The sequence below is a fragment of the Taudactylus pleione genome, unplaced genomic scaffold, assembly GCF_031769625.1.
Source record: "Taudactylus pleione unplaced genomic scaffold, aTauple2 ptg000559l, whole genome shotgun sequence".
Lineage (NCBI taxonomy): Eukaryota > Metazoa > Chordata > Amphibia > Anura > Myobatrachidae > Taudactylus > Taudactylus pleione.
In genome coordinates, this window is record NW_028284961.1 from 309,030 (window position 1) to 453,208 (window position 144,179).

The 144,179-nt window shown below is 44.5% G+C and overlaps 1 protein-coding gene and 1 pseudogene across 1 annotated transcript; both read right to left on the reverse strand.

Annotated features, from left to right (window-relative positions):
• Window positions 1-13,657: 13,657 nt before the first annotated feature.
• LOC148481834 (uncharacterized) lies at window positions 13,658-89,048 on the reverse strand. The gene is made up of 4 exons (XM_088452920.1): window positions 89,013-89,048; window positions 59,450-59,708; window positions 41,077-41,321; window positions 13,658-18,721 (listed from the first exon to the last, which is right to left on the reverse strand). Exons 1-4 carry the CDS (start codon window positions 89,046-89,048, stop codon window positions 13,658-13,660), a joined length of 5,604 nt encoding a protein of 1,867 aa, XP_088309046.1.
• Window positions 89,049-132,717: 43,669 nt separating this feature from the next.
• Window positions 132,718-144,179, reverse strand: part of LOC148481835 (uncharacterized) — a 16,373-nt pseudogene continuing 4,911 nt past the window's right edge.

Here is a 144,179-nt window from a genome sequence, read left to right on the forward strand (position 1 = left end):
ATCACCATCAGAATCCTCCTCGCCAACTTCCTCCTCAGCGCCAGCTACACCAGTATCCTCATCCTGTTGTACTTCAACAGTGACATCTTCAATTTGCATATCAGCAAGTGGACTGTGGGTGCTCCTTTCAGCACTTGCAGGGGGCGTGCAAATGGTGGAAAGAGCCACCTCTTCCCGTCCAGTGCTGGGAAGGTCAGGCATCGCAACCACCACCACACTTGGACTGTCCTTGGGGATTTGTGATATCTTCTTAGAAAGCACAGTTCTTCGCTGTGCTTTTGCCAGCTTAACTCTTTTGATTTTTTTAGTGGGAGGAGGGCTTCCATCGTCATGTGAAGCTGAACCACTAGTCATGAACATACTAGGGATCGACCTTAGCCGTTCCTTGCCACTCCGTGTCGTAAATGGCATATTGGCAAGTTTACGTTTCTCTTCAGATGATTTAAATGTTTTTTTCAAGGTCATTTTCCTGAACTTTGTCATTTGGGATTGTATGTGCCCTCTACTATGACATTGGGCATCGGCCTTGGCAGACGACATTGATGGCATGTTATCGTCTATGTCATGACTAGTGGCAGCAGCTTCTGCACTAGGAGGAAGTGGTTCTTGATCTTTCTCTATTTTATTTTTATCGGAGAAAGTTTGGTCCTCCATTTATGTTATATCGATTTGATATATACGTGCGGCTAAACACAGAAAATATTTTTTTATTTTTGCTGGAGAGTAGTGCACTTTGTGGGTTACACCAGCCTTTAAGAAATGAGCCAGCTGGCTCTTTACTTATGGGACACAGGCGCACGCTTGGCGCTGCTCCTTTGTTGATGCACGTGCGGCTACTGCGCACACAATTCACAAACACAGAAAAAAAATGTTTTCTTGGTTTGGACTGGAGTGTACTTTGGGGGTTACAGCACCCTTTAACGGTCAAGCCAGCCGGCCCTTTACTTATGACACAGGCGCACGCTTGGCACTACTTTGTTGATGCACGTGCGGCTACTGCGCACACAATTCACAAACACAGAAATTTTTATTTTTTTTGGTTTGGAGTGTACTTTGGGGGTTACAGCACCCTTTAACGGTCAAGCCAGCCGGCCCTTTACTTATGACACAGGCGCACGCTTGGCACTACTTTGTTGATGCACGTGCGGCTACTGCGCACTCAATTCACAAACACAGAAATTTTTATTTTTTTTGGTTTGGAGTGTACTTTGGGGGTTACAGCACCCTTTAACGGTCAAGCCAGCCGGCCCTTTACTTATGACACAGGCGCACGCTTGGCACTACTTTGTTGATGCACGTGCGGCTACTGCGCACACAATTCACAAACACAGAAAATCATTTTTTTTTTGTTTGGACTGGAGTGTACTTTCGGGGGTTACAGCACCCTTTAACGGTCAAGCCAGCCGGCCCTTTACTTATGACACAGGCGCACGCTTGGCACTACTTTGTTGATGCACGTGCGGCTACTGCGCTCACAATTCACAAACACAGAAAATTATTTTTTTTTTGGTTTGGACTGGAGTGTACTTTCGGGGGTTACAGCACCCTTTAACGGTCAAGCCAGCTGGCCCTTTAATTATGACACAGGCGCACGCTTGGCACTACTTTGTTGATGCACGTGCGGCTACTGCGCACACAATTCACAAACACAGAAAATATTTTTTTTTTTGGTTTGGACTGGAGTGTACTTTCGGGGGTTACAGCACCCTTTAACGGTCAAGCCAGCCGGCCCTTTAGGACTTATGACACAGGCGCACGCTTGGCAGTACTTTGTTGATGCACGTGCGGCTACTGCGCACACAATTCACAAAACACAGAAAATAATTTTTTTTTTGGTTTGGACTGGAGTGTACTTTGGGGGTTACAGCACCCTTTAACGGTCAAGCCAGCCGGCCCTTTACTTATGACACAGGCGCACGCTTGGCACTACTTTGTTGATGCACGTGCGGCTACTGCGCACATAATTCACAAACACAGAAAATAATTTTTTTTGGTTTGGACTGGAGTGTACTTTCAGGGGTTACAGCACCCTTTAACGGTCAAACCAGCCGGCCCTTTACTTATGACACAGGCGCACGCTTGGCACTTTGTTGATGCACGTGCGGCTACTGCGCACACAATTTAAAAACACAGAAAATAATTTTTTTATTGGTTTGGACTGGAGTGTACTTTCGGGGGTTACAGCACCCTTTAACAGTCAAGGCAGCCGGCCCTTTACTTATGACACAGGCGCACGCTTGGCACTACTTTGTTGATGCACGTGCGGCAACTGCGCACACAATTCACAAACACAGAAAAAAAATTTTTTTTGGTTTGAACTGGAGTGTACTTTGGGGGTTACAGCACCCTTTAACGGTCAAGCCAGCCGGCCCTTTACTTATGACACAGGCGCACGCTTGGCACTACTTTGTTGATGCACGTGCGGCTACTGCGCACACAATTCACAAACACAGAAAATTATTTTTTTTTGGTTTGGACTGGAGTGTACTTTCGGGGGTTACAGCACCCTTTAACGGTCAAGCCAGCCGGCCCTTTACTTATGACACAGGCGCACGCTTGGCACTACTTTGTTGATGCACGTGCGGCTACTGCGCACACAATTCACAAACACAGAAAATCATTTTTTTTTTGGTTTGGACTGGAGTCTACTTTCAGGGGTTACAGCACCCTTTAATGGTCAAGCCAGCCGGCCCTTTACTTATGACACAGGCGCACGCTTGGCACTACTTTGTTGATGCACGTGCGGCTACTGCACACACAATTCACAAACACAGAAAATAATTTTTTTTTTGGTTTGGACTGGAGTGTACTTTGGGGTTTACAGCACCCTTTAACGGTCAAGCCAGCCGGCCCTTTACTTATGACACAGGCGCACGCTTGGCACTTCTTTGTTGATGCACGTGCGGCAACTGCGCACACAATTTACAAACACAGAAAATAATTTTTTCATTGGTTTGGACTGGAGTGTACTTTCGGGGGTTACAGCACCCTTTAACGGTCAAGCCAGCCGGCCCTTTACTTATGATACAGGCGCACGCTTGGCACTACTTTGTTGATGCACGTGCGGCTACTGCGCACACAATTCACCAACAAAGAAAATAATTTTTTTTTTGGTTTGGACTGGAGTGTACTTTGGGGGTTACAGCACCCTTTAACGGTCAAGCCAGCCGGCCCTTTACTTATGACACAGGCACACGCTTGGCACTACTTTGTTGATGCACGTGCGGCTACTGCGCACACAATTCACAAAAACAGAAAATAATTTTTTTTTGGTTTGGACTGGAGTGTACTTTCGGGGGTTACAGCACCCTTTAACGGTCAAGCCAGCCGGCCCTTTACATATGACACAGGTGCACGCTTGGCACTAATTTGTTGATGCACGTGCGGCTACTGCGCACACAATTCACAAACACAGAAAATATTTTTTTTTTTGGTTTGGACTGGAGTGTACTTTCGGGGGTTACAGCACCCTTTAACGGTCAAGCCAGCCGGCCCTTTACTTATGACACAGGCGCACGCTTGGCACTACTTTGTTGATGTACGTGCGGCTACAGCGCACGCAATTCACAAACACAGAAAATAATTTTTTTTTTGGTTTGGACTGGAGTGTACTTTCGGGGGTTACAGCACCCTTTAACGGTCAAGCCAGCCGGCCCTTTACTTATGACACAGGCACACGCTTGGCACTACTTTGTTGATGCACGTGCGGCTACTGCGCACACAATTTACAAACACAGAAAATAATTTTTTTATTGGTTTGGACTGGAGTGTTCTTTCGGGGGTTACAGCACCCTTTAACGGTCAAGCCAGCCGACCCTTTACTTATGACACAGGCACACGCTTGGCACTACTTTGTTGATGCACGTGCAGCTACAGCGCACACAATTCACAAACACAGAAAATAATTTTTTGGGGGGTTTGGACTGGAGTGTACTTTGGGGGTTACAGCACCCTTTAACGGTCAAGCCAGCTGGCCCTTTACTTATGACACAGGCACACGCTTGGCACTACTTTGTTGATGCACGTGCAGCTACAGCGCACACAATTCACAAACACAGAAAATAATTTTTTTTTTGGTTTGGACTGGAGTGTACTTTCGGGGGTTACAGCACCCTTTAACGGTCAAGCCAGCCGGCCCTTTACTTATGACACAGGCGCACGCTTGGCACTACTTTGTTGATGCACGTGCGGCTACTGCGCACACAATTCACAAACACAGAAAATTATTTTTTTTTTGGTTTGGACTGGAGTGTACTTTCGGGGGTTACAGCACCCTTTAACGGTCAAGCCAGCCGGCCCTTTACTTATGACACAGGCGCACGCCTGGCACTACTTTGTTGATGCACGTGCGGCTACTGCGCACACAATTCACAAACACAGAAAATATATAATTTTTTTAGCACTTGGGGGGAGCACCCCTGATGGACAGAGCACCCCCTGGACAACACTACAGCACCCCTTTAGGACTGGGACACTGCACAGGACTTTGGAGTGGACACAGTCCCTATGGAGAACTGACTGCACAACACTGTCCAGCCAGCCCCTATGGACTTTGAAGTAGTGGACACAGCCCCTATTAACAACAGCAGCACAGCACAACACAGCCAGCCCCTATGGACTTTGAAGTAGTGGACAACAGCAGCACAGCGTAGCACAGCACAGCACAACACTACTCTGCACTACACTACACTACACTACACAGCCCAGCCAGCCCTAACTCCCACCCTCCCTCTTCACTGTCCACAGCCGAGTGAGAAAATGGCGCCGACGCGGGTACCTTATATAGGATCCAAAACCCGCGAGACTCGGAAGGCGGGATGATGACGTTTTGCCTCGATTTCAGATCCGAGTCAGGCGGGAAAAGTCGAGCCTGACTCGGATCGGACTCGGATCGGGGGGGCTCGGGGGGGTTCGGATTTCAGAAATCCGAACCCGCTCACCCCTAGTTAATATACATACTTACACTTTCTGGCTATATATGATCACCAATTTATTAATTAATTGTTCAGTAATGGTTTATTTATTTATTTATTGATTAGGATTTATCTCTTTAAGGGACACGTTTTGATTGCACCTAGCACTTTGATGTCTTTTGCTGCTAATTTGGTATATAAATATACTCTTATATTTTTGTAACCAGTTCAATCATTAATTAAGTCATTGCTCATATTTGTGTTGCCCATTGTCAGAGGGATTTAAACAAGGCTAGAAAGAAGTTTCACGCTGCTGTGGCTAAATTTGTGCTGGCACATGGTGTTTTCTTGTGGTGAATCTTCATTTGATCCATATCCATGATAGGTATCTCCAGTGGCATAACTAGGGGGGGTCGGGCGGGGTGTGTGGCCTGGGCGCCATTGGACCTGCGGGGCAGGGGGGCGCTGCCAGCCACGGTACCGGCCCGCCCTAGTTAGCCAGTGTAGCGCCGACCGCAATGAGTGCGGTCAGCGCTACACATTTACACAGGACCGGCGCTAGGCTTCCAGCACCGGTCCTGTGCTGCACGCCTGAGCCCTGAGCGCTTGCCAAATAGCGCCAGGAGGCGGGCTCAGGCTGTGCATAACACATGCATCGCCGCCAGCGCTGGCGGCGATGCGTGTATAAAACAGCAGCCAATGAGAGTCAGATAGACTCTCATTGACTGCTGCAGCACCCACTGCAAGAGCTGGGCTTCCGTCCGGCTCCTGCAGTGGGTAATGGGACTGACGTCTTGACGTCATGACGTCTGTCCCATAATGCTGAGCGCGCCCGCCTGGGCAGGAGCAGCGTCGCGAGCAGGACCAGGAGCAGGAGCAGAGATTCAGGTAAGTATATTTTTATAGATATATATATAGATTTTTTTTTTAACCTATCTGCACAACAGGGGAGGGGGGTGGCTACTACTGAGGGGACCTCTACTGGGGGAGGGGTGGCTACTACTGGGGGGACCTCTACTGGGGGAGGGGTGGCTACTCCTGGGGGGACCTCTACTGGGGGAGGGGTGGCTACTACTGGGGGTGCCATTGGGAGGACATACTCTACTGGGGACTACTACTTGGGGGAAAACTACCACTGGGGACATTATAAAAGGGGCCTACTAGAGGCACTGCACTCGGGGGACCACTACTGGGGGCAATAATAGGAAGGGCCACTACAGGGGGCACTGGATAGGGGGGATCACTACAGGGTGTCTGCATAAGGGGACCACTACTGGGAAAACTGCATGGGGGGGACTACTGCTGGGGGCACTATATAAAGGGCACTGCATAAGGGGATACTGCTACTGGGCACACTGCATTGTGGGGACTGCTACTGGGGGCACTGCATAAGGGGGAACACTACGTGGGGCACTGCATTTTGGGGGGCACTACTGGGGGTACTGAGTAAGGGGAACTAAATGGGGGCTGTATAAGGGGGACCACTACTGGGGATACTGTATAAGGGGCACTACTATGGGCCTGCATAAGAGGGACCACAACTGCATACTGGGGGTACTGTATAAGGGGTACTACTGGGGTTAAGGTGCATATGGTTAGGAATGCTCAGCGTGAAAATAAAAGGGGTGTGTCATGTTGACACGCCCCATTTTTAAGTGACCACGTCCATTTTTTTCTGCGCGCGCTGAAGGCGCGCGGACATATCGGTGTGTTGGGGGGGGGGCTCCATTTTCAAATTTGCCCTGGGCTCCAAATACCCTAGTTACGCCACTGGGGATCTCTATAGGCCTGATGGGGTGCATTTGAGGGTGGATGTTTTGGTCTTGTTTGTGGACACAGTAGTTTGTTCGCTAGCATAGGTCAGGTGGTTTAGTTTTGTGTGGTGGTGGGCTGCATTTCTGTTAGGCAGACACTGGCATTGCCGTGAAAGTACGGCTTATCATCAGCCCGAGTGTAGTTGGTGTATTGGTTGCATTCACCTATTAAATTTGGAAAAATACTGTAAAACAGTATAGATGGTTATACCTAGTTGCAACCTAACCCTGGCAGCATGGAATATATCACATAAAAACAAGTCACCCCAACTCGTATAATGAAAGCAGAAAAGAAACAAATATGACAAAAGTCCTTGCGCCAAAAATTTCCAAATCAGTCACAATGAAAAATCTTACATGTAGAAATGGGCGGACAGGGTATATTTATTTACAGAGGCCAATGTAGCGCCATACAGAACCGTAAAAACATAAAATACAAAACTATGTATTAGAGTGCAGCATAACCTAATGAAATGGAAACATGCACAGAAAGCCAAAGAGGGAGCCCAAGAAAAGACCCTCTTATAATAGTCCTTGTGTATATAGCGGAAATCACTTCACCCCCAAACACGTGCCACATATTAGTAACAGATGCTCACATGAATGGTACCTGCGGGTAACTGGTGAAAATCATATAAATGTTTCTTTTAACATGGAAATGTAAGATGCTCACATTGAGGTTTACTTGAGATATACAGTATATGATGAAACATGTAAGGGTATCTTTTGTTTCCTCCACTCAGAAATGCATGAAACCTCCAAAACGACTCCAGATAGATGGTGACACACAGATCATAGCATGCACAGATCAGCAGATATAGAAACCCGGGTATTCTACCGCTGTACGTGTTGCCAGGATCAGGATCAGTACCAAAGAATGAGGAAATCCTCCACCATCACTCCTCCAAGATGTTTCCACACCGTTGGGTGTCCTTTTTGGGTAGCAGTGCTTAAACTGGTCCTAGAGACGTGGTGGAATGACTCCCCCTCCCTGGCAATTTATCAATAAAAGGACAGAGTGCGCCTAAGATGTGTGGCACAAAAAAGGGGTGTGATCTCAAAAGAAAGGGGCATGATCATACAATACTATCCGCAATTCAAATTATGCCACACAGTAGCACAATCTTATTCACATTACACCATAGTGCCCCTGATTCACATTACACCATAGTGCCCCTGATTCACATTACACCATAAAGTAGTGTCACTTACGACACACAGTAGTGCCCCTTTTACACAATGTCCACATTAGTGACCCTTATACACAATGCCCACAGTAGTAGTGTCCATTATACAATTCCCACAGCAATAGTGTCCCTTACACAATGCCCCCAGCAGTGGTGTCCCTTACACAATGACCCTAGTAGTGGTGCCCCCTGTGCAGTGCCCCCAGTAGTAGTGTCACCTATGCAATGCCCCCAGTAGTAGTTCCCATTAGTAATGCACCATGTATTAGTGCCCCAAATAATAATGCCCCCAGTAGTAATTCCCCTTTAGTAGTGATCCCAATAGCAATGCCCCCAGTAGTAGTGCCCCATTAGTAGTGCCCCCAGTAGTAATGCCCCATTAGCAGTGCCCCCAGTGGTAATGCCTCCTATAGTAGAACCCCCAGTAGTAATACCCCATTAGTAGTGCCCCCAGTGGTAATGCCTCCTATAGTAGTGCCCCAGTAGTAATGCCCCCTATAGTAGTGCCCCAAGTAGTAATGTCCTATTAGTAGTGCCCCCAGTGGTAATGCCCCCTATAGTAGTGCCCACAGTAGTAATGTCCTATTAGTGGTGCCCCCAGTGGTAATGGTCCCTATAGTATTGTCCCCATTAGTAATACCCCCATTAATAGTGCCCCCAGTAGTAGACCCCATAAGTAGTGCCCCCAGTAGTAGTGCCCCCAGTAGTTTGCCCCCATTGTAGGTGCACACCAAAAAATACAATTAAAAATACAAACACAATACTTACCTTAAGCCTTGCTCATGCTTCCGCTGGGGTGTGGTCTGACCACTCCTCGGAAGTATGGGAGTGATGTAATTACATCATGACGTCTCTCCCATATGACTCTCTGCGGGAGCCAGAGGCCGGAGCTCAGGAGTTAGCTAGAGCCTCTGGCTGCCACTGCAGGGAAGGAGCAGGGCGCCCGCTGGTAACAAAATCTCAGCGGGCGCCCGGCAAATGGAGCCTCCCTGCGGAGTCTGGGTAAGGTGTGCTGAAGGCAGAACTAGTACCACCTCCAAATGGACTGTGAGACACTGTGTAATATGCTATGTAATGTGCTGTGTAATGTACTGTGTGATGCTGTGTAATGTGCTGTGTGAAGCCATATATTGTGCTGTGTAACATAATGTAATGTGCTGTGTGATGCTGTGTAATGTGCTATGTGACGCTGTGTAGAGTGTATTGTGATGTACTGTATAATGTGCTATGTAATGTGCTGTGTGACACTGTGCAATGTACTGTGTAATATGCTGTGTGATGCTGTGCAATATGCTGTGTGACCCTGTATATTGTGCTGTATGACACTATGTAATGTTCTGTGTGACTCTGTGTTTTGTCCTGTGTGACACTATGTAAAGTGCTGTGGGATGCTGTGTTATGTGCTGTGTGACCCTGTGTAATATGCTATGCAATGTGCTGTGTGATGCTATGTAATGTGCTGTGTGATGCTATGTAATGTGATGTGTGACATTGTGTATTGTGCTGTGTGACGCTGTGTAATGTGCTATGTAATATGCTGTGTAATGTTCTATGACACTGTGTAATGTGCTGTGTAACGTGCTGTGTGATACTGTGTAATGTGCTGTGTGACGCTGTGTAATGTGCTGTGTGAGGCTGTGTTATGTGCTGTGTGATGCTATGGAAAACACTGTGTGTCACTGCACAACGTTATCAAGACATCATGTCCTAGTGGGTTCCTTGAAATCACCTAGACAGAATGTTGCAACCGAAACACAACTTTATTTCAGAATAGATGGTACAGGGTTATACAGATATAGAGTTCTCCAGATTGTTATGGGAAAGGGAGAGTGGCCCTTGCAAGTATTATATTGGCATGGGGGTCTTACTTGCTTAGAAAGGGATAGTTGGCCCTGGTAAGTTGTGGACATCTTTTGTCTTTTGTCTAAGTCAAGCTGGCGCCGGTGGTTTGCCGTTCTTTCCTCTGCCACCATACTCATTATTGTAATAAATAAAGCTGGCCTATTATTTTTGAACGACAGTAACTTGGTCTGTGTCTTTATTTTTTGAGAAAATGTGGTTTGAAAGACCCTATGGTTACATCCATCATCTGACAATAGAGAGTTTATTACATTTCTTCTTACAGTGGATAATCACATGATAATTGACTTATAATCAAATGACAATTAAACAAAACAGAATATTTCATTTTTGATTTATTATACCTAACAGCCACTAGGTCTATGTACTAAGGGCCTGATTCAGCAAGGAACGTATCCAAGAATTTGCACGCACCCGGCTGCTGCGAAACTATGCTAACGAAAGCATACGCACTGCTGCCGCAGCAGAAGGTGCAGACGCAAAGCTCTACATAATGCCGCTCGCTTCCCTTTACTCACAGTCCCAGTAGTTAGAAAGATAGCGGAAACATTGGCAACATCGAGAACCATCGATCCCATTAGTATAATAGTGGTTGACCTGATCTCACTCCTGTTTGAAACTAGACCTCTGGCTGCATATGCCACTGCACGGCCTTAATTATGCATGCCCTTGTAACGGCGTTCAACCGCGCAGGCGTGACTACGTTTCTCTGACCACCCCAGGTCACCACCCCCAAATGGAATTTCCTGTCACTCAAGATCTGAAGGGGCTGCGTACACACTGCGAATCCTTACTCAATCGCAGTGACTGGTTTGCGCACGCGGAGAATGAAAACACCGACCGGGCACTTCCGAATTTGCGGCTGTGTTCTTTGCTGAATCAAGCCCTCAGCCTTGGAGAGAAATAAAGTGGATGGAATTAATGTACCAACCAATCAGCTCCTAACTGTCACTGTACAGGCTGTGTTTTAAAATGACAGTTAGAATCTGTGTGGTTGGTACTTTACCTCCATCCACTTTATCTCACTCTAAGGATTAGTACATAGGCCCTGATTCAGAGCCGGTCTTATTTTTTTTTTAGAACGGTCTCCTGGCCGCTCGCATAGCTGTGTGTGACCACCCACAGCTATAGAGAGCGGCCATGATGATGGTTGCGATGGTCAAGACCATCGCGACCATCGGGCTTGCGACGAGACCCTTGTGGTAGGGTCTCGTTGCCGCAAACCCCAGAGAGATTTCGGCTCTAACAGAGCCAGAATCTCTCCACTGACATCACTTGTGATGTCAGTGGGGCCAGCCCCTAACGGTAGGCGTTCTCATGGGAATGCCTCCATTTGGGCAGCACCCCCCCTGGCCCGCCCACCAAAGGGGGCGTGCTGTTACTCACCATCGACAGCATGCCCCCTTTGGTGCGAGACCCGGAGGGATGGATTACCAGTCACAGATTACACCTGGGATGGAAGTGCAGTTCTCAGTCACATAGACGAGAACATCATTTCCATCTCCAATCTCACAGTTATATTCCCCTCAACATTCCCTGTGTTGGAGCTGAAGGAGGGGGATCGGGGTTCATGGTAGATGAACAGCAGATAAGACCAATTCTGTATTATTGTCCTCCCCAAGTGTTGGGGACTGTCGATTCCCTGTGTAGAGTGTGTCACTAAGGCCCACGTTTACCGATGGACCATCGCACGTGCGCATTACACTGGCGCACTGTCGCTGGCAGCGTTACTCTGCCAGCAGCCCAGCGGAGGACCTCACCGGAGTGATAAGTATTGGTAAATACCAATGAATTTTCTGTTAGTATGACAGTGATACTAAACGAAAAATTCTTCTGGTATTTACCTTCATTGGTTAATGGGGTCCTAGTCAGATCCCTGTCACTGGTGGCTGAACAGGATAAGCATGATGTCATTATACAGGTATACATTTACCATTTAACCCTTGCATCTATCCCTCTCCTAACTGTACTGTAATAACAAACCTGACCTGGCTACATGTAAGGAGAAACGGTATAAATCATATAATAATGTCACTGTCAACATAATAACAGAATATTTCAACTGAACTCACAAAGACAGTATATGGTAATAAGAATGGTAAGGCAGCATGAAGGTAATGTTCATAATATACAGTTATGGAGATGGATAGAGAATGTTGCTGTGAATTGTAGCAAAAGTTCCACAGTCACATGTGCTGCGTGACGCTGTATAATGTGCTGTGTGATGCTGTGTAATGTTCTGTGTAATGTGCTGTGTGACACTGTGTAATGTGCTATGTGACCCTGTGTAATGTTCTGTGTAATGTGCTGTGTGACACTGTGTAATGTGCTATGTGACCCTGTGTAATGTGCTGTGTGACGCTGTATAATGTGCTGTGTGACACTGTGTAATGTGCTGCATGATGGTGTGTAATGTGCTGTGTAATGTGCTGTGTGACGCTGTGTAATGTGCTGTGTGACGCTGTGTAATGTGCTGCATGATGGTGTGTAATGTGCTGTGTAATGTGCTGTGTGACGCTGTGTAATGTGCTGTGTGATGCTGTGTAATGTGTTGTGTGACGCTGTGTAATGTGCTGTGTGACACTGTGTAATGTGCTGCATGATGGTGTGTAATGTGCTGTGTGACGCTGTGTAATGTGCTGCATGAAGGTGTGTAATGTGCTGTGTAATGTGCTGTGTGACGCTGTGTAATGTGCTGTGTGACGCTGTGTAATGTGCTGCATGATGGTGTGTAATGTGCTGTGTAATGTGCTGTGTGACACTGTGTAATGTGCTATATGACACTGTGTAATGTGCTGCATGATGGTGTGTAATGTGCTGTGTGACACTGTGTAATGTGCTGTGTAATGTGCTGTGTAATGTGATATATGACACTGTAATGTGCTGTGTTATTCTATGTAATGTGATATATGACACTGTAATGTGCTGTGTGACGCTGTGTAATGTGCTGTATTACACTGTATAATGTGCTGTGTGACGCTGTGTAATGTGATATATGACACTGTTATGTGCTGTGTGACGCTGTGTAATGTGCTGTATGACACTAATGAGCTATATGACACTCTGTAATGTGCTATATGACACTCTGTAATGTGCTATATGACACTCTGTAATGTGCTGTGTGACGCTGTGTAATGAGCTGTGTGACGCTGTGTAATGTGCTATATGACACTGTGTAATGTTCTCTGTGATGCTGTGTAATGTGCTGTGTGACGCTGTGTAATGTGCTGTGTGACACTGTATAATGTTCTGTGATGCTGTAATCATCTGTGTGACACTGTGTAATGTGCTGTGTGATGCTGTGTAATGTGTTGTGTGACGCTGTCTAATGTGCTATGTGATGCTGTGTAATGTGCTGTGTGACGCTGTCTAATGTGCTATGTGATGCTGTGTAATGTGCTATGTGACGCTGTGTAATGTGCTGTGTGACGCTGTGTAGTGTGCTGTGTGATGCTGTGTAATGTGCTGTGTGATGCTGTGTAATGTGCTGTGTGATGCTGTGTAATGTGTTGTGTGACGCTGTCTAATGTGCTGTGTGACGCTGTCTAATGTGCTGTGTGATGCTGTGTAATGTGCTATGTGACGCTGTGTAATGTGCTGTGTGACGCTGTGTAGTGTGCTGTGTGATGCTGTGTAATGTGCTGTGTGATGCTGTGTAATGTGCTGTGTGATGCTGTGTAATGTGCTGGGTGACGCTGTGTAGTGTGCTGCGTGACGCTGTGTAATGTGCTGTGTGATGCTGTAATCATCTGTGTAATGCTGTGTAATGTGCTGTGTGATGCTGTGTAATGTGCTGTGTAATGTGCTGCGTGACGCTGTGTAATGTACTGTGTGATGCTGTAATCATCTGTGTGATGCTGTGTAGTATGTTGTGTGACAGATCTCATACAGGTTCTGGCTTTTGGGTACAGCTAATGAAATCTAATTTAGTTGATTTTGTGTTTAGAATAGGGAACGTCTTCTCCATTTTCTCGGTAACCTCTGTGACACATTTATCTTTGATGACCATGCTCACTCCATTTATTATCTGATCCAACAGGAAAACAGAAAACTCATTGGATAGATGTTGAGATATTGTGTTCTGAAGCTCCTTTCTCACCCTTATCACATCGGGGAACTGGCTCCGGTTATCCTCTGTGAAGCGGTAGCAGTCTGCAATGTTACGGATGATAGTGGGTATAACTTTGTCATTGATCAGAGATTTAGTGGGTAAAGATTTAATAATGTCTGTGAGTTGCGTTATGCATTTTATAAGAATGACACCTACTTGAACTGCCCTCCTCGTTTTTTTAAGTTCTATCCGTATAAATTCTGTGATAAGTCCAAGGCTTGATATGACTGATTGCACGAGCTCCTGATTACTGAACACTTCTCTGACTGCAATAGTGCATGCTGCACGTGTTGTTTCCTTTAGGAGCTCCTCATTACTGGACAATATATTATATTTCCCTGGATTCTTAGCTTGTAGTGTGATCTCAGGAACAGCCCTTGTTACAATGAAGTTAATCAGAACTCTCTCCAGATCCTTGTTCTCCTTCACAAAGCTCATTATTTGCGGTTTCATTTCTATCTCTAGCATTGCCTTTAGTGCTGTCTTTGATGCTTTGTCAATGCCATATAAGATTGCATGTTTCCCTAGTTCCTTTCCAACAGTCACTGCACATTTTGTCATGGTTTCTTTGGTAGCGTTTGATGCAAGAACCTTGATAGATTGAGCCACAGTTTCTTTACAGGGAATCAGTGATTTTACACCAGTGGCGGCTGAAGACAGTAACTTTCCACCTGACTGTAGTATGTTCTGCGCTACAGAGGTAAAACTTTGAGTCCCATTCAGAAGATCTCGGGTAATATTGAATATTGCTTTTCCTGATTTCTTTAGAACACTGAATCCAGCTGTCGCTAGTGATATTCCAATGCTGATGGCCTTTGCAATTGCCCATTGTGCCCAGTCAAAAGTCCCTGTTATCATACCGTGTATTCCCGATATCATATCACTAACACCCTCAGCAATGAGGCCCATACCAAACTGACTGGCTCCCCCAAGGGTTAAAGCACAGATCAGTCCCCCAGCCAGAAACTGCAATCCACCAAGTATAAAACACACCAGGGCATCAATACAGAACTTTGGCTCTTGTTCTACTTCAAATACAAATGACATTCCGTAATCGTAAAGCATGGACATTTCGTCAGAGACCACCTTACCATAGTTTGTAGATAGACTGAACACTGCTTTCTCTTTTGCTACTGCATCTTCTTGCCTCTTCTGGAGATCCTTTAGTTTATCCATGGAACGATCAATAAAACTAACCCAAGATTGCAGCAAGCTCATCCGTGTTTCCATCTGTGATGTAAAATTGGTCTCCTTGTTGTGTGGCTCATATTTTGCTATTTTTGTTATGTTCCCAAATATATGAGTATTAGAAACTTCTGCAACATAAATACTCATAGTTTTCTTTGCCTCTTCTAGATGTTCAATTGCTTCCTGCATGTAACCTGGTGTCTTTAAATTGATTTTTATAAAGGCACAATTGTAAAGCGAGATGGCCCTGTATAAAGGATCAGTGCTTTCTACTTTCTTCCAGTAATCCAAGGCACCATAATCATTCTCCTTATTCTGAATATGTAAGAATGTGCGATCCATGGCCACCTTTACATAGTCATAAAAGTTATCAGATTCTCCCTTTAGAAGGCTTTGGGATCTCATTTCCAGGACTTTACACAGGTCCTTCGTCAGTTGTTCTATGTTTTCCTGATTATTGATTTCTTCTTCATGAAGTGTCAGCCATAAGGCCCAGGTCTCTTTTAAGGCTTTAAGGGCTGGTTGGTAGTCTAGCATTTTACTTTTAGACAACGCTGACCACAAAGCCTTAATATTTCCAGTATTGTAAATATCTACTTTCAGAGAAGGATAATAGTTTCCCACAAATGTTTCCAGATATTCACAGAAGACAGCAAAGAGCTTGTGGCGGTTGTTCACCTCTCTGAGTTCAATATTCTCCATCTCAGCAATATGTTCCTTCTCATAGTTTGCCCTCAGGTGCCTCATGATCTCTAATGGTTGGCCTTGGTATGCAGAAGGCAGATCCTGATGATTTAATATCATTTGCCCCATGCCTGGGTTACCGCTACGTGACGTGCGTCCAAATACTTGTTTTTCAACTCTCCTGTTGGCAGGAAAATGAGTGAGAATCACAGCCAACCCTCCACTCTGGTTTACCTGCTCAGTGACCCTAAAATCTGTTCCTCTCCCTCCCAGGTTTGTAGCCAAGATAACGTCTCCTGAGTCAAATGTTCTCATTTCAACATTATGTTTATCACTCCTGGTGTACAAGGTAATCTTATCTGCGCTGGGAAAAGTCTCCAATTCTTTCAACTTCTGCTGAAGTTCTTCAGCTGTTTTCACATCTTCACAAATCACAAGGACAGCTTGACCTTTGACCCACTCTTTTGAGCAAGATTTGGCAGCCACACACTTACAAATCTCTGTGATCCATGACACCCTTCCTCCTTTCACCTGCAGTACTGGCAGCTCCACTCTTTTGGTGTAACGGTGAGTGGGCATGACATAGCAGGATGTTTTATAATGCTTCTTAAGGAAACTAAAGTCAGTTTCATCACCCAGGGTCCCTGATACCCCATAGATCCCAGATTGAGAAACATATTGTTGGAAGTAATGGTAGTTGGACATGAAGTTGGTAACATTGGACAAAGGAGTTATGGCCAATTGATGCTTGAGCTCTATGAACTGCTGCAGTCCATTTCCCCAGCGCTTGTTCTTCTCCAGAACACCTGTGGATTTGAAGTCGATGGGAATAATGCAGTCACTCTCATGTGAACATGCCAAATCTCCAAAATCAATTGTGTATTCCCTGTTGATCTCCATCAGTATGGCCCTGAGAGCATTCTCTACAAAGACACAAAGTCTGTTCTCTGTGTATTCCCTCAGGTATTGTGGGAGCAGAATAACACTTTCATCTTGGTCACCTACTACTTCAGAGGGTCTATAGTTGTCAGAATATTTTATTTTTGATTTTATTTCTTCAACTGTTGAATCAATTAGATCTTTTTCAGTCATCAATAAACTAGCCTGACCTTGTTCCAGAAGGAGCATACATATGGTGTCACTTTCTTCTAAAGCTGAACTTGAGTCTAGAAACACTGCTTTACCATCAATCATTTCATAAAATTTAAAATTCACCAAATTATTTAAGATCTTTCCAAACAAGGTCAATAGATATTTCTGCTGAGAGGGTCCACATTTACTGATGAGATTTTGCAACTTCTGATTCCCCTCATCTCTGTAGTTGGATCCAGAAGAATCAATTTTCTTCTCCTTTGTCATCTGTGGGTCCTCTTCACTGAGAAGACCCATGGTCACCCCACATTTTATAATATCAATAGCACTGAAATTTTTTGTAGGTCCCAGCCCCACAGCATCTGTAGCTAGTTTATGGAAATACTGGATTCCTGTTGCCCAGAGAATTTCTCCTGTCTCTGAATCTTCAATTCTCTGGCACATACAAACTTTTGCCCAGATTGCAGTCAGCAGCTGGTCTAAGTGCCTCATGCCAGTGGCTTCATGAGAGAGGAAGGTGATCTGAACCCCACTGTCTAAAGTCATATAGTCCACCTCATCCACTATTGCTAAATCAAACTTGCGATCCCCACGAGTGTTTTTTTTCTCAAATGTTTGTCTCAGGGTGTCTGCAGCAAAGTTATCCACTGTTCCATATACAATGTTTGATTTATATGTCTCCTGTATAAATTTTTCTCTCTTCTGTAAATCAGTAGTTAGATCTAATTTTGGATAAGGAGCTACGCTACATGTCATGTCAAACATTTCATACAGTTTCTTCCACTCCTCCTGATCACGGCGAGCTAACACTGGAGAGCTGGTTATGATATCCACAGTCTTTCCCCTGATGGCTTGTATTAGAGCAAACATTGCCACAATACAAGATTTTCCTTCACCTGTAGCGATCTCCAGCAGGCAGCCCTCACAGTCTGGGGTCAGGAGCAAAACCAGAAGAGAAGCAAGCTGGGTGGCCCGTGGGAAATACCCTATACTTTGCTTTTCTGTATAACTAAGAGGAACAGTTGTTGTAAGTTTGACAGCAGCTGACAAATCAATTAAAATTTTCTCTAAATGTTTCAGATTAGGATTGCCCAAATTAAGGTTCCTGATCTTTCTTATGCATTCTGCCTTTATGTTTTCATCCAAAACTTCATGTAGAGCAAGTTCATCAAATACTCTGGGTAGGACATCTTCAAGAACATTCAGGATCCGGTCTGAATATCCAAAGTTCCTCATCTCCTGTAGGATTAACTCCACATCTTTGTCCTTCTGAATTTGACACTTTAGATAGCTCATTGGGTCACCTACCTTTAGGGCACACATTGCAAACTTCAGTCCTATATGGTATGTTTGTACTTGCTGAAGGATTGTTTCCACTTTATCCTGAGAAATGGCATTTATACATGACTCACAGTAAAATTCATAGGCATTAGATGGGGCCCAGATCTCACTGAATAATATCTGACTCAGGTATTCCTGACTTGGCTTTGAAAACTTGGGGACAATACTGTTCATAAGATTCACAGCTAAGGTCTTATTGTCCTGGTAGAGTTTATTTATGATGCATGAGATGTAATAATTCTCCTGGTTTTCCTTTTTTGTATTTTGTTTTGGGTCAGAACCAATTAGGGTGAGGTTTATCATTGCGTCTAGTAGATTGAGGTTTTCTGTAAGTGACTGGTTTTCATAACCAAAATCCTTTTCCATATTCTGCATAAATGTATCTAATTTATTTTTTGCAGCATATTCAGTCACCAGGCGATGCTGGAGAATCCTGATTCGATCTGAAATGTTTATGGATTTCTTGGCTTCATCTTCTTTAATTTTGCATTTCTCCAATAATTTAGAAAACTTTACTTCCACGTCTTTCATCTGGAAGAAATATAAACCTTCTGTTAATGTATTTGCTGTAACATTTATAATAATATTAATCAATCAATCATCATCATCATCGTAGTCATCACAGATTCTGACACACATAATTGAGGGAGTGCAGCCAATATGTTTAAAGAGTTGTCAGAATAATCACAATGAACTGTTCTAGTGACAGAATGTCTCAAAAATCTAATTTGTTCTAGTAGATTATGAAAGACCTCTTGAACTGGCAGCCCATGGGCCAAATATAGAAGCCTCTGAAGCAGAACAAAAACTGGCTTCTTCTAATTTAATTGTACACTGCAGTTTCCTTTACTAAAGAGTAGCCCTGAAATCAGAGTCAAGTGTCAAACCCATCTCATCTACTTCTGTATGGGTTCTTGTCAAGGAATCGGTATGAAATACTGCCGGACGCGTGGCCGACAAAAGCAGAGTTCCTGGCAGTGGAATCCCGACAGCGCTGGAAATCCCGATCGTCACTAAGGTAAGTATAAACTAACCTAAACTAACCTAACCTAACCCCCTAACCCTAACACTCCTTAGGGGTGCCTAACCCTAACTACCCTCCCAAGTGCCTAACCCCCCCTCTAACTGCCTAACCCTAACCCCCCCTTCCCCGCTGCCTAAACCTAAGTCCCCCGGGGGGGTGCCTAACTCTAAATCCCCCTCGGGGGTGCCTAACCCTGCTTACCCCCATGGCTGTCCGTTCACTGTGCCCGGCATCCACTCGATCGGGAAATAGATATAGACGCCGGTCATTTATCCCACACCGGGATAAAGCAGTCGGGAAGCCGGCTGTCGGGATACCTGCAGCCGGCTTCCCGATTGTATACCCTTGTCAAATATGGAACTGAATTTACATTTTTATATAGATGAATTGTGAAAAAAGCATAATGACTATAGTAAAGTGTGGATACCAGTGGACATGGGGGGGACTTCTGGAATGGAAAAAGAGATGTACTGTATTTAGAGAAATTGGTAAAAGTGCTTGTTTCAAAATTAACACCTAGACTGAAGGTCAGAGAGTCAGACATATGGGTAAATTTACTAACAATCGTGTTCAGTTGAGATGCCATTCACTGGTGTGTTTTGCCATTTTTTTCAAACAAGGGTGTAAAATCATGATTCTCTCAGCAAATCACAAGTGAAAACACAAATTATTATTATTATCATTTATTTATATGGTGCCATAAGTGTTCCGCAGCACCTTACAAAGTACATAAACAAATAAGTAACCAGCGACTTACAATACAATACAAAGCAGGACACGGACATATAATAAACATTGCTATATTAGCAACCTTTACACCCACATAAGCAGCCAAGTGTTAGTTGCCCTAGTGGGGAGTAAGAGATAAATGAATTTACATGAGGGGGGAGCACAAGAGGGTAGAGGGCCCTGCTCGAAAGAGGTTACATTCTTTAAGGGAGGGGCAGACAAACAGGAGTGACACAGATGGGGTAGGCGGGGAGGAAGGAAGATGTAGCAGCAAGTTAGGATGAGAGCTGGAAGGCTTTAATGCAGTAGTGGGAGAGGTGGAGAGTCTGATGGGGAGAGGGAGGGAGTTCCAAAGGTGGGGAGCAGCGCGGGCAGAATCTTGAAGGAGGGAGTGGGACGAAGTAATCAATTGGCATGAAAGGCAGCGTGAATTAAGTGAATGAAGAGGGTGAACAGAAGAGTGAAGGGAGATGAGATGAGATCATAGATGTAAATGGAAGAGGAATGGGTGAGGGCTTTGTAAGTGAGTGTGAGAACCTTGAATTGGGTCCTGAAAGGGAAGGGGAGCCAGTGGATGGCTTGTAAGAGAGGGATGGCAGATGTAGAGCATTTGGAGAGGAAGATGAGCCAAGCAGCAGCCTTGAGCACAGACTGGAGAGGAAAGAGATGGGATTTGGGGAGGCCAGATAGGAGGAGGATACAGTAGTCCAATCTGGAGATGATCAGTAAATGTATGAGGGTTTTGGTGGCATCCTGGGTGAGAAAGGGTCTGATCTTGGACAAATATGATTAATTACACCATCGGCCAAACTCGCAAGTTCTTAACATAGACAAGAATACAGCATGGAAATATAAAAAGAATCATGATTGAAAACACAGGTGTAAAATAGGCAAACTTAGTCCAAAATACTGTAGAATTTTCAAATAGACTACCACCTAAGCAGTGTGTTCTGCACCAACATACACAGATCAGTGTGATCCGTGTTTGTTTGTGACTGGTTTAAAGGAAAGAAATTATGAAAATGTAAAGAAAAACAACTTTGGATACCTCCGCCCGAGCATAAGGCTTTTTGATCCGGTCCTGGTTCAGAAAAATAAGGGGGAAAAATGGCATTGGGGGGGTCCCCCGTATTTTAGTGAACAGCACTGAGCTCCTGAGCCTGTCATAGTTGTGGAAATATGGGGAAAAATTTGTGGGGTACCACCATATTTCCAAAAACCAGCACCAGGCTCTTACTAGTGGGGGGGGGGGGGGTAATGCCACAGCCAGCAACATTTTCACTAGGTCCAAAGCATTAACAAACCCTTACTAATCAGCCCAGGCTGGTGATCCCCCCCTCCCAAGTGTACCACAGACTCCAACTGATAGCCTGGGGCTCTTTCCTGCACCCCTGGTCAGTGGGAGAAGGGGTAATAGTAATAGTAATAGAGTCATTTTGTTTTTTACAGTGGGACTAATGTTCCATCATGCCTATCCTTAGGGCACTTGTAGACTTACAAGTGCCAGCAGAAGGCCAGCACTAGTACCCACATTGTAAAAAATATATGAAAATAAAGACAAGACACACACTGAATGGTTTAGTTTTTCTATATATATATTATCTTTTTATTAGGATTTTAACATAAGACACTTACAAAGATATGAGAAATCACATCTGTGAGCATACTGGGTGACCAGGGTATCCCACAGTTTAGGGATCACACAGTATATCAGGTTATAAGGGCAATAGGGATCACACAGTATATCAGGTTATAAGGACAATAGGGATCACACAGTATATCAGGTTATAAGGGCAAGCTGAGCTTTATTCAAGGAGACACAGAAATCCACCAATCAGCAAGAAGGGTTATATCAATAAAGTCCACACAGCGTTCAGCAAAGTCTTTTCCTGCTACTATTTATCTCCTCCCTACTTGGGGTTAAATTTACTAAAGTTTGATTTGGTATTCAGTTTTATGGATATTTAAAATTGACTGCAATCGAATTGAAATCGAACTGCAAAATCCCTTAACAAATCCCTCATTCACTAATATTCAACTTTACATTAGATTTTAAAACTGAATTCAATTTTGGTCGATTTTAAGAAGGGATTTTGTGTTCAGTTTGTGAAATCCTTTCCAAAACCAAACCTCAAATCACCATTAAAATTGAATGCAAAATCAACCTCAACTTCCTCATTACTTCCTAGTCTTCACTCTAGGTCCGGCAGCAGGCAGGGCACCGGACCTAGAGCAATTTTGTGCGCACACATGAGAAGGGGGTGTGTCCAAAGAAAAGGGGGAGTGTCTTTATAAGGCATCCCCTTTTTGTCACTACTGGGGGCGTGTCGAGCACTTATGTACATTCCGGGCAGCCCCCAAGCGCTGCGGTCACTGTGAATGGATGTTGGGGCACATGCGCCCGGTATCCATTCACCAGTGGTGACACGCAGGTGGAGACAGAACCCGTCAGGCTTTCTCAATGGGGTGCCGTGCTGGAGGGCAGGGTGCTTTTTGCCCTTCAGAAATAAGGCAGGGTGTGGCGCCCTGCTGAAACAGCCTAGCAGGAACGCTAATTTCCTATTGGGCCAAATATATCACATGCACACTAATTAACAGTGGAAAAAATTGGAAACACTTGTGCACAATATAGAAAAGTGAAAGAGATTTCTAATTTATTCATAAATATAATATGCTCATTTTATATATATATACATATATATATATATAATTAGGGGTGTGCACCAGCCACTTTTCGTGTTTTGTGTTTTGGTTTTGGATCTGGATCTTTCTCCGTGTTTTGGGTTCTGCGTTTTGTGTTTTGGATCTGTATTTTTTTGAAAAAAAGCATAAAAACAGCTAAAATCACAGAATTTGTGGGTTTTTCTGCTCCTATTCAATTATTAACCTCAATAACCTTCATTTCCACTCATTTCCAGTCTATTCTGAACACCTAACACCTCACAATATTGTTTTTAGGCCAAAAGGTTACACCGAGGTAGCTGGATGACTATGCTAAGCGACACGAGTGGGCGGCACAAACACGTTGCCCATCTAGGAGTGACACTGCAGTGGCAGACAGGATGGCAGTTTGAAAGACTATGCCCCAAGAAAGAAAAAAAAGAGGTGCAAGATGGAATTGTCCTTGGGCCCTCCCACCCACCCTTATGGTTGTATAAATAGGACATGCACACTTTAACAAACCAATCATTTCAGCGCCAGGGTCTGCCACATCACTGTGGCTGAAATGATTGGTTCGTTTGGGCCCCCACAAAACAAGCTGGCAATTAATGTGTCCCTGCAAAAACTGGCTCTACGGAGGCAAGATGTCGTCCTCATCCTCCTCATCCACCGATTCCTTGGATAAAACAGGAAAAAGGGATTTAGGTGTCCCTGGACTGCTTACGGTCTTAGCCAAAGTTTCTGAACTTGACAGTAACTTTTTATGAACGCGCTGCAGGTGCCGTATAAGGGAGGATGTTCCTAGGTGGTTAACGTCCCTACCCCTAATTATTTCACCTTTACATATGGTACATATGGCAAGACAGTTGTTGTCCGGATTTGGATAGAAATATTGCCAGACCAAAGAGGTGGAATGTTTGGTCTTCTGCCCAAGCATGACCGTGATGGGCTTTTTCATCCCACGGACAACAACTGTCTCCCCCGGAGCCTGATTTAAACAAACCACATCACCATCAGAATCCTCCTCGCCAACTTCCTCCTCAGCGCCAGCTACACCAGTATCCTCATCCTGTTGTACTTCAACAGTGACATCTTCAATTTGCATATCAGCAAGTGGACTGTGGGTGCTCCTTTCAGCACTTGCAGGGGGCGTGCAAATGGTGGAAAGAGCCACCTCTTCCCGTCCAGTGCTGGGAAGGTCAGGCATCGCAACCACCACCACACTTGGACTCTCCTTGGGGATTTGTGATATCTTCTTAGAAAGCACAGTTCTTCGCTGTGCTTTTGCCAGCTTAACTCTTTTGATTTTTTTAGTGGGAGGAGTGCTTCCATCGTCATGTGAAGCTGAACCACTAGTCATGAACATACTAGGGATCGACCTTAGCCGTTCCTTGCCACTCCGTGTCGTAAATGGCATATTGGCAAGTTTACGTTTGTCTTCAGATGATTTAAATGGTTTTTTTAAGGTCATTTTCCTGAACTTTGTTATTTGGGATTGTATGTGCCCTCTACTATGACATTGGGCATCGGCCTTGGCAGACGACGTTGATGGCATGTTATCGTCTATGTCATGACTAGTGGCAACAGCGTCAGCACTAGGAGGAAGTGGTTCTTGATCTTTCCCTATTTTATTTTTATCGGAGAATGTTTGGTCCTCCATTTATGTTATATTGATATATACGTGCGGCTAAGGCGCACACAAACATAGAAAATATTTTTTTATTTTTGCTGGAGAGTAGTGCACTTTGTGGGTTACAACACCCTTTAAGAAATGAGCCAGCCGGCTCTTTACTTATGGGACACAGGCGCACGCTTGGCGCTGCTCCTTTGTTGATGCACGTGCAGCCACTGTGCACACAATTCACAAACACAGAAAATATTTTTTTATTTTGTTTGGAGTGTACTTTGGGGGTTACAGCACCCTTTAACGGACAAGTCAGCCGGCCCTTTACTTATGGGACACAGGTGCACACTTAGCGCTGCTCCTTTGTTGATGCACGTGCAGCCATAGTGCACACAATTCACAAACACAGAAAAAAAAAATTTCTTTTGTTTGAAGTGCCCTTTGGGGGTTACAGCATCCTTTAGCGGTCAATCCAGCCGGCCCTTTATTTATGGGACACAGGCGCACGCTTGGCACTACTTTGTTGATGCACGTGCGGCTACTGCGCACACAATTCACAAACACAAAAAAATATATTTTTTTATTTTGTTTGGAGTGCCCTTTGGGGGTTACAGCACCCTTTAGCGGTCAATCCAGCCGGCCCTTTATTTATGGGTCACAGGCGCACGCTTGGCACTACTTTGTTGATGCATGTGCGGCTACTGCGCACACAATTCACAAACACAAAAAAATATATTTTTTTATTTTGTTTGGAGTGCCCTTTGGCAGTTACAGCACCCTTTGACAGACAAGCTAGCCGGCCTTTTACTTATGGGACACAGGCGAACGCTTGGCGCTGCTCCTTTGTTGATGCACATGCAGCCACAGTGCACACAATTCACAAACACAGAAAAAATATTATTTTTTTCAGCACTTGGGGGAGCACCCCTGACGGACAGAGCACCCCTTGGACAACACTACAGCACCCCTTTAGGACTGGGACACTGCACAGGACTTTGGAGTGGACACAGCCCCTATGGACAACTGACTGCACAAAACAGTCCAGCCAGCCCCTATGGACTTTGAAGTAGTGGACACAGCCCCTATGGACAACATCAGCACAGCACAGCGCAGCACAGCACAACACTACACTACAACACTACACTACACAGCCCAGCCAGCCCTAACTCCCACCCTCCCTCTTCACTGTCCACAGCCGAGTGAGAAAATGGCGCCGACGCGGGTACCTTATATAGGATCCAAAACCGGCGAGACCCGGATGGCGGGATAATGACGTTTTGCCTTGATTTCAGATCCGAGTCAGGCGGGAAAAGTCGAGCCTGACTCGGATCGTCCACGGATCGGGAGGGCTCGAGGGGGTTTTGGTTTCTGAAATCCGAACCCGCTCACCCCTAATATATATATATATGTGTATATATATATATATATATATGTATATATATATATATATATATATATATATTATACAGTAGAGATGTTCTCAGACAACCATGTTTTGGTTTTGGATCTGTACCTACCTCGTGTTTTGGATCTGGATTTGGTTTTGGCAAAGACCACCATTACATGTTTTGGTTTTGGATCTGGAATTTATCAAAAAAATAGCTAAAATCACATAATTTGGGCTTTTTTTTGTTCCTAAAGTAATAGTAACCTAAATAACATATATTTCCTATCAATTATAGTCAATTTTGACCACCTCACAGCTCACAATATTGATTTCATCCAGTTTAGGCCAAAAGGTTGCATCCAGGTAGCTGGCTGACTAAGCTAAGTGACAGCAGTTGATGGCACTAACATGTGGCAGTTCAGCTTTCAACATGTCACAGAGTGGCACTGCAGTGGCAGACAGGATGGCAGTTTTAGAAACTACAAAATTAAAAATATCAGGCAGCAATGCCCCAAACAGTACATAATGCAAAGAAAAAGAGGTGCAAGATGGAATTGCACTTTGACCCCCACCAAACCTTAAGTATACAGGACATGCACAATTTAACAAACAAACAATCAGTACAGCGACAGGAACTGACACTTGTGGCTGAAATTATTGGTTTGTTTGGGCCCCCACAATATAAGCTGCCAACGCGCAGTGGACATTGGCAGAAATGATCCAAGCTGCCAATGCACAGTGGGCTCCATACACAACCTGGCTTTACAATGTATGTAAGATAGATCAGATGTCATCATCATCATCCCCATCAGTGTTTACTGTGAATCCTCTTCTTCACACAATATTAATTCATCCCCGCTGGAATCCACCATTGCAGGCGCCTCTGTATATTGTTGAGTGAATTGCTGGTAAAGGTCTTCCTTGTGGAACTTTTCCATCTCATCTTTTCCACATTTTGGGAAAGGAACCTCATATGCCAATTGATGACATTGTTCCCGGCATGATCTGAAAACTCTTTCAGAGTACACACTAGAGTGTGGGTAACTTAAATAAAGCAAAGCCAGTTTGTGAAATAGCCTCAAAATTGCTTTTTTCCTGCCAGTAGTAAAACGGATATTCTGACATGTCTATTTGGATGTTATCCCTAAAATAGTTGTCAACCATCTGAATGGTGACTGTATCAGAGGAAATCACAGTAGACATGTCAGGAATTGTTGGCAGTACTTTCAGACCCAACCAGATGTCATCATCCTGTTTTGCTGAATGATCTGCATCACCAACAGCAGTGGGTCTCTTACTAAAAAGTAATTTTCTCCTCGCAGCCTCAGCAACTGAAGGAGGAGATGATGCCGTGTCACGTGCCACTTCAGCTGCCAGTTTTTTCACCAACAACTTTTTCCATCTTTTCAGACTTATGTCCATCGGAAAAAAAAAAGAAACAATGTATGACTTAAACCTTCCATCACATATTGTCGCCAAATATAGTGATCTGATTTCAGAAGATTGACGACCCTTGGACCCTGATGAAGTGAATTAAGGGCTTGATCCACAAGTCCAACATAATTAGCAGAATCTCTCTGTTTCAGCTCCTCCTTCAGTTTATCCAGCTGTTTTTGCAAAAGTCTGATGAGAGGAATGACCTGACTCAAGCTGGCAGTGTCTGTACTAACTTTACATGTAACAAGTTCAAATGGTTTGAGAGCCTTGCATAACACAGAAATTATTCTCCACTGCACTTGAGTAAGGTGCATTCATGCTCCACGGCCTATGTCATAGGCCATTATGTAGCCCTGGATGGCCTCTTGCTACTCCTCCATCCGCTGAAGCATGTACAGGGTAGAATTCCACCTAGTTACTACCTCTTGCTTCAGCTGATGGCAGGGAAATTTCAACAGTACTTGCTGGTGCTGCAATCTTCAACATGCAGTCACTGAGTGTCAAAAATGTCCTGAAATTTTTTCGGCCCGACAAGAGCATATCCTGTATTCCCATATTATTTTGATAGAAATGTTGCACCACAAAATTGTGTTAGCAAAACATGGGATGTGCTTGAATAGTCTTCTTCCTGGTCCCCTTCTGGGATCAAGATCCACTAACAGCAACAGCAGGAGCAGCAGCAACAGGCATAGCACTCAAGGATCCTTCTAAGGCAGGGGTTCCCAACCACAGTCCTCAAGGCACACTAACAGTCCAGGTTTTAAGGCTGGCCATAGCTGGGCACATGTGACTTAATTAGTATCTCAATTAGTTTGATTTAACCATCTGTGCTTAAGCATGGGTATCACTAAAACCAGGACTGTTAGTGTGCCTTGAGGACTGTGATTGGGAATCACTGTTCTAAGGAATCACGGATAGGAGTCAGTCAGTCTTCTTTGGAAATTGGATACTTCCGATGAAGACTGAGGATGTTGATGATGCAGGTGTTGGTTGTGGAGATCGCAGGCGCTTGGATGTAACAGAGAGGAGGGAGCAGTTAGGGGATACTGGACTGCTCATTGTTACATTTTTGTTAGCCAAACTGTCTACATTTTGCAAATACTTTTGATGAATGTGATGCAAGTGACGCAAGAGGGAGAAGGTTCCAATGCAGTTAAGGTCCTTACCTCTACTCACTCTTACTTTGCAAAGGGTGCAGATGTCTTGACAGTTGTCTGGATTTGGGTGTTAATAATTTCACACATGAGAGGTGGATTTTTTTGTCTTTTGCCCCATTATGACAATGGGATTTTCATATCATGGGAAGCAACTATTGCCTGATTTGCACAAACATCTTTATCGGCATCAACATCCTCATCAGCAACTTCCTCATCATCCTTATTAGCGGCAGTGCTGATTACTACAGGAATATCATCCTCATCCTTCTGGTGCAATTCCACAGAAGCATCCTCAATTTCTATGTCAGTAATATGTTCACTGCCCTTCCCCACATTTACAGAGGGCACACAAATGTTGGAAGGAGGATCCTCTTAAGTACACTATTTGAAAGATCAGGCTCACACATGGCAATTGTGGCAAAACTTGCACTCACCTCGAGGATTTGTGATTTTTCAGGAGCACACTGTTGGTTCCGGTGTCTTAACAATTTAAAAATTTTTATACGTCTGCTACAAGCAGTAAGGCTTAAATCATCACAACTAGGAACACTAGTCATAAATAAAGGCAAAGGCCTTATCCTTTCCTTGCCACTTTGTGTAGTAAATTGCATATTGCCAATTTTTTGTTTCTCTAAAGCTAACTTAGCTTTAGATTTTTTTTCTTTAACAGGGTAAAAGTTGACTTTACATGGCCTGACTTAAGCCCTTCATCGACATCGACCTTCATAGATGACATCGTCGGCCTTGCATCATCATCATGACTGCTGCTGGCAGCTACAAGACTGGTACTGTAAGTGGTTCCTGCTCTCCTGTCATGTGACTGTCCTCCATACTCACTGCGGTCTTGCAGCAGTGTCACTAAGCAATTATAGCACAGCTAAGTTGTGGCTAATGCACACAACCACACAAGAAAAACCTATTTTTAGAACTGGGGAAGAGCACCCCTGAAAGAGGCAGCAGCCCCTTGATAAATGACACAGGCAGCACCCCTGCGCAGTGTGTGTGTGACTAATGCGCACACACACACAGAAAAAAAAACACTTTTATTACTTTTTTTTCTACACTGTGGGGAGAGCACCCCTGAATAAGGCAGCAGCCCCTTTATTAACAACACAGGAAGCGTGCTTGGCACAGCTATGTTGTTGATAAGTGTGGCTAATGCACACACAGAAAAAAAACACTTATCAATATTTTTTTTTTGCACTTAGTGGGGGGAGAGCAACCCTGAACAAGGCAGCAGCCCCTTGATTAATGACACAGGCAGCATGCTTAGCGAAGCTTCATTGTTGATAAGTGCGGCTAACGCGCACACACAGGAAATAAACACTTTTTTATTTTTTTCACACTGGGGGTGAAGAGCACCCCTGATGGACAGAGCACCCAGGGGTGCCGAGAGGGGGGGGGGAGTGGGTACAGATTACCCGGGCCCAAACTTTTTAAGGGGCCTGGTGGGGGCCCAGGTGTGGCGCCGCCCCCCCCCTCACAGCAGCCCAGCACACAGCATGTGCTGAGCTGCAGTTGGAGACTGCTCGTGGCTGCTGAGGAGCAGCCACAGCAGTCTCCTATGCCTGTACGGGGGAGCGATCCCCCTGGCTTTGCGTCCGGCTGAGGGGGCTCAGAGCACTGCCCCTCCCCAGCACGCAGCACTGCTTCACGGCGCTGCAAATCATTTTTTTCTATCGGCAAGGGGGCGAGGCCATGCCTACCGCTATTAGGCCATGCCCCCTATTACCAGGGCCCGCCACGGCTCTTGGTGGGCCTGAGAGGACCCCCTGGACAACACAGCAGCACCCCTTTATGTACTGCAGTGACACATGAGCCACTGAAGCCCCCCTCTTCTGTCTGCAGCACAGCTCCTATAGACAACAACACAGCCCTTATGGACAACAGCACAGCACAGCCAGCCCCTATGGACAACAGCAGCCAGCCCCTATGACAACAGCAGCACAGCCAGCCCCTATGACAACAGCAGCACAGCCAGCCCCTATGACAACAGCAGCACAGCCAGCCCCTATGACAACAGCAGCACAGCTGCTATGGACAATAACACAGCCCCTCCCTAGCCTCCTCTTCACTCTCCACAGCCGGAATGAAAATGGCTTCAAGCGCAGGGACCTTTATAGGATCCAAAACCCCCACGAGAATCCGACAGTGGGAGGATGATGTTTTACCTTGTTTTGAGATCAGAGTCTGGCTGGAAAACCTGAACCGGACTCGGTTCTCACCCAGGATCCCGAAGTTTGGGTGGGTCTGGTTCTCGGGGAACCGGACGCACTCATCTCTAATATACAGCCAAGGCCAAAAGTTTTGAGAGTAACATAAGTATTGGTTTTCACAAAGTTTGCTGCTTCAGTGTTTTTAGGCCATTTTGTCAGCTGTTACTATGGTATACTGAGGTAACATTACAGCATTTCATAAGTGTCAAAGGCTTTTATTGACAATTACATTAAGTTTATGCAAAGAGTCATCAATGATTTGCCTATATTAGATTTTGAGTGAAATTCTGTTTTCTGTTCGATTTGACATTCACTTTTGGCTTTAGTAAATCTCCAATATCAACATCGAATGGAAAATGATCCCAGATTATACTTGCCTTCATTTGAATAAGCATTTCAGGGAGATTGTGAAAAGAAACACCTATGAGCATTGCAGTAAAGTGAACGTGTACTGCTACATCTGAGAGGTGTGTGATAAGATTGACAGTACATCCAAATGTAAATGAGCCCCAAAGCAGTTAGTAAGATCTACTTGTTGATGAAAGCACACTGATACTTCTCAGGGTTTGCTCACGTATTGTATTTTGCAAGTGGTTCCTTATAAGTTACCACTACAAACCTTATATGAAAATGCATATGAATGTATATATCTCTGATTTCTCTTTCGACTCAATAATATAACAGCTACATATTATAGGTGCAGGGGTAAATTTACTAAGAATCAAGATGGTCCTGATTTGCAAATAGATTCATCTTGCTGTACATGTCCTGAACTCGGGTGATTTATTCACTTTTTATTTCTCAAATTTACCAACAGGCAATATAAGGCTATTTGAGTTTGGCCGATGGTGATGTAGGTCAAGTTTCTTGGGAGATTTGGAAGCAAGCTCGAGTGAGTTATCTCCCCTGAGTAGCATGTTTTGAAGGAGATTACTCTTCCGAGATTGCAGTGATTTCTCTCTGCACAACTCTCCCGAGCAAGCAGCCTGCACATATCGTAAAATATGTGTAAGCGGTTTGTGTATAGTACCTGTAAAAAATGGGTTAAATTCTTTAAAAAAAATGATGTAGGGTCCCCCCCAAAAAAGCTTAACCAGCCCCGGACTTGCCAGCCAGACCTGGTTTCTAAAATTATAGGGAACAAAATGAGTAGGGTTCCACCGTACTTTGGGAACCAGCACCAGTCTGCGGGGCCAGTCCTGGTATTAAATATACTATAGGGGAAAAAAAATTGTGTAGGGTTCCCCCTATATTCAATACCAGCACCGGACCCAAACCAACTGGGTTGTAATGCCACAGCCAGGAGACCCTTTCACTGGGGCTCCATGGCCAAAGCATTAACATCCCAAGTCGGTCAGGCCATACTGGGGACCTCAGGGGAGTCAGAGACCACCCAAGAAGGGTTCCCCCCTCTCTGAAAACCCCAGGCTTGGTCTGAATCCTAGGGCTCTTCCCCGCACCCCTGTAGCGGTGGGTACAGGGATAATAAAGTGAAAAATAGTAATAAACTATTGTATTTTACAGTGCAACTACAGGTGCTAGCATGTCTGCCATTCGGTACTTGTAGAACTACAAGTGCCAACAGGCAGCTGGCACCCGTACCCACACTGTAAAATTAATAGTTATAAAAAACCCAATACACACAGACTGTGACTAATAAAACTTTATTTCATACAACTAACCCACTCACACATACTTACCTATACCAGCTGGTCTGTACACTTGTTCTATGTGGAAATCCATGTGCATGGACCTGCAAAAAAGAAACTATACTCACCGATATTCTGGTGCTGCTCGCTGTAGCATCCAGGGTCTTTTAAAAAAAAAAAAAAACTTACCCGATCCATGCCGTACATGTGTAAGTATATGCTGTTACATACAATTACACCTTGCAAAATGACAGATGACCAAAGTCATCTGTAAGATCTCAAGGGCAACTAGCCAATCAGCGGCTGCTTAACATGCAGCAGCCACTTATTGGCTATGAGCCGCTTGCACCAGTGGGGGACAGAAGGTGTTGGGCGCCCACTTGTAACACAATCTCAGCGGGCACCCAGCAAATGGAGGGTGCAGGGGGTGTAACTGCACCCTCTGCCGATCAGCGGCACTCCTCCATGCAGCTCCTCCTCAGCAGTGCCCAGTAAGCCCCCTGTATTGCCCGCTGTAGTGCCCCAAGTAGTAAGCACCCTGTAATGCCCCCTGTAGTAAGCTCTCTGTAATGCCCCCTGTAGTGCCCCCAGTAGTAAGCCATCTGTAATACCCCCTGTAGTGCCCCCAGTAGTAAGCCCCCTGTAATGCCCCCAGTAGTAAGCCCCCTGTAATGCCCCCAGTAGTAATGCTCCCTGCAGTGCCCCATTAGTAATGCCCCTTGATGTGCCACCAGTAGTAAGGGCCCCTTGAAGTGCCCCCAGTTGTAGTGCTCCCAATAGTGTCCCCAGTAGTAAGGCCCCTGTAATACCCCCAATAGTAAGGCCCCTGTAGTGCCCCATATGATGCCCACAGTAGTAATGCCCCAGTAGTAAGGCCCCTGTGATGCCCCCTGTGTTAAGCCCCCTGTAGTGCCCCCAGTAGTAAGCTCCCTGTAATGCCCCCTGTAGTGCCCCCAGTAGTAATCCTCCTGTAGTGCCCCCAGTAGTAAGCACCCTGTAGTGCCCCCAGTAGTAAGCCCCCTGTAGTGCCCCCAGTAGTAAGCCCCCTGCAGTGCCCCCAGTAGTAAGCACCCTGTAGTGCCCCCAGTAGTAAGCCCCCTGTAGTAAGCCCTGTGTAGTGCCCCCAGTAGTAAGCCCCCCGCGCACACACATACAAAAAAAACCAATACTTACCTTAAACCCCGCTCCAGTGCCTGCTGCCGTCCGTCCCAGGCACCCGCTCCTCGGAACTATGGGAGTGACGTCATGATGTCACTCCCATAGTGTACTGTGGGACCAGGAAGATGGACGGAGCTCAGAAGTGAGCTCCGTCCTCCAGCTGCCACTTGCACCAGGGGGGACAGAAGGTGTTGGGCACCCACTGGTAACACAATCTCAGCGGGCGCCCGGCAAATGGAGGGTGCAGGGGGTGTAACTGCACCCTCCATAGTTATGCCACTGGAGGTGGAGCACCAATCAGCAGCACTTCTTCTCCAAGCAGCTCCTCCTCAGCAGTGCCCGGAACTGCCGGGTGACAATGGAGCCAGGTGCCCCCTTCAGGGCTGGCATCCGGCGGCAAATGACTCCACTGTCTTTGGGAGTTCCGCCACTGATTGTGTAATTGACTGGTCCAGTGCACCTTTCCACAGTATATGGCCATCCCACGTGGCCTACAGTTTGTTTATACACTCTGGGATAAGCACCATGTCCTTTTGCCCGGATGCAACTCTCGGTCTTGAGCGTGGGTGTCCTACCATTCCCTTCAAGAAAGTACAAGGAGTACACAATTTGAGCCCCTATTAATAGGGAGAGTGACTGAGTAATTATTAGTCCATAAATAATAATAATCGTAGGTATATGTATATAAATGCTGCCGTATACCCTGGGTAGTCGACTCAGGAAGATACGATCACAAAAAATGACTGTAGAAATAGACAAAATGGCGCACAAATAATAAATTTATTATATTAATAGTGTTCTGTATGCCATCTTGTATTATTAACAGCCATCTTGTACCCTTTTGTGCTAATGTTATTCATGAACCTATTTCATTGTTAGCTACATGACTTGCAAAGAGACAAAAAACTGTTTAAAAATATTTAGAAACTCTCACTTGCTGGCTATTTCTGAGAAACAACTCCAGGACTGCACATGCCAATACCAGGCTGAGCAAATCCAAGAACAAACTGAATGTAGTATGGGCCTGATTCAGGGGCGCTTGCAATTTGCAAGCACACGCTCTGAATCAGGGCAGGGAGGAATTTTTTTTCCTGTCCGCTCACTAAGCAGTGGGTGCCCAATTACAGCTAGTGCGAGCGGGCAGGAGATGGTTGTGATTATAGCGACCATCGGCATTATGAGGAGACCCTTGTGGTAGGGTCTCAGCACTCACAATGCCAAGTTGACTTCCAACTCTAATAGAACCGGAAGTCCACTACTGACATCACGAGTGATGTTAGTAGGACCGCCCACAAACGGCAGGCGTTCCTTTGGGAACGCCTTCGTTTGTTCAGCCACCCCCCTACCCGCCTACAAAACGGGGCGAGCTGTCAATCAACATCGTCAGCCACTCCGTTTTGTTGCGAGCCCCGGAGCGAGTGAAGTTCTCGCTCCGGGGCTCGTGCACACAGCGCTTGTGCAATGGCCCTCCATTGACCCATTTGCGAGCGGGTCTGAATCAGGCCCTATGTACTTTAGTTTTCTGTAGTTTTTGCTTATCTTATTGCTGGGCAGAATATCCAGTAGGTGGGGGTTGAGAGACTGTTAAGTGCTGTAAATGTATGATAAATTTAATACTCTTCAGAGAATATCATAAACCAAACATTGTGTGTGTGTGTTGATTATTGCTCTCCGAGCCGCCCAGTCGTAAAAACAACTGATTCCTGACACATATACAGAGCTCTCTTTGGGCCCGGTGGAACCCAGAGAACCAGGTTCATCATACTTATAAAATAAAATAAAAGAACCGAGTGAGTGTGGAATTTAATTTCAGAAATAATTGGCAGAAATTATATGGGCCCGATTCAGACCCGATCGCTAGGCTGTATTCACATGCTGCTGGCCAATTTTCACAATCTGCACGTGGAAAAAAGACGCAGTGCGCGTGGGCGAACCAGTCACTGCGATTGGGAAGTGATCCAACACTACACACAGGCACACCGCAAGACTGAGTGACAGGACGGGCTGTTTGTGGGTGGTGACATGGGGTGGTTGATGGAATCGGGGTGCGAAAGCAGGCATGCCTGAGCATCAAAACTCTGTTCATAGGACATGCATAATTAAGACGCAGCATCACAGTACACGTCACATGGTTGTTTAACACACTGCTGCCCTCGCAGTGCTTGCGGTAGGGTATGGTACTCAATGTTACTAACTGTTGCATAATACTTCCTGGAGATGATTACAAAGGGAAAGTGGGCATCTTAAGACAGGCTAGTGGGTGTTTACATACACTCTGCAATCGCACCCCAAAACATAGTGGGCATGCTAATGTCTTGCCGTGCGATCACCGGATTTGCATACTTGACCAGCTGATGGCTGTATGAGAACGCAGCTAGTAACCGGGTCTGAATTAGGCCCTATGTGTAATGAAGCAGCTGCATTTGATGTCCTTTAATTGACCTGTGTGTGTCCAAAGGGGCTGATGGATATGCTGCAGTTTACGACTGTAACAATAAACTATAATAAACTATTCCATCCCATAGAGAAACCAAGAATGTTTTCCTTAATCAAGAACTAGATCAGAGGACCAAATGAGATGGAGTATGTTTATGGAGTAGTTGAAGACAGGGAAAAAAAGGAAAGATTGATTAGTTTGTAAGTTTATTTTAATTTTAACACATTACTTGTATGGATACACTGGGGTATGGCCTACAGCATCACAGAGTGCTTATTAGGATACATTGGGGTACAGCACAAAAAAATCTACTTTTTAACTCTTTTTTACAATTATTTTTTTACATTTTTAAAAAACTTTTCTTTACTTTTTTTTTACAGCCCCTGGATGGACAGCACACTGGATGGACAGCACACTGGATGGACAGCACAGCACACCCCTGATCAGACAGCACACCCCAGGATGGACAGAACAACACATCCCTGGATGGACAGCACACTGGATGGACAGCACACTGGATGGACAGCACACTGGATGGACAGCACACTGGATGGACAGCACAGCACACCCTTGATCAGACAGCACACCCCTGGATGGACAGAACAACACATCCCTGGATGGACAGCACAGCACAAACCTGGATGCACAGCACAGCACAAACCTGGATGCACAGCACAGCACACCCCTGGATGTGGACAGTACCAGTGATGTGAGGTTAGGTGAGACAGAGCCTTTCCTGTCTTACTAAGGTATAGTCCAGTTTGAACTATAAAAAATTATAAAAAAAATTAAAGAAAATATTATATCCTCTTTGTATTATGTTAATAATTTTTATAGTCAAAACTTTGGAGTAAAAAGTGCATGGCAATTCTAAAGCCAGGCAAGGATGCAACACTTTGTTAAAATTATAGACCAATAGCTCTATTAAATTCTGACGTTAAAATATATGTGAAAATAATCGCCAATAGATTAAATCCTATTTTACCTGGTTTGATATCGCTTGATCAGGTCGGTTTCACCATGGGGAGACAAGCCCCTGATAATACCAGAAGAGTCTTTTACTCTTCTAGATGCTCATGCGGATTGCTCTGTATCTATGGTTTTGCTTTCTCTTGATGCAGAGAAAGCTTTTGACCGGCTACATTGGCTTTTCATGTCTCGGGACCTTGCTAGGTTTGGCTTATCTGGTCTGTTTTTGAAAGCTATTCTAACTCTATATTCTGCCCCCTCAGCTCATGTATATAGCAATGGATTCCTCTCTAATAGTTTTGATATCACCAATGGAACTAGACAGGGATGCCCCCTCTCACCCCTTATATTTGCTCTAGCTATAGAGCCACTCGCTGAAAAAATTAGAACTTCCCCTACCCTTACAGGTTTTTCTGTCGGTACCACCCAGCATAAGATATGTCTTTTCGCTGACGATGTACTTTTATTTGTTACAAACCCGAAAAATTCTCTACCAGCCCTTCACGCTATTCTCCAAGAATATTCCGTGGTCTTGTACTACAAATTAAATACCACCAAAACAGAAGCATTAGCATACAAAGTTGACCATATGCTCTATGTTTACTTCAGAATAGATATCCTTACGCTTGGCAGTCATCAAGCCTTACGTATTTAGGCATTAAAATCCCTCTAAAATTAAAAGATCCTATAACATGTAATTATCACCCTCTTTTGGAACAATTTTCAGCACTCACTAAATTATGGGTAAATTATGAAATCTCCTGGTCTTGCCTCTGTAAAAATGATGTTATTACCTAAAATCTTCTATATATTTAGTCCCAACTAGCCTTCTGAATAAATTTTATTCATTTTTTTCTGTTTGTTTAGAAGGGCAAACGCCTCCGTATAGCAAGAACAAGACTGTGTAGATCCAAAGCCAAAGCCTAACCCCCAGAGCCGCATGGAGACACCAGGCGCCCGCTGAGTTTGCAATCAGCAGGCGCCCGGCTCCCTCCCCGCAGCGGCAGCCAGAGCCGGAGACTTCCGGCTTACGGCTCAGGCACTGAACTATGGGAGAGACGTCATGCGTCTCTCCCATAGTGCAGAGGAGCAGCGCCAGCCGAGCGGAGCAGAAGGCAGTGGGAGCGGGGCTTGAGGCAAGTATGATTTTGTTTTCTCTTTAGCGCAAGCGGCTTTACCACTGCTGGGGGGGACATTACTCGGGGGTGGACATTACTACTGGGTGCATTACTCAGGGGGGGCATTACTACAGGGGGCATTACTTGGGGGGGACATTACTACTCGGGGCATTACTTGGGGGGGCATTACTACTGGGGGCATTACTTGAGGGGGACATTACTACAGGGGGCATTACTACTGGTGCCACTACCACAGGGGGCATTACTACTGGTGCCACTACCACAGGGGGCACAACTACAGGGGTATTACTACTGAGGGCATTTATACAGGGGGCATTACTACTAGGGCATTACTATTGGGCACACACAGGGGGCATGACTACTAGGGGCACAACTACAGGGGTATTACTACTGGGGGTATTTATACAGGGGGCATTACTATTGGGAACACTACTACTGGGGGTATAACTACAGGGGGCATTGACTGCATAAGGGGCAACACTCCTGGGGGCACTACTACTGGGTGCACTGCGTAAAGGGCACGTAATAGGGGCCCAGGGGCCCCCACAAACCTTAATCTGGCCCTGGACCTGCACATCACTGAAACATTTCTGTAATGTAGTGGAGATACAAGGCGGGGTGTGGGCCGCACCGGGTGACACCATCCAAGGGGGTGACACCAAAATAGCAGAGCTGCTCTGCAGTGGAGCTGGGGTGATGTCATCCACACTGTACACACACAGAGGCAGGGGGCTTCCCAGCAGGATACGCAGCACTGATCAAGGGGGTGTGATAAACAGTAATGCCCCTAGGGGGTGTGGCCTCACAATCTCCCAACACTACGGCATGCGATTACAGAGGATCCACTTGTAAAGTGAGTGACAGGCAGTCAGCATTTGGGGGTGGTTAGGATAACACAGGTGTGTCTGGCGGCTTGAACGCCATTTCATGGGTGTGCATAGATTACCCTTGTGATCTCCTATCCAGCGCTGCATGCCAGAGGAGCTGCCAAAGCTGTGGCAGGTCAGACCTTCCGCAAGGGCAAGATGTCCGCTTGATGTGGGTCGATTTTACCAATATTTACGCAGGTAAGAGACGTCGTACGCATGTAAGAAATCCGCAGTGGGCATCTCTATACTTGGGTAATCTTTGCCAACATTAGCATATTTTCCCAGCTGCCATCACATTAACGCCCATCTCTGAATCAGGCCCTATGGCAAGAATGAGTTAGAGTTGTAATAGGAAGAGACACGATGACAGGGAAGCGTTCACTTGCTGCACAGTACTATTATAACGGAATATTATCACCCAATATTGATTTTATTGTGCCCTGTTACAATCAATTCAAGATGCAGGTAAATGATTTACCGCTATACAGCTGCCAAGTGAGTTCCTTCAACCGACATTTGGATTAAGTGGAGCGGGTACAGCATCGCAGCCAGCAGAGACGGGCATCATGCCAAGCAGGAACCTCCGTGACCATGGGAGGTTTGAGTTGCACTTAGAAGTCACCCGCATGCTGCGATTTTTGTAAGGAGAATGCGATAGACCGTGCGACCAGAAGGTGGTAATGGAGACCCAATAACATCTTTGAGATCATCCCCTGCTAACTGTGGACCCTGCAATCAGTTGTAGACTATCTACATTGTAACCATTGCAATAACTTTCATGGGTGAACTCAATAATACAGTAATGTGCTTTTATATCTAACGACTGTTGCAGCATAAATTGAATACATTTGTGATACTACATAGTACATACCCATAGGACTGGTGGAAAAATAGATGTTTATTACAGTATAGGTTTTTAATGTGTTATTGGTATCAATAAATATTTTGTACAGTAAGGAGAACCCTCGTGCAATTTTTTTTATCAAAGAGCAGATTATAATTTCATTCTTTATATTCAATACCTATTTAAGCGCAGTCAGTTTCCTTTGTCTTCACAGGGTAAGGCTAACCCTTGGAATCTCCAGATTTCTACAGAGAAGCCTATTCCATGCGGGACGAGGCCATTTATGTGTTTTCACACTGCACTTTCATTTATGCCCCATATGTTCATTTCTAGTTTGCATCAAAAAACAGCAAAAAGGGTTCTCAGGACTTCTGCCACCACTGGCGTAACTATCATAGGTGCAGGAGGTGCAGCTGCTATGGGGACAAGGCAAGGATAATGCTACCATTAGTCAGCTTTAGGCGGCTGCCAAAGGGCGCTGGCCACTGGAGGGTGCTACTAAGTCTACAAATAAAAGAGGATGTCTCTTTCAGTCCCAGACAGGTTGGTTTATTGAGTGATGACAGAGTTAGTGTATGTGGGGGTAATGAGTACTGACATATATTGGAGCACAGATGTGTGGCATAAATATATTGGGGCATGGATGTGTGGCATATTGTATTGTGGCACATAAACAATTTGAGGCACATGTGTGGCATATGTACTAGGTGCATTATTTGGCTTAATTAATGGCTATGTGGCATTTAATAACTTTGGTGCACAGCTGTGTGACACATGTTTTGGGGCACAAATGTGTGGCATATTATGTATTGGGGCACAAATGTGTGGCATATGTATTGGAGGCATTTATGTGTAGCATAATAATGAAATAGGGATACAGAAATGTGGCATATTATGAATTTGAGGCACAGCTGTATGGCATATTATGAATTGGGGCAGTGTTATGAGGCACAATATGATTTTGGGACTATGCTGTGTGGCATATTAGTTGGTGCATTGGGACACTTCAGTGTGACATATTATAAATTAGCATCACTAATATGTGGCATAGTATGAATTGGAGGGAACATGGGCTGTAGGTAAAATGTTGCCTAAGGTGCCCAGACACCTTGCACCAACCCTGGGCCCAGGCCGCCTTGTGGACCCAGCCTGCCCCCTGCACCTATACTGCTTGGTCAGTTTGCATCCTCCTTCAGCAATGTGCTTTGCCGCGCAGGGACATCTGTCCTCCCGGTCACCTCCCTCTCTCCTCTGACTGATACTGGGAGGAGGCAGGGCTGTAATTTGGGGATGTCCCAGCAGGCTCAGCATGGCCATGCCTCCTATCATCAGTCACAGCTTACCAGGAGAGGAGATGTGCCAGCCCTGTGCAGCACATGCTGAAGGAAGGAAGACGACCATGGAGGAGAGGTAAGTGGTGGAGGGGGAGGGCGGGTGGCAGGTCCATGAAAATTTTTGCTATGGGGCCCCCTAGGTATAGTCATGCTCCTGGTTGCCACCCTGAATTTATAAGGGAGTCAGAAGACAGTAGGGATGAAAACCCCAGCCCCCTTACTCACATAACACCTATCAGATGGTTTTGTTACCTCAGTGTTTTGAAGAGAAGGAGCGTCGTTTTTCACCAGGTCGTGCAAGATGTGGGATTGCTGCTGGGCTTTAAATCCTTGTTCACTCGTCACTTGAAGCTTCTCTAAAGTATGGCCAAGATTAACTTGAAGAGCCTTACTATCTCGTTCTATCTCCTCCTGAATCCGTCTCTCACGCTTAATCTGATCATTTCTCCTCTGCTCTTCCTCCCTCTCCCTTTTCTGTCGGTCTTCATCCTCTTTACCTGTAATGAGAAACATTGCGAGGTTTTCCTTATGGAGATCTGTGTCAGGTTGTTGTGTAAACTGTAATGTTCATTTAAAAAAAAATAATATGTATATAGTATTAGTCGTAGATGGGCACGGACCCCCGGGTTTTGGTTTTGGTTTTAATTCATTATCGTATTTTGGTTTTGAATAAAACCACACATGTGGTTTGGTTCAGATTTGGTTTTGATTTGCTTTTAAATTCCTTTAAAATAGATAAAAAATAGATAAAAACAGCTAAAATCATGTAATTTGGACCCGTTTACATGCAATCCAAACCTGAGTTTGCTTTTAAAAATCAAGTATTGAACTGACATAAGACCCATCCCGGGACTTGGTACCACTCACCCAAAGTAATTACAAACTAGGACTCGATTCAACTCGGAACACCTAAGTTTGGTTGTGTTCATATTTCAGGAAAACTGGAGCGCACTTCTCTAGTATTAGTACGAGTTAGTATAGAGGAATTCCTTCTCTTCTTATACATTGCAAGCTGTACAAAATACACAACTACATAAAGTAATGTAATGACTATGGGGTCTATGTATGATCTCAGCTGTACATAAAGAGGCACCACTGCAATTGCTCTGGCAGACCCACCTCCTTGATGAATTTTCCCAATCTCCAAAGCTGCCATTGATTAGGCAAAGGGCCTATTTCAGAGATGAATGCTAACCCGATGATTAGCGCACATCTCCATTGGTGGGAGGACTGTGCATGTGCAGCCCTCCATCTAGGAGTTCGCTCACAGTGCCCAACAGTTGCGGCCTGATTTATAGGCTGCTGCGTTTAGGAGGCAGAGTGGGGGCATTCCTGGAAATGGGGGCATATTGCCCCTGTTTCTGGGAGGGAGGAGGCCAGGGTCTGCGTTGGTGCAAAACACATTACTAAATGGTTTAAGGTGGCTAACGGTGCTGTTAATCATCTCTACATTTTGAAGATGTCATTGTCATCCTCATCCTCACCATTATCAGTGTTAATATCTTTATCATACGATATTAATTCATCACCACAGGAATCCACAATTACAGAAGTCTCTCTATTGTAATTGGAAGCAAAGGTGCTCTTCATACAATTTGTACTTAATTTTAATGAACATCAGTTTTTACTAGGGGTGAGCGGGTTCGGATTTCTGAAATCCGAACCCCCCCGAGCCCCCCCGATCCGAGTCCGATCCGAGTCAGGCTCGACATTTCCCGCCTGACTCGGATCTGAAATCGAGGCAAAACGTCATCATCCCGCCTTCCGAGTCTCGCGGGTTTTGGATCCTATATAAGGTACCCACGTCGGCGCCATTTTCTCACTCGGCTGTGGACAGTAAAGAGGGAGGGTGGGAGTTAGGGCTGGCTGGGCTGTGTAGTGTAGTGTAGTGTAGTGCAGAGTAGTATTGTGCTGTGCTGTGCTGCGCTGTGCTGCTGTTGTCCACTACTTCAAAGTCCATAGTGGCTGTGTTGTGCTGTGCTGCTGTTGTTAATAGAGGCTGTGTCCACTACTTCAAAGTCCATAGGGGCTGGCTGGACTGTGTTGTGCAGTCAGTTCTCCATAGGGGCTGTGTCCACTCCAAGTCCTGTGCAGTGTCCCAGTCCTAAAGGGGTGCTGTAGTGTTGTCCAGGGGGTGCTCTGTCCATCAGGGGTGCTCCCCCCAAGTGCTAAAAAAATAATATATTTTCTGTGTTTGTGAATTGTGTGCGCAGTAGCCGCACGTGCATCAACAAAGTAGTGCCAAGCGTGCGCCTGTGTCATAAGTAAAGGGCTGGCTGGCTTGACCGTTAAAGGGTGCTGTAACCCCCAAAGTACACTCCAGTCCAAACCAAAAAAAAAATTATTTTCTGTGTTTGTGAATTGTGTGCACTGTGGCTGCACGTGCATCAACAAAGGAGCAGCGCCAAGCGTGCGCCTGCGTCCCATAAGTAAAGAGCCGGCTGGCTCATTTCTTAAAGGGTGGTGTAACCCACAAAGTGCACTACTCTCAAGCAAAAATAAAAAAATATTTTCTGTGTTTGTGTGCGCTTTAGCCGCACGTATATATCAATATAACATAAATGGAGGACCGAACTTTCTCCGATAAAAATAAAATAGGGAAAGATCAAGAACCACTTCCTCCTAGTGCTGTTGCTGCTGCTGGGAGTTGTTCATCATCCCAGAGAGGAAGTAGGAACATCACTACTTTTACTAAACAATTGACCCTTCAACAGTCCCTAGCGATGAGGATGAAGTACGACAGCAGTCATCCTGAGCAAAACGTATAACTGAGGCCTTGACTGCTATGTTGGTGTTAGACGTGCGTCCGGTATCCGCCATTAGTGCAGTGGGATTTAGACAATTGATGGAGGTAGTGTGTCCCCGGTTCCAAATCCCGTCTAGATTCCACTTGCATCCTCAAAGCAGCAGCGACAAGCGTGCGTCTGTCTGTTAAAGGGTGGTGACACCCTCAAAGTGCGCTCCACAAACAATAAAAATATTGTTCTTTTTTTTTCTGTCTTTGTGACTTGTGTGCGATGTAGCCGCACTTGCATCTTCAAAGCAGCAGCGACAAGCGTGCGTCTGTCTGTTAAAGGGTGGTGTAACTCTCAAAGTGCTCCAAAAAATAAAAAACTATTTTTTTAATGTGTTTGTGACTTGTGTGCGATGTAGCCGCACTTGCATCCTCAAAGCAGCAGCGACAAGCGTGCATCTGTATGTTAAAGGGTGGTGACACCCTCAAAGTGTGCTACACAAACAATAAAAATATTCTTCTTCTTTTTTCTGTCTTTGTGAATTGTGTGGGCTGTAGCCGCACTTGCATCCTCAAAGCAGCAACGACAAGCGTGCGTCTGTCTGTTAAAGGATTACATCGGTGACAGCATCCAAGTAGGAATGTCAGACAGTCCGTACCTGTACTGGCAGGAAAAAGAAGCAATTTGGAGTTCCCTGTACAAACTGGCTCTATTTTACCTGAGTTGCCCCCCCTCCAGTGTGTACTCCGAAAGAGCGTTTAGTGCAGCCGGGAACCTTGTCAGCGAAAGGCGTAGGAGGTTGCTTCCACAAAATGTGGAGAAGATGATGTTCATAAAATTAATTATCAACTCTTCCAGGGAGACCAGCCTCCAGAACGTACAGAGGGACCTGTGGCTGTGGATTCCAGCGGGGACGAATTAATACTCTGTGAGGATGAGGATGTACACAACACTGAAGAGGGTGAGGAATCGGTGGATGAGGAGGATGAGGACGACATCTTGCCTCCGTAGAGCCAGTTTGTGCAGGGACAGATTAATTGCCAGCTTGTTTTGTGGGGGCCCAAACGAACCAATCATTTCAGCCACAGTCGTGTGGCAGACCCTGGCGCTGAAATGTTTGGTTTGTTAAAGTGTGCATGTCCTGTTTATACAACATAAGGGTGGGTGGGAGGGCCCAAGGACAATTCCATCTTGCACCTCTTTTTTTTCTTTGCATTATGTATAGTTTGGGGCCTAGTTTTTCAAACTGCCATCCTGTCTGCCACTGCAGTGCCACTCCTAGATGGACCACGTGTTTGTGCCGCCCACTCGTATCTCTTAGCATAGTCATCCAGCTACCTCGATGCAACCTTTTGGACATAAAAACACTATTGTGAGGTGTGAGGTGTTCAGAATAGACTGGAAATGAGTGGAAATTAAGGTTATTGAGGTTAATAATAGCATAGGAGCAGAAAAACACACAAATTCTGTGATTTTAGCTGTTTTTATGCTTTTTTTCAAAAAAATACAGATCCAAAACACAAAACCCAGAACCCAAAACACGGAAGGGTGGTTTTGGCAAAACCAATCCAGATCCAAAACACGAAGAAAGATCCAGATCCAAAACCAAAACACAAAACATGAAAAGTGGTCGGTGCACTCCCCTAGTTTTTACACAATTTCAGGAAGAAGCCTCCTACGCCGATCACACATAATGTTCCTGGCTGTGCTAAAAACTCTTTCCAAGTACACACTGGATGGTGGGCAGCTTAAGAAAAGCAAAGCTAGATTGTACAAGTGGCTCCAAATTCCCTTTATTTCCTCTTAGTATTTAAAGGGACTTTGTGACCTGCTAATTTGTACATTGTCATTAAAATAATCTTCCACCCATCTATTTTTCCTGGTAGCAACATTTGTAGGAGAAAACGAAGCAGGAGATTTTATTGTATCATGTGCCACTTGAGCTGAGAACTTACGGCAAGGAGTTTTTGCATCTCTAAACAACTGTTAGTTTCAAAGAAATATATTACATCAGATTAAAACCTAGGATCAAGTAAGGTTGCCAAAATATAGAGTTCCAATTACAAGATTTTGTAAACTCTTTGGTACTGGTGAAGGGAATATAGAACTTGATCTACAAGTCTGACACACTTAGTGGAATCACATTTCATATCCTCCTTCTCTAGCTGCTTTTCCTGCAGTTCAACTAAAGGAATTGCCAGGCTCAGGTTGGCAGTGTCTGAACTCGCTGCTGTCATGAATCTGGGTTTTAGCAGTTCTGACAATCTCAGAAGGTGCATACACACACAACTATTTTTTGAACGATTATCGTTAAACAATATCATTTAACGATAATCGTTTGTAAAAATCGTTCACTTTCTGAGTCAAACGATGAACGATTTTCGTTCATGCGCGTTCACGTTTGTAGTTTGTAGTTCAGTCAGACTTGTAAGGGAATATGCAAAAATTGTTTGTAGTTCTAAAAAATCGTTCATTACATTTAAATGAACATAGTAAATGAACAACTTTAGTAAACGATTTTAGTTCATTTTTTTCAAGGGAGAAAATCGTTTTCAAAAATCGTTCATTAATTAAATCGTTGTGTGTGTATGCACCTAGACACTACTTCATTGCTGTATCCAGGCCTATGCAGAAACATTCCATTGTAATTACCTGATGCACCTGAGTGCTCACCTGACCCTTTGCTTCAATGAGAATGGACTGTCTGCTATTTAAATCTGCACCTGGAGCCAGCACGTTAGCTGAATAACATGTTTTGTTCCCAGGATTCATTCCTTTTGTTCAGATATCATGGCTACTGTGACTTCTATTGTTATATTGTGGACGACTTGCTGGATACCACTCCAGTTCACTCCAGTCTAGTTTGTTGTCCATGTATATCACAAACCTGTGGTTCCTATACCATCACTAATGTGCCTACACCCCTTTTTACAGCCATGATCCAAGGTATCATAAAATTTCCATATTTCCTATGCACTTACATCATGCCCAAGAGTCCCAGGCCAGATCTACAGAATATTAAGATCGTGACAACTTTATTTGTGACTATTGCAAATGGTTTCAGTATCTTGCATGAAACAGAGAGACACTGGCTATTGTTTGCACACACTTGGAGGAATAGGTCTTTGTGACAATTGTTTTGGGGTGTAGATTAAGGGTAGGACACCACCGCACACAGAACAGTAATAGACACTGCATCACTCCTCTGAACTGAAGACAATATAATTTTTTAATTTAATCAGAATAGACTGCAGGTTTTTTTTTTTGCTTTAAACAGGTAAAATTATATTGAATATATATATACATACATATATATATATATATATATATATATATATATATATATATATATATATATAGCTAATTTTTTATATGTTCAGCAACCTGAAACAAAATGTAGAGAATTTTCTAGACCGATAAATAATAAGTATACTGCAGAAACAAAGTGAAGGTTCCAAGAATCAATCAACAGCAACATAGACAGTAGATAGCCTGTTTGTTTGCACTGCTGTGTGTGAGTGTATGTGACAAACACACATACAGTACACTTATATGTGACAAAGATGTCTGCAGTCATACATCCCAGACACCTAGGGGTAAATTTAGATGGGAGTTCTATTTAAGAAGTGATATTGCCCATAGCAACCAATCAAATTCCACTTCTCATTTATCTAGCACCTTCTAGAAGGTAATACCTGGAATCTGATTGGTTGCTATTGGCAACATCACTTCTCAATAGAACTCCTTTCTTAGTAAGTTTACCCCCTACTCCTGTCTCCAGATCTACCTATTAAACTCCTAAAAATAACTCCTCCTAGACTAATGCTACTGCATACGGAAAGTTATTACAGATGGAAAGGTATTGAAATACTGGCGGCTCTTCAGCCACCGGTTTAAATGCTGACCACGGAAGCACAACAATTGAATATCCCAAGGAGGTAAGTAAGTAAGTACACTATATCTCCCTGTCCCCCCTAACCCTCCTTTTGTGGTGCCTAACCCTAACCTACCCAGGGTGGTGCCTAACCCTAACCTCTCCAGGGCGGTGCATAGCCCCAACCTCCCACCTCTGGTGCCTAACACTAACCCCCTACCCTGCACCCTAAACCCAAGTCTCCTGGGGGGTGTTTAACCATAACACTCCCAGTGGTTGGCTAACCCTATGTTCCCCCAGGGAGTGCCTAAACCTAACCCCCCCTTCCTAGGGGACAAGCACATACTTACCCAGCGTAGCAGGTTCAGGATTCAGGATACTGGCTTCGGTATTATGCCGTGCGGTGGGACTCCAGTGTTGGTATATCGACGGCCGGCATCCTGTCCGCTGGCAATATAACTACATCCCCTTACCAACATTTGAAGTCTTCTGTCCAGGAGAAGACTCCATCCCTAGATGCAAGTGGGCAGTGATGGGGTGGAGCCAGATGATAACATCACTTAGATCTGCCTCCTCATGATGAAATGCTGGGAATCTCTGACAGTTAACGGGGGAATGCCAAATCATGGGATAATCATAGATTTGTGTCACCTGCCTGATCACAGAATCTCGGTAAGATTCTCCCCATTCTGCCCACTTCACTAGGAAGTGGACAGATTGTTGGAGTAGTGGCTACTCTTTTGGGGGTGCGGGGGTCTACCCAAAAAATTGGGAGGCTCCCGCAAGTCCTGGGAGAGTAGGTAAGTATGTGCTAATGACACCCTAATGGCACCCCACAGTGCTCCAGCTTACAGTCCTACACCCTCACCCTCTGCTCTCCTGTGTGAAATGGCACCTGATCATGAGGTAGGGACTTTTATATGCAATCCAAAACATGCAAGATCCAATGCCAGGAAGATGACATTTTGCCTTATTTTGGGATCCAAAGTTGGTGGGAAGACCCAAGCCGGGACTCGGAAACACTCATTTCCCTGAAGTTTTGGTGTGTTTGGATTCCAGGAAACTGAAGCTACACATCTCTAATGCAAATGCACATATCACATTCCCAGTGAGCAATCCATCAAAGCCGGAGAGGCTTCAGCTTGATCCCATTGAAATTGACCACTAACACCATCCTGAGACTTTTTGCACCTTATTGAATACTCAAATGCTGCTGTCCCCATAGAGGTTTATGGAGACAGCGGTAAGCAATGAGAATTAGGATAACCCCTTGATAAATAACAAATAATTGGTTAAAACATTTCTTGATGACATCTAACCTGGCATTTTGATCTTTACAGCTTCTTAATTAGATCTCTAACACAATATTGACAGCCCAAAGGTACTTGTTCTTTTGTTACCCCATCCTGAACTTCAAAACACTATTATAATGTAGAATATTTAGAGGAATTTGGTTTGATAAAAACAAATACAAATGACCAACCATAATCTGCTCATAAATACAGAACCACCATTATAATTTAAAGTCTGCCAAGACCACGTATGCCCAGTAATTAATAGCGGGCTTAGATGCTGTTACTTGATACTGAACTCCTACAACTAAAATGGGAAAATTCTTGTACAGTATTCTCTACTGAGACTTTCCACACATCTCTTACAAGACTCTGATATCTCGGCTACTCCTTTGATTGTTCTACTTCAGTGTCCCATAATGACTGAAAGCCTTTATCACCTACACATCTTCCTCTCCAAATGTACTACATCTTCCTCCCGTCTCCTACAAGCCCTACACTGGCTCTACTTCCCTTCAGAACTTGACTCAAGCTTCTCACACTCACCTACAAAGCCCTCACCCATTCCTCTCTTATTTACATCTCTGACCTCATCTCCCTTCACTCTCCTGGCCGCCCACTTCACTCAACAAATACACGCCTCCTCTCCTGCCAACTGGTTACTTCCTCCCACTCACACCTCCAAGATTTTACCCATGCTGCTCCCTTTTTGTGTAACTCTCTCCATATCAGTCTCTGCACCTCTCTACAAATCTTCAAATTGTCCTGCATTGTTCTGTACTGTAAATCACTGGTTTCTTGTTTTGCTCATTCATTTAAGTACTTTGTTAGGCACTGTGGAACCTTTGTGACTCCATATAAATATAGGATGATTATGATAAAAGTATTAATAATAATAGTAATAATAATAATTATTATATAGATGAGCGGGTCTGGTTCTTAGAGAACCAGACCCACTCAAACTTCCAGATCTGAGGCGAGAACCGAGCTAGGCTTGGATTTTCCCGTCTTACTGAAATCTCAAAATGAGGCAAAACATCAGCCTCCCACTGTTGGATTCTCTTGGGTTTTGGATTTAATAAAGCTCCCGGTGATCAGCGCCATTTTCACTCCAGGTGTGGATGGTGAACTGAACAGATGTGTTGCTTTCACTGTCTGTGTCAGTGTGTTATCCAACTTGTCCAGTCGGGGTATGGTGCTGAAGGCTGCTGCTGTGTTGTCCATACAGGGGCTGGGGCTGCAGCATATAAAGGGGGGCTTCAGAGGGTGCTGCAGCTGCTGTGCCACTTGTCCTGTCAATCAAGGGGCTGCTGCTGTGTTTTACATAAGGGCTGCAGCTGTGTTGTTGTCCTGTCCATCAAGGGGCTAGGGCTGCAGTTCATAAAGGGATGCTGTGCTGTCCAGGTGGGGTGCTCTGTCAATCAGGGGTGCTCTTCCACAGTGTAAAAAAAAATAAAAAAGTGCTTTTTTTTCGTGCATGAGCAACTTAGCTAACAGACCGCAGCCAGACGGCAGTTTATTGTCCACGTATTTGTGACTCTGCAGGTGGTCTGTCTGCACTTGGCAGGGGTGCTTTGTTGTCCATAAAAGGGACCTGTCTGTGTTGTTCAAGGGGCACAGTGTAAGTTTGTTGATATTGAGGACGATTAAATGAGAGGAAAGCAGGAACCACATACCAGTCTTGCAGCTGCTGCCAGCAGTCATGATGACAATGCAAGGCCGTCAACATCATATACGAAGGCTGATGTCCAAGGGCTTAAGTCAGGGCATTTAAAATCAAACAAGAATGTGTCACAATTCAACTAGTGTTTTCCCAGTGTGAACATACTTGCAGGAAACAATACTTAAATAATGGTAAATTAGAAAGGTTTATAGTCATACAGAGTGATGCAATATTCAAGCAGGCAGATAAGAAAATAGGTAACAAAGGGCCTGATTCAGACCTGGTCGCTCTGACAGAGCGCTCGCTCTGAATCAGGGCCGGGCTTTTTTTTTTTTTAGAACGGCCTCCTGGCCGCTCGCATACCTGTGGGTGACCACCCACACCTGTTGCGAGCAGCCATTATGATTTTCGCGATGGTCAAGACCATCGCAACCATCGGGCTTATGATGAGACCCTTGTGGTAGGGTCTCATGGCCGCAAGCCCCAGAGAGATTTTGGCTCTAACAGAGCTGGAATCTCTCCACTGACATCACTCGTGATGTCAGTGGGGCCACCCCCATTTGGGCAGCCACCCCCCGGCCCGCCCACCAAAGGGGGCGAGCTGTCACTCAACATCGACAGCTCACCCCCTTTGTTGTGAGACCCGGAGCGACGGAGTGCTCGGGTCTCTATTAGAGCAGGAAGTCCACTGGGGCTTGCAGCAATGAGACCTACCGCAAGGGTCTCATCACAAGCCCGATAGTTGCGATGGTATTGACCATCGCTACCATCTCCTGGCCGCTCGCATAAGCTGTGGGTGGTAACCCACAGCTATGTGAGTGGCCAAGAGGCACCAACTAAAAAAAACAGTGCCCCGCCCTGATTCAGAGTGAGCGCTCACTTTTTGCGAGCGCCTCTGAATCAGGCCCAAAGTTCTGAAGCACCAGGGAAGAGAGCGACACCCCAGGCAGGGAAGAGAACTGCACAGATCATGAGACAATGTTATACAATGTTAAATAAAAAAAAATTAAAAGCGAAGTTAGTATAGCTGCAAAGAAACAAAATTTTTTTTCAATATTCCATTTACCACATAAAGTAGCAAGGTAAGGATAAGGCTTTGGCCTTTATTTATGACTGGTGGTTCTGCATCTTGTGATGATTTAAGCCCTTCTCCCTGTAAAAGTGTCAAAAAATGTTAAATTGCTAAGGCAAATGAACCAACTGTGTGCTCAGAAAAGTCATAGATTCCCGTGGAGAGTCCAAGTGTGTCTGCTATTGCCATGTGTGAGCCTGACATTTCTAATATTGTACTTGAAGAGGATAATCCTTACACCATTTGTGTACCCTCTGCAAATGTGGGGATGAGCAGCACAAGTCAACCTGCTGATGTGGACATTGAGGATGCTTCTGTGGAATTGCCCCAGGAGGAAGAGGAGGAAGAGGAGGATATTTCTGTAGTTGGCCCTAACAAGGATGATGAGGATGTTGATTCTGAGGATGTTGTTTGTGTAAATAAGGTAACCGTTGCTGCCTATGGTATGCAAAAGCCCTTTGTCATGCTGGGACAAAAGGCAAAAAAAAACATTTCCACCCAAATCCGGTCAACAGTTGTCAAGCAGTCTGTAATGTTTGCCAAGCAAGAGTGAGTAGAGGTAAAGACCTTAACAATCTAAGAACTTCCTCCCTGTTACATCATTTGCAGTGTATTCATCAAATTCCAAAGTGTTTGCAAAATTCAGTAACTTTGGCTAAAAATGTAACAATCAGTCCAGCATCACCTAGCTACTCCCTTTTCTCTGTCAGATCCAAGTGCCTGCAATCTCCAACACCAACATTTGCATCATCAACATATGCCTGCTGCATCCAATTTCTTAAGCATGACTGACCTCCTCTCCTATCCGTGATTCCTTAGAAGGATCCTTGAGTGCTATGCCTGTTGCTGCTGCTGTGAGTGGATCTTCATCCCAGAAGGGAACCAGGAAGAAGACTACTTTTAGTAGTATAATAAAACAATTCACTGTCAAACAATCCATTGCAAGGGGGAACAAATATGACAGTAGTCACCCAGTTGCACAGCAGATTACTGATGCCACAACAGCTATACTAGAGGCTAGATGTACATCCAGTATCTGCCAATTATGCAGTGGATTTTAGACAGTTATTAGTCCTGTGTCCCCGCTACCATGTCCCTTCTAGAATCCACTTCACTAGAACAACTATTCCCAGTCTGTATGTACAAGGACATTAAAAAAAACCTTATTAATGTCCTCTGAAATGCTGTTGTACCCACTGTCCACTTAACCAAAGATATGAGGGCAAGCGGGACAGTGCAATCTAAAGATTACATTACTGTGACAGCCCACTGGGTAGGTGTACTGCTTCCAACAGTGCAAACAGCAACAGCAGCAGCATCTAACAAATGCCAGCTCATTCAGAGGCTACTCTGTGTATCATCGGTTTAACTAAGAGGCAAACCACTGAGAACCTCTTAGAAAAACTCAGGGAAATCATTGCAAAATGGCTTACCCCACTTGGACTCTCCTCGGGATTTGCGATTTCTGACAATGCCACCAATAATGTGCGAGCATTACATCTTCTCGATGTCCCATATTTTGCTCACACAATTAATTTGGTGGTGGAACATTTTTAAAAAAATGACAGGGATGTGCAAGAGATGCTTTCAGTGGCCCGAAAGATTCGGGTCATTTTCGACATTCAGCAACTGCGTGTCGTTGACTGCAGCACCAGCAAGTACTGTTGAGTTTGTCCTGCCATCAGCTGAAGCAAGAGGTAGTTACTAGGTGGAATTCTACCTTCTTTATGCTTTAGTGGATGGAGGAGCAGCAAAAGGCCATCCAAGGCCTATGATTTAGGGAGAGGAGCGGGAATGCACCTTAGTCAAGCACAGGGGAGAATAATTTCCGTGTTGTGCAAGGTTGTCAAACCCTTTGAACTTGCCACATGTGAAGTTAGCTTAGACACTGCCAGTCAGGTCATCCCCTAATCACACAGGAAAACAAAACAGGAATCTATAGCCAATGGCACTGAAAAATGGAACACTGGAAAATCTTAAATAAATGAATAACTGTTTCCACGCAGCTGTTTGTGGTTGCAAGCCAAAAGAAAACTCAAAAAGGAGATGAACAACAGCGCTGTGGAACACCTGAAGCCTAAATCAATAATAAGTAAAAATCAGTAAAAAACTGAAAATAAATATAAAAATTGTAAGACTTGTATGTAATAAATATACAAATATAATTAAATAAAACAGACATCATTGGCCAAAATAGCAAATAAAAATACACATATGAAATATGTCTAAAAAAATTATAAATGAAAAAACACTGTGAATTGCCTGAAGGTAGCCTGTATCAATAAATGTTCAGTCCTTAAATAAACAATGGCTGCTTTATTTGAATAAGTGCCTTTAGTCAATATTGGAGTGTACTCACTCCATATATCCTTTTATAACTCCAATGTGTGTGAGAGGAGGGATCTGTGTGAGGGGGAAGAGTTATTTGAGGGGGAGATCTGAGTGAGGGAGGAGAGCTGCATGAGAAATGTATATACTGTATGCAATTATATATATATTAATATGGAGCCCCATGGCTTCATTTTGTTTAGGTTCCTGTGGGGTCTTAATCTGGCTATGGGACTGAGCAGAAGGGAGGAGGGGTGAAGCAATAGCCAATAACAAAAAGGGAGGAGGAGGCAATGCCCTACTATTATCATACAAGGCTTCTCCTCTTTTCCAGCCCAGTTTGGATGAAGGAGAGAACATGGTGGCTATATCTGAGAGCCTGGGTCATTGCAACCATTACTGCGATGAGCCTGAGTGGTGAGTCTGGTCAGGTCACACCTTACTGCTCTGACACCGCATGCCAATAAGGGGCACTACTATGGCATGTATATAAGGGGCACTACTGTGGCATGTGTATAAGGGGCACTACTGTAGCATAAGACCATAGCGACCATCGGGCTTGCGACGAGACCCTTGTGGTAGAGTCTCGTGGCCGCAAGCCCCAGAGAGATTTCGGCCCTAACAGAGCCGAAATCTCTCACACTGACATCACTCGTGATGTCAGTGGGGCCGCCCCCAAACGGATCCGTTCCCATGGGAATGCCTCCGTTTGGGCAGCCACACCCCCGGCCCGCCCACCAAAGGGGGCAAGCTGTCACTCAACATCAACAGCTCGCCCCCTTTTTTTGCGAAACCCAGAGCGACAGAGTATCCGTCGCTATCCGGGTCTCACGCATGTGCACGACGGAGCCGGCTCCGTCGTGCGCATGCACACTGGCCCACCATTGACCCGGTTGCGAGCGCTCAGCGCTTGCGACCGGGTCTGAATCAGGCCATCCGTCTCCTGTGGTGACTGTAAAGGAACTGCAGCTGTTTAATGTTTACTAGCTGCTGTCAGTCTGTCTGCTGGGTTCCTATATCACATTCCTACCAATATTTCCACCATCATACTGCTGAATACCACCCCCTGTGGTGAATGTACAGACACTGCAGCTATTTTTTATGTCCTAGCTGCACTATCTCTGTGCTGAGTTCCTGTAACACTTTCCTGCAGTGTACCGACATTCCCCCTCTCATATTAATATTATTATTATCCATTATTCACAAGTGTTCCACAGCACCTTACAAAGTACAAAAGCAAATAAGTAAACAAGAAACCAGTGACTTAAAGTACAATACAATGCAGGGCAAGGACATGGTTTATATACATTGCAGCATTAGTGATTATAACATTCAAATAAGCAAAAGGGCATAAACTACTAAGAGTTAGGTGCCATGCTGAAACTGCCCCTGTGGTGACTGTACACATACTGCAGCTGTTTCCTGTGTCTAAGCTGATCTCTCTCTGCTTTATTACATTTCTACTGGCATTCCCATTCTCCTACTGGTGAATAGAATATATAGAAAATAGCAGCTCTAGATGGTCAAGAATATTTTGGCAAATGTAACCGTTGAGGTGCAACCATGTAGAAGTAGATAAAACAATTGTTTAATGAATAAAATGAGGTACAGTAATACAAAACACTGCAATAAAAATTGGTACCAACTGAAACTTCAAGAACCCGCAGGTGGAAGGGAATGATATATACAGTGAATAATAAAATCGTTAGAGCTTGTTCCAAATCAGAACACTGAACCTTTGATAAAGCTGCTTACAGCAGCTAAACACATCAGTGGCTCACCCCTACCCATCTCCAGAACCCCCTCTATTATGTGTGGAACCGCTTGAACCAGCACTTGACCCACTAACAGCAGAACTTTTATTGGAATCACCTTTATTTTTGCCCTTGCTTTCCGGAACAAGTGGATGTGGCTTCACTGCAGGCACAACGCAGTACTGGTGAGGATATATCATTTATATTTGAAGTATCTCAAGTCTTTATTTGTTTATGGGAAACTCTCCTCCAGCAGTGCCTTACCAATTTTGGAATATGCCCCCACCGCCTAAGGAACTATAGACAATTCACCAACCTGCTGTTTTATTAAGTCCAGTGTTCTGATTTGGAACAAGCTCTAACAATTTTATTATTCACTGTATATATCATTCCCTTCCACCTGAGGGTTCTTGAAGTTTCAGTTGGTTTTTATTGCAGTGTTTTGTATTACTGTACCTTATTTTATTCATTAAACAATTGTTTTATCTACTTCTACATGGTTGCACCTCAACTATTACATTTGCCAAAATATTCTTGACCATCTAGCGCTGCTATTTTCTATATATTCTTTTCCTTGTGATGTGTACTGGAGGCCACTACTCCAGTTTGTAGTAGCTGTTTTAAAAACACAACTCCTAAAAGTGCCTGAATTTCCCCTGATTGGGTCATTTCTTTTCCTACTGGTGAATACCCTGTGATGGTTCTAATGGTACTGCAGCAGTTTCCTGAGTCCTATCAGCTCCATTTGTGGTACCCCACTAGTTTGTCGGGTACTCCGGTTTCCTCCCACACTCCAAAAATATACTGGTAGGTCAATTGGCTCCCAACAAAAATTAACCCTAGTGTGTATGTGTGTGAGCATGTGATAGGGAATATAGGCCCTGATTCAGAGCCAGACGCTCTGACAGAGCGCTCGCTCTGAATCAGGGTTGGGCTATTTTTTTTTTTAGAGTGGCCTCCTGGCCGCTCGCATAGCTGTGGGTGACCACCCACAGCTATTGCGAGCGGCCATGATGATGGTCACGATGGTCAAGACCATCGCAACCATCGGGCCTTTGACGAGACCCTTGTGGTAGGGTCTCATGGCCGCAAGCCCCAGAGAGCTTTCGGCTCAAATTGAGCCGGAAGCTCTCCACTGACATCACTTGTGATGCCAGTGGGGCCGCCCCCAAATGGTAGGTGTTCTCATGGGAATGCCTCCATTTGGCCAGCCATGCCCCCGGCCCGCCTACCAAAGGAGGCAAGCTGTCACTCACCATCAACAGCTCGCCCCCTTTGTTGCGAGACCTGAAGAGACGGAGCGCCCATCGCTATCCGAGTCTCGCGCATGCGCACTAAGGAGCCGGCTCCATCGTGCGCATGCCCAGTGGGCCACCATCGACCTGGTTGCGAGTGCTCAGTGCTTGCGACTGGGTCTGAATCAGGCCCATAGATTGTAAGCTCCACTGGGACAGGGACTGATGTGAATGGCCGAATATTCTCTATGTAAAGTGCTGCGGAATATGTGTGCGCTATATAAATAACTGGTAATAAATAATAAAATTAATATTAATAATAATAATAATAATAAATAGTCTTGAGCTGCCCACATTATGTAATAAGCAGCTATGTAAATATTTATTGTATTAAAGGGGACTGTTTGCATTTAATGTAAAATATTGGACTCTGCACTTATGCTAATTGTTTTGGTGTAATTTACAATTTATTGCCGCCCCACTTTAGTGGCCAGCATAACTCTTTATAGCATGCGGTTTGGAGTGCCAGAACTTTTCGGATGCCTGGGTCGGGTGGGCAGGAGCCGACGGATGCAGAAGAGGTGACAGCTGATCTGCCACAGACTCCCCAACAGTGGTGCTGACTTAGGAGAGAGTGAGGAGAGTACTGAGATGCACTCCCCCTCCACACTCAGACCCCACAGCTCTCCCCCTCACTCAGCTCAGCTCTCACAGCAGTCCCTGCCACTCAGCCTCCTCTCACACACAGCACTTCCCCCTCATTCAGTTCTCCTCACTCAGACCCCCCACACATCTCCCTCCCACTCAGGTCACCTCCCATTACACAGCTCTCATCCTTCACTCAGCCTCCTCTTACACACAGCTCTCCCCTCTCACTAACAGTTTAGTGAAAACATTGGTAACATCGGAACCATGTGCACAGTTGTGGTTGACCTGACCCTACCGCACAAACTGCTAAACTTCCTGTTACCATCTAGACCTCTGATTCAGAGTTGGGAATAGAGAGAGAGATAGCACATAACTGTGTTCCTGGACAAACCATTTTGCAATGCACAGGGTGTAAATACATATATAATTTTTTTGCATGTAGGGTAAATACTGGCTGCTTTTACATGTATGCCACAAATACTGCACAGCTTTATTATTACTCTACAATTTAGATGTCAGTTTGGACACCTCCCTCCCAAATCTAAATCTCTCTGCACATTTTACATCTGCCCCCCTGCAGTGCAGCCTGGTGTCACTGAGATGATCAGTTGAGAGAGAGAGATCTCTCTCTATTCCCAACTCTGAATCAGGCCCAGAGTTCAGACTAATTACTGTTACTAATTACTCTGGTGAATCAGACCCTGACTGGTAACTGAATATGGTTATCTGGAGACCCAGACACTGATTAGCGTTGGGTAACAAATGCCAGAGAAACACTGGAAGACGGTTTAATGAGATTACACACTAAGGTATAGCGTGGAGCCTGGGTTGCAGACACAGAAGTGGTTACTAGTGAAGCAAAGTTATACAGGAAACTTCCTGTTCCATGAAACTTACTGATATACCCTTAAGTAGTTGATAATTGGGCAAAGATCTCAGCTGACCAAAACTGACTACCATTGGAGGGAACTGAACAGCTGATACTAACCAAATTATTGGTGCCCATGACTGCCACTGTGGCAACTAGGACCCGCTCATGGAGGCCTAGCAGACACCGGGAGAATATGTATTTGACATCTGGATGCTTCGGAGCCCAACACAGAGGTAAGCAGCGATCACAGGCCGCATCCTGACGGGGGTTACGTACCTCCCAGGGTGGGTTAGGGATAGGCACTGACATGGGAGAGTTAGGGTTAGGCTGCAGTGCACCCCCAATGGTTGAGGTTACAGTTAGGCACCACTGGGGGAGGTTTAGGCGGGACAGGGGGAGGGTAAGTATACTTACTAGCCCCTGTCAGGATTTTACAGATCGAGATGCCACTGTCAGTCTTCTGACCACCGGCTTTCTATCCGCCAGCCACCCATACCATTTCCATCCAAGCGGCCCTATCTCTGTGCTGAGTTCCTGTATCACTTTCCTGCATTGCACTGAGATTCCCCCTCTTATACTGCTGAATACTGTCCCCTTTGATGATTGTACAGGTACTGCTCAATACTGCTCCCCTATGGTGACTGTACAGTTACTGCAGCTGCCTCCTGTGCACTAGCTGCCCTATCACTGTGCTGGGTTCCTAGCAGCCCATGGTAACTGTACAGGTAATGCAGCTGATTCCTGTGGCCTAACTGTTCTGTCTGCTGGGATCCTATATCACTTTCCTGCTGACATTTCCACTCTCATTCTGCTAAATACTGCCCCCTGTCAAAAGTTTACAGGTACTGCAGCTGTTTCTTGTGTCTTAGCTACACTATCTCTGTGTCAAGTTCCTATATCACTTTCCTGCTTTTACTCCCACTTTTATACTGCTCATTACTGCCCCTTGTGATGACTGTACATGTCAATGGCTTGGGAGGTACACACAGAGATAAGTCTGAGTGCCAGGAGCCTGTATCACCCCCTAGGTGTACTTCAGGGTCCAGTCTTCAATACCTGGCAAAATCAACCTTTAGAAAAATATACCCCACTGTCTTAATGTGAGTATACAGTATACTTTGTGATATAGATGATACAAACATGACTTTCTTACCATAGTTTCTGCAGTACAGGACTTCTGAGTATCCTTCACATGACAATTGGAATTTTGACTGATCATGGCCGCAAACACGAATGATAAATGTGCGATTGTTGAATCCAAAGCAAGGCCACAATATGTGATAGTTACGGAGCAAATCATCTGCTGAGTGATGTCCATACTTCAAGAACACAGAGGACTTCAAGAACACATAGGTGACATATTCAAACCGGGGTGTTTGGACTATGTCTCCAGGGTTGATCGTTCCATGCCACTAAAAAAAAAGGCAAAGACTTAATTTGCAGACACAAGGAGCACAGAGAGGAATATACTGTTTATAGCTGTATCCTTAGATGCAGGACACTACTCTTTGCTTGGAGCCGGCTCACAGCAAAACATTTAATACTGTGCTGTATGGTTGTCGTTTAAAGCGTCTTCCTAATATCTGTGGATACAGGTACTACATAGTCCCATATTAAATCTGGGGGGGCTCGCTATTATCATTTAGAGTTGTTGTGTGACTCTAAATCTAATGTATCTTGTGTAAGCCCCCAGACCCAGCATTCATCTTTTGAGTAGGCTGGGTTAAAGCAGTGTAGAGACAGGAGAGGAGCCGCTGGCTGAAGCTTACTCAGGAGTTGAAAATTACATCCAAGGAACTGAGAGACATATGCGGGGAGATGTACTAAGCCTTGAATAGTGATAAATTGGAGAGTGGGAAAGTACCAAAAAATCAACTCCTAACTGTCACTTTACAGGATTTGATTGAAAAATGTCAGGAACTGATTGGTCGGCGCTTTATTACTTTATCACTTTTCAAGGCTTAGTACCGCTCCCTCACAAAGTGAAGAAAAGAAGCCTCCACTTCCCATAAACTGCTGCGAGAGTACTATGCAAGGAGCAGCTGCAGAGAGAGGGGCAGCCAGAGAGATCAAGGTGATTATAGAGAAGCCTCAAGCATTGAGAAGAGCTGTCACTCCCTTAGAGAGATGCACGTCTAACAGGGAGAGCTGCCAAAATCACAGAGGAAACTGCAAGAGTAAGAAAAATAGCTGCCATTTATAGAGCAGAATCTACCAGTGTCAGAGAGCTAGTTTCAAGAGGTCTAAAGGGAGTCCAGACCTGGCTCAGATTTCCAGAGGAAGACCAGATTCGGTGCATATACTACTACTTCTAATCTGAGAGAGTGGAGCCATTGGGGACCCAACCAGGCCTTCTGTCTTTATGTCAACTAGGTTTTGGAGCTGGTCAGTGTCTATAGTACTGCAACATAACCAGCACTAAACACCAGTACAGAGTACTTTGTGGGCTAGAGTTCTGCCCTTCAACTGCTAAACATTGCAGTCACTATTACTACTCTCATCTTAATTTGCTGAATGTTTTTTGTAGGCCCTATTCCGCTAGGGAATTAATTCAACTTCTCAGCAGTCTGGGGCTGTGTCACATTGCAGGCCATATTCATCATCACTTCATTTCTACAGAAGTAGGTCAAAATGAACATTTCCGCCTACTTTTGTAGAAATTAAGGACCTTATTCAGAGGCGGCCGTACGGTCTATGACCGCACGGCCGCCTCGATGTTTTGCCAGTGCGCATGCACACGAGGGAGCCGGCTCCCTCGTGCGCATGCGTGAGACCCGCTACAACCGACAGCGCCGGTCGTAGCGGGGCTCTCCCCGTTTAGAAGGTGGGCCGGGGGGGTGGCAGCCCAAACGGAGGCATTCCCATGGGAACGCCTGCCGTTTGGGGGAGGCCCCACTGACATCACTAGTGATGTCAGTGGAGAGCTTCCGGCTCTGACAGAGGCAGAAGCTGTCCGGGGCTTACGACAAGTGAGACCCTACCCTAGGGTCTCGTCGTAAGACCCGATGGTCGCGATGGTCAATGACCATTGCTACCATCACCCGAGCGGTCGTTAGAGCTGTGGGTGTTAACCCACAGCCTAACGACCGCAACAGCGGCGGGCGGTCAGGATGCAAGTGGCCGCCCAGTTTCTGAGCGACCGCTTGCATCCTCCGACCGCCTCTGAATGAAGCCCTAAGTTCTGGGGCCATTCATCATAAATGTAATGTGGGAGGTATCACAGTTACTTATTGCTTACCTTTCTCTCCCAATGTGCCCCGCTGTCCCCATACTCTAGCGTGGGGACAGAAATTCACCAAGCTCTGAAAATACAGACTCAGCAGTGCTAATATTCACTGCTGTGAAAGTAGCTATGAAAATATTAGTGTAGACAGATGATATTTGTATCAGCTGTCTCTGTGTCGGAACATTGATGAGTTGCTCTGGTGCTCACAGTGAGTTAGAATGTTAACTGGACTCTGATAATTAACATAATGAATATGGTCCTATGACAAGGGGGGGTTCAGTGCTGTTAGCTTCCCTGTTATGGTGTCACCCAGGGCCATCTTGCACTGATGGCATCAGGGCTGGTTCAAAGAGGGTGGAAGTACCCCCACCATCCATCCCTCGCTACTGGATACAGGTTATTAGCTCAGGGGGAGGGAAGGGGTGGTGGCAATGGGCAGGTAAGAGGGGGGGCATACCATGAGGCCAGGCCCCCGTGACTCATGGCATGCCCCCTTCAAACTAAACCACACCCCCTTTGCGAGCACTTGCATGCACAGGGCAGACTGCCAGGGCTGATGTACAGCCCCAGGACCTCATTCAGAGGCGGTCGTTAGTTGCAAGCGGTCGCCCTCAATCAGGGCAGCCGCTTGCATGCTGAACGACCGCCTCCTTGTCAATCGCTAAGCTGTGGGTCAACACCTACAGCTCTAGCGACCGACATGGGTGATGGTCGCTATGGTCAAGACCATTGCACCATCGGGGCTTATGACCAGACCCTAAGGTTGGGTCTGGGCACTCGTAAGCCCAAGGGAGCTTCCTGCTCTGATAGAACAGGAAGCTGCCCACTGACATCAGCAATGATGTCAGTAGTGCCGCCCCCAAACGGCAAGCGTTCCGGCGGCCCTCGCCCCAAACGGGGCGAGCTGTCACTCACCATCGACAGCTCACCCCATCTGCTGTGAGACCCCTAACAGAGCGTCCGTCGCTAGCCGGGTCTCACACATGCGCGCAACGGAGCCGGCTCTGTCGTGCGCATGCCCAGTGGGGCAACATCGAGTAGGTTGCGAGCGCACAGCACTTGCGACAGACTCTGAATGACCCCCCAGTCTCTGGAGTCACCAATATGTCTTAGTCTGGTGCTGGTTGCAGCCTTTGCGGGGAGGGTGATCCCACATTAGTGCTTAGATCAATAAGGCAGGGAGATATGCCATTTTACTTTTCATTTCAATATTTATTAAAACGTTTTTCTTTTTTCTTTGTGAATGAGCACCTGCAAAAGATAAATCTCCTATGGGGCCATTTATTAATGATCTGGGCATGACATTACTGCTCATGATCATATTGCATAATGCGATCTTAGTGTCAGAATGTATTCTCCAGCACTCGCAGGTACAGGGGCTCCAAAAGGTGTATCCAGAGTGCGGCCGGGGCTACTGCACATGTGCGGCCAGTATTGCTGGGGAAGGTCTGGGGCTAATTATGTGAAGTGTAGCCCATAGCCTACAACAGGCTAATGCCTCATGGGGAAGGGCCAGCAATACCGTGCATTCCCACAGGATGATAAATCTAATTTGTCGTAACGGTGTGTCGCTATTGGAAAAATCATTTAAAATGTTGTCTAGTGTGTACACACCCTAAGAACTAGGCCCCACATATATGCTGTGTATCGTGTGTTCAGAGCCTGCCCTAAGCATAGGCATTATAAGCCATTGCCTAGGGGCAACTGGAATGCCCAGGGGCATCGAACGGCTCTGATGCTGCCCCCACCTGGTGCCCCCCCGCCAGTCGCTGCCCAGTGGTGTAACTACGGAGGGTGCAGGGGGTGTGGTTGCTACAGGGCCCGGTAGTTTAAGGGGTCCGCCAGCCCAGCATTTGCACCCCCTGCACCCTCCATTTGCTGGGCACCCGCTGAGAGTATGTTACCAGCAGGCACCTGGCTCCTTCTCTCCTCTCCCCCCCCCCCGGCGCCAGCGACAGCCGGAGGATGGAGCTCACTCCTGAGCACTGGCTTCCGGGTCCCGTAGTGCACTATGGGAGTGATGTTATGATGTCAGCAGCAGGCACTGGAGTGGGGTTTAAGGTAAGTATTGTTTTTTTTTGTGTGTATGTGTGTGCGCGGGGGGGCTTACTACTGGGGGCATCATATGGGGGCACTATAGGGTCCTTACTATTGGGGGCACTACAGGGGCCTTACTACTGGTGGTACTATTGGGAGCTGCAGGGAACATTACTACTGGGGGCATTACTTTTAAGGGGAATTGTTACCAGGGGCACTACTACAGGGGGAATTACTACTGGGAGCACTGAGTAAGGGGCACCATTACAGTGGGCATATACAGTATAATATATATATATATATATATTAGGGGTGAGCGGGTTCGGATTTCTGAAATCCGAACCCCCCCGAGCCCCCCTGATCCGAGTCCGATCCGAGTCAGGCTCGACTTTTCCCGCCTGACTCGGATTCTGAAATCGAGGCAAAACGTCATCTTCCCGCCTTCCGAGTCTCGCGGGTTTTGGATCCTATATAAGGTACCCACGTCAGCGCCATTTTCTCACTCGGCTGTGGACAGTGAAGAGGGAGGGTGGGAGTTAGGGCTGTGTAGTGTAGTGTAGTGTAGTGCTGCTGTTGTCCACTACTTCAAAGTCCATAGGGGCTGGCTGTGTTGTGCTGTGCTGCTGTTGTTAATAGGGGCTGTGTCCACTACTTCAAAGTCCATAGGGGCTGGCTGGACTGTGTTGTGCAGTCAGTTCTCCATAGGGGCTGTGTCCACTCCAAAGTCCTGTGCAGTGTCCCAGTCCTAAAGAGGTGCTGTAGTGTTGTCCAGGGGGTGCTCTGTCCATCAGGGGTGCTCCCCCCAAGTGCTAAAAATATAATATATTTTCTGTGTTTGTGAATTGTGTGCGCAGTAGCCGCACGTGCATCAACAAAGTAGTGCCAAGCGTGCGCCTGTGTCATAAGTAAAGGGCCGGCTGGCTTGACCGTTAAAGGGTGCTGTAACCCCCGAAAGTACACTCCAGTCCAAACCAAAAAAAAAAAAATTTTCTGTGTTTGTGAATTGTGTGCGCAGTAGCTGCACGTGCATCAACAAAGTAGTGCCAAGCGTGCGCCTGTGTCATAAGTAAAGGGCCGGCTGGCTTGACCGTTAAGGGTGCTGTAACCCCCGAAAGTACACTCCAGTCCAAACCAAAAAAAAAATTATTTTCTGTGTTTGTGAATTGTGTGCGCAGTAGCCGCACGTGCATCAACAAAGTAGTGCCAAGCGTGCGCCTGTGTCATAAGTAAAGGGCCGGCTGGCTTGACCGTTAAGGGTGCTGTAACCCCCGAAAGTACACTCCAGTCCAAACCAAAAAAAAATTATTTTCTGTGTTTGTGAATTGTGTGCGCAGTAGCCGCACGTGCATCAACAAAGTAGTGCCAAGCGTGCGCCTGTGTCATAAGTAAAGGGCCGGCTGGCTTGACTGTTAAGGGTGCTGTAACCCCCGAAAGTACACTCCAGTCCAAACCAAAAAAAAAATTATTTTCTGTGTTTAGCCACACGTATATATCAAATTGATATAACATAAATGGAGGACCAAACTTTCTCCGATAAAAATAAAATAGAGAAAGATCATGAACCACTTCCTCCTAGTGCTGAAGCTGCTGCCACTAGTCATGACATAGACGATAACATGCCATCAACGTCGTCTGCCAAGGCCGATGCCCAATATCATAGTAGAGGGCACATACAATCCCAAATGGCAAAGTTCAGGAAAATGACCTTGAAAAAGACATTTAAATCAGCTGAAGAGAAACGTAAACTTGCCAATGTGCCATTTACGACACGGAGTGGCAAGGAACGGCTAAGGTCGATCCCTAGTATGTTCATGACTAGTGGTTCAGCTTCACATGACGATGGAAGCCCTCCTCCCACTAAAAAAATCAAAAGAGTTAAGCTGGCAAAAGCACAGCGAAGAACTGTGCTTTCTAAGAAGATATCACAAATCCCCAAGGAGAGTCCAAGTGTGGTGGTGGTTGCGATGCCTGACCTTCCCAGCACTGGACGGGAAGAGGTGGCTCTTTCCACCATTTGCACGCCCCCTGCAAGTGCTGAAAGGAGCACCCACAGTCCACTTGCTGATATGCAAATTGAAGATGTCACTGTTGAAGTACAACAGGATGAGGATACTGGTGTAGCTGGCGCTGAGGAGGAAGTTGGCGAGGAGGATTCTGATGGTGATGTGGTTTGTTTAAATCAGGCTTCGGGGGAGACAGTTGTTGTCCGTGGGATGAAAAAGCCCATCACGGTCATGCCTGGGCAGAAGACCAAACATTCCACCTCTTTGGTCTGGCAATATTTCTATCCAAATCCGGACAACAACTGTCTTGCCATATGTACCTTATGTAAATGTGGAATAAGTAGGGGTAGGGACTTTAACCACCTAGGAACATCCTCCCTTATACGGCACCTGCAGCGCGTTCATAATAAGTTACTGTCAAGTTCAGAAACTTTGGCTAAGACCGTAAGCAGTCCAGGGACACCTAAATCCCGTTGTCCTGTTGTATCCAAGCGTCTGCAAACCACACCGTCAACTCCCTCCTCGTCAATTTCCTCCTTAGTCAGGATCGGAAGTAGTCCTGCAGGCCATGTCACTGGCATGACTGACTCTCCTATCCGGGATTCCTACGGAGGATCCTGCATTGCTACGCCTACTGCTGCCGCTGCTGCTGTTGCTGCTGCTGGGAGTCGTTCATCATCCCAGAGAGGAAGTAGGAACACCACTACTTTTACTAAACAACTGACCCTCCAACAGTCCTTAGCGAGGAGGATGAAGTACGGCAGCAGTCATCCTGAAGCAAAACGTATAACTGAGGCCTTGACTGCTATGTTGGTGTTAGACGTGCGTCCGGTATCCGCCATTAGTGCAGTGGGATTTAGACAATTGATGGAGGTAGTGTGTCCCCGGGTCCAAATCCCGTCTAGATTCCACTTCACTAGGCAGGCGATACCGAGACTGTACAGAAACGTCAGAAAAAGTGTCCTCAGTGTCCTGAAAAATGCCGTTGTACACAATGTCCACTTAACCACGGACATGTGGACAAGTGGAACAGGGCAGACTAAGGACTATATGACTGTGACAGCCCACTGGGTAGATGTATCACCTTACGCAGCAACAGCAGCAGCGTCACCAGTAGCAGCATCTCAGAAACGCCAGCTCGTTACAAGGCAGGCTACGCTGTGTATCACCGGTTTCAGTAAGAGGCACACCGCCGACAACCTCTTAGAGAAAATGAGGGAAATCATCGCCCAGTGGCTTACCCCACTTAGACTCTCCTGGGGATTTGTGATATCTGACAACGCCACCAATATTGTGCGGGCATTACATCTGGGCAAATTCCAGCACGTCCCATGTTTTGCTCACACAATAAACTTGGTGGTGCAGAATTTTCTGAAAAGCGACAGGGGCATGCAGGAGACGCTTTGGGTGGCCCGAAAAATTTGTGGCCACTTTCGCCATTCAGCGACGGCGTGCCGAAGACTGGAGCAGCCAGCAAACACTCTTGAACATGCCCCGCCATCACCTGAAGCAAGAGGTTGTGACGCGGTGGAACTCAACCCTCTATATGCTTCAGAGGATGGAGGAGCAGCAAAAGGCCATACAAGCCTATACATCCACCTATGACATATGCAAAGGATGGGGTATGCACCTGACTCAAGCGCAGTGGAGAATGATTTCCGTGTTGTGCAAGGTTCTCCAGCCCTTCGAACTTGCCACACGTGAAGTCAGTTCAGACACTGCCAGCTTGAGTCAGGTCATTCCCCTCATCAGGCTTTTGCAGAAGCAGCTGGAGAAAGTGAAGGAGGAGCTAAGATGGAGCGATTCCGCTCGGCATGTGGGACTTGTGGATGAAGCCCTTCATTCGCTTTGCCAGGATTCCAGGGTGGTCAATCTGTTGAAATCAGACCACTACATTTTGGCCACCGTGCTCGATCCTAGGTTTAAAGCCTATGTGGTGTCTCTCTTTCCGGCCGACACAAGCCTGCAGAGGTGCAAAGACCTGCTGGTGAACACACTGTCAGCTGAAGCGGAACGTGACACGTCAACGGCTCCTTCTTCATTTTCTCCCGCAACTGGGGCTGCCAGGAAAAAACTTAGGTATCCTAAGCAACCCGCTGGCGGTGATGCAGGGCAGGCAGGACCAAGTTTGGACATCTGGTCCGGACTGAAGGACCTGGCAACAATTTCTGACATGTCTACTGTCACTGCATATGATACTGTCACCATTGACAGAATGGTGGAGGATTACATCGGTGACAGCATCCAAGTAGGCATGTCAGACAGTCCATACCTGTACTGGCAGGAAAAAGAGGCAATTTGGAGGCCCCTGTACAAGCTGGCTCTATTTTACCTGAGTTGCCCCCCCTCCAGTGTGTACTCCGAAAGAGTGTTTAGTGCAGCCGGGAACCTTGTCAGCGAAAGGCGTAGGAGGTTGCTTCCACAGAATGTGGAGAAGATGATGTTCATCAAAATGAATTATCAGCTCTTCCAGGGAGAACAGCCTCCAGAAGGTACAGAGGGACCTGTGGTGGTGGATTCAAGTGGGGACGAGTTAATACTTTGTGAGGATGAGGATGTACACACTGAAGAGGGTGAGGAATCGGTGGATGAGGAGGATGAGGATGACATCTTGCCTCCGTAGAGCCAGTTTGTGCAGGGACACATTAATTGCCAGCTTGTTTTGTGGGGGCCCAAATGAACCAATCATTTCAGCCACAGTTGTGTGGCAGACCCTGGCGCTGAAATGATTGATTTGTTAAAGTGTGCATGTCCTGTTTATACAACATAAGGGTGGGTGGGAGGGCCCAAGGACAATTCCATCTTGCACCTCTTTTTTTTCTTTGCATTATGTACAGTTTGGGGCCTAGTTTTTCTAACTGCCATCCTGTCTGCCACTGCAGTGTCACTCCTAGATGGGTCACGTGTTTGTGCCGCCCACTCGTGTCGCTTAGCATAGTCATCCAGCTACCTCGGTGCAACCTTTTGGACATAAAAACACTATTGTGAGGTGTGAGGTGTTCAGAATAGACTGGAAATGAGTGGAAATTAAGGTTATTGAGGTTAATAATAGCATAGGAGCAGAAAAATCTACAAATTCTGTGATTTTAGCTGTTTTTATGCTTTTTTTCAAAAAATACAGATCCAAAACACAAAACCCAGAACCCAAAACACGGAAGGGTGGTTTTGGCAAAACCAATCCAGATCCAAAACACGAAGAAAGATCCAGATCCAAAACCAAAACACAAAACACGAAAAGTGGCCGGTGCACACCCCTAATATATATATATATATATATATATATATATATATCTCAATGCAACAAGTGGAATTCAGAGGTTTTTGAACAACATGACAGACACCAGTCTTGATGCAAGACTGGTGTTTGTCATGTTGTTCAAAAACCTCAGAGTGCCGCTTGTTGCATTGATTTATGAAATCACATGTGCTTCGCATGTTATGAATAGGGCAACGGGGTTATGTATTGATTATTTTAGTGAGTGCTGTGTCCAAACTAGATTATATATTTATATATATAACGATGCACAGCTGATCCGGCACTCACTGTATAACAACAATGATTCCTTGCTCCAGTGCCCTCCTTACAGGGAACAGCGTCCCCACCATATGCGATACACAGAGGTGGCACTCAGAGAGTCTTCTAGGAAATATAGCAAATTACTTTACTGCTGGCACATCAACGTTTCGGGACAATACGTCCCTTCCTCAGGATGCAAAAGACAGAATTTATTTCCAGTTGGAAGCCACCATTACAGACTCTTCTGTATTTTTATGACTTAATTGATGATAAAGGTCTTCCTCATGGAATTTTTAATTCATTTTGATGATCATCATCTTTTCCACATTCTGTGGAAGTAATCTTCTATGCCGATCACTGACAAGGTTCCTGGCTGCACTGAAAACTCTTTCAGAGTACACACCGGAGGGTGGACAACTTAAGTACAGCAAATCCAATTTTTGTAAGGGACTCCAAGTTGCATCTTTTTCCTGCCAGTAGTGAAACAGACTTTGTGACATGCCTATTTGGATGCTATTCCTAAAATAATAATGCACCATTCTCTGAATGGTGACCGTATCAGACAAAGTCATGGTAGACAAGTCACTCATTGTAGGCAGTTCTTTCAGACCCAACCAGATGTCATTAGTTTTTGCTGACTGATCTGCATTACCACCAGCAGTGGGTCTCTTAGGAAACTTTAGTTTTTTCCTGACAGCTGCAGGAACTAAAGGAGGAGATGCTGCTGTGTCACGTGCCGCTTGAGCTGACAATTTTGTTTCACCAACAGTTCTTTGCATCTTTTCAGATTTTAGTCCATCAGAAAGAAAGACACAAGGTATGACTTAAACCTAGGATCAAATATGGTTGCCAAAATATAGTGATCTGATTTCAAGAGATTGACGACCCTTGGATCCTGGTGAAGATAATGAAAGGTTTGATTTACCAGTCCAACATACTTAGTGGAATCACTCTGTTTCAGCTCCTCCTTCAGTTTCTCCAGCTGCTTTTGCAAAGTCTGAGGAGGGGAATGACCTCAGTCAAGATGGCAGTGTATGAACTAACTTCACATGTGGCAAGTTCAAAGGGTTTGAGAACCTTGCACAACATGGAAATTATTCTCCACTGTGCTTGACTAATGTGCATTCATGCTCCTCTACCTGTGTCATAGGCCACAGTGTAGCCATGGATGGCCTTTTGCTGCTCCTCCATCCGCTGAAGAATATAGAGGGTAGAATTCCACCTAGTTGCTACCTCTTGTTTCCGCTGATGGCAGGGCAAAATTTATCAGCTCTTGCTGGTTCTGCAATCTTTGACACGCTGTTGCTGAATGTTGAAAATGCCCAGAAATCTTTCAGGCCACCGAGAGCATTTCCTGCATATTCCTGTCATTTTCTAAAAAATGTTGCCACACCAGATTAATTGTGTGAGCAAAACATGAGTTGTGTTTAAAATCACCCACATGTAGTGCTCACATAATATTGCTGGCATTGTCAGAAATCACAAAGCCCAAGGAGAGTTCGGTAAGCCATTTAGCAATGATTTCCCTGGGTTTTTCTAAGAGTTTCTCAGTGGTATGCCTCTTAGTGAAACCGGTGATACACAGAGTAGCCAGCCTCTGAATGAGTTGCCATTTGTTAGATGATGATGCTGCTGCTTGCACTGTTGGAGGCAATACACCTACCCAGTGAGCTGTCACAGTCATGTAATCTTTAATTTGCCATGTCCCACTTGTCCAGATGTCTGTGGTTAAGTGGACAGTGGGCACAACGGCATTTTGGAGAACCATAATAAGGTTTTTTTAATGTCCTTGTACAGACTGGGTTAAACTAAAAGTACTGTATATGGGAAAGATTTCTGGGCTGCACAACCTGACTCTATATATAAAGGGAGGTGCTACCTGATGAGACTAATTGCAGACACAGAAACAGACAAATCTCAGGTGCACAACTCCACATTATTAATGATATATATAAATGCAATAAATCTTTTTGCAATCAATAGAGGTTTTTAGCATAATCATGGCCAGGCTTATGGGCCTACCCACCATATCCAGGTAACCTCTTTCGGGTAGGTCCCTAACATACCAAGGTTCAAATCCAGAGCACAGGACCCCCAAAAACTGCCCCAGCCCAGTCACCCCAGGGCACCAGCATAGTAAGAAAAGTGCAGTGTAAAGAGATAGTTAAGAGCAGCTACAGCTGCATATAAGGAATGAAAATAAAAAAAGGTGAAATACATATATGTTAAACACACAGTGAAGGGTTAAAATGTGTTAGAAGAATGGAAAATGTGTTATAATGCAGTGCCCTGAGACAAACCAGCCAATGCAATCCAGGGGGACCCATGCCCCAAAAATGAACCAAAATTGCACTACAGTATATAACTTTTAGGACTTACCTAGAATTGTGCCTAATACAGTGTGCATATACATTACCATACTACATGCTTTAAACCAATAAGGTAGGGTGCTAGTCCAGAATGAGGGCGTCTCATTTCCCTCAGAAGTGCAGTAAAGCACATTAAATGGAGAATATGGGAAAGATTTCTGGGCTGCACAACCTGACTCTATATATAAAGGGAGGTGCTACCTGATGAGACTAATTGCAGACACAGAAACAGACAAATCTCAGGTGCACAACTCCACATTATTAATGATATATATAAATGCAATACATTTTTTTGCAATCAATAGAGGTTTTTAGCATAATCATGGCCAGGCTTATGGGCCTACCCACCATATCCAGGTAACCTCTTTCGGGTAGGTCCCTAACATACCAAGGTTCAAATCCAGAGCACAGGACCCCCCAAAAAGTGCCCCAGCCAAGTCACCCCAGGGCACCAGCATAGTAAGAAAAGTGCAGTTTAAAGAGATAGTTAAGAGCAGCTACAGCTGCATATAAAAACTAAAAGTAGTCTTCTTCTTGGTCCCCTTCTGGGATGAAGATCCACTGACAGCAACAGCAGCAGCAGACGTAGCACTCAAGTATCCCTCTGAGGAACCACAGATAGGAGAGGAGCCAGTCATTCTTATGAATTGGTTGCAGGACCAATTCCAATCACGATTGAGGATGTTGATGATGATGCAGGTGTTGGTGGTGGAGATTGCAGGTGCTTGGATCCAGATAGAAGGGAGCAGCTAGGTGACACTAGACTGATTGTTGTCCAGTTTTTTGCCCCCAAAATTTCAGAATTTGAAATACCCTTTCCAATTTGATGAATGCACTGCAAGTGATAGAAAAGGGAGGAGGTTCCAAGATGGTTAAGGTCCTTGCCTCTACTCACTGTTACATGGCAACGGTTACAAATGGCTTGGCAAAGGTTGTCCGGATTTGGGTGGAAATAATTCCACAAATCAGAAGTTAATTTTTTGGTCCTTTGCCCAGGTATGGCAACAATGGGATGTTTTCCACCATGGGCAACAACTGTTGCCTGATTTACAGTTTTTATACAAACATCCTCAGCATCAACATCCTCATCATCCTTGTTGTTATCGCCAACTATGTAAATATTTTCCTCATCATCCTGGTGCAATTCCATAGAAGCATCCTCGATTTCTACGTCAGCATGTTGACTTGTGATGCTCATCCACACATTTGCAGAGGGCACGCAAATGGTGGAAGGAGGATCCTCTTCAAGTAAAGTATTAGAAAGGTCAGGCTCACATATGGCAACCGCGGACACATTTGGACTCTCCTCAGGGATCTGTGACTTTTTGGAGCACACAGTTGGTTCCGGTGTCTTACTCGTCCTAACAATTTAATTATTTTTGTACCTCTTCTACAAGCAGAGGGGCTTAAATCATCACAACTAGAAAATCCAGTCATAAATAAAGGACAAGGCCTTTCTCCTTTCCTTACCACTTTGTGTAGTGAATGGCATTTTGTCAATTTTTTGTTTCTCTATAGCTAACTTAGCTTTAGTTATTTTTTTCTTTAACAGGGTAAAAGTTGATTTTTTTTACATGGCCTGACTTAAATCCTGGTACATCGGTCTTCATAGATTACGTTGACGGCTTTGCATCGTCATTATGACTGCTGCCGGCAGCTACAAGACTGGTATATGGATCCTGCTCTCCTGTCATGTGACTGTCCTCCATACTCACTGCAGTGTTGCAGAAATGTCACCAAGCAATTATAGAACAGCTAAGTTGTGGCTAACACAAATAACCATACAAAAAAAAATATATATTTTTAAAACTGGAGATGACAACCCCTGAATGAGGGACAAGCCCCTTGATAAATGACACAGGCAGCACACCTGCACAGCTACGTTGCTGAGAAGTGTGGCTAATGCGCGCGCACACACACAGAAAAAAAAAGTTTGTTTGCACTTTGGGGAAAAAGCACCCTTGAACGAGGCAGCAGCCCCTTGATAAATGACACAGGCAGCACTCCTGCACAGCTAGTTTGCTAATAAGTGTGGCTGATGCGCACACACACAAAAAAACACTTATTTATTTTTTTATTTATTACTTTTTTAGGTACTTGGGGGGCAAGCACCCCCAAACAAGGCAGCAGCCCCTTGATAAATGACACAGGTAGGACCCCTGCGCAGCTATGGTGCTGATAAGTGTGGCTAACATGCTCACAGGAAAAAAAACTTTTTTTTTCACACTGGGGGTGAAGATGAAGAGCACCCCTGATGGCCAGAGCAGTGAGCACTCCCTGGACAATACAGCACAACAGCCAGCCCATATGGACATTAAACAGCCAGCCCCTGACACAAGTGACAACAGTACCCAGCCCTATCAGCTCAGCGATCACAGCATCCTCCTTCCTCTTCACTGAGTGTTAAGTAGCCTGGACCCCACAATGATCACAGACAGCCCCCTCCTTCTTCTTAACAGTGTCAACACACAGTAGCCAGCCCCTCAGCACAGTCATCACAGCCTCCTCCTTCCTCTTCACTGTCCATAGCCGGAATGAAAATGGCGACGATCGCAGGGAACCTTTTATACAATCAAAAACATGCAAGAATCTGACAGCAGGATGATGACGTTTTGCCTCGATTTGAGATTCGAGTGAAGTGGGAAAAACCGAGCCAACTCAGATCTCGGCTCAAATTCCAAAGTTCGGGTGGTTTCGCTCATCTGTAATTGAAAGAGTGTGTACGCATGTTAGATCCTCTTTTGATGGATGAAAAATGGTCAAATCAGACGATCGCAACTTCTGTGCAGTTTAATTTTCATCCTATTTGACAGGGCCTGGTCGGAACGAAAGTGCTGTGAGTATGCACCTTCCACCATTCTTACAATTGTATACCAAACCAGGGGCACCTCTCAGGACATGCAAAATTCAACTCAGGAAGCATTCTGTGTGTCAAGCTCCTCTTCATGTACTGTGCATAATCACCATTTTTTTTACCTTTTCCCCACCACCTATACTCCAAGGCTTGGCTTGCTGGAGAGTGTAGTTCCACAAATTGCTGGGCTGTGTGGTACTGCAATTGATAGTGGACACAAGCACATATCCTATATCCTAATAGCTTTACCCACCACATCCTGTATACACCATATTGATATCAACTAAAATCAGGGCTTAATGGCATGTCGAAGCCCAACATCACCCTCATATAATTAGCCATATATTTACCTGTGTACAAAATCTCTAGTTTTACAATCTTTTTATTTATATAAAGGAATAATACAGAACTTTTTGTTGTATCACGAGAATTTGCAAACATAGAAGTACCAGTGCTATTCTGCAAACATGTAGTGGCGTGTTGCATTCATGCGGTCCCATGCAGCGCTGCATCACATGTCTACATTCCGGCCTGTTTCCATGTGATGCATCGCTGCCATGGTCCCATATGTCTGTCATACAGCTGTTCTTGTTTGTATGCCTAGAGATTTGCACTTTAACACGGCAGGTGCCTAAACTGAAATGTAAAGATACATTTTACAAATGTGACATACCCCAAAAACCCTGTAATGCAAACATGGGCCTCCAAGTGCGATTCTGCAAACATGTAGTGGTGTGTGTTGGTCATGCGGTCCCATGGCAGCGGTGCATCAAAAAGAAACTAGAAAAATATTCTAATAGGCAGAAAAGGGCAGTGGCACTGGATGAGATGGTTAGGATGAGCCAGACATAATACCTCAAGGCCACCCCTGACTGGGTGCGTCTAAAGATCGATAACATGGGCCTCCAAGTGCGATTCTGCAAACATGTAGTGTGTGTGTTGGTCATGCGTCCCATGTCAGCGGTGCTTCAAAAAGAAACTAGAAAGAAACTAGAAGAATATTCTAATAGGCAGAAGAGGGCAGTGGCACTGGATGAGATGGTTAGGATGAGCCAGACATTAACTCAATGCCGCCCCTGACTGGGTGCGTCTAAAGATCGATAACATGTGGACTGTGTTCAAAAAAGAATTTAACAAGATTGAGGATTCCAAAAAATCAGGAACTGGAGCCGTGGACATGTACCAGCCCAAATGATGGTATTTAGATCTGTTAAGGATCACCGTGGACCAAGAATTGCCAAGTTTGGATGCCTCATCTTCTGCCTGTCACAAGCAGCCGCCGCGCCTGGTTGGATAACGGTGCTCCCGACAGTTCCCTTAGGCCTGTCGCTGGAGGACGGAGTTATCGTGCTATCAACTCATGAAAGTGCTCCCTCTAGCCATACGTCACCTCTGCCAGGACCGGATTGCTTACTCCTTCTATTTCTTTCCTATTGATGCGTTGCTTGGATGCCGGAGATAGCATTTCACATGTTTCCGGTTTTGGTTTTGGCATTCTGTCTAGTCGAGTGTCTTGTATCTCAGCCTGTCTCCAGTGACTCTTGCCGCTTGTATCATTCCAGCACAATCAGGTGTCTACTGCCTATTCAATCCAGCATCCTGCCTCTTGTGTCATACAAGCGGCACAAACCACAATCTAACATTTCCTGCCTACGCAATCTACCGTACTGCCGCTTGTGTCATCTCAGCGGCACTAGCCGCTCTTTAGTGTCTGTCACTTGTGTCATCTTGGTGGCACAAGTCGCACTTCAGCGTCTGCTTGCCGAAGCAACTTTGCATTCTGCCACACGGCCAAAGGCTGCACCTTGCCAAGCACCACCAGCCCTCAAGGCTGCTACCACAGCCCAAAGACCACACCTTGTCAATTGCTACCAGCCCTTAAGGCTTCTTCACGACCAAAAGGCCACACCTTGCCAAGCGTCACCAGCCCTCAAGGCTGCTATTTGGCCAAGGCCACACCACCTCCAGCCTCAAGGCTGCTACTCTGCCAAAGCCAAACTTAGGGCCTGATTCAGAGCTGCTCGCTAGATGCGATCGCAAGCACGATGTGTATGCAAATTGCGTATGTAGTGCTATAGCTCAGCAATGCATTAGCATGCCCAGAATTTCTTAGAGAGCGATCACATAGTGTATGCAAACACCCACCAGCCTGTTTTAAGATGCCCACTTGTGCACGTTATGCCCAGGAAGTGTATGCAACCATCGGTACGTCAGGTAACATCGGATGCTATCACAAAGCTTGAGGTTGACCATACCCTTCCGCAAGCACTACGAGTACTTCAGTGTAGAAACCAGCCAGGTGATGTGTACTATGACGCTGTCTTATAATTATGCACATCTCTAAAACGCCGTTGAGATGCTCAGGCACACCTGCGTTTGCATCTCCATTTAACATATTTTAAAATTTTTAACTCTAACATTGTCTTACCGAGTAGAACTGCAGGTCCCAGCAAGCCTCCCCCGCATGCTGGTACTTGTAGAACCACAAGTACCAGCATGCAGGACATTAAGGGCCTGCTGGTACCTGTAGTTCACCTGTAAAGAAATGTTTAAATTAACTCAATACACACACCATGAGAGTATAGTTTTATTACATACCTACACACACTCACACATACTCAGCTACATTACCTGGACAGGTCCCCTTGTCCTGTAGGCATCCATGCTCTTCATAAAAAAACCCCACAAACTTACCGACCCATGAACAAGGTACCATCCGTGAAGAATGATACCCCCAAAATGAATGACTTAGATGTGGCATAACACTTTCTAGTGCTGGGTCTTAGCATTCATTGGCTGACAGAGTTCTGCCCCCACCACTCTCAGCCAATAAACGGCTCCCACTGATAAAGTCAATGGTGAGAGTAGTGGGTTACTAAAGATGGGAGCGTTCATTGGTTGAGAGAGGCGGGGCTTGACCTCTGTCAGCCACTGAATGCTAAGACCCGGCACTACAAAGGGTGATGCCATGTCTTAGCCATTCATTCGTGGGTCGGTAAGTTCATTTTTTTTATTTTACAAAGACCATGGATGTCTACAGGACAAGGCGACCAGTCCAGGTAATGTAGGCGAGTATGTGTATGTATTAGGGGTGTGCACCGGCCACTTTTCGTGTTTTGTGTTTTGGTTTTGGATCTGGATCTTTCTTCGTGTTTTGGATCTGGATTGGTTTTGCCAAAACCACCCTTCCGTGTTTTGGGTTCTGAGTTTTGTGTTTTGGATCTGTATTTTTTTTTTAAAAAGCATAAAAACAGCTAAAATCACAGAATTTGTTGGTTTCTCTGCTCCTATGCTATTATTAACCTCAATAACCTTAATTTCCACTCATTTCCAGTCTATTCTGAACACCTCACACCTCACAATAGTGTTTTCATGTCCAAAAGGTTGCACCGAGGTAGCTGGATGACTATGCTAAGCGACACGAGTGGGCGGCACAAACACGTGACCCATCTAGGAGTGACACTGCAGTGGCAGACAGGATGGCAGTTAGAAAAACTAGGCCCCAAACTGTACATAATGCAAAGAAAAAAAAGAAGTGCAAGATGGAATTGTCCTTGGGCCCTCCCACCCACCCTTATGTTGTATAAACAGGACATGCACACTTTAACAAATCAATCATTTCAGCGCCAGGGTCTGCCACACAACTGTGGCTGAAATGATTGGTTCGTTTGGGCCCCCACAAAACAAGCTGGCAATTAATGTGTCCCTGCACAAACTGGCTCTACGGAGGCAAGATGTCATCCTCATCCTCCTCATCCACCGATTCCTCACCCTCTTCAGTGTGTACATCCTCATCCTCACAAAGTATTAACTCGTCCCCACTTGAATCCACCACCACAGGTCCCTCTGTACCTTCTGGAGGCTGGTCTCCCTGGAAGAGCTGATAATTCATTTTGATGAACATCATCTTCTCCACATTCTGTGGAAGCAACCTCCTACGCCTTTCGCTGACAAGGTTCCCGGCTGCACTAAACACTCTTTCGGAGTACACACTGGAGGGGGGGCAACTCAGGTAAAATAGAGCCAGCTTGTACAGGGGCCTCCAAATTGCCTCTTTTTCCTGCCAGTACAGGTATGGACTGTCTGACATGCCTACTTGGATGCTGTCACCGATGTAATCCTCCACCATTCTGTCAATGGTGACAGTATCATATGCAGTGACAGTAGACATGTCAGAAATTGTTGCCAGGTCCTTCAGTCCGGACCAGATGTCCAAACTTGGTCCTGCCTGCCCTGCATCACCGCCAGCGGGTTGCTTAGGATACCTAAGTTTTTTCCTGGCAGCCCCAGTTGCGGGAGAAAATGAAGAAGGAGCCGTTGACGTGTCACGTTCCGCTTCAGCTGACAGTGTGTTCACCAGCAGGTCTTTGCACCTCTGCAGGCTTGTGTCGGCCGGAAAGAGAGACACCACATAGGCTTTAAACCTAGGATCAAGCACGGTGGCCAAAATGTAGTGGTCTGATTTCAACAGATTGACCACCCTGGAATCCTGGCAAAGCGAATGAAGGGCTTCATCCACAAGTCCCACATGCCGAGCGGAATCGCTCCGTCTTAGCTCCTCCTTCACTTTCTCCAGCTGCTTCTGCAAAAGCCTGATGAGGGGAATGACCTGACTCAAGCTGGCTGTGTCTGAACTGACTTCACGTGTGGCAAGTTCGAAGGGCTGGAGAACCTTGCACAACACGGAAATCATTCTCCACTGCGCTTGAGTCAGGTGCATACCCCCTCCTTTGCCTATGTCATAGGTGGATGTATAGGCTTGTATGGCCTTTTGCTGCTCCTCCATCCTCTGAAGCATATAGAGGGTTGAGTTCCACCGCGTCACAACCTCTTGCTTCAGGTGATGGCGGGGCAGGTTCAAGAGTGTTTGCTGGCGCTCCAGTCTTCGGCACGCAGTCGCTGAATGGCGAAAGTGGCCAGAAATTTTTCGGGCCACCCAAAGCGTCTCCTGCACGCCCCTGTCGCTTTTCAGAAAATTCTGCACCACCAAGTTTATTGTGTGAGCAAAACATGGGACGTGCTGGAATTTGCCCAGATGTAATGCCCGCACAATATTGGTGGCGTTGTCAGATATCACAAATCCCCAGGAGAGTCTAAGTGGGGTAAGCCACTGGGTGATGATTTCCCTCAGTTTCTCTAAGAGGTTGTCGGCGGTGTGCCTCTTACTGAAACCGGTGATACACAGCGTAGCCTGCCTTGTAACGAGCTGGCGTTTCTGAGATGCTGCTACTGGTGACGCTGCTGCTGTTGCTGCGTAAGGTGATACATCTACCCAGTGGGCTGTCACAGTCATATAGTCCTTAGTCTGCCCTGTTCCACTTGTCCACATGTCCGTGGTTAAGTGGACATTGTGTACAACGGCATTTTTCAGGACACTGAGGACACTTTTTCTGACGTTTCTGTACAGTCTCGGTATCGCCTGCCTAGTGAAGTGGAATCTAGACGGGATTTGGAACCGGGGACACACTACCTCCATCAATTGTCTAAATCCCACTGCACTAATGGCGGATACCGGACGCACGTCTAACACCAACATAGCAGTCAAGGCCTCAGTTATACGTTTTGCTTCAGGATGACTGCTGTCGTACTTCATCCTCCTCGCTAAGGACTGTTGGAGGGTCAATTGTTTAGTAAAAGTAGTGGTGTTCCTACTTCCTCTCTGGGATGATGAACGACTCCCAGCAGCAGCAACAGCAGCAGAGGCAGCAGTAGGCGTAGCAATGCAGGATCCTCCAGAGGAATCCAGGATAGGAGAGTCAGTCATGCCAGTGACATGGCCTGCAGGACTACTTCCGATCCTGACTAAGGAGGAAATTGACGAGGAGGGAGTTGACGGTGTGGTTTGCAGGCGCTTGGATACAACAGGACAACGGGATTTAGGTGTCCCTGGACTGCTTACGGTCTTAGCCAAAGTTTCTGAACTTGACAGTAACTTTTTATGAACGCGCTGCAGGTGCCGTATAAGGGAGGATGTTCCTAGGTGGTTGACGTCCCTACCCCTACTTATTTCACCTTTACATATGGTACATATGGCAAGACAGTTGTTGTCCGGATTTGGATAGAAATATTGCCAGACCAAAGAGGTGGAATGTTTGGTCTTCTGCCCAGGCATGACCGTGATGGGCTTTTTCATCCCACGGACAACAACTGTCTCCCCCGGAGCCTGATTTAAACAAACCACATCACCATCAGAATCCTCCTCGCCAACTTCCTCCTCAGCGCCAGCTACACCAGTATCCTCATCCTGTTGTACTTCAACAGTGACATCTTCAATTTGCATATCAGCAAGTGGACTGTGGGTGCTCCTTTCAGCACTTGCAGGGGGCGTGCAAATGGTGGAAAGAGCCACCTCTTCCCGTCCAGTGCTGGGAAGGTCAGGCATCGCAACCACCACCACACTTGGACTCTCCTTGGGGATTTGTGATATCTTCTTAGAAAGCACAGTTCTTCGCTGTGCTTTTGCCAGCTTAACTCTTTTGATTTTTTTAGTGGGAGGAGGGCTTCCATCGTCATGTGAAGCTGAACCACTAGTCATGAACATACTAGGGATCGACCTTAGCCGTTCCTTGCCACTCCGTGTCGTAAATGGCATATTGGCAAGTTTACGTTTCTCTTCAGCTGATTTAAATGTCTTTTTCAAGGTCATTTTCCTGAACTTTGCCATTTGGGATTGTATGTGCCCTCTACTATGACATTGGGCATCGGCCTTGGCAGACGACGTTGATGGCATGTTATCGTCTATGTCATGACTAGTGGCAGCAGCTTCAGCACTAGGAGGAAGTGGTTCTTGATCTTTCTCTATTTTATTTTTATCGGAGAAAGTTTGGTCCTCCATTTATGTTATATCGATTTGATATATACGTGCGGCTAAACACAGAAAATAATTTTTTTTTTGGTTTGGACTGGAGTGTACTTTGGGGGTTACAGCACCCTTTAACGGTCAAGCCAGCCGGCCCTTTACTTATGACACAGGCGCACGCTTGGCACTACTTTGTTGATGCACGTGCGGCTACTGCGCACACAATTCACAAACACAGAAAATAATTTTTTTTTTGGTTTGGACTGGAGTGTACTTTGGGGGTTACAGCACCCTTTAACGGTCAAGCCAGCTGGCCCTTTACTTATGACACAGGCGCACGCTTGGCACTACTTTGTTGATGCACGTGCGGCTACTGCGCACACAATTCACAAACACAGAAAATAATTTTTTTTTGGTTTGGACTGGAGTGTACTTTCGGGGGTTACAGCACCCTTTAACGGTCAAGCCAGCCGGCCCTTTACTTATGACACAGGCGCACGCTTGGCACTACTTTGTTGATGCACGTGCGGCTACTGCGCACACAATTCACAAACACAGAAAATAATTTTTTTTTTGGTTTGGACTGGAGTGTACTTTCGGGGGTTACAGCACCCTTAACGGTCAAGCCAGCCGGCCCTTTACTTATGACACAGGTGCACGCTTGGCACTACTTTGTTGATGCACGTGCGGCTACTGCGCACACAATTCACAAACACAGAAAATAATTTTTTTTTGGGTTTGGACTGGAGTGTACTTTCGGGGGTTACAGCACCCTTAACGGTCAAGCCAGCCGGCCCTTTACTTATGACACAGGCGCACGCTTGGCACTACTTTGTTGATGCACGTGCGGCTACTGCGCACACAATTCACAAACACAGAAAATAATTTTTTTTTGGTTTGGACTGGAGTGTACTTTTGGGGGTTACAGCACCCTTTAACGGTCAAGCCAGCCGGCCCTTTACTTATGACACAGGCGCACGCTTGGCACTACTTTGTTGATGCACGTGCGGCTACTGCGCACACAATTCACAAACACAGAAAATAATTTTTTTTTTGGTTTGGACTGGAGTGTACTCTCGGGGGTTACAGCACCCTTAACGGTCAAGCCAGCCGGCCCTTTACTTATGACACAGGCGCACGCTTGGCACTACTTTGTTGATGCACGTGCGGCTACTGCGCACACAATTCACAAACACAGAAAATAATTTTTTTTTTGGTTTGGACTGGAGTGTACTTTCGGGGGTTACAGCACCCTTAACGGTCAAGCCAGCCGGCCCTTTACTTATGACACAGGTGCACGCTTGGCACTACTTTGTTGATGCACGTGCGGCTACTGCGCACACAATTCACAAACACAGAAAATAATTTTTTTTTGGTTTGGACTGGAGTGTACTTTCGGGGGTTACAGCACCCTTTAACGGTCAAGCCAGCCGGCCCTTTACTTATGACACAGGCGCACGCTTGGCACTACTTTGTTGATGCACGTGCGGCTACTGCGCACACAATTCACAAACACAGAAAATAATTTTTTTTTTGGTTTGGACTGGAGTGTACTCTCGGGGGTTACAGCACCCTTAACGGTCAAGCCAGCCGGCCCTTTACTTATGACACAGGCGCACGCTTGGCACTACTTTGTTGATGCACGTGCGGCTACTGCGCACACAATTCACAAACACAGAAAATAATTTTTTTTTTTTTTGGACTGGAGTGTACTCTCGGGGGTTACAGCACCCTTAACGGTCAAGCCAGCCGGCCCTTTACTTATGACACAGGCGCACGCTTGGCACTACTTTGTTGATGCACGTGCGGCTACTGCGCACACAATTCACAAACACAGAAAATAATTTTTTTTTTGGTTTGGACTGGAGTGTACTTTCGGGGGTTACAGCACCCTTAACGGTCAAGCCAGCCGGCCCTTTACTTATGACACAGGCGCACGCTTGGCACTACTTTGTTGATGCACGTGCGGCTACTGCGCACACAATTCACAAACACAGAAAATAATTTTTTTTTGGTTTGGACTGGAGTGTACTTTCGGGGGTTACAGCACCCTTTAACGGTCAAGCCAGCCAGCCCTTTACTTATGACACAGGCGCACGCTTGGCACTACTTTGTTGATGCACGTGCGGCTACTGCGCACACAATTCACAAACACAGAAAATAATTTTTTTTTTGGTTTGGACTGGAGTGTACTTTCGGGGGTTACAGCACCCTTAACGGTCAAGCCAGCCGGCCCTTTACTTATGACACAAGTGCACGCTTGGCACTACTTTGTTGATGCACGTGCGGCTACTGCGCACACAATTCACAAACACAGAAAATAATTTTTTTTTTGGTTTGGACTGGAGTGTACTTTCGGGGGTTACAGCACCCTTAACGGTCAAGCCAGCCGGCCCTTTACTTATGACACAGGCGCACGCTTGGCACTACTTTGTTGATGCACGTGCGGCTACTGCGCACACAATTCACAAACACAGAAAATAATTTTTTTTTTGGTTTGGACTGGAGTGTACTTTCGGGGGTTACAGCACCCTTAACGGTCAAGCCAGCCGGCCCTTTACTTATGACACAAGTGCACGCTTGGCACTACTTTGTTGATGCACGTGCGGCTACTGCGCACACAATTCACAAACACAGAAAATAATTTTTTTTTTGGTTTGGACTGGAGTGTACTTTCGGGGGTTACAGCACCCTTAACGGTCAAGCCAGCCGGCCCTTTACTTATGACACAGGCGCACGCTTGGCACTACTTTGTTGATGCACGTGCGGCTACTGCGCACACAATTCACAAACACAGAAAATAATTTTTTTTTTGGTTTGGACTGGAGTGTACTTTCGGGGGTTACAGCACCCTTTAACGGTCAAGCCAGCCGGCCCTTTACTTATGACACAGGCGCACGCTTGGCACTACTTTGTTGATGCACGTGCGGCTACTGCGCACACAATTCACAAACACAGAAAATAATTTTTTTTGGTTTGGACTGGAGTGTACTTTCGGGGGTTACAGCACCCTTTAACGGTCAAGCCAGCCGGCCCTTTACTTATGACACAGGCGCACGCTTGGCACTACTTTGTTGATGCACGTGCGGCTACTGCGCACACAATTCACAAACACAGAAAATATATTATTTTTTTAGCACTTGGGGGGAGCACCCCTGATGGACAGAGCACCCCCTGGACAACACTACAGCACCCCTTTAGGACTGGGACACTGCACAGGACTTTGGAGTGGACACAGCCCCTATGGAGAACTGACTGCACAACACAGTCCAGCCAGCCCCTATGGACTTTGAAGTAGTGGACACAGCCCCTATTAACAACAGCAGCACAGCACAACACAGCCAGCCCCTATGGACTTTGAAGTAGTGGACAACAGCAGCACTACACTACACTACACTACACTACACAGCCCTAACTCCCACCCTCCCTCTTCACTGTCCACAGCCGAGTGAGAAAATGGCGCCGACGCGGGTACCTTATAAAGGATCCAAAACCCGCGAGACTCGGAAGGCGGGATGATGACGTTTTGCCTCGATTTCAGATCCGAGTCAGGCGGGAAAAGTCGAGCCTGACTCGGATCGGACTCGGATCGGGGGGGCTCGGGGGGGTTCGGATTTCAGAAATCCGAACCCGCTCACCCCTAGTATGTATGTAATAAAACTATAATGTCACAGTGTGTGTGTTTGTATTTTGTTTATTTAAACATTTTTTTTTTACAGGTGAACTACAGGCCCTTAATGTCCTGCATGCTGGTACTTGTGGTTCTCCAAGTACCAACATGCGGAGGGAGGCTTGCTAGGGCTTGCAGTTCTATTTGTAAAGACAATTTTAAGACTTATAATTTCACACTACACTTACACTATCAACCTGGCACCCACTGCCCACGGGTGCCAGGGATAGCCCCGGGCTATCAGCTGAAGCCTGGGGTGCCCTGGAGATTGGGACTCCCAGGGATCCCCAGCCTGGGCTGACTAGTGGTCAGGGGTAATGCTTTGGCCGGGGAAACTGGTGAAAGGTTTTCCCTGGATGTGGCATTACCCCCCACCACTACAAAGAAAGAGTGAGGTGCTGGTTATGGAAATTACTGGGGACCCCTATTTGTTTTGCCCCTAGTTTTCCCCAATCAGGGCTGGCTCAGCAAAGCCCTATGCTAGTTCTTAATATACAGAGCCGCCCTACGCATTTTGGCCCCTGTATTTTGAGAACTTGGACAGGCTTTATAAAGCCTGGGAATTATTATGCTTTTGGGAGGGGCTGCACGTCATTTAAAAAAAAAAAACATTTTGCATAAGCACACACAGCAGCATGCACGTATCTCCTTGATATGTGCATGTTTCTGTGTTAATCTGACCTGCTCAGGATATACTCGCTATCCTAAAGCTGGTCTATTATTTGGGGACTTTTTGTAAACTTTTTTTGGTCAGTTTGAAACCTGCACCCTATTACACTGGGGCGAGTTGATTGTTTTAAATGGGAAAACATCTGGATGCAATTTTGATAATGGCGAATTTTAGTAACTCAGAAAAAAATTTGAGTTTACATGAACTGGTACCCTATTACATTGGAGAGTTGTGAAAAAGTGCTAGTGTAGTATGAAACTCGCAATTTACCAAAACAGACAACATATTACAAATGGCCCTTTGGACTTATTGAGAAAATATCTCCAGTTTTAAATTACAAGGAAAAACAGGTGAATAAACAAGACATACAGATATAAATGCACAGATTGATTTTAAATAAAAGTTATCTGACTCTGAGATCTTTGGAGTTCTGTTTGGATGGAAACCACCCTATACAGAAGATGGGGAGCACTCCTAGCACAAAGTTACACCTTTGTAGAGTGTGCACAATGAAATGTGGGCAGCTGGGTCTCCCACAACCGCCCTCTACACCAGCAGCCCCACTCTTTCAAGGCTCCAAAATGTCTGGCCTTTGTTCTTCCAGGGTCTGTGTAGATGTAAATTAGCACGGCTACAAGAACCTGTGTGTCATATACCTCCATGACTTTAAAAGGCATTTTATTGTAGTAAGACTGATAAGCTAAGGTGGAAAATTATACTCTGGGTGTCTGGGAACCAGGATTGCCCAGTGGCCCCATAGGGTGAAGAGCAAACACTACTTCCATTAAACTTTGCCTTCAAAGACTCGGTAACACCTGGCCACTTGGTGCTGAGTAGCTGATGCATTGCAAACCCAGTTTTGACATTGTACTATTTTTCAGCAAGCAGACATTCCTGAAATATTTTAGGAGAGCTATAATAATACACATCACTCTCACGGTCAGGTTGTTGCTCATAGTACCATGAGCACACTGTACCCAGGGCACACACAATACATACAGTCATGACACGTAGCTTTGATGAATCATAGTAACCCATAGCAAAGGTCACACATTTATTAATCCATATTAAAAAATGACTTATTCCCTATCATATTGGTTAAGGCAAATAAACAGTGAAATATATTTTTTAAAACAAAAAGAATAGACAACAATATAAGTACTCAAGAAAATAAAGAGTGTTTTACAAAAGAGCAAGGTGTCTGTTTTATTGTGTCTAATTATTTATCAGATATATTTTATTGACTGCCCACAGATTATTTGCACAGCTTCAATGGAGTTCTATATTATTGTATACCGATTCTTAAATACTCCCAGGATAGTTGTTGGTTAGTGTGAAATAGGAGATTTCAAACCATCCAATATCTCATCAACATCATAAGAAAATATCTGCAGTCAGCCTAATATTGCAATGAAGCGATACCCACATATAATTTGGTGTGCCAGACAGGGACATATCTACCCATTGGCCTGGATGGCACTCACCAGGGATGCCAGCCAAAGGAGGGCGCCATCCGGCTGTGTCACCAGCAGCCAAGGGGTGGACTACCCTAGGGGCCGAACTAGCGGAGGTACACCCACCACTAGTCCCCCGGGCCCCACAAGTGCAGGCAGACGGCAGTGAGAGTGGTCTGCCTACACAGTTTACAAACACACAGCTGCCAGCGGCGGCTGTGTGTTTGTTATAGCAGCCAGCCAATGAGAGTCAGACAGACTCTCATTGGCTGCTGCGTCCATGGGGGGACTTCAGTCTTCCAGCTCCCTCCGCAGCGACTGATGGGATAGATGTCATGACATCTCTCCCATAGTGCACTGCAGAGCGGGCTGGGTGGTCGCGTCAGGAACAGGGAGCAGGTAAGTTGTGTATTTCTTCTTCTTCTGTGTGCGTAAGTCTGGCACGGGGGTGCTACTAGGGGGCACTGTATAGCTGGTGGCCACTACTGGGGGCACTTTATGGCAGGGTGGCTGCTACTGGGGGCACTGTATAGCTGGTGGCCACTACTGGGGGCACTTTATGGGGGTGTGTGCACACTAATGGGGGCACAAAATAGGGGGGGACACTACTGGGGTCACTGTACAGCTGGTGGCCGCTACTGAGCGCACTTTATGGGTGGATGGCCACTACTAGGGGGACCAAATAGGGGGGACTACTACTGGGGGCAATGCATAGAGGTGACTACTACTGGGAGTACTGTATAGGGAGGGGACTACTGCTGGGGTCAATGCAGCATAGGGGGGACTACTACTGGGGGAAATGCATAGGAGGACTACTATTGGGGGAAATGCAGCATAGGGGTGAACGAAAAAATCATTCACTTTCTGAGTTAAAACGATGAACGATTATCGTTCATGCACGTTCACGTTTGTAGTTTGTAGTTCAGTCAGACTGACCAATTTTCAGTAAGGGAATATGCAAAAATCATTTGTAGTTCAAAAAAATTGTTCAGTTCATTTAGTAAATGAACGATTTTAGTAAACAATTTTCGATAATTTTTCCATTGAAAAAATGAACGAAAATAGTTTACTAAAATCGTTCATTTACTAAATCGTTGTGTGTGTATGCAGCTTTACTGTTTACTGTTACCTAACATATGAAAAAATATTTATGCTAGGCAGTGTCCTGCTTCTAACCATATGCACTGTTCTGATTGTTATTGTAATAATATTAGCTGCCGCTGTAACAAGTGTATGACACATTTACATCCTATTGAGAGAAGTCTGGCTGATTGCATGTGAGTAAGCATGTATTTAGTGAAATTTATATTCCTATATGTTTAGTTTATATGACCTATCAGGGTTAAATGCAGAAACCACTTGTTTCTACTGCTTTCTTGTGTGCCACGAGGGAGGGAACTAAATGGTGAGAGAACAAGGACTCTGGGCCTGATTCAGACCCGGTCGCAAGCGCTGAGCGCTCGCAAGCGGGTCAAAGGTGGCCCAGTGCGCATGCGCACGATGGAGCCGGCTCCGTCGTTTGCATGCATGAGACCCGGATAGCGATGGGCAATCCGTCGCTCCGGGTCTCATACCAAAGGGGGCATGCTGTCGATGTTGAGTGACAGCACGCCCTCTTTGGTGGGTGGGCTGGGGGCATGCCTGCCCAGACAAAGGCGTTCCCATGGGAATGCCTACCATCTGGGGCCGGCCCCACTGACATCACAAGTGATGTCAGTGGGAGTGCTTTCGGCTCTGTTAGAGCCGAAAGCACTCTGGGGCTTGCGGCAACGAGACCCTACCACAAGGGTCTCATTGCAAGCCGGATGGTCACAAAGGTCTTGACCATCGAGACCATCTTCCTGGCCACTCACTATAGTTGTGGGTGGTCACACATAGCTATGCGAGTGGCCAGGAGGCCGCTCTGAAGAACAAGAAGGACGGCCCTGATTCAGAGCGAGCACTCTGTCAGAGCATCCGGCTCCGAATCAGGGCCTCTGTCCCTGATCATGAGAAAAAAAAAAAAAGAGGATGCAGACTCTCACCACTACAATCCATGCTGTATGCAGCTGTGAGGCTGATCTTCCTCACTAAATATTCTCATACTGATCCGCTCTGTCAGTCCCTCCTTTGGTTACCTGTTTATTGTATTCCATATAAAATACTTCAGTCATGGTTATGGCTCATAGGTACAAACCAGAGTATAGGTACACTAGTGACAATGTAGGAACCGCAGGCTAGTGATATGCATGTATTCTGAACTAGAACTGGCGTGAACAGACCAATTCCACTGGGCAACCCCTCGATTAGTGAAGGACAGCAAGACCAGGAATACACTCCAGAGACAATGGTGACCTCCGGGACTCAGAACATTATAGTACTGGCAGATAGGAACTCAGGCCAGGAATCAGAGTGTAATGTAATCAGAGGAGAGCTTGAGGAAGCTGTAACTCTGGTACTGCACTTACACAAGACCTGGAACGTGGAAGCAGCAGTATAGGCAAATAGAATGCAGGTAGCAACAACAAATGGATAAGTCTTAAAGCAGCGTGGGACAGCAACACTGACAGAAATAGCTGAGGATGGTAACCAGAAAGTCATACACAGAATAGCAATGGCAGTCACAGGAGACATGCTATCAGCACACAAGGCCAAAATCCTGGGAAGGAAACATGTTGTTCAGCCCATGTGCTGGCTCCAGGTGCAGGTTTACATAGCAGACAGTCCATCCCCATTGGAGCAGAGGATCAGGTGAGCACTACTGAGCTGCTCAGGTGCATCAGGTAATTGCAATGGATTGTTTCTACATAGACCTGGAGGCAGCAATAAAGGAGTGTCTGAGCTTCTCAGTACTAAAACCCAGATTTGTGAACACTTCCACTTACACATAAGGCTATTAATCAAACTACACCAACATACATCTCTTAACATATCTCAAAATATCTCCCAACCTGACCTCTCCGCTCCACATATGATCTGCGTCACTCATCCACACACATGAACTGCTCCTACTCACAGTAACAGGACTCACACACAATAAGTATTTCCTCTAGTCTCCAAATCTTCAAGCATTCCCTGAAAACTCATCTCTTCAGACAAGGTTATCAGATTCCAGAACTGCCCACATAACTTACATAAATTATCCTACCCAATTGTATCCCCATAATACAGTCAACACATAACTTTACATATTGTTTCTTTCTTCACTTTCACATCCTCCTGACCCCAGGCCAGCATTCCTGTGTGACTGGATCATACAGCCCACCAAGAACCACTGTGATCTGGCTGGACCATTGTAAAGCAGGTAGTACCTATCCTTGTGTATTAATGCCTATTTCCTTATAGATTATAAGCTTGCAAGCAGGGCCCTCATACCTATATGTCTGTGTGTTATTATTAACCAGTATTGTTCTATCATTGCAAATCAAACGGTAGTGATAATTTCTTGGTGCTCAAATCCACTTAAAAAAATGCTAATTAAAAAAATTTAAAAGCATTTTATTAGTGCCATAAAAATAAAATCCAATTGTTCTATCATTGTTTGTTTCCAATTGTAAAACACAAAAGAATATGAATTGCAATGTAAGTAACTTGATAAAAATAAAATAATAAGTGTACTTACAGGAAACCCAGGACTAAAATTGTCCACATTTGTGTAGGAATGCCTTCAGTACACCCTTACTGTACATTGCCTATTCTCATCCTTCCCTTTTAACCCCCATTCTGCCCTTCAAGCCATAAATAGTTACACGTTTCATTTGTGCTTGGACATGACTTGCATGCAATTACAAACTTCCTAGGTGTTTGGCTTATGATGAGATTGGAAATGTCCCAGATACAGATCTCCAACTTGAGGGCAAGCAGCATAAGATATGGAGTCATTGGTAAGGTAAGCTCTGAGGTACAGTAAACAATTGAAATGTATAAATGTATATACTTCGGTGTTGCAGAGGTAACCTCATTCTGCAGCTGGTTAGAACCAGTTTTATGGACATACTGGACAGTTGAGTTGAACCATCACATAATCCAAGTCTCATGTACTTAATGATTCTCATGGTGAACTGCAATAACCTAAATAGGTCTAAGACAGAGGTTCCCAAATGCGATCCTCAATGCTTCCCAACAGTGTAGGATTCACAGATATCCATGGTTGAGCACAGGTGGTTAAATCAAATTGACTGAAATACTAATTAAGTCACCTGTGCTCAACCATGGATATCTCTAGAACCTGAACTGTTTGGCAGGAATTGGTGTGAACCGGTGGTTCGATTCCCGGCAGCGCCTGGCTGACAGATGAGCAGAGCCCGGCAGCGGAAGCCCGACAGCGCTGGAAATCCCGATCATCGCTAAGGTAAGTATATACTAAACTAACCGTCCTTAGGGGTGCCTAACCCTAACCTCCCCCCAAGTGCCTAACCCTAATCCCCCCCTCTAAGTGCCTAACCCCCCCCTTCCCCGCTGCCTAAACCTAAGTCCCCCGGGGAGGGTGGCTAACTCTAAGTCCCCCCCGGGAGTGCCTAACCCTCCCGGGTGGTGCCTAACCCTAATTCCCCCCCGGGTGCCCTAAACCCTCCCCCCCGCGGCTGTCTACTTGCGGCTCCCCCTTCGATCGGGATACCGGTTGCCGGTTTCCTGGCGTCGGGGAAAAGTCAGGCGTCTACATCTAGACGTCCGGCATTTCACCCTCGCCGGGATATGACAGTCGGGAAGCCGGCAGCCGGTTTCCCGATTGTATACCTTTGGATCGTGTTTGGGAACCTCTGGTCTAAGCACATTCCTCCAGACACCAGGAAGGTAAGCCAGCAATGAGAAAGCAGTGAGCAATTGGTGCCAAGGTGAGATATCAGGGGTAAAACAGGAAATACTTTTCTCATATATGACTTTCCAACACCCAAATGTTTGACAATTCTGCATATATAGCTATACTGACTATATAGAGAATATGATCCTGGTTTGAAGCATATTGGTTATTGTTGGATCTGCATACAATGAGGTACCCTTTACCCTGGGATGCAGGCTTAAATATTTTGATCCAAATATGAACCAATACCTCATATTTTCATTTTGCTAAATACAACAACAGTTTTGATTTGATTATACACTCTAGTGCAGTGGTTGTAGAACAAAAGGAGCACACACACAACGATTTTTTGAACAATTATCATTAAACAATATTGTTTAACGATAATCGTTTGAAAAAATCGTTCACTTTCTGAGTCAAACGATGAACGATTATTGTTCATGCGCGTTCACATTTGTAGTTTGTAGTTTAGTCAGACTTGTCAACTCAACGATTTTCATTAAGTTAATATGCAAAAATCGTTTGTAGTTCATAAAAATCGTTCAAATGAGCATAGTAAATGAACAACTTTAGTAAATGATTTTAGTTCATTTTTTCAAGGTAGAAAATCGTTTACTAAAATTTTTCATTAACTCAATCGTTGTGTGTGTCTGCAGCTTTAGTCCTCAGGACCCCACACAGTTCATGTGTTCTAGTTCACCCAGCAGGTGCAAAGGTGAATTCATTACTCACTGACACATTTGAAAAGTCCTGCAGGTGGAGGTAATTATTTCATTTGTGATTCTATGAGAACTGGAAAACATAAGGCGACTATACATGCAATTTGCAATCGATTGTGTATAAAAATCTTTCCCTTCTTCAATTGATTGCAGAATTGCCACAATCGATTTAAAAAGGAAAGATTTTTATACACAATTGATTGCAAATTGCACGATTGCTGCAATCAATCTCTGATGTATGGGGGCCTATACACTGTTTGAGGTCCTGAGTACCTGAGTTTTGAGAATCTAGGCCAGATTCAGAGACAATACGCAAACGCGACTACACACGTAATTGAGCGATTGTTTTCCATCGCGCATGTGTATAAGTAGCACTGCTCATGCACAGCGATTGCACTGCAATCACGGATTCACATAACAATCCATCACAGAGTGAGTGACAGGCTGTCAGAGCTTGGGGGATGCTCAGAGAATTCCGCAAGGTTCAAGATGGCCACCAAAGCACAGTGATGTTACCAATATTTACGCAGGTACGCATCGTCACACGCAGGTGGGAAGGCAGCAGTGGGTGTCTTTATGCTCGGGTGATCTTGGATGACATTAGCATATTTCTGCAGCTGCTTTGTGTAAGAATCTCAGCTGCGATCGCATTAGCGGCTATCTCAGAATCAGGCCCCCTGTGCTCTATTGCAATAAAATCAATACTAATGCTACCTGGGTACTGTAAGTCAAACATTCCTTATCCTCTACACACTTCAGCAGTGTCTATGTATGTGGTTAGTGTTAAGTAAATTATTTGGGATCCATCTTAAGGTTAGTCAAGATTTTTAAGGAGAGGGGATAGTGAACAGCTGCATAAAATTAAGGAAAGGTCATATAATGGAGTGTAGACAGAATGTTACCTGGTGCCATGGGTGGGAACCACCAAACCTGCTACACAAGGGTTAGTGTGCGGAGGTGGGATCACAGCTCTCTGTCCAAGTACTGGTACACCAGAAGGAGCCAATTCCTAGGAGGACATTTTCTAGCTATTATCTCCTAGAAGATGCTAGTTACGTGTTAAGTAGAATCTGACTGGTTGCTATGGGCAACATCTCTTCTAAAACTCTCACTTTAGTAAATTTACCCCCTAGAGCAGGGGTTCCCAACCACGGTCCTCAAGGCACACTAACAGTCCAGGTTTTCGGGATAGCCATAGTTGAGCACAGGTGACTTAATTAGTACCTCAGTTATATTGATTTAACCATCTGTGCACAAGCATGGATATCACTAAAACCAGGACTGTTAGTGTGCCTTGAGGACCGAGGTTGGGAATCACTGCCCTAGAGTAATATCAGAGGACTCATCCACTTAGGTTTCCCATCTATTAATGAGGACCTCCCAGTTATTTGTACCTAACCTCATTGTTGAGTATTACTGCCCCAATCTGCAATGCAGGTAGATAGAGCTGTACAACATACAAACTCATATAATGGACATTTTTCCAGAGCAAGTTACCTCTCACTGGGTAACATTTCCAGGTGGACTTTTTTATACCAAAGGGGTAACGGTGCTACATCTGGGGCTTATTAATAAAGCTAGGGAGTTCTGGGGTGACATCTTTATACAAGTATTGTGTCAAATAAACTAATTGACTTGGGGCCTGATTGGGAGATGGACGCTACTGCGATCGCAGCTGGTAAAATATGCTAATGATTCCAAATATCACCTGAGCATAAGGACGTCCACTGCTGCCTTCATACATGTGTATGATGTTGCTTACCTGCGTAAATATCGATAACATCAATGAACATCAAGTAGCCATCTTGCCATTGTGGCAGGTCTGACCTATCACAGACTCTGCAGCTCTCCTGACACGCTGATGGCTCTCAAGTTGCGAAGGAGATCACAAAGGCTAATCTATGTACGCCCATGTAACAGTGATAAAATGATCAGACACGCCTGCGTTATTCCAATCACCCTCCTATTCCTGTGTGATTCTGTGATTGCAATGTGATTGCAGTGCAGATTATACGCATGCACAATGGCAAACAATCACTCGATCTGCGTATGTAATCACCATTACATTCATTTCTGAATCTGGCCCATAAACCAGATAGAGTGCGAGATAATCTGTGTATGTGTCTGAGAGGTTTTCATTGTTTACATTGTGCGACCATCTTGTCAATAAGCAAAACAACAGGACAGGGAAACAATAATTGTCGCTGTATTGTGTTTAGACAGATCCAAAACAAGCGTTATAATGTGATTTGGAATTGGAGCTCTGGACTCACCTGACCGGTCCTCCAATAAGCTTGATATGAGACAACATATGAAAAAAGGTATGGGGTCTCATTTTTAATTGTGACACTATTTCCCATTGGGGTTGTTTTCCTTGCCAACAAATCCTTTGCTTCCTCTCTGCTAGAAACAGACCTCTTGTGCCCTCTAGTGGCAGAAACTCTTCCTTCTTTTCCTTCAGATGGGGCTTCTTACTCTCTCTGCTAGTAACAGACCTCTTGTGCCCTCTAGTGGCAGAAACTCTTCCTTCTTTTCCTTCAGATGGGGCTTCTTACTCTCTCTGCTAGTAACAGACCTCTGATGCCCTCTAGTGGCAGAAACTCTTCCTTCTTTTCCTTCAGATGGGGCTTCTTACACTCTCTGCTAGTAACAGACCTCTGATGCCCTCTAGTGGCAGAAACTCTTCCTTCTTTTCCTTCAGATGGGGCTTCTTACTCTCTCTGCTAGTAACAGACCTCTGATGCCCTCTAGTGGCAGAAACTCTTGCTCTTCTTATGCCTGATTGAAAATGGAAACAAACTATAATTAAAACAAATTAACTAACTTTAAATCTAACCATAATAAGGTTAAATCAATATGTTTACAACAAACTTTGGGCAGAATTTCCAAAGCAGCGGCATCTGTAAGGCGCTGTGTCCCGGCGGGTTGCAGGTGAATATTTAAAATTGGCACCAGGAGTCAGCACAACGCCCGACATGCTTTACACTGACTCTGATTGCTGTTTAAAATATTCACCTGCAACCCCCCGGGACACAGCGCCTTACAGACGCCGCTACTTCGTAAAATCTGCCCTTTGAAATAAAACTTATTTACATGAACCAATTAGTTTCCAACAAATTATGTCTATATTGGGGTTTTCTCATCGTCATTGAAAAAAAAGTTTTCACCAAATAAAAATCCCTCTTTTATAAAATGGATTTTTGTAGTGTTCTGGAATGAGAGATACTGTAGATGGGGGTGTTTCTGTAGTACATGCAGAGAAGGAAGATAGATACATGGAAGAGAACACAAGGCAAATTTCACAAACACAATGGTTCAACGTCGTGGAGACCAAGCGCCAGAAACAATACAGAAAATGAGGAGAGACTGTCCCTCCAGGAGGAAAAGGACTATAATATCTCAGGTATCACTTTCTGCAGCACAATTCCATGGACTTTCTATGAGATGGAAGAGCCTATATATTCCAGTGAAAACCCAATCAATGATTAAAGTGGGGCTGATTACTGCTGTAAAGGCTTTTGTTAGCTATACATAAGCTAATCCAGGAAACGGTGGAGGGGTGCACAGGGCCCCCCCATGTCATTAATGATACTTTTTTTTTCAAAGGAGATCAGCAGATAGAGTTTGTAGCCAGCTGCCGGTTCAAATCCCAACAGCAGATGGCCGACAGAGGAGATCCCGACAGAAGTAAGTATATTCCCTATTCCTATCCGTCTCCTACACTAACCCAAACCCTCCCTTAGGGTTGCCTAACCTTAACCTTCCCCCTAGTGCCTAACCCTACACTCCCCCAATGGGTGCCTAAACCTAACCCCCCCTCCCTACACCCTGAACCTAACCCTCCCAAGGGGTGCCTAAGCCTAACCTCCCTTCCCCTAGCCTAACTCTAACCTTCCCTGGGGGTGTCTAACCTTAAGTCCCCCAGGGAGTCCCAAAACCTAACCCCCATCTCCAGGCTAAGTGTAATACTTTTATACTTACCGCATCAGTGACGATCAGGATGGCGGGGGTCGGGGTTCCGGTGTCTGGATTAATATAGGCATTGGTATTTTGACACCTATGTTAAATGCCTTGCCAGGATTACACTGACGGTATTGATTTTGGCGGCCGCCGGTATCATAACCACATACCGGGGCGAGAGAGCTATGCTGTGATTGGGACATTGAAGGGGCCTGGAAAGGGTGCTGTACTGTGAACATCGAAAGGGCTTGGGGAGAGAAGCTTTGCTGTGACAGGGGCATATCTATATTGTATGCATGGAGTGCGGAGCACACTGGGCCCCTGGGTCCAGGGGCCCCCCGCACCTCACACCCTGCACCCATAATATACATTACCTCTCTGGAGTCCCACGTCAGCGCTGGGGTCCGGCACTGTAAAAACATCTAGAAAATAGCTGTGGTGGCCATTTTCCCATCATTTGCGCAGTACAGTGAAAATGGCTGTGCTGTGCCATAGACTCTGGGCACACTCTAGTGCCCAGAGACTCTAACTCTGGCGTAGGCCGTGCACAGCTCAGTGTGCTGCTGGCTGCCCAATGGGGAGGAGGGGGCCCATGACAGAGACTGCACATGGGCCCCCTCCTCTCTAGAAATGCCCCTGTGCTGTAGTGTACATTGAAGAGGCCTGAGGAGAGTGCTGTGCTGTAAACATTGAAGTACAGTAGTCTGGGGAGAATGCTCTGGTGTGGACATTATTGGGGCCAGGGGAGATGTACTGTACTATGAATATTGAAGGGGGTTGCTCTGCCTTGGACATTAAAGGGACAGGGGAGAGAGCAGTTTGCTTTGATTGGACTTGAAAACCATGCTGTGGTCTGTGGTCTGGACAAAGTAAAATCCAAAAGAGAAAGTGCTGTGGTGGGGACATTACAAGGGCCTGGAGAGATTCCTGTGCTGTGGACATTAAAGTGGCTTGGGGAGAGTTGTTTTTTTTGGACACTGAAGGGGCCTGGGGAGAGTGCTGTAGCCTGGGAGTTCTGTGTTGTTGTGTGAACATTGAGAAGAGGGCCCTGGTATGGGCATTTTAAAGGCCTGAAGAGTGTACTATGATGTAAACACTGCAGCAGCCTGGAGAAGGTGTTGTTATGTGAAAACTGAATGGGCCTGGGGAGAATTCTATGCTGTGGTGTGGACAATGAATACGCCTTGGGAAAGTGCTCTAACATTGAAGTGGGCCAAGGAGAGTTTTGTGATGTTATGTGGACATTGAAAGAGACTGAAAAGAGGGCTGTGCTATGGGCATTGAAGGGGCCTAGAGAGAGTGCTGTGCTATGGGGTGTACCTTAAAGGGCCTAAGGAGAGCGATGTGGACATTAAAGGGACCTATGGAGACTTCTATGCTGAATTGTGGACAATGAAAGGGCTTTGGGAGAGTGGTATATACATTGAATTGGCCTGGAGAGAGCTGTGTGCTGTGGTGTGGATACTGAAGGGGCCTGGGGAGAGTGCTATCCTGTGGTTTGGACATTGAAGGAGCCTGGGGAGAGTGCTATGCTGTGTACATTTAAGGGACCTTGGGAAAGTGCTAAGCTATGTAGTGGACATTAAAGAGACTGGGGTGAGAGTGCTACCCTGTGGTTTGTACATTGAAGGAGCCTGGGGAGAGTGTGGAAGAAATCCCTATGGGAGGAATTAAATAAGAGAAATACACAGATTTGTCTGCAATTCCCAGCTTACTCAGTATCATCCAGTCTTATTTAGCATTGCTACAGCTATTAATTGCTCCACATCAGGAACCACTCTGACACCGGCACTGAATATTTAAGCCAGCCACTTCTTATATACACAGCCACCTATGCTCCACATCAAGAGCTAGTGGCACTCAGACATCAACACTGTATCCCCAAGCAGCCCACCGCCTGTCCACACCGCGGTGTAAAGATAATTCTACGGCTCTTTGAGTTGCAGCGCAATTGCTCCATAGTAGTGTACAAGGTGAAGGCGTTTAACATTTGAACTCTGTGTAGTTCCAGCCTCCATATAGAAGATGCTGCAATTCACATTCAGGCAGTGGGCAGGAGTAACTTATTCATAATTACAATGGCGGTGGAGGTCTGTACTAACTGCCTGTATTCCCTATATACATTGAGCGACAAAGGGGCTGATTGTCACATGGGTTATTTCTCACTATAAATTATTAGTGAGTATTTGGAATATTTGTTTAATTTTTTTTCCACAAAGAGAGTTTATGCCCACAGCTGGACGTGGCTATATGGCTATTTATTACATTGTTCTTAATTTTGCTGTGACTGGGACAGCAAAAAAACATGTTTAAAGGCATTGTTATGTTTATCTATTGATATTTTTTCTAGTATATGGATATGATACAATATATATTGTTTCATGCATTTTTTATTACTAGATTTGTGATGTGGTGTGGTATCCCTATACTGTATACGTACCAAAATAGGGGTCCCACAATTTTTTTTTTTTTTACTCTTGGCCTTAGGTAGCAGTTGGAGTAATCTAGCAGGCAGCCCAGAGACTAGAATTACAGGGCCCTGACCTTTTAATAGATCCCTTAACACCCCATGGCTTTTGAATCATAGCAGCCAAGGGGGGAAGATCTTACAGTTGGCCAGTAACACTGGGATCCTGCTAAAAAGCCCCCCATTGATTGGCTGCCATGGGTTGTAGGGCACAGAGCCCAGGGGTGGGCTGTAGCTGGGGCTTCTGAGACAGTTAGGAAGTGGGGTGCTGAGGTGGGCAGTTGGCCACTGTTATAAAAGGCCAGCAGCTGAAGAGAGGAGGAACTCGCACAGATGGGAGGCTGACCTGTGTAGTGGCTGAGCAATGTAGCCATCCAGAGTATACAGCTGACCAAAGGAAGGTGTCAGCAGACAGGGGAGAAAGAGACAGCAGGACAGGGCTGGTGGTCAGCAGCTGTGGGACTGTCAGTGAAGCCACTGCAGTGTGGAGGATCCCAGCTGTGACAGCTTAGGATTCCTGCAGTAGTACCTGAGAACAGCACAGGCAGATGCCCTGTTGTAAGTTCCCCCCTGTAAAGAGAGAAGGGCCTGCTAATCTTCAGATGAGACTGTGCCTGGCGAAAGAGGACACCGAAGAGGGAGGCACAACTGAGACTACGCTGCCACTGGATAAGCCACCATGGAAGAAATCCCAGAAGAAGATCCCTGCTGGGCTCTCAAAAAACAGGCAGACAGTGTGCAGAGATGCCCACCCATTTCAGGACCTAGGCTGAGAGGACCCTGCTGACAGGAGCCCAGCAGAGAAACGAAGTCTGCTGCAGAGCCACCGCTGCCACAAACCACCTTCCTGGAAGAAGAATGCCTCTGCTGTCTGGTCCTGCCAACAAGGTCCACACCAGAGAAGAAACCAGCTGCCAGAGGAAGAGGACCCTGCTGCCGCTGCAGAACTTACCAGCATGGGGCAGCCGGAGAGATGGGGACATCGCTGAGGACTGCTGTTTGGAATCACTAGAGTGCCGCCAACCCCAGAGGAGGAGTGTCTTTGTTGAGGTAGCCTAGCTGAAGACCCATGGAGGACAGGCAGTGCCCAGGATAGCGCAACCCCAAATACTGTAAAGGATCCCGAGGCAAGAACCCAATGATCGCCCCCATGAAGAGGACCAGAGGAGCGGCAACCAAGAAGACTGAGGACTGCAGCACAGAGAACCCCGACACAGGGTACTTCCGGAGTACAAAGCCCTGCCGTTTGGCTCCTCTCCAGTGACCAGAGAGTGCTGAGAACTGAAGATCGGAGGTGGCAGAAGTGCTGCAGTTCTGGGGTGAGATACAGTGGCTTAATTTTGCTGCAAACTCTGCCTGGGCTGTCTTAAGAAAGAAGGCAAAGGGTTAAACTTGCCTTCCCCCTTCCCTTATTTGATCATATTCCTAAGGCTCTATGCGCTTTTTGAGGGGCTATTAGATACCTAGGGGGGTATAGTTTTACCCTGATACTGTTTGCCCCAAGAAGGAGAGATATGGTTGGGAGGTTTTTACAGTCTTCCCACTTAGGACTCCCATCCGATCGTTGTTCAGTGCCCGCAGATAGGTTTTTGGTGTTTCCTTGTATCAAAATAATCCTGGGCAAATGCTTGCATTTCTGTACAGATGCTAATTACTGCTCTTTTCTGTCAAAGTGTATTTCCGCAGAATCGTTATGTGATATCGCCGGACCTAAATCCGGCGGTTCAAATTCCGACGACGGAAGTCCAGCAACAGAAGATCCCGACAGGGTAAGTAATTTAACTATACCTAACCCTTTCCCCTCCCTAACCCTACCTCTCCTTTAGGGGTGCCTAACCCTAACTGCCCCCCCCCCCGGGGTGCCTAAACCTAACCCTCTGGTGGGGTGGCTAACCCTGATATCCCCCTGCAGGTGCCTAACCCTAAGCTCACCTTCCCCTTCCCCTAGCCTGACCCTAACCCTCCCTAAGGGGGTGCCTAACACTAGGTTCTCTCCGGGAGCCCTTAACCTAGCCCTCTCCTCCACACGGCTGTGCGCTACTGCCGCCTGGCTTACCTTCCTTTGGTATGCCGGCCGTCAGAATTTCGGAGGGTGGATAATGATGGGTGCCGGGATTTGACAGTCAGGAAGTCAGAGGTCTGCATTTCGACTGCCGGCTTTCTGACTACATACCTTTTTGCGCTATATTATCAAATGATTATTGATTTACAAGAGCATACATGCTGATTCCTCACTGTGATCTATCCTCCATTGTTGCTAGGAAAATGCATGTTACAATTTACACTTATGTTATGTGAAAAAGAGCATTAGTATGTGATACAGCTACTGTGCTGACTTAGGTTTATATTTAATTGAAGATATGTTGATGTTATTTAAAGAAACATATTTGTTTGTCCGGCCACCCCCCCCTGCCCGCCCACAAAACAGGGCGAGCTGTCAATCAACATTGACAGCCGCCCCATCTTGCTACGAGCCCCGGAGCAACTGAACTTCAGTCGCTCTGCGGGGCTCGCACATGCGCACGCCGGACTTGGCTCATGCGCAGGGCTATAACATCGAGACACTTGCGAGCAGCTCTGAATCAGGCCCTCAGTCTCTTGAGATAACTGACAGGATATTATAGTCAGAACATACAGATTAACACCATACTCTTAAGCTGCATACACACGCAACGATTTTTTGAATGATTATCGTTAAACAATATCGCTTAACGATAATCGTTTGAAAAAATTGTTCACTTTCTCAGTCAAATGATGAACGATTATCGTTCATGCGCGTTCACGTTTGTAGTTCAGTCAGCTGAACGATTTTCATTAAGGGAATATGCAAAAATCGTTTGTAGTTCAAAAAAATCGTTCATTACACTTTAAAAAATCTGACAGATAATCTGACAGAAAATCATTTATAAAATTGTTGGTAACAAAATCATTGTGTGTGTATGCAGCTTTCGAATTGAAAATCACCCAGAACACTTTGAGGGGTGAGCGCAGTTACTTTGTTTTATTGCATTTAATATATTATAAATCATATTATTAAAAATTTGGTATCTTGAGCTTTTTCTGTTATATCCAATATATTTCGTCAAATATATATTAGCGCAACACTTTTTTTTTCTTGTATTTGTAGTGACTGTTATTAGTCATATTGAGCTTACACAGGCTGATTTGTTTTGCTGCTATACATTTATAATTAGATTTATATTACCTATTTTATTAGCGCCTCCTAATTTTTCTTATTTCTATAATATTCTGACAGCGGCACCCTGATGCTCAATATCCTGACAAGGGTCCAGTAAGTATGATAACCATCCCCCAGTCTCCCGTAATTCTCTGTTCCTGCATCCTAACACTAACCCTCCCCACCCTCCACCCTAACACTAACCCTCCCCACCCTCCACCCTAACACTAACCCTCCCCACCCTCCACCCTAACCCTACCCCTCCCCACCCTCCATCCTAACACTAACCCTCCCCATTCTCCACCCTAACCCTTCCTGTTAGTGCCTAAACCTAACCCTCCCCCTTACTGCCTAACCAGAACTGCCCCACCAGTGGTGCTTAACCCTAACCTACCCCCATGGATACCTAACTCTAACCTCCCCCTCCCCTAGCCTAACCCTAACCCCCTTGTGTCGCATAAACCTAACCCTCCCCCCTGCGGCTAAGACCTAACAAGCCCCGCTATGCTTATGATCGGCATCCTGGCTGTGGGGATTCTGGCGTCGGGATGTCCACTACTATCAGTATTCCGGCACCAGTGTTCTGGCTGGGTAGTGGCATTCCGGTGCCAGGATTTCGTCAGCCGGAATGTCGGTTGTAGGTGTATTAACTACATCCCATTCCCAGAATACAGATAGTGAGCTGCTACGTAATATCAGGAAGAGGGCAGGACCTTCTCCCTTCCTGCTGTTCATTAACCCTCTCTCTACCTTCCCCCCCACACAGCACAGTGGGCTGCCTGTGAGAGTTACTTATACACTTTACATAATTTAAAAATAAGACTATTAGATTTTGCAGTTGAATTAAACAACATAGAGAAAACCTAGAATAAAACTTCTGCTTTCTGGGAAGAAGACATAAAATCTCTATATAACCCGCAGAGTGAAGTACTAAGTCACAGGTGCACTAAAGTAACTCTTCTCCAGCTTTATGGCTCGGTAATGACTACTAAATGACAGCTACTTACAGGCATGTAACAGATTAACTAAAGAACCTCACAATATGAAAACCGAGTTCTTACTGTATTTATCCAAATCACTAATATAGAGAATTAGGAAACTAAGAGACATTTAATGCAAATTGTACTCACCGGTTTTCCTCAAACACAAGAACCTCTGCCAGTAACAGAAAGCACAGACTACATGGCACACAGCTTATATAGCTCATATTCTGTCATAATGAAACTGAAATTGTTTTCTTTATCAAACTTTCAGGAATGTTCCATGACTGTACTTGGATAAAATATAAGTCTAATAGCGTGTACACACGGGACGATTCGTTGCCTGAATGACATCGTCCTGTGTGTCCCCGGCAGGTTTGTGCTCAGTGTCATTAACGACACTGAACACAAACACTGAACGATTTCATGAATGAAATCATTCAGTGCCGGGCTTCCTCCCTCATCCCCCGAACATGTCCAACCTGACAATATGGTCAGGTTGGATAGGAAGATCGGACGATGAACGACACTGATCAACGACCAGTGGGAGCGCGCATCGCTGGTCACTGGTCGTTCATCGTTTTGGCACAAAAAGTGAACGATTTTTTTTAAACGACTGGACAATATCGTTAACAACCAATCGTTTAATAAAAAACGTTCTATGTGTACCCACCTTAAGCTTTATTTAACCAATTAAATTATCTTTTCTCACCTGCAGAGGGAAGAGCTAAGGGGTCTATTTACTAAGCAGTGTTAGGAGACAGAGTAAAAAGTGATAAGAAAGTGATAAGGTGCCAGCCAATCAGCTCCCAACTGCTATCTCACAGGCTGTGTTTGAAAAATGACAGTTGGGAGCTGATTGGCTGGCACCTTATCACTTTCTTATCACTTATCACTCTGTCTCTTAACACTGCTTAGTAACTAGACTCCTCAGTCACAGCCATAAATAACTTGTGATGCATCAGCCTCTACATCAGCAGCATATCAGTGCCCTATAGCAGCTGTAAATATACACCTCCAAATAAGTGTAGATGCGAGAGGTCCAGGTCTTGCCAGGGCCACCCCTCCATGCGGGCGTTCCCCATAGTCCCTGGTGTGCATCACATAGCTCGTTCACATATTGTGGTGCATTATCACTGGGTGACGTGACAGGCCAATGTAGGCACACTCTTTCACCACCGTTGGTGCTAGGCTGGAGGCCGCACTCCATTGATAAGGCAGAGCTAAAGAGGGCATTAGGCCCCATTCACCCCACCCCAATTATTAGGCGCTATGCAACCGGTATTGTGTAGTCGGCTCCAGGACATGTGTATTGTGTTATTTGTCACTCAGCCACAGATATATTTTAGTTGGCACTAGGCCGTGTGAAGTGTGTTATTCAACATTAGGCCACAGATCTTGTGTTGTCACCACTAATATCACCCAGGAACACATACCAGCAACTTTCATCACACGGGATGATCAGCATACAGCACCATGGCTGCTCTAAGCACTCTGAAAGGTAACACTTCAGTCCACAGCATTGCCACGCAAGTATTCCAGCATAGACAGCAGGTCCTCACGGGCCTGCAGCATGCACCACACCCAGCAGGGCAACACGGGGATGTTGTAACACGGTCCATGCCATGTCCAGCAGCCAAGCACAGATAGGTTATAATGAATCAGCAGCCTTCGCCATGGCACAGTCCACGCCACAACCAGCAGGGCTACTAAAACAATATGCCCGGCATCGTATGCCACATCCAGCAGGAGAGATCCATCGGCTGCAGCAGCCTTAGCCATGTCCATCGGAGCATTTCCAGAGCATTGGGGTGAGCTATAAAAGATCTACATGAAAAAGGTTGACAAAGTCTAGATAGACACCAGTTGTTAAACAGGCAATAGGTCGACAGTGACAAAATGTCGACACATTAAAGGTCGACAGGTACAGATGTGTCCTGCTTCATCTTTGCTCATAGCATTATGGCATATACTGCTCATTATGTTGTGGCATGGCATACTAAATGCTATGAATGACTACACACCATGCAGTACACAGTTTAACTGCGGAGTGGTTAATGCTCCATGGATTAAACCTACAGTACTGAATATAATACTGTAGCAGTGCACGGTAATCCATGAGAGGCTGGCCAAGCATGTTCAGGTAGTGTAAGCAGTCACTCCTTGTGCTTTGAAATTATCACTTTGTTTCAACACTACAGTAAACTACTATAGACAAGAGATCATGTCAGGTTCACTCACTTCTATTCAATGCCACCACATGCTGAGCCTGCTATTGACATTGTACACATTGCCTGCTGTAATTCACACATGTCAAATCAAATACCCGACAGGTGCAGGTCTCTAATGGCTGGTGTGTGTGGACTAGAGGTTTGGGTGAGCGCCTTGCAGAGTGGGCCTTTGGGTTCAAGACCTGTAAAGGGACAATGGCATTTTTGGCATCAATATTTTTTTAATTTTTTTTTTTTAACCTTCATTACAGGATTAGAAAATTGGTTTGTGAGTTCTGTTATTTATACAAATACATACAGGTATCTGTGTTGACCAGAAGACGGACACCCAGCATTGCATAAAGACCAAGCAATTGAAGTTCAGTATTCTTATGCAAGTCTAATGAACTCAATACATTGCTCTCTATGTCCCACCACCTGCATTTCTACTGTATGCCACCCAGCAGCATTTTATGCTAAACCGCTATACAGTAGACATTTATTGTACACATTGCAGGGCATCATGCCATACCAATGCTTACTCATTCAGGATATATGGCAATATAGGCCATATTGCAGGGGTGAGCTGCTGATCCTGGTGCATTGGTGGGACAGGGCACTTGCCAACAATAGCAAGAAATGGCGGGTATACATAAATGCCCACCGTGACATACTATACAAGTATGGATGGCAATGGATGCTCCGCTCATTTCAGGACTTGGGTCCAATTTCAGTGTAGTAATTACTGTACAGTACTGTACTTCTGGCATAGGGGCATACTGTTTGCCTTAATGCACACAGAGATTAGTGCGATCCATGCGGAAAGAACCTAAGACAGAGATGCAGGGATGGATCCGTGCATCTGATAAAAAAATATGAATGAAAGTTTTAAAATTAAAAACAAAATGGCATGCCCCCTGTCACGACCAGGGTCTCTCGGCATGGTAGTCGACGGTTAATACCTGTGAGGTCGCTATGGCGAGGGGCGTCTGGCGGTGGCGGTGGTGCCTGGCGAAGAGCATTGGCTGTGCGTGGTTCTGTGGGGGCATACTGTCACTCTGGTCTGGTTAGGCCTGGGGGTGCTTCCATTCCGTTCTGGCATGGGCGCCGCCATCTTGTCTCTGGTCAGGTGACCTAGTTGCCCTATCCTGTTGTGTCACATGCTCCTCTCTGACCATTCACGGCTGAGCACTGGGGATTTAAGGGAGTTCAGAGCTCCCTTGCATTGCCAGTGCAACGTGTTTCTCTGCGAGAGCTGAGAGAGAGTGTTCCTGTGCTTAAACCTGTCTATTGGATTTATTGCCTAAGCCTGCTTTCCCTAACCTGCTCCAAACCCTGCTGGATTCCCCTACCTCCTCCATATACCTTTCTACCTGCCTGAGTACCTGAGCCTGCTGTTTCCCTGCACCTTGTTTCATTTCATTCCCTGCTGGACTTCACTACCTCTGTCTGCATCAGCTACAGCTCACCAAACCTGCATTCACTTACAGCTCATCAAGCCTGCATTCTGTTTTAGCTCACCATACCTATACTGGACTGTTCTGCCTGTCACTACCTGGACATTTGTTCATTAACCCTCACAACAGTTATCAAGTGCACTTTAGTGCATACCTGGACTTTTGTTTGCCACTCCCATGTCTTCTCAGTCCCTTATTAAAAACCCCACTTTTTCATATAAGTCTGCTCCTGTGTCTGCTTCTATCACCACCCCGGATCCACAACAAATTCAGAACCTAACACCCCCCGCACAAAAAAAACAACCAGTACTGAGTTTTGAAGACCCCGTCCTGGTTTTGCTAAATTCAGGGACAAACAATGTATGTGTCCCCTGTAAATAGCACAACCAACACTAAGCTATTCAGAGCCAGTCCTGGTTGCCCAAATACAAAGGACAAAAAACATAGGGGTCCCCTGTATTTAGCAAAACCAGCACTGGGCTCTGACCAGGTCCTGGTTCTGTAAATACAGGGGAAAAATGAGTAGGGTTCCCTTGTATTTAGCAGAACCAGCACCAAACTTTCTAGCGGGGGTAATGCCATAGCCAGGTGGACCCTTTCACCAGGTCCCCCAGCCAAAGTATTACCACTGATTGATAATCAGCATAGGCCAGGGATCCCAGGGGAGCTGTGGAACCCTCAATAAAGGGGTTCCCCTCTCCAGGGCCCCCAGGCCTAGGCTGAAAGCCTGGGACTACCCCGGCACCCCTGGAGCAAAGGGTGCCAGGTTGGGATTCAGTATGATTTATCACCGGCTGCCCAACAGGGATGAAAATCCCGATCATCGGAAAGTTAAGAATTTCCCTCTCCCCCACCCTAACCCCCCCCCTTAGGGGTGCCTAACCTCCCCCCCAAGTGCCTAAACCTGACTCCACCACATAAACCTAGGTGGTGGGGAAGGGGTCTGCATGTCTGTCAAGGGACTGCATGAATATTGCAATGAAAACTTTTTGTAACCCAATAGCTTAAAAAAAAAGTTTTTTTTTTCTAATCTTAAACATAGCAGAAATGTTATCCTAACCTATATAGACTAGAGTAGACCTCCTAAATTCTAAAACTGTTCTATTCAAAATTGTAAACAAAAGTCAGGAGAGTCCTCAGATAACATGAAAAATGATGCTCTAGGTGCTGAACTTCAAGGGATTTCTCCATCATGTTCTGCAGTGTGGAAAGGATTCATTCACATGTTTTCTATAAAGCAGTTCAAAGTTACAGCCTTCAAAGTGTCTGGCTATAACACCCACCTTTGCCAGGAATTACCAAAGCTTATTACAAGCAAAGGATTCATCTGTCCATAATCTGTCTGGGAATTCATGGATCTTATTTGGCCAGAATGCACTAAGACATCCAGTGATTCTGTCACTGTGTTCTGTAGCCCACTTTATTCCTACCTGAATCACAAACTGAAATACGGAATAGTAAGCACCGACAACATGGAGGCCTTTGTTATTCTGCTGCCTGCATGCCAACCAATACCTCCCAGACTACACCCACTGGGTGGACCAGGTCTTGATAATGACCATCCCCATATGTTGCTAGGCCTTCTACCTCCAAACCATCCATCCTGGACTTCCTGTCCAAAAAGGGTGAGCAGGGTACAGAAAGAGGAGCTAGATGTCCCCAATGTCATATTTTTTTTCTTCTATAATAGATAATGTGGAGAGATAAGAGCTTCAGATGTTGGAACAGGGGCTCCCACCTATTTGGCTTCCCTCCAGAGAACAGAGCTATGTTAATCAGGTAGTGTCTATGCCTGAGCTGATAGGTAGGTAGTGTCTTTCTGTTGGTAAACACCCTTCAGGAGATGGCAACCCAAAATAACAACAACTATAATATTGTGTCCACTGATGATAACCAGCCTGATCCCTTAACAGCAACGTATCCCATATGGCCAACTCATAACATGACACCCAGTTTGCAGCCTCCTCTTCCTTATGACACTAATCCAGTTGCCATGGTTGATCAATCAGCCATGTGTGGTCCACCCAATTTTTGGCCTTCTACATTCTAACATTCACATATCTAAGAAGTGGACAGTGGGAACAATGGCAATTTGAAGACCACTAACTAACTCTGTTTTTTTTTTAATGTCCCTGTACAGGTTGGAAAATTCTGTTACAGAACAGAAGGCTTGCAAAGCATTATTTAAGTCAATAGTTTGTTTATTTTTGGAAAGCTCTTCTGGGATGAAAAACATCAACTCCCAGCAGCAGCCATGCTCAAGCATTCTTCTATGGCAAGAACTGATGTAAATTTACTGTATTACATTTTTTGGTAAATGCCTCCTCCCCTCCCCTTCTCCCTCATACATTTTCTTTGGTATCAAAAAATGAAATGAAATTAACTACCAATCAACCCTTCCTATACCTGCCCTACCTTTAGCTACATACATACTCCAACTACCCCAGGCCTCTCTTAAATAATAAGTGTTTCCTGATGTGCCATGTTTGAAGGTGAACTGCCATGTGTTTGTGCCGCCCACTGCTGCAGCTTAGCTTAGTCAGCCAGCTATTTTGGTACAAATTTTGGGCCTAAACTAGATGAACAAATCAATATTGTGAGCTGTGAGGTGGTCAAAATTGACTGGAAACGAGTGGAAATAATTGTTATTGAGGTTATTAATACTGTAGGAAAAAAAAGGCCCATTTTATGTGATTATAGCTGTTTTTTTATTTTTTAAGAAAAAATCCAGAACCAAAACATGAAAAGAAAACACGGAGGTGATGTTTTGGCAAAACCAATCCCGATCCAAAACCAGGGGAGATACAGATCCAAAACCAAAACATGGGGATCAGCGCACATCTCTAGTAAATTATTGGTGAGGGTGTCTGGCACTGGCATATGTGGAACAGGAGCACTGTTCTTACAATATGTAGTTAGAGGAGGCTTATGGGTGCAGGTTATTTTGTCTTTGTTCTGAAATGAAGCATTTAGAAATCCCATTTAGAAATCCTGCATTTGCCAATTATAATCCACTTGTAATTACCTCCAAAGTCCTGTGTGAATTACCCTATTTCCACCCTGTTCTCAGAATGAAAATAGTAAGCTATGGCTACATAAGGGAAGATAAATGAATGTCAGGAAGAGGGTAGGACCTACTCCCTTCCTGCTGTGCATTAACCCTCTCTCTACCTTCCCCACACATACCACAGTGGGCTGCCAGTGCAAATTACTTATACACTTTATGTAATCTAAAAATAAGACTATTAGATTTTGCAGTTGAATTAAACAAACACATAACGGGGGGGTTTTCAAATAGGTGCGAGAATAGTAAAACTTCCACACCTGGTGTTTTTTTTTCCTGCAGGAGCAGAATTTTTGCTATTCAATTAGGTGTTGGTTTTTACATTTTTTGAGTGCTGGAAGTTTTTTTTTGTGCACCTCAAGAGCAAGACCAACTTTTCATAGGAAAAATGGTCAGGAAATGCTTTGGGATCCCGGCGGCACCCTTCCTAATGGCTAATCAATTGGAAGTTTCCAATAACCTTAATTAGTAGAGATGAGCGGGTTCGGTTCTCAGAGAACCGAGGCCACCTGCATTTAGCATATATGAGTTGGATTCAAACAGGCTCGGAGGTTCCCACCTTACTCGGTTCTCGAAACTGAGGCAAAACCATAGAGACGGAAATCTCGTGGTTCGCGAGCTTTCATCTCTATGATCAATGTAGTATATAGGAACCACGTGACAGACGCCATTTCACTCTGGCTGTGGAGACTGAGCAGGGAGAGTGGGTAGTGTAGAGCTGGGAGAGGTGCTGGTGCTATCTGCTGTGTCCTGGGCTGGTGACTGTGATCCATTCTGGTCTCTGGTCAGGGTGCTGTCACTATCACTGTGTTGTTTGCTGATCCATTCTGGTCTCTGGTCACGGTACTGTCACTGTGCTGTCTGGTGATCCATCTGTGCTGTCTACTGTGTCCTGGGCTTGTGCTGTGTCCTTCTCTGGGCCCAAGTTCTGGGCTCCAAAACAAAAAATTAAAGTGTCTTTTAAAAAATTTTCTGTGTGTGCACTGTGCATGCGTGTTAGGCTTAACCGCAGTAGTGCACAAGAGCCAGCCAGCAAGTTGCAACTTTGTGCTGCCTGATTCCAGTCGTTCTAAAAAAAACAAAACAATAAAAGTCTGATTTTTTTCTTGTTTGTGTGGGTGGGTTTTCAGCTTAACCACAGTAGTGCACAAGATCCAGCCAGTAATGCAAGTTGCAACCTTGCGCTGCTCGACTCCACTCCAAAAAAAAGCAAAGTGTCATATATTTTTTTTCTTCTGTGTGTGCGTAGGTGTTAGGCTTAACCACTATAGCGCACAAGATCCAGCCAACAACACAAGTTGCAACTTTGTGCTGCTCGACTCCAGTCGTGATCAATTGGTGCTCTGGGCCCAAGTTCTTCTGAAGCTGACAAAAAATAAAAATCATCACTTATTGTTTTTTTTCTAATATTTTTGTGTGTGCGCACGGCTGCACGTGTGTGAATTTTGTAACCGCACCTTGGCTACACTATTGTGATTGAATTTGTGACACTGCTTCTAGATTGCAGAAAAAATATGGAGGGCTGTCACATGACAGGAGAGTAAGGCCAAGAACCACATGTTGTAGCTGCTGCCAGCAGTGTAAGGCCGTCAACTTCCTCGACCTCTAGGAAGGCCCATGCCCCAGGGCTTAAGTCACACCATCAATATGGTAAAGCAGATTTTACTGAAATTAAGAAAAAAAATTGAAAGGATATTTGACTTTAGATAAACAAAAAATTAACATGGTGTTATATAGAGGTTCTTAGTATATGTTTGGCCAAAGATGTTTGCCCACCTGCCATGTCACGGAGACCTCATCAGGTGGGATCCTAACATCCCTAATACTGACACATTGTATAAATTTATCTAGGACTTACCTATAATAGTGCCAATTATAAGTATAATAGTACTTAGAGTATGCCTCAGCTTCCCCCTTTTTTTCTGCAATAGAACTACAGTTCTCAGCATGGTAGCACCTCTGATTATGTTGTAATTAGGTTGTGCAGCCCATCCCCCCCCTTGTTTTTTATGAACAAAAAATTGGCAATATGCCATTCACTACACAAAGTGGCAAGGAAAGTATAAGGCCTTGGCCTTCTTACTTTATGAAGAAGACTGCTGATTCTGATAGCCCTTCTGCTTGTAGTAGTAGTAGTGGTGGTGGTGGTGGTCCAATTAAAAATGTGAAAGTTGTTAAGACAGCTCCGGGAAAACCAACTGTGTGCCCTGAGAAATCGAAATCACAAATCCCTGAGGAGAGTGCAAGTGTATCCGCGGTTGCCATGTATGAGCCCAACCTAAATACTAGTGTACTGGAGGATCCTCCAAGTTCCAACATTTGTGTGCCCTCTTTAAATGTGGGGAAGGGCAGTCAACATCTTGCACACGTAATCATTGAGGATGCTTCTGTGGAATTGCACATGGAAGAGGCGGATATTTTGGTAGTTGAAGGCGCTAAGTATGATGAAGATGTTGATGATGATGATGTCAGTGTTTGTGATGTGGATGGTGATGCCGAGGATGTCCTTTGTGTAAGTAAGGCAACAGATGTTGCCCATGGTTTGAAAAAGCCAAAGCCCATTGTTGTCATGCCGGGACAAAAGACAAGAAAATCTACTTCTCACGTGTGGAATTATTTCCATCCCGATCTGGACAACAGTTGTCAAGCCATATGTGCCCATTGAATGCAAGAGTGAGTAGAGGAAGGGACCTTAACCACCTAGTAACCTCCTTCTTGTTACGTCACTTGGAGCACATTCATCAAATATCAAAGTGTACGTTGCCAAGTTCCAAGACTCAAAATGTAACAAGTCCAGTGTCACCTACCTGCTCCCTCTCTGTGAGATCCAAGCACCTTCGATCTCCAACACCAACACCTGCATCATCAACATCCTCATTCGTCATCAGGAGTAGACCTGCTGCATCCAATGTTATATGTATTCCAAGCATGATTTACTCCTCTCCTATCCGTGATTCCACAGAAGGATCCTTGATGACTATACCTGTTGCTGCTGCTGTTACTGTCAGTGGATCTTCATCCCAGAAGGGGACCAGGAGGAAGACTACTTGTAGAGTATCCTCCAAAAAGGAATTAACTGTTAAACAATCATTTGCAAGGGCAAACAAGTATGACAGCAATCACACAGTTACACAGTGGACTACTGATGCCATAACAACTATGCTGGTATTAGATGTGCATCCAGTATCTGCCATTACTGCAGTGGGTTTTCAACAGTTAATTCAGTTCTTGTGTCCTCACTACCAGATCCCTTCTAAATTCCACTTCGCTAGAAGAGCAATTCAAAATCTGTACAAGGACATAAATAAAAACCTTATTAATGTCCTCAGAAATGCCGTTGTACACACTGTCCACTTGACCACTGATATGTGGACAAGTGGGACAGGGCAAACTAAGGACTACATGACTGTGACAGCCCACGAGGTAGGTGTATTGCCTACAACAGCAACAGCAGCATCAGCAACATCTATTAAAAGACAGCTGATACAGAGTCAGGCTACTCTTTGTATAACTGGTTTCACTAAGAGGCATACCGCTGAGAACCTCTTAGAAAAACTCAGGGAAATCTTTGCTAAATGGCTTATCCCACTTGGACTCTCCTTGGGATTTTTAATTTCGGACAATGCCACCAATATTATGAGAGCGTTACATGTTGGAAAATTCCAACACATCCCATGTTTTACTCACACAATTAATTTGGTGGTGCAAAATTTAAAAAAAAATGACAGGGGCGTGCAGGAGATGCTCTCAGTGACACGCAAAATATCCGGTCATTTTAGACATTTGGCAACCGCTTGTCGAAGATTGCTTGACCAGCAGGTACATTTAAATTTGCCCTTCCATCAGCTGAAGCAAGAGGTAGTAACTCGGTGGAATTCTCCTTCTATATGCTTCAGCGGATGGAGGAACAGCAAAAGGCCATCCAGGCCTATACAGCGGACTGTGACATAGGCCATGGAGGGGGAATGCACCTTACTCAAGCGCATAGGAGAATAATTTCCGTGTTGTGCAAGGTTCCCAAACCCTCTGAACTTGCCACGCGTGACGTTAATTCAGACACTGACAGCTTGAGTCAGGTCATTCCCTTCATCAGACTTTTGCAAAAACAGCTGGAGAAACTGAAGGAGGAGCTGAAATGGAGCAATTGCGCAAAGTATGTTGGACTGGTGGATCACGCCCTTGATTCACTTCACCAGGATCCAAGAGTCGTCAATCTATTGATATCTGAAAAATATATTTTGGCCACCAATCTGATCCTAGGTTTAAGTCCTACCTTTTGAGTTTTTTTTCCAAAGGACCAAAATCTAAAACTATGCAAAGATATGTTGGTCAAAAATTGTCAGCTGCAGCCACATGTGAAACGCCTTCATCTCCTCCTTCAGTTTCAACAGCTGCCAGGAAAAAACAACATTTTCATTACAGAATGCCCGCTGGTCATGCAGATCAGTCACCAAAAAATGACATCTGGTCGGGCCTGAGAGAACTGCCTATTATTGACATGTCTTGTATGACATGTATGTGTGATATGGTCTCCATTCACAGAAAGGTGTAGGACTATTTCAGAAATAACATCCTAATAGACATGTCAGATAGTCCCTTTCTGTACTGGCAGGAAAAAGAGGCAATTTGGAGTCCCATACACAAACTGGCTTTGCATTACTTAAGTTGCTCACCCTCCATTGTGTACTCCGAAAGAGTTTTCAGTGCAGCTGGCAACCTTGTCAGTGATTTGCGTAGGAGGTTTCTTCCTCAAAATGTGGAAAAGATGATGTTCATTAAAATGAATTACAAATCCACGAGGAAGACCTCGACCAATAATTACATAAAAAAATGACAGAGGCACGTATGGTGGAATCCAGTGGGGATGAATTAATATTGTGTAAAGAAGAGGATGTACATACTGATGGGGATGATGAGGACGAGGATGATGACAACTTGTAATGTAAAGCCAGTTTGTGTATGGGATTATTTTCTTTTCCATGTCCAAAGCACATTGGCAGCTTGTTTTATAGGGGTCCAAAAAAACAAATAATTCCAGCCACACTTGGCAGTCCTTGTCGCTGAAATGTTTGGTTTGTTAAACTGTCCTTTTTCGTATTCAACATAAGGGTGGGTGGGAAGGCCCAAGGACTATTCCATCTTGCACCTTTTTCCTTTACATTATTTGCTGTTTGGGGCATTGCTGACTGACCTTTTAAATTAATGTTATGGTTGGTTTAGGAACCAATAATTTAATTTATGATCAATTTAACAGCCAGGGGCTGCACCCAATGAATTGTATTTAAATTAATTTATGATCAATTTAACAGCCAGGGGCTCCCCCCAGTGAATTGTTTTTAAATTCATTTATGATCAATTTTACTCCTGGCTGTCACTGTCATTGGCATAGCTGTACAGGGGTGCTGTGCTCCTGTCTGTCGAGGGGCTGTTGCCCAAAATAATAAATAAACAAGTTTTTTTCTGTGCGTGTCAGCCACACCTGTCATCGGCATAGCTGCGCACGGGTGCTGGGCTGCTGTCTGGCAAGGGGCTGCATGAATATTACAATGACAACTTTTTTTTAAGTTATTGGGTTACAAAAAGTTTTTTTATAATATTAAACATAGCAGAAATGTTATGCTAACAGCTTATAAAGTTATGTGCTCTAAAAAACTAAAGCCTATATTTAAAAAAACAAACAAAGCCTAATTCAGCCAAAAGAGAGACTGACACCACGGCTAAACATAAGAGTCACCTTCTGGATGTGAATTGTCTCATTTGCATGGGGAAACACAACCCTCATATGAGATGGATCTCAGCCAGTAGACAACATTGAAATCACCATTAAAAAGTCACAATGGCAGACTACAATGTGGAGAATCTTTCTTCACAGTCAGGAGAGGCCTCAGAGAAAAAAGATAATCTAGGTGCTGAACTTCTATGGATTTCTCCATCATGTTCTCCAGTGTGGAAAGGTTTCATTCACATGTTTTCTATAAGGCAGTTCAAAGTTACAGCCTTCAAAGTGTCTGGTGATTCCTGGCAAAGGTTGGTGTTATATATAGCCAAAGATCATTTATTACAAGCAAAGGATTCATCTGTCCGGAATCTGTCTGGGATTTAATGGATCATTTTTGGCCTGAATGCACTAAGAGATCCAGTGATTCTGTCACTGTGTTCTGTAGCCGACTTTATTCCTACCTGAATCACAAACTGAAATATGGAATAGTAAGCACAGACAACATGGAGATCTTTGTTATTCTGCTGCCTGCATGCCAACCAATACCTTCCAGACTACACCCACTGGGGGGACCAGGTTTTGATAATGACCATCCCCATCTGTTGCTAAGCCTTCTTCTTCCAAACCATCCATCCTGGACTTCCTGTCCAAAAAGTATAAGCAGGGTGTTCCTGTCCAAAAAGTATAAGCAGGGTGAAAGAGGAGCTAGATGTCCCCAATGACATTTTTTTTCTTCTATCATAGATGAAGTGGAGAGATAAGAGCTTCAGATGATGGACTTGGAACAGGGGTTCCCACCTATTTGGCTTCCATCCAGAGAACAGAGCTCTGTTCCTCAGGAACTGTCTGTGCCTGAGCTGATAGGTAGGTAGTCTCTGTCTGTTGGTAAACACCCTTCAGGAGATGGCAACCCAGAATAACAACTACTATAATGTGTCCACTGATAATAACCAGCCTGATCCCTTAACAGCAGCATAATAGCGCTGCGGAATATGTGTGCGCTATATAAATAACTGGTAATAATAATAATACCCCATATGGCCAACTCATAACATGACACCCAGTTTGCAGCCACCTCTTCCTTATGACACTAATCCAGTCGCCATGGTTGATCAATCAGCCATGTGTGGTCTACCCAATTTTTGGCCTCCTACATTTTTTCACATATATAAGAGAAGTGGACAGTGGGAGCAATGGCAATTTGAAGGCCACTAACTAACTCTGTTTTTTTTTAATGTCCCTGTACAGGTCGGAAAATTCTGTTACAGAAACTAAGGTTTGCAAAGGATTATTTAAGTCAATTGTTTATTTATTTTTGGAAAGCACACTTCCTGGTCCCCTTCTGGGGAATACTTAATACTTAAACCTTAGGTCTGAAATGTTGCATTTGCTGCTCAGTTCTCATATGGTTAAGTGGACAGTGGGAACAACGGCAGTCTGAACTAACTATGTTTTTTTTTATGTCCCTCTACAGGTTCGGAAATGCAAGTTTATAGAAGATTTGCAAAGCTTCATTTAAGTCATTTGTTTATTGGAAAGCACACTTCTTGGTAACCTTGTGAGCTGTGAGGTGGTCAAAATTGACTGAAAATGAGTGGAAATAAATGTTATTGAGGTTATTAATACTGCAGGAACAAAAAAAGGCCCATTTTATGTGGTTTTTAGATGTTTTTTTTGTTAAGAAAAAATCTAGAACCAAAACACGAAAACAAAACACGGAGGTGAGGTTTTGGCAAAACCAGGGGAGATCCAGATCCAAAGCCAAAACACAAAGTTCGGCGCACATCTCTAAAATATTTAGCAGTAATTACTCAACTTCCGATGCACTGACATTTTCCTCCAGCATCGAAAGCTGGCTGTGAGTGTGTGTGAGTGTCTGTGTGAACCCCTTGTGCTTGTGGGTCAACATTGACAGCCGACCTTTTGTAGTGAGTCCTGGAGCGAGTGAATTTCTCACTCGCTCCAGGGCTTGCGCACGTGCACTGAGTATGCCATGCGTGCGCAGTGCCACAACATTGACCCGCTTGCGAGCGGGTCTTAATGAAGGGTATGCAATCGGGAAGCCGACTGCCTAAATACCGGCAGCCAGCTTCCCGACTGTCATATGCCAACAAGGGTGAAATGCCGGGCATCTAGATGTAGACGCCCGCATTTCCCTGATGCCGGGAGACTGGTGCCCGGCATCACTATCGTAGTGATGCCGGGCTCCGCGAGCGGACAGCCGTGGAGTGGGAGGGTTAGGTTTAGGGCTCCCGTGGGGGACTTAGGGTTAGGCACCCCCCGGGAGGGTTAGGGTTAGGCTAAGGGGAGGGAGGGTTAGGGTTAGGCACCCCCGGGGGGACTTAGGGTTAGGCACCCCTAAGGAGGGTTAGGGTTAGGGGGGTTAGGTTAGGTTAGTAGATACTCACCTATCCACGATCGGGATTTCCAGTGCTGTCGGGCTTCCGCTGCTTCGAACTCTGCTCATGTCGGGCTGCCGCTGATGGGAATCGAACCGCCGGCCATGCGGCCGGCGGTATTTCATACCAATTCCTAATGAAGCCCTAGGTCCCATTGTTTTTTTGCAGATAAAACCTCGCTCCCAATTGATTACCCCCAGAGAAATCCTAAAATGCTAATTCTGCTTTCTGGATAGCTGGAGAGTTTTAAGGTGGGTACACCTAAAAGTTATATCTGCAGATGTTGTTAGTTCATATACACTGAACAACCATCATCTGGCCACTGCTCCCGCTGGCTGGGGGTCATTTTGCGCTCCCCTCCCCGCATCCTCTACAGCAAGTATACAGGGGGACATTTGACTGCCCGTACACACAGCACGATGTGCAGATATATCTGCCATCGGCTGTGCTGCACATATGACCTGTACACACTGGCTGATTCACCCAGAAAAATATTAACCAGTGTGTACCCAGCATAATTTGACATCAAATCTCTAATTAACCTAGAGCGTGAAGTGCTACTGATGCACTTAAGTATCTCTTCTCCAGCTTTATGGATTGACAATTACTAGGTCTTGTAATCAGTGAAGTAACTAGGATATTTGGAGCCCAGGGCAAGTTAAAAAATGGAGCCACCCAAGTATGTGTGAATGCTGAAAAAGTGAGTGTAGTCACATGCCGCATGGGGTATGGCTACTCAAAACTGGGGGCATATCAACATGACACACCACCATTTCTTGTCACTCTGGGAACATTCCTTTCCATTCCATTTGCACCTTAATACTGCCAGTAGTAATGTCCCTCTTGCAATGCCCACTGTAGTAGTGTCCCTTATGCAATGTCCCCAGTAGCAGTGCCCCATGTAGTAGTACCCCTTATACAGTGCCCCCAGTAGTGCCCCGTATACAGTGCCTCCAGTAGTGCAACTTATACAGTGCCCCCAGTAATACGCCTTATACAGTGCTAGTAGTGGTCCCCCATATGCAGTGCCCCCAACAGTGATCCCCCCTAAGCAGTGCCCCCAGTAGTGGCCCCTTATGCAGTGCCCCCAGTAGAGGCCCCTTATGCAGTGCCAGTGCCCCTTACATATATAGGACAGACACACACAAAAAAAACATCACTTACCTGAAGCCCCACTCCTGCACCTGCTGTCCACTCCTCCATCCTCCCAGCCTGCTCTGCACTAATGGAAAGATATCCTGACATCTCTCCCATCATGCACTGTGGGAGATGGAAGGTGGTGCTTATTAGTGAGCATCAGCCCGGCTCCGACCATGGGTGCAGCAGCCAATGAGAGTCTGTATGACTCTCATTGGCTGCCAAAACAGACAGACAATGCTGCCGGCTAGTACCTGCACCGGCATCAGTGCTTACTGTGTAGTGCAGACTGGACTCCATGCAGTCCACACTACACTGACTTGAAACTAATGTCCTGGACTGTGGCCGGCATGCACCCCCACGCTGCCAGGCCAATGTTGCCCAGGGCACATGCTTTGATCAACCCACCCTAGATACACCACTGCTTGTAATAACATTTGTGGGTAAGAGGGATAATAACTAAATGACAGCTACTTAGAAGCATAGTTGCCTACCCTCCCAGGACCTGTGCGAGGGTCACAATTTCCCTGGTAACCCGCTGCACCCCCGGATGTGTAGGCACTTCTCCCACATTCCGTCCACTTCCTAGTGGACAGAACGCAGCCAACCCAGCAGAACTGCCCCATGGCATCACACTAGTGCGAGATTACAAGTCATAGTTAGAGAATATAAAGAAACTTCTATGTGTTAAGACGTACATAAGTAAGAGGTTAAAATTATAAGTGTATGAAGTGCTACATGTATAAAAAACAGACAAAAGAAGAGAGACAGTGTACATAATGATGCCATGAATCAGTCCAGCCACACCAGCCCAGAGAGCCCCTAGCCCCAATACCAGTCCCAAAACTAACACACAGCATATATATATATATACTGTACATGGAGAAGAGGACTTGAATGGCTACAGGGATTGCAGGTGAGTATGTGTGAGTGTGAATGTACTATCACGGTGTGAGAGTCTTGTCTTTTTTTTATATGTCTTTTGCAGGTGAACCATAGGTAGCAGGAGCCCTTAATTCCCTGCATGCTGGTACTTGTGGTTCTCTAAGTACCAGCATGTGAGGGAGGCTTGCTGGGATCTCTAGTTCTAATGTAAATGATGATATTACTTCTTCTAAGCTTTGACACAATCAACAAGGCAACAATACCACCCATATTCTCACATCCGGGACCAGCTCAGAAAAGCCCGGTGCTGGTACATTTAGGGGGGGGACCACATTTTTTTTTACACAGAAGGATGCATGAATCTCTGCTCATGCTTAAAGTGCCAGCATGAAGCAGGTTTATTATTTTAGGGATTTTGTGTTCTATTTGGACATGGGCATCCAAAACCGAACAAGAAATCACAAGTCAAAATTGAACCACATCGAAATTCGATTTAGAGATGGATGGATTTACACAGCCGCACACAAGGACATGTCAGAGACCTCCTTGCTCCATTTGCTATCAAAGCTCTGCGACTGACATTGCAGGCTGGGATCACCATTGCAACCAATTTATTTATTTTATTTATTACCAGTTATTTATATAGCGCACACATATTCCGCAGCGCTTTACAGAGAACACAGTATTTGGACATTCACATCAGTCCCTGTCCCAGTTGAGATTACAATCTATGGCCCTCATTCAGAGCCGCTCGCTATTTGCGGTCGTTCGTTTAAAAAAAAGGGGTGGCTAGTCAAATGATCCGTTCGCTCCTTGTGGTCTGTTCACGCCTCTAAGTCTGAACGAGCGAGCAAAACGTGCGGTTGTAATTTTGAAAAATACGCCCCCTGGCCGCTCGCACCATACGTCATTTCCGCTATTTATTTGATTAATCGAATACATCGAACAGCGTCTGAACTGCTCGCTATTCTTGTGGCTGGTTTTTTCAACCACTATTTTGCGAGCAGTTCTGAGTAAAAAAAAACAAGTGATGTGGTCAATGACGCTGCTGTATTAATTATGCACTCCCTTAAAACGCCCGTTTTGACCTTTAAGCACGCCTGCGTTCTAATTCCACTCCCCCGTTTTCAAGCACCTTCCCCTGTTACCACCCAAATACGCCTCCTTCTGTCACTCAAAATAGCAGGCATTCGCTAATTAGCGAGCACGGGATTTTCGGCCGCACTGACTGGTTCGCGCATGCGTATTACAACCCGTATGCATGCGCAGTTGTGCGAACATCGCTCAGTGCGAACGAGCGGCCGCTTACGAGCGGCTCTGAATGAGGGCCTATATTCCCTAACACACGCTCACACACATACACACTAGGGTTTATTTTTGTTGGGAGCCAATTTACCTACCAGTATATTTTTGGAATGTGGGAGGAAACCGGAGCACCCAGAGGAAACTCACGCAAGCACAGGGAGAATATACAAACTCCACACAGTTAGGGCCGTGGTGGGAACCAGTGGTCGCAAAGGTTGGTCATTCAGTCAGGCTGCAGTAGCTAAAGCTTCCCACAGCATGGCTGGTGCCTGGTCATGCATGTCTAAAATTACCTTTAACAGGTGTTGTTCCATAATAAGTAATATTCTCCAAACCAGTATACTTAAGAATTTGTCATTTTATTAATTAATTAAATATTAGATCAAGCACTTTTAACTGGGACATATTCTCCCAGGGTTATAATGCAGGAATAACAACGATTGACATTGTTACACAGTACTTATACATTATTACAATATTCAGATTATACGCCCCTTATACGCCCACTACCATTATCAGATAATAGACAAAGCTTATTTTTGTTAGCTCCTCCTTAGCAATCAGACTCAAAACTGAATTCCTTTTGAGTGATACTCATGGTGTGCTGCATCCCATATATAGTCAAAATAGTTTCCCCAGCACAAGCAAACATATATGGGCATGATCTCGTTCACTTTGTTAGATAAACAGTTTCCCTCGGGTGCGGCCTTAAAGACATCACACTAGTTTCCATTTAAATCTGAGTTTGGACAGAGAAACAAAATGGAAGTACCAATGCCCTATTATATCTCATGTACTGCTTCATTATACAGCATAAAGCATATGTAAATATGGAATTATGTAAATTAGTCTTCGACAGCTCCACCCTTAGATAAGCACATTAATTACATGTGCTATATCTCATCTCCATCTCTTGTATGTTTTCATTTTTTTTTTTTATAAGTAGCCATCTGAATACAGCATAGGCCAACTACAAAGACAATCAGGATTAAGATTTAAAGAATAAACTTTCTGTACATAAAATATGTTAAAAAAACATTTGTAAACTTGACAATCAAAAATTAGTATCTAATCATGATCATCATAAATCACTTTAGAGTCTCTATCACAATGTATTCATAGAAATTCTTCTTTTATAACATAAACCTCATTTATGCAATTGATAATAATGGTTTCTTCTTCTGTAGTATTATTAGTCAAATAACTTCAACATTGAATGTCAAGATTTGTATAAAAGTTCGATAATATCCTCCAGTATGTATAATTAAGCAATCAATTATGGCGGTGTTGTAGTAATAGTTCATTCCGGAATATTTTAATAAATGTCCAACATATATGAATGTCTTGTCATATAAAGTCCAGTATCATTGTCAATAAATTTGTCCAGTTCAATAATTTCATGTTGATTATTCAAATATCCCCAATTATCATACGTAAGGATGTTAGCAAAGTTGTATCAACATGACGTCTCACTGAAGTATCAATCAGGGAAATTTATTTTTTATTCACTGGATCAATATCTCTTGTAAAACGTCTGGCATCCTGCAAAAGAACTTATCACAAATTATTATGAGTTATAATATAAAATTGTAGTATCAGTTTGCCTAAAAAGGAAATATCTTCAGAATTAATTGCCAATAATTTGTAAGCATACTTTCCTCATAGGTAATAAAGATCATCTGGTAACAAGAAAATAACATCAAACCCAAATATGGTAGTAATTAACATTCCTAATATGTCAGAACTATATGATCTGTATCACTATTTGGAACACTCAATATTGGAACTAATCCCTAGCAGTGTATAATAAAATGTCTCATTGTAAAAATACATTGTACATAATAAGCATTTAGTCCTTTTAAAATCTTCCTTACATTGTTCATTATAGCCAGGAATTTAAGGTTTGTACACAGTAATGATCTTATTACAATATTATGACTCATCATTTTCTACTTGTATTGGACTAGTAACATTCCTGTAGTTATTCAAATCTGAGGTGTAGTCTGCTTCATTTCATATACTTTCTTATTAAAACAAAATGGAATGCGTTCACTTACATATGAAAATAACATAATTATTAGTGGTTTTGTCAAGTTATAGTTATCAGTAATCCTTTCTCCTGTTTACACCCTTTTTTCACAATTCTCACATGGTTTTATGTTAGTTATCTTAGTATTTTCAGTATATTTCAACTCAAGAATGGTTCTGGCACAAATTCAACAATTAGTAGCATTTAATACTTTACCCATCAATGAATATTTTTGTAGAATTGGATAATCTTTTGAATAATATCCATACACCATAGTATACATCTTTCTTCTGGTTTAGTACAGTAAATGCAAATGCACTTTTCAATAGATGATAAATCAGACTTCTGATACCGATCATTTTCCCTGCTTAGAAAAGAGGAAGGAAAGGACTTATTAGAATAACACCATCATCCACACTACTGGATGTGTAGTCATACCAGACCATGAACCCTTGCTCGCCCTCTCTCCAAAATAAAAATAAGTCTCAATGTTGCAATAAACACGATTGTTTCCATCACGCAGCTAAGAAAAATTATGGTTCCTTTGTCATCAGTCTATATCATAGTCTATTGTGAGCAATAATCTCCATCTTGATTGAAGAGTTCTCATAGTCTTATTTCACAGTCTTTATAGCTCAGTCTCTATATCAGCACTTGGCACTGAGAATAAGTCCCCTTTAAGCTCGGATCTCTCTCTGACCTTTTTCAATGCGAGCCATGGATCCCGGTGTCCTTCTCAGCAACCTTTATAGCTGTATCTGTTGTCAGCATCACTTTTCCATGCCAAGGACCATCCCATTGATCTGTAAGGGAACCAGAATGCAACAAACTTCTCATCATACCATCATAGTCTCTAGACTGTATTTCATCTTCTGCATCAAATGCTGATGTTGGCTGAATATCCTGTTGAGCTTCCCAAAAGTCTTCTTGTTGTAGCTGCTTAGACAATTGTATAAAATATTGAACAGTCAAATCATGTTGTAATCTCAAATCAGTCTTTGGTTTAGTAACACATCTTGATTGTAGTTCAAAAAAAACATTAATAAGGAGAGATTGAGATAAGGTTCAGGTGTGATTCTATTACTATGAAGCACCAAATATAGGCCTTCAAACAATGCCATTCCTGTCTCTTTTGTAAGTTTAAACTCATTTGTTTTTTATAAAACCATTGTGTGTAACTTTCTTTTTATTCCCATCTTTTCACTTATTTGAAAAACTTTCCTGGTCACTTTCAATAACACTTACAGTCAGCAAACTATACCTTACATACAAATTCTTCCAAAATCTCTTCTCTTAGCATTACGGAGCTATGAATTCAGTAAACTCCAAGAACATGCTAACACTATATTTTACAACATCCTGAAACCTTAATAATAACATACTTTAATCCTCTTAAACGACATGCCCCACTCCTTTCTAATCGACATACTTCAAATCCTTCTCATCGACATACTTTAAATCATTTTTTTTCTTCATTGGTAACTGAATAAAATCAATTATCAATAGTACTTTGAAAATGTTTTCATAGGTATCATTTTCTCTTCATTATTTATCATCTGAATTACATAAACATTCACATTTTCACTTTTTATCTCTGGCTCGAGAATTCATATTATCTGCTCTTAAATGTACTAACCCATGAACATCTCTATAAGGCTTGTATTAATTTCAATTCTACTCAAATACTCATCATCTTCTCTTGTAACAATGCTCTAATTTCCAGACATTGACCTCATTGTGAGAAGTATTTTCCTGATATTGTCTTAATTGGTGAAATGTGATATCCTTAAACAACATCAACTGAGTTTCTATAATTGATTCATCACATGTACTTAATATTACCTTTCATACTACCCTATAAGCTAATATGTTACCCATGACAATAATATAAATCTCTTTAGTTTGTACCCGACACTTAATTACTACAAGTTATTATTAGTAAACATATCGCTTCTTTCAGTTCCTTAACTGTTTGTACATGTAAAATTATAGTTCCCAGAAGCTATGTTGTAACACCTATGCTTCCAATTGCTACAATCAATACTGTACATTACATTCAGCTAACTACGTTGAATGTGGTAGTCACTGTAATGCATTCCCTGTAACCAAAAAAAACATTATGTATCTGTCTGTAACAGTTATGATCAGTAAAGAGAACTAAGGCCCTCATTCAGAGCCGTACGCTCTGAGCAGAGCGCACGCTCTGAATGAGGGCCGGCCTCCATGAAAATGGAGCGTCCTCCTGGACGCTCGTATAGCTGTGGGTCACCACCCACAGGCTATACGAGCGTGCAGTTTGATGGCCGCAATGGTCTTGACCATCGCGACCATCGAAACTGCGAGCCGGAGCCTGTGGTTGAGGTTTTCAACCGCAAGCTCCGGAGTGATTTTGGCTCTATCAGAGCCAAAATCACTCCCTCTGACATCACTAGTGATGTCAGTGGGCCGGCTTCTGACGGGAGGCGTTCCCGTGGGAACGCCCCCGTCAGGGAGGCACGCCCCCGGCATGCCTACCAAAGGGGGCGTGCTGTCAATCAACATCGACAGCACGCCCCCTTTGATCAGACACAACGAGCGAAGGACTTTCCTTCGCTCGTCGCGTCTGGCGCATGCGCATGACGGAGCTCCCTCCGTCGTGCGCATGCTCAGTCCAGAACTTCGACCCACTTGCGAGCGGACAGCCGCTCACGAGTGGGTCTGAATCAGGCCCAAAGTCAGGATTATCTAATGAAACTTCCCATTACTGAAAAATATTTTTATATTTCATTATTGCAAACATGTTCATTGTCTTCCTTTTTCCTCACCATTAACCATAATCAACCATATTCCCCCCTGTTGAGGATAAAGAAGATCAATGTAATATGACATATGTAACATTGATATGAGTCTAACATATTATCCCCCATTGAGAAAATCTGACTATAGGAACATGTGTAAGTTGAGCATTATTAAATATCTGAATAACAGTATGTAACACAAATAGATGCAATTCAACTTAACAATAAATGCCACCCTTTAAGGATATAAATGTCTTCGAGATGGTGGAAAACAACGTCCTGTATATTTAAAATTATAACTATACAGTTGGATTTTGTCCCATTAAACTTTCGACTTGCTTCTGCAAAAGAAACACAATTGTTTGTCAATAGCTCTTATTGAAGTTTAAAATAACTTTGAATATAACCACAGATCACTGTTAGATAAGGACTGCGTCATCTGTAACAACATAAAAAATTGCAGATTATTTTGAAAATATTGTAAAATGTTTGTAAACTTTTTCAGAATATATCCTTTTGCTTTATTAAAACATGATGTAGATACTGCGTATATACTAAAAAGTATGTTTCATAACCTTCTTTTATTAGTACCCTAGCTGAGGTACAAAAGAAACCTATGATGTAAGAATACAGACACAGTTTCATGCTCTGAGATAGTTAAAGTATTTGTCTGATACAAAACTTCTCCTCCGTGCAGCTTCTCGATTTGGGAGGGGTATACACAGAGAGAGAGTGATAAACTCACACTGATGCACAAGTTACACAGACAGACAGTTTCTCACTCTGAAAACATTGAAAGTACAAGTTAAACAGTTTGTAATTACAAAAGTTTACAATCCTGCTCTGAACATAGGAAGTATATAGGATCATGTTTATTAGACCCCTCTAATATAGATGAAGTATCTACACTCTTCTCATCTCATTCCTAATACTCCACAGAACCAGCATTCTCTTCCTATGCAAACACTATAATCCCTAGGTTTTCAAGACACATCCCTTCTTGATTGACATCCTACTTATATAATCATTCTTATACTGTGCACTTTTCTGATTCTACCTCCATTCTTAGCTAACTAATCTGCTCCTTTGATTTTCAATATCATCTGTATGCAGAGGATACTCAAATTTTCCTATTCTCCCCAGATTTGTCACTAACTGCGCTCATCTGTGTCACTGTATATCTCTCCACCATTACATCTTGGAATGTCATCTTTCCACCTCAAAATACTGTATCCACAACAGGATTAATTATATATCTACCAGCCAATAATAGTCACCATCCTGATATCTCTATAACTATTGACAACTTGACAACTCGACAATCACCCCCACTTCACAAGCTCGCTGCCTTGGTGTCATCCTCGACTATAAACTGTCTAATGTTTCTCACATTCAACTGTCTCTAAATTCTGTTACATACATCCAAAAAACTTAGCCAAAATTCGACCATATCTTACACAAGACAATGCAACAAATCTAACACATGGAGTCATTATTTCCTCATAGACAATTGTAATAGTTTGATTATTGGTTTTCCCCACTATACAGCATTTTGAATATAGCTGCAAAGTTGCTATATTTATATATTTATATTGCAAGAGGCCAGGAATCTGCATCTGCCAACCATGGCCTCCTTCCCTCCCACAAAACATATATGACATGCCTCAGTTTCCAGAAACAGACACCAGGCACGCACCCTGCTCCTCCCCCCAAACACCGCAGCATGTTAATCATGCTGCGGATTTGGGGAGTCTATGAGCGAGATCACAGAACCTGTTCTGCACATGTGCAGAATGGGTCCTACTCAGATGCAGACCCCTAAACATTGGAGATGTACGTTCATCCTCAGATAATTGTATATCTCTGAATCAGGCCCTTCATTTGTGAGAATAACTACATTAAGGGTTGGGCCCCTCAACTCTGAACCAAGGATAAATACCCTCACACTTGACATTTATTAATTTATTACATTTATTAATAAGCTGTCCAATCAGATGTGCCTCTCACATTGTCAGACCCTCCCATAAGTGTATACGGTATGTTTAATGCAAACGACATCAAACTTATGTTATCTTATTAGATAGGGGAGTAATGTAATTTGTCATGCAGGCTAGGGTTAGTGGTTAGCATTGGTGCAGTGGTTAGCATTACTTCCTCATAGCACTGAGGGTTGTAAGTTTAATTCCCACCATGACCCGAACTGTGTGGAGTTTGTATATTCTCCTTGTGCTAGCGTGGATTTCCTCTGGGTTCTCCGGTTTCCTCCCACACTCCAAAAATATACTGGTAGGTTAATTGGCTCCCAACACAAATTAACCCTAGTGTGTATGTGTGTGAGTATGTGGTAGGGAATATAGAGTGTAAGCTCCACCGGGGCAGGCACTGATGTGAATGATGAAATAGTCTCTGCAAAGCGCTGTGGAATATGTGTGTGCTATATAAATAACTGGTAATAACTAAATTAATGCACATATCCCATCAACAGTTATACATTCAGAAGGTTGACAGTCAGAATGTCAATATCAGAATGTCAACAGGTTCTGAATGTCAATCAGAATGTCGACTTAGTCAATGGGTGGACAAGCAATATGTCGACATACCTTTACGTTGACATAGTCAAAATGTCCACACGTTCATAATGTTGACACCAAAATGTCTTGCCTGTTTTATCCTCCTAACTCCTAACCCTTAACCTAACCCTAACCTTAAAAATCAGCAAAAAAAATATGTCGGCATTTTGATGTTCAAATGTTAAATGTGTTGTAAAATGTTTTGACATTTTAACCATGTCGACCTAAATGAATGTCCACAATTTGGTTGTCAACCTACAGATTATGTCACCATTCTCACTGTCGACATTCAGAACCTTTGGACATTCTGACTGCCAACCTTATGAATGTCGACCCTTGAAATACTATATAGATTATACATTTTGGAAAAAATTCTTCCTGCTTCATTTATTTTATACATTCAAAATTGTTTAATACAAAATCTGTAGCTGAATTCATGAAAACACAAGTTTATTTTTTTATATTGTTTTTCTTTTATTCACAATAAAAAAAGAGCATGATTAAAACACATATCATATGGGCAATTTAGGTTAATTAAGTGAAATTGTGCCGCAAGAAGTATCCACCATGAAAGAACAATTTTAGACCTCAAAATATAGCAAAGAACAGGCTATACATAAGACTACTATAGATAAATCTGAAACAAAGCAAAGGAAAACATTGGAATGTTACATTTATTACTGATTATGGTGATATTGTAGCCCTACAATGGACCTAAAGTTAAAGTAACATACAGTAGTTAGGCTTCATGAAGGCTGCACCTATGATTCTCTATTATCTTTGTATTGTGCATATCACCTAGGTACGTGCTTTGGCTATCTGCTAATTACTAACCTTTACACCCTATAACAACAATCCATAAGATGACAGATATGTTTCCTTTTCCCTTCTTTTACTTTCATTTGCAATTTTAAAGCTACTTTTATTTTCCTTTTTGTGCCCTTCATTCCTTTATAAATTGTTTTTCCTGTGGATTTCATTCCTCTCTCATAGGAAGCTCAACATCGTTAGTAATCTCATACAGACACTTTACAATGGCATCATGTCCTTTGTTATTACAGTAATTACTGTTACATTTAGAATGCAAAATAATGTTCTGGCCATGACATCGAGGGTTTATATATGTAACAAAATGAACATGTTTCCATCCCTGTTTGTTTATTTTATCCATCAGTATTATATTATTACATAACCGTGTGTATGAGATTTCCCTGTGTACTTTTTTCACTTTTCAGTTAACTTTTATTTGGCCCCCTCAGGATCAACACAGTATATAATTAGGTAAGGTGTAACCTGATGTTATTGGTGTATAATTAGGTAAGGTGTAACCTGATGTAATTAGTGTATAATTAGGTAAGGTGTAACCTGATGTTATTAGTGTATAATTAGGTAAGGTGTGACCTGATGTTAATATTGTATAATTAGGTAAGGTGTGACCTGATGTTATTAGTGTATAATTAGGTAAGGTGTAACGTGATGTTATTAGTGTATAATTAGGTAAGGTGTGACCTGATGTTATTAGTGTATAATTAGGTAAGGTGTAACCTGATGTTATTAGTGTATAATTAGGTAAGGTGTGACCTGATGTTAATATTGTATAATTAGGTAAGGTGTGACCTGATGTTATTGGTGTATAATTAGGTAAGGTGTAACGTGATGTTATTAGTGTATAATTAGGTAAGGTGTAACCTGATGTAATTAGTGTATAATTAGGTAAGGTGTGACCTGATGTTATTAGTGTATATTTAGGTAAGGTGTGACCTGATGTTATTAGTGTATAATTAGGTAAGGTGTAACGTGATGTTATTAGTGTATAATTAGGTAAGGTGTAACCTGATGTAATTAGTGTATAATTAGGTAAGGTGTGACCTGATGTTATTAGTGTATATTTAGGTAAGGTGTGACCTGATGTTATTAGTGTATAATTATGTAAGGTGTGACCTGATGTTATTAGTGTATAATTAGGTAAGGTGTGACCTGATGTTATTAGTGTATAATTAGGTAAGGTGTGACCTGATGTTATTAGTGTATAATTAGGTAAGGTGTAACCTGATGTTATTAGTGTATAATTAGGTAAGGTGTAACCTGATGTTATTAGTGTATAATTAGGTAAAGTGTAAAATGATGTTATTAGTGTATAATTAGGTAAGGTGTGACCTGATGTTGTTAGTGTATAATTATGTAAGGTGTGACCTGATGTTATTAGTGTATAATTAGGTAAGGTGTGACCTGATGTTATTAGTGTATAATTAGGAAAGGTGTAACCTGATGTTATTAGTGTATAATTAAGTTAGGTGTAACCTGATGTTATTAGCCATGTAGTAGTTACAGTATATGTGTTTTAATGCTGAGTTGTATATCATTGCTATTTAGAAAGTTCAAAGCAGGTTCACAGAGTACATTTGATTTAGATGAGCGGTAAACTCAGATTATGGACAATCAGAATGTGGGCTTATTCTGAGATGGCTGCTTCTGCGTCATTGTACTGGCTTCCATGTGATATTGTGCAAATCTGCCAACTAAGTTGCAAATCCAAACATCTAAAAGTGCAAGCCTATCCTGCCCACTGTTCTAGCGCCCACAGCCACTTACCTAAAGCATCTACTCAATGCACCTCACCTAACTTCCAGACAAGAGCCAGCCTCTTTTTGAATCCAAGAGGGCCAATGTAAAACTGCTGTGTACAAATAGAGCAGTTTCACATAAACCATCTTGGATTGAAAGTGAGGCTCCCTCTTCTCTGGAGTTTGGGACAGTGGGGAGGATACAATAGCAATAACTGCCTGCCTGGTCCAGGTGAGTAGTGTATAAAGTAGGGGTTGATAGGGTGAATAGTGTATTCCCTGGTGTAAAGAAAAGAAAGTAGTGCATGTATAGGGAGGGGATTTGGTAGGGTGGGCAGTGTTTTACTTGAAAAGTAGTGTATGTCCAGGACCCTGAGGGGCATGTGGGTTAGCCTATGTCCTTGGAACTGGAGTGTTGTCGCACACTTCTTGCCGTGAACCTGTTCACACGTATGAAATGGGGCAACTGTGAACAGTTAAGGGTTGTATTGCTGCATGTGGGGAAGGGGTTTTGGCATCAGAGTAGAGATGGCCACTGATGGTCAATGGTTTTGACATTGATGGCAGAGATCTGATTGTTCTCCACCATCGATGGCTGGAGGTAGCAATAGACTTTGTTCTCTTGATGCAGTGGTATGGAGCATAGCCCTTCCCTCACCATGGCACTAAGACTCACTCCCTTCAGAGATTGGCTTGCCCCCTACTGACCACAAAAGCAGCCCCTAATGGTTTCTATGGTGGCTGCTTAATTGCCTATTTTACAAGGCTGGGATGTGATGTTCGTTGTGCTCAAAGCTTGAATGCACTGTGCATTGAGACAATCTGTGGACTAGCTGTGTATAAGGAGAAGCCATCTTACACTCACTTATGTTTCAATAGACCAGTTTTTGCAACTTCCAATTTCTATACTTACTAATTGTAACGTTAGAGTTTCACAAATCCTATAAAAACTTAAAATATAATTTTAATGTTCCTCTAGGTTTCTAACTTAAATTGCCTGTCAACAGATGACTACAGTGCAGCTCTATAAGTGATTGGAGATACATTTTAAATTTGTTGATTTTCAAGTAGGAATATTCTCGCAAGCGGGTCGATTGTTTGCCCCCTGTGTATGCTCCTCCTCTGGCGTGAGCATGCACGAGACCTGGCCAGTGACGGGTGCTCTGTCACTATGGCTCTCGCACCAAAATGGGGTGGCTGTCGATTGTGATTGACAGCTCGCCCCATTTTGGAGATGGGCAGGGGGGTAGCTGGACAAACAGAGGCATTCCCGAAGGAACACCTTCCATTTGTGGGTGGCCCTACTGACATCACTAGTTATATAAGTAGGTGGACTTCCTGCTCTATTAGAGCAGGAAGTCCACTGGGGCTTGCAATGGACGAGACCCTACCACAAGGGTCTCGTCGCAAGCCCGAGGGTCACGACCATCGCGACCATCACCTGGCCACTCACAAAAGCTGTGGATGGTCATCCACAGCTTAGCGAGTGGCCAGGAGGCCAAAACAAAACAAAAAACAAAGATTCAGAGTGAGTGCTCTTAAAGAGCGTGCGGCTCTGAATCAGGTCCTCTGTACTATATGTATATCATGTGTGTTTTGTCCATCTGATAAAAACTTAGAGCCTAATCTGAATAAAAAAGATTGTCATACTGACTATTCATTTCCCATTCAAAATCTTCTCTATTTCTAACTCTTTGTGTCTCCATATCTCTGTTAAGTGCAAATTCATAGAGATTTATCTTCCTCTCAATCCTTTCACCAACAGGATCTCTCTCCTCTCTCAGCTGGAACTCAACACTTTTAATAATCCCGTACAGACACTACATAATGGTCTCGTGTTTCTCCCAGGTTTGCCGATGATCCTTCTCAGTGTAATTCTCTAAAGAGATCATGTTCTTCACCCCCATCAATCTGAATTTCTCCATTATATCTGGTAGATTTTTACTAAGCTCATTGGTGAGGACAACAGTGGGGAAGAAGCCTGGAATGAAGATGAAATAAAACACTTGTTAAACTGGGTGTGCATCCATTTTGATAGAATTTAAGTCTGGTATAAGATGGTTGTCTTTTTATGATTTTATGGATTTTGTTGCAAAGTTTATGATTACTGTCAATCATTTTATATGTACATGTACAAGTCACAAACTAATTTTTGTATTTTGTGGATATTTGAGCGAGGCATGTGCCATTATGCACTTTAATTTTCCTGAATTTAGAAAATTAAAGAAAAAAAAATAACTGCTGGGGATCAAATGTGCCTTTTTAAGATTTGATGAAAAAGTCATAAATAGATCGAAAGATATTTAAAAAAAAAAATCCCTAAAAAAAATATATATAGGAAATGTTAACAATAAGTAAGACAGTATTGCAAATGCAGCTTTTAATTTTGAAAGCAGCCCTTTTACTTATTAAATAATAATAATAATAATAATAATAATAATAATAATAATAATAATAATAGCTTTGTCTTTCATTTGCCAGAAGAAAAGCTTAAATTAATAAATATATATCAAAACTGAACAAGAAAAAATAATATACTGTACATATGTTTATTTTATCATCCAATATACTTAATGGGCTAAGTGTAATAGGGTGCGAGCTGGAGTCGCTGCTAGTATTCCCGTATTTTTAAAGTGGCAAGCTTGTTGAAGGCAAAACCAAGCTGAAGAGCAAATGACTTTGAAGCACTGTATATTCGAACATTAGTAAGTATATAACTATATATATATATATATATATATATATGGAGTTAACACTTCAAAACGTTGACGGATTAAGCGCTGGTCCTAGCGTGTTATTTTCATATGTTGAGGAGAGCCACGGGTGCCGTCCATCCATCTGCTTGATATATATATATATATATATATATATATATATATACTAGTGATTTTATTGCTCTTTAAAACTGTTAACTTCATAAGAAATAAGGAAAAAAATGAAAAAGAAACTTTACAAAAGGCATGAGACAGAACAAGGCTGTGGTTTAGAGTCACCACCATCTCTTCCACGAAATCTGTCCCTCTATCCTGTGTCCTCTGGAATGCCAGATCAGTCTTTAATAATCTGGTCCCCACTCATGCCCTTTCAATCTCCAAATCCCTGAATCTCCTAGCCATTACTGAAACCTGGATTTTACCCCCTGACACCACTTCTCCTGCAGCTCTCTCCTCTGGAGGCCTCACCTTCTCACACCCCCCCCCCCGGCCTGGGGGTCACTACGGTGGTGGTGTTGGAGTCCTTCTAACCCCGATTACTCATGCCAACTCCTACCTTCTGAACCATCCCTTACATTCACTTCATTTGAAGTTCATGCCATACACCTCTTCCAACCAGTACATCTCCGAGTAGCTGTCATTTACCATCCCCCTGGCCCATCCTCCAAGTTCCTTGACAACTTTGCTTCCTGACTCCCTCACTTTCTCTCCTCAGACCTTCCCTCCATTATCCTAGGTGATTTCAATATTCCAATTGATATCCCCACAGAATACTCTGCCTCCAAACTCCTCACCCTCACATGTTCATTTGGCCTCTCCCAATGGACCTCCTCACCCTCCCATGTGAGTGGGCATTCACTTGATCTGATCTTCACTCACCTTTGTGATATTTCTGATTACTCCAATTTCCCATTCCCCCTTTCTGACCATAACCTTCTCTCTTTTAACCTATCCCTCTCTCCTTCTCCTCTACCTCCTAAAGCCACCAGCACAAAGTCTAACACTGAGGCTATCGACACTGTCTCCTTTTCTTCCTTGATTGACTCACTTCTCTCCCCTATCCTCTCTTTCTCCAGCCCTGAACAAGCTGCTTCCCTATACAATGCCTCCCTTACTTCTGCTCTTGACTCTGTTGCTCCAGCGATCACTACTCACCCTCGCAGATCCACACCTCAAACCTGGTATTCCAAATGCACCAGATATCTCCAAAAGTGCTTGCGAAACACCAAAGGACAGTGGAGAAGATCACAATCTAAGGCAGATTTTCTTCATTTCAATACTATGCTCTCATCCTACCGTGCTGCTCTTTCCCTCTTTAAATAGTCATATTTCAAGAACCTCATCTCCTCCCAGTCCTCAAACCCTAGCGTTTCTTCACCAACTTCAACTCCCTACTCTGCCCACCCCCTTCTCATCTCCCCTCCTCACTCTCTGCCCTTGACTTTGCTACCTACTTCACTTTTAAAATTGATTCCATATGTCATGACATCATATCCAACCAGTCCCCCAGCTTTTCACCTCCTCCTTTCCCTGACCACCCCTCCCCATCAATTTTACTGACTCTGACATCCTTCTCCCCTGTATCTGGAGAGGAAGTCATGACCATAATCCAGTCCTCCTCCCCTTCCATCTCCCCCCTTGACCCTATCTGCTCCTGCCTCCTCCACTACCTTTCTCCTTCTGCCTGCTCCCATCTTGCCCACCTCCTTAATCTCTCCCTCTCATCAGGCACTGTCCCTTCTGCATTCAAGCATGCCCTTGTCTCCACCATTCTTAAAAAACCTACCCTTGATCCTAATATTCTCTCTAACTACCAACCCATCTCTCTCCTCTCTTTTGCTTCCAAACTCCTTGAGCGTATTGTTTACAACCACCTTACCACCTTTATTTCCTCTCACTCCCTACTTGATTGTTTTCAGTCTGGCTTCCATTATCTCCACTCCACTGAAACTGCCTTCACAAAACTTAGCAATGACCTCCTTGTTGCAAAATCCAAGGGCCATTACTCTCTGCTCATTCTCCTTGACCTCTCTGCTGCGTTCAACACTGTGGACCACCCTCTCCTGCTGCAAATCATTCACTCCCTTGGCCCTTGTCACTGCCCTCTCCTGTCTGTCCTCCTACCTCTCTGACCGATCCTTCTGGCACCTCTCATGACTCCTCTTCCCCTCCACAGCCTTTTTCAGTAGGTGTTCCCCAAGGTTCTGTTCTTGGACCACTCCTATTCTCCCTCTATACGTCCTCTCTAGGTGAACTCATCAGCTCTTTCGACCTCCATTATCTTCTCTATGCTGATGATACTCAGATCTACCTTTCCTCCCCTGTCTCCCCCTCTCTACTGACTCATATCTCCAACTGTCTCTCTGCTTTCTCTTCCTGGATGTCCCAGCAATTTCTTAAACTTAATATGTCTAAGACAGAGCTGACTGTCTTCCCACCCTCCACCATAACCTCATTTCCCACTATTTATTTATCTATTGATGGCACAACTATCTCATCTAGCCCCAAAGTGCACTGTCTTGGAGTTATCCTGGACTCATCCCTCTCCTTCAAACCACTTATCCAGAACATCTCGCATTCCTGTCATTTTCATCTCAAAACTATTTCTAAGATCATAGGAACATAGAAACATAGAATTTGACGGCAGATAAGAAGCACTTGGCCTATCTAGTCTGTCCCATTTTTAAACATATTGTTACCTCAACCCTTATTAATGCTTACTTCTTCTGAAGGATATTATTGTCTATCCCATGCATGTTTAAATTGCTCTACTGTCTTAGCCTCTGCCACCTCTGATGGAAGGCTATTCCACTTGTCCACTACCCTTTCTCTGAAGTAATTTTTCCTTAATATGTGAAGAGAAAAAGGAAAAGTTTTGTCTTTCAAAATGGCACACAGACTAAAAATTACAATTAAATTTTTCTTTAATAGATATACATTAAAAAGTTCCAACAGGAACAGAGGGGGTCATTCAGACCCACTCGCAAGCGGCAGTACACTCGCAAGTGGGTCGATGTTCCCCACTGCGCATGCAGATGACGGAGCCGGCTCTGTCGTGCGCATGCGCGAGACCCGGCGAGCGACGGGGAATCCGTCGCTCGGGGTCTCGCACCAAAGGGGGCGTGCTGTCGATGGTGACAGACAGCATGCCCCCTTTGGTGGGCGTGCCGGGGGCGTGCCTGCCAGATGGAGGTGTTCCCAGTGGGAGTGATTTGGGCTCTGATAGAGCCAAAATCACTCCAGGGCTTGTGGCTGGGAAACCCTACTGCAGGGTTTCCGTCGCAAGTCCGATGGTCGCGATGGTCAAGACCATCGTGACCATCTTTTTGGACGCTCATATATAATGTGGGTGGTGACCCACAGCTATACGAGCATCCAGGAGGACGCTCCATTTTAATGGAGGAGGGCCCTGATTCAGAGCGAGCGCTCTGGTCAGAGCGTCCGGCTCTGAATCAGGGCCAGAATCCAGCGAAATAAGGGTTAAAATTATACAAAAAAAAATAATGTTGTATGAGTAATACAAAGGTGAAATAAAATCAAAGAAAACCCTGCCATGTGATATTTATTTCTTATTAATTATATTAGTAAATTCCATGTTCAATGAATGTTAGTGTAATTCTTACAGAGCTCTGCGTATAACAATTGAGAGAGGGGTTGATTGTATTCAGGGGAGGAGGGTTTGATTACCGTATAGGCCAATACACCTCCATTCCCACAGGAAACCAAATGAAAAAATACAGGTGGTATATTGTATATGTTGGCATATAATTATGTTGCTGATAAATTCTTTGTTTATTACTCAAAGGACATATGTCTAATAAATGATAAAAAATATGAAACCTCATCGGTCTCTCCTTTAGTGATTAGTTAGTGCTAGTGTCTTGCTTTATTGTTATTTAAATATGATTAATGAGAGCTTTAATATCTGATGTGCTACTGTCTTTATTTGGTTAGCACTTAATTGATATCAGCAGCTCTTCATTAAATTATTACCTCATGAGTAGCTGCCACAGATCTAATACTACAAAAATACAAAGTGTTTATCTGTGTGCAGTCTGCTCTAGCCGCAACATGAATGTTATAGACACAACCATTGAGAAATTGGGGTAGATGTATGATTGCAGCACTTAACGTGCCACTATAACACTTCCCGCTTCGCTTCTTTACAGAGGCAAAGCAGGAAGCACTACCGATGAGATGTAAGAACATCTCATCAGCCAGAGAGAGGGAGCGTTAACTCCCCCCTCTGGCGCTACCCGTTAGAGACAGCAGCACATCAGCCTAGTGCTGATGCGCTGTGTCTCTGTCCAGGCCGGCTCCACTGAGCATGCGCGGGATCTCGCAAGTATCGCGAGATCCCCGCGTGGAGCCCTGGAGCCGGCAGCCGCCGCAGCAGGGGCAGCGCTGTCCCTGCTGTTGGGATAGGCTAGCACCAGGCTGTAGCTGTCTACAATGACAGATACAGCCAGCCGAATGGTCATGCGGTATGACCGTTCGAACATGGCCCTGCCGCTCGGCGCTGCTATCTTGTAGATAGCAGCGCCGATAATGACAGGGGCGCATAGCACCCCTGTCATTTACCGCCCAGACACCCGATAATACATCAGGGAGAAGCAGTATCAGCGCACATAACATGCACTGATACCACTTCAGGGCTTCATACATCTCCCCCATTGTTGCTATTTGTTGCTAATTCAGTAGGCATATGTACACAAGTTTACACACACTCTCTCTCTCAAGCGTCCTGTAACTGAATGGATTGTATCAAATGGTAATTTATGGTACAAGATATATAGTGCATTTGTCTCAATATTATATGGTCAAACCGTATTGTAGGTGTCATAGACCCATAATATAGGGCACTAATGCCAATTGGCCGGCTGGCTCAAATGTACATTAAATACATAGGCTCATAACATATTATAGCATCCTGTAACTGGACAAATGATACAGTAGAATTCTGTTATAGTTGGTTAATATTATTGAACATGGACTGGCACACGGCTGGCATGCTGCCGCGTGTTTCGCTGTTAAGCTCCAAAGTGCACTGTCTTGGTGTTATCCTGGACTCATCCCTCTCCTTCAAACAACATATCCAGAACCTCTCGCATTCCTGTTGTTTTCATCTCAAAATAATTTCTAAGATCATAGAAACATAGAATTTGACAGATAAGAACCACTTGGCCCATCTAGTCTGCCCCATTTTTAAACATATTGTTACCTCAACCCTTATTGATCCTTACCTCTTCTGAAGGATATTCTTATGTCTATCTCATGCATGTTTAAATTTCGCTACTGTCTTACCCTCTACCACCTCTGATGGGAGGCTATTCCATTTGTCCACTACCCTTTCTGTGAAGTAATTTTTCCTCAAATTTCCCCTGAACCTACCTCCCTCCAGTTTCAGATCATGTCCTCTTGTTCTAATACTTCTCTTTCTTTGAAGAATGTCTCCTTCCTTTACCTTGTTAAAATCCTTTGTATATTTGAACGTTTCTATCATGTCCCCCCTTTCCCTTCTCTGCTCCAAACTATACATATTAAGATATTTTAGTATTTCCTGGTATGTTTTGTGGTGTAGACCTTACACCATTTTAGTTGCCCTTCTTTGTACAGTCTCTAATGTATTAATATCCTTCTGGGGATATGGCCTCCAGAACTGAACACAGTATTGGAGATGAGGACGTACCAATGACCTATACAGTGATATTATCACTTCTTTCTTTCTGCTACTGATTCCTCTCCCTATGCAACCAAGCATCTGACTTGCCTTCCTCATTGCTTTGTTACAATGTTTGCTTGAATTTAAGTCACTTGAAATAGTGACTCCTAGATCCCTTTCCTCTTCAGTAGTTTCCAGTATAGTGCCATTATGACTATATTTAGCCTTTGGATTTTTGAGACCCGAGTGCATGATCTTGCATTTTTTGGCATTAATCTGTAGTTGCCATGTTTTTGACCATTCCTCTAGTCTACCTAGATCATCAATCATTTGTTTTACCCCTCCTGGTGTGTCTACCCTGTTGCATACCTTTGTGTCATCTGCAAAAAGACATAGTTTTCCTTCAATACCATTTGCAATGTCACAAATAAAGATATTAAAAAGTACCAGTCCAAGTACAGATCCCCGAGGTACTCCACTGGTAACATTTCCCTCTTGAGACTGCACTTCATTTACTACAACTCTCTGTTTCCTATCCTGTAGCCTTGATCTAATCCATTAAACTATCTTTGAATCCAATCCCATGCTTTCCAGTTTATTTAACATTATGCGATGTGGAACAGTGTTAAAAGCCTTACTAAAGTCTAGATAAGCTATATCTGTGGCCCCCCTTTATCTAATTCCTTAGTCACCTAGTCAAAAAAGTCAATAAGATTTGTTTGACATGATCTCCCCCCAGTAAATCCATGCTGTTTGGGATCCTGCAAATTGCTGGATTTGAGATAATCTATGACTCTGAGTGTTTCCATCAATTTCCCTACTACTGATGTAAGGCTCACTGGTCGGTAGTTGCTTGCCTCTTCCTTGCTTCCACTTTTGTGCAGTGGGACAACATTTGCTCTTTTCCAGTCCTGTGGAATTACTCCAGTAGCTAGTGACTTGTTGAATAATTCTGTTAATGGTGTTACCAGCACCCTTTTAAGCTCTTTTAGTATCCTAGGATGTTTCCCATCTGGCCCCATTGATTTATCCACTTTCAGTTTTGAGAGTTCTGTTAGTATCTTCTCCTCTGTAAATGTGCTTGTTCCTACCTCATTTTCCTGATCACACCTGCAACTTAACTGTGGCCCCTTGCCCTCTCTTTCAGTAGTGAATACTGAACAAAAATAAAAGATGATTAGCTATTACATTGTCTCCCTCAACAAAACTCCCTCTTTCTGTATTAAGTCTTTTTATTACACCTTTTGTTTTTCTCCTTTCGCTTATATACTTAAAAAAAGTTTAGCCAACTTTACCCACTGACTTTGCCATTTTCTCCTCAGCTTTTGCCTTTGCACATCTAATTACTTTCTTAGCCTCCTTCTGTTTTACAAGATACACCCCTTTGTCTTCATTATTTTGCATCTGCTTGTATTTCCTAAAGGCCATCATTTTTGCATTCACAATACTTGCTACCTCTTTCCCAAACCACACTGGCTTCCTTTGCCTTGTGGTTTTCCTAACCCTATTGATACAAAGGTCTGTTGCCTTTAATATTGCACTTTTTAAGTTTTCACACCTCTCCTGCACTCCTTTCAAGTTCCTCCACTCTGCTTACACATACACATCTTCCCATCCTGCAAAATCAGCCTTCCTAAAATCTAACACCTTTTTTTGTATGGGGTGAGTCAGTATCTGTCTTTATTCTGAACCATACAGCTTGATGATCACTGGATCCCAGGTTTTCAAAGAATCTTACATCAGTTATTCTGTCTCCATTTGTCTCACTATCTCACCCAGGATGCTACTAAAACCCTCATACACTCACTGGTCATCTCAATATTGGACTACTGTAACCTCCTCCTATCTGGCCTTCCCAAATCCCATCTCTCTCCTCTCCAATCTGTCCGCAATGCTGCTGCTCGGCTCATCTTCCTCTCCAAATGCTCAACATCTGCCTCCCCCTCTCCTACAAGCCCTACACTGGCTCCCCTTCCCATTCAGAACCCAATTGAAGGTTCTTGCCCTCACTTACAAAGCCCTCTCCCAATTTTCTCCAATTTATATCTCTTATCTAATCTCCCTTCACTCTTCTGTCCACCCTCTTCATTCAACTAATGCATGCCACCTCTCCTGCCAACTGATTACTTCCTCCCACTCCCACCTCCAAGATTTTATCCGCACTGCTCCCCACCTTTCAAACTCTCTCCCACTCCCCATTAGACTCTCCACCTCTCTACAATCATTTAAACAGGCTCTCAAGACCCACTATTTCATCAAAGCCTTCCAGCTCTCATCTTAACTTGGTACTGCATACTCCTTTCTCCCTGCCTACCCCATCTATGTCACACCTGTTTGTCTGACCCTCCCCTTTTAGAATGTTAGCTCTTACGAGCAGGGCCCTCTGCCCTCTTGTGCTTCTCCCTACTTTACTTTCATTTACTTCTTACTCCCCACTAGGGCACCTAACACTTGGTTGCTTTGCTCTGCTGCTTATGTGGGTGCTATGGTTGCTAATGTAGCAATGTCTATTATCCATGTCCTTGTCCTGTATTGTACTGCAAGTCACTGGTCACCTATTTGTTTATGTAAGTTGCTGCGGAACACTTGTGGCACCATATATATAATCGATAATAATAATAATAATACCTACCCCTCCATTAGCACCTCAGAACTCACTGGAAAAATGGCAAAGGTGCCATTACCTCAGAGATCAGTGCATGCTACTTGATGGGGGGGGGGGCTGCACAGGAGCCTTCTCTTTAAAAATGTCCCTGAGCAGAAAACTTTCCTTTATACATATAATGCACTGCTACTGTAGGTTAATTTGTCACAAATGAACCCCTATGTATGTGTGTAGGATATATACAGTAGATCATAAGCTCCCCGTGGGGAAGAGACTGACCTTTATCACTGGAATATTCTCTGAAAGTGCTGTGTTTGATATTTATGCACTATATACACACACACACACATACACACACATACGCTGCGGAATATGTGTGTGCTATATAAATAACTGATAATAATAAATAAATAAATATATATACCGTATATACTCGAGTATAAGTCGACCAGAATATAAGCAGAGGTACCTAATTTTACCACAAAAAACTTGGAAAATGTATTGACTCGAGTATAAGCCTAGGGTGGGAAATGCAGCAGCTGGTAGTGCCCCCAGCAGTAATTCCCCTTGGTAGTGCCCCCAGTAGTAATCCCCCCTTGTAGTGCCCCCAGTGGTAATCCCCCCTTGTAGTGCCCCCAGTAGTTATCCCCCCCTGGTAGTTCCCCCACTTACCTGAAACCCCCGCTCCTGGTCCCGCCACTATCAGCACCTCCGGCCGCTTTGAATGGGAGAGACATCATTACATCATGACGTCCGGAAGATGGCTTCCGCAGTGGGAGCAGCAGCAGCCGATGAGAGTCTGACAGACTCTCATCGGCTGCTGATTACAACAAACACACAGCTGCCGGCTCCGGCGGCTGTGTGTTTGTGCTGTGTAGCGCTGACCAAACTCTGTCCGGTCAGCGCTACACACATTACTCGAGTATAAGCCGAGGGGGTGCTTTTTCAGCACAAAAAATGTGCTGAAAGACTCGGCTTATACTCGAGTATATACGGTATATGTATATATATAGAGAGAGAGAGAGAGAGAGAGAGAGAGAGAGAAACAGACAGAGAGGTGTATTTTATTGTTATTTCACTAGAGATGTGCGGTTAGGCTTTACTGAAATACAAACACACTGGAACTTTGTGCTTCAAAGTTGGTTTGTGTCACAGTTCGGATTTGCTTTGTGGTTCCGAGGCAAACTGAGACGCAGCTGAGGTCTGCTGTCAGTTCAAAACTCAGATTTAATAACAGAACTCCAAGGTATTGGATTGCATGTAAACACAGGACCAAGTTACATGATTTAAGCAGTTTTTATCAATTTTTTACCGATTTTTAAGGAATCCAAAATCGAACTAAAAGTGAATCTGAACCAAGACACGATGATGGACTATAACCAAAATCAAAACACGGGGGTCCATGCACATCTCTATATTTCACACATGTCTGTCACTGTACAGTATGTTGTTTTATGCATAAATGTATAGTTTTATTACCTGTAGATAAACACAGGGACTATGATGTCAGTGAAATTATTCTGTCTTTCTGATTCCAGCAGTACAGTCATCATATCAGTGAATCCTTTTTGCCATTGAACGTCAGTGTCTAATGGTAGAAAATTCCCTAAGTTTGGAAGTGGAGAAAATGGTGCTGAGTTCACTGTTATGTCTATTACCTAAAACTACTGATAGAGCTGGTAGGAAACATTGAGGACCATTTAGGAACAACAAACTCATTGGCCCCACGATGCTTCCTTATGAGCACAGATCAAGTATATTTTGAGGTGCAACTTGTTTACCAGCCATTGGAAACTCTCCCATAAAAGGGATTTGGACGTAAATTTGTGGGTAGGCAATCTACTACAATTTTAGTATAAATTATTTAATTCATTTGAGTATATTCCTAAACTTGTGTTATTCACAGTTACTGTGTGTCCTAAAGACATCAGGAGAACGAAGGCACATCAGGACTGTCTTTATTGGGTTGGATATGAAATCCTGGCACTCGGGATGCCTGCTGTCAAAAGACCGACAGCGCCATCCCGATGCTGAGAATCCTGACAAGGGACACGCAAGTATCATAACCTTCCCTCCTTCACCCCCTAACCTTCCTGATCTGTA

Excerpts from the sequence above, each read along its gene's own strand:
- LOC148481834 (XM_088452920.1), bottom strand. The coding sequence starts at position 89,048 with ATGACTGAAGTATTTTATATGGAATACAATAAACAG. Across the intron at positions 59,709-89,012 it reads ATATGGAATACAATAAACAG|TGGCATGGAACGATCAACCC; the intron begins GTAACCAAAGGA and ends CTTTTTTTTTAG. Across the intron at positions 41,322-59,449 it reads CCTGTACTGCAGAAACTATG|GTAAAGAGGATGAAGACCGA; the intron begins GTAAGAAAGTCA and ends TTCTCATTACAG.